Source organism: Cuculus canorus, chromosome 1, assembly GCF_017976375.1.
Source record: "Cuculus canorus isolate bCucCan1 chromosome 1, bCucCan1.pri, whole genome shotgun sequence".
Taxonomy (NCBI): Eukaryota; Metazoa; Chordata; class Aves; order Cuculiformes; family Cuculidae; genus Cuculus; species Cuculus canorus.
Genome location: NC_071401.1, coordinates 28,285,418 through 28,429,596, shown reverse-complemented (window position 1 = coordinate 28,429,596; position 144,179 = coordinate 28,285,418). Strand labels below are relative to the sequence as shown.

At 40.7% G+C, this 144,179-nt stretch overlaps 3 protein-coding genes across 6 annotated transcripts in view; 2 read left to right on the top strand and 1 right to left on the bottom strand.

Annotated features, from left to right (window-relative positions):
- The window catches only part of FAM124A (family with sequence similarity 124 member A), a 56,353-nt gene extending 7,461 nt beyond the window's left edge, over positions 1-48,892 (top strand). Inside the window, exons 1-4 of one of the 3 annotated variants that reach the window (XM_054056773.1) lie at positions 4,528-4,649; positions 14,964-14,995; positions 33,091-33,830; positions 44,917-48,892. In XM_054056773.1, coding sequence (XP_053912748.1) covers positions 4,591-4,649; positions 14,964-14,995; positions 33,091-33,830; positions 44,917-45,720 — 1,635 coding nt within the window. In that variant the 5' untranslated portion in view covers positions 4,528-4,590 and the 3' untranslated portion in view covers positions 45,721-48,892. Of the gene's footprint in view, positions 1-4,527; positions 4,650-10,314; positions 10,355-14,963; positions 14,996-33,090; positions 33,831-44,916 lie in introns of those variants that run through there. The other 2 variants (XM_054056775.1, XM_054056774.1) reach the window with 2 other exon arrangements.
- A 21,116-nt stretch (positions 48,893-70,008) lies between these two features.
- On the top strand, positions 70,009-92,222 carry SERPINE3 (serpin family E member 3). Its single transcript, XM_054067936.1, is given in 9 exon segments — positions 70,009-70,188; positions 71,001-71,034; positions 71,037-71,297; positions 75,709-75,942; positions 77,231-77,428; positions 82,350-82,548; positions 83,591-83,691; positions 86,458-86,544; positions 88,758-92,222. Coding segments are annotated over 9 exon segments (1,371 nt in total). The 5' UTR covers positions 70,009-70,062; the 3' UTR covers positions 88,889-92,222.
- An 872-nt stretch (positions 92,223-93,094) lies between these two features.
- On the bottom strand, positions 93,095-138,957 carry INTS6 (integrator complex subunit 6). Of its 2 annotated transcripts, XM_054067913.1 has the most exons (18): positions 138,707-138,957; positions 138,466-138,543; positions 137,351-137,500; positions 117,771-117,860; positions 109,909-110,092; positions 108,807-108,932; positions 107,797-107,951; positions 104,848-105,000; positions 104,581-104,713; positions 103,985-104,079; positions 103,473-103,583; positions 101,670-101,885; positions 101,435-101,561; positions 100,075-100,217; positions 99,533-99,767; positions 98,482-98,853; positions 97,914-98,007; positions 93,095-93,666 (listed from the first exon to the last, which is right to left on the bottom strand). In XM_054067913.1, exons 1-18 carry the CDS (start codon positions 138,815-138,817, stop codon positions 93,573-93,575), a joined length of 2,667 nt encoding a protein of 888 aa, XP_053923888.1. In that variant the 5' UTR covers positions 138,818-138,957; the 3' UTR covers positions 93,095-93,572. The 2 variants fall into 2 exon arrangements, with proteins under 2 accessions (XP_053923888.1, XP_053923897.1); XM_054067922.1 differs by lacking the exon at positions 101,670-101,885.
- Positions 138,958-144,179: the final 5,222 nt, after the last annotated feature.

Genomic DNA, 144,179 nt, shown 5'->3' with positions numbered 1-144,179 from the left:
GCCTGTTCCAGTGCTTGATAACCCTTATAGTGAGGAAATTTTTCCTGATATCTAATCAGATAGAGTCATAGAGGTTGGAAAAGACCTTTAAGGTCAAGTCCAACCATCAGCTCAACACCGTGCCTACTAAAACATGTCATGAATTGCCACATCTACATGTTTCTTGAACACCTCCAGGGGTGGTGATTCCACCACTTCCATGTTCCAATGCTTCACCACTATAATAAAGAAATTTTTCCTAACATCCAGTCTAAACCTCCCTTGTCTCAACTTGAGGCCATTTCCTCTTGTGCTATCACATGTTACTTGGGAGAAGAGACCAACACTCACCTCGCTGCAACCTCCTTTCAGAAGCTTTCACAAGTTTGCTTTCAGAAGCACAGGTAACAGAAAAACAAATAAAGGAGAGGATCTAGCACTTCATTCATTAAAACCTCTGAGATGCCTGGAATTTAATGCAGAGAAGTCTCCTTTTCACCATAATTACGTGAAAGACCAGAATAAAACAGAGTTAAATGAGGCAAATACATAAATAAGAGAGCCTAGAGTTTGTGGTAGCTTTACTTACTATGTTAATTATATATTTCCTTCAAATGTTTCTTTTTTTCCTCCCTGGGACAGATGGAATAAATTAATCTTAAATGCAGCATAAAATCTATTCCAGATCCTCTCATATGCCAGTGCTTAAACATAACTAACTGGAACAATAAAAGTCAGAGATGGAAAAGATCTGTTAGCTGACTACTTAAATTTTTTTGTACAGAAATGTATAAGTTTAACTGAAATTCTTCCTAAATATTTACGGAGGTTTGATTACATCTTAGATCAGTTCAACAGTGGCTAGAGTCAATTTATTTCACTTTGAAACCACACTTAAGAGCAAATGGAAGTGACCTGCTTTTAAGTACAGTTGCACTAACTAAATGAATGCATCTGTGTAGACTAAGAATCAGAAAGACAGCAGTCTGCCCAGTTCTGGTAACACTGACCATCGGTACCTCCCCTGGAGGGCTCAGGGTCCTCTGCTGCCCTTGCAGCTGATGGAGTATAAATATTTCCCTGTTCCCGAAACACAGGTCCCAGTTGAGAATCAAGATACACGGAACCGATGTCTCAGTTTTGCCTCTCTTTGGCCTTGGACAAATCTTTTCACATAACATTATGTCTGAAAACATGTTAATGTCTCTTACCTGAACATAATAATTTAAATATAAGCAAGCTGAGAACCAGCTTATGCCATGGTTACTTTCATAGCCAGGCACAACATTTTTGATCCCAGTCCTAAAACAAAGCATATGCATTTTTTTTGAGTAAATTGGTATCATTGGTATCAATTTACTCAATTTGAGTAAATTGAGTATCATTTTTTGTGACTAAATTGGTCTACATGACAGTTTAAGAGTCACAAAGGAAGGAAGAGTTTGTTTCTGTATATTCTGAACTACTACATAGGTGTCTATACAGGACTGTTCTGTACGAGCACTCTTTATAGGTTTTTGTCCAAACTAGCTTTTAGAAACTTGCTAGGGGAAAGATGGAAGAGGGATTGTAATTACAGGAGCTTGTTCTGTGCCTAAAGACTTATATTTATGGTAATGTTTATGCGAAATCCTCCACATAAACTGAAAAATCATTTATACTGCTTTCAAAATGACATACATGCAAACCTAGCCAGGTAGTCAAAACAGATTAAATACCAATTTTCCAATACAATGATTTTATTTTTCTAATTCCTGATCAATAGCAGAGGCTGAAAGTTTTTTCTAAAGATCACTGGAGACACAGATGGACTGACCTCCTGTGATGCCGAGAGGCCACAGGACTGCACACAAGCCCAGAATCTCTCCAGAGAAGAGCAGTGGAAATTCAGCACTTTCATAATAAGCATTTCTGGTTTTGGTGCCCACCTGTCATTCCTACAATACACGAACAACACCTTGACAGCTCTTCCCAAGCTGTTCTTTCGATTTTACAAGCCTCTTATCCATATCCAGATTATTTTAGAGAATCAGGGTCACACACTATTAGAGACAACAGTGGCATTATTGTGCCTGTTGTCTCTAACTAGCATGAGCCTGTTAAACAATGCTAGATGTTACTATTAATTTGTGCTACTGTAGGCTTATACACGGCTTAATGTGCCACTGACAAGCATGAATGTGTCTTGACATGAATGACATCAACGCCATTCAATACAGATGTAGCTTAAAAACTACTGGTGGCAAAATAAACCAGTTTAGCACTTCTTATGCCAGTGTAAGATTGTCTTGTGCAGTATATTTTTGCATTCTGGTCCATTTTATGTCTCAAATACCAAGAACTTTACTATTTTTCTTCTTTCTTGTAAGGCACAAATAATAAAAAGTGGAAGAAAATAATTATTTTTGTAAAAAAATTTTTTACTGCCAACCACCTTTGGCATGTGGCCACCTCCTCCAGTTGACGGTGATTTGGTAGCTGGAGAATTTTGAAGAGAAAATTTGAATTCATCAGACCTGATATTTTCCACAAACATTAATGGAAGAGGTTTTCTCACAATGTTTAGATTGTGGGGAACACAGAATACCATCCCCCGGTTCTGTGCTTGAACCTGACCCAGAAGAGACATGAGTGCTGGTCTGCCAGCTTGGAGATATAAGCAACAAAATCAGTTCTGTCCCCTTCTCTTGTCACCTGCCACAGCCTGAATTGAAGTGGATTGAAGAAAGACCATTTTTTTCACCTTACTAAGAGATTGGCTCACATCTATGTGGATGAATATTTACTTAAGTGGTGGAGAAATGGAGAGGTGATCACTTCCAAATACAGAACAGATAGGCACGTGTGACATACACAGAATACAGGAACGCGCCCACAGCTTTTCACTGTGCTCTCGTGTTATTGAATATGACTGCCCCACTACTAGTAGGCTTTCCTACATAAGCATTTCTTCATAGGCGGCATTCAAAGCGCTCCTTAAGCATCACATATTTTTTTGTCATCGTTACAGAAATTCACATGGGTTTGGAAAACCATCCCCATCCCTCTTCTGCGTGTGATTTCAAAATTATCATATTTGATGTAATGATCAAGTGCCAAGCAGTGCCATGGGAGACTGGAGGAAGCTCAGCACAGTGAAAGGCTGTAAGAGTAGATGCTCCAAAACCACCTGGGTACTGGGAATGTGCATCCAACAGGCTCTATTAACTGCCATAGAACCACAGAATCATAGAATGGTTTGGCTTGGAAGGGACCTTAAAGATCATCCAGTTCCAACCCCTCTGCCATGGGCAGGGACACCTCCCACTAGATCAGGCTGCTCAAAGCCCCATCCAACCTGGCCTTGAACACCTCCAGGGAGGGGAAGTGTTCAAGTACTGTTGACAGAAAAAAATTTAGAGTAAAACTTGATGATCTGTACCTAATTTCTAATGTGTCTACTCTTATTAAACTGATGCAGGCATTAAGTAGCTGTTTTATTCCCAACCAACTGTTGATCTCAAGCAAATCATGGGATTGCCATATTACAATAATTTAACACAGCTTTTCATTTTCTAAATTAACATTCTTTATTAACCACTGAAACAATCTGGTTTATTTCTTCTTAGAGGAAAATTCAGTTTTAACTATTAAGCAACATAATGTGTAAAGCATCATCCTGCGACATGAAGTAAAATACTAATTATTTTGCAAGTTTCCCTAATAGTTATTATTAACAAATCCTTAAAATAGTTTAGCAGGATTCTGAAATCTTTGACAAAGGCAAATGCCAACTAAGTGATAGACTGCAAGAAGAACATTTTGCAATAGTGTGAGAAAAAAGAGAGCAAGAGAACTGTTGCAAAACAAGAGAACTGTTTTGTAAAGTAAATGGTATTTCAAGAGATAATCTGTGAATTTGACAGCCCTTTACGTTGTAAAGTGTTTCAATTGAAATACCATCTATTTTCCAGGCACATGGGGCGTCACACATTTCAGGTGGTTTTCCTATTGGAAAATTTTGGATAAAACTTGATGAGATATACCTGATTTCTAATGTGTTTACACTTACTAAACCGATGCAGGCATTAAGCAGCTGTTCCTATTGGAAAAACAGAAGTGGTACAATGAAGGGGCTGAGATAGTTTCTAGAATACGGCCACCCAAACTCAGTGGCTGCTGTCAAGTGTGGATGAAAGGTTTTCCCTGGTGGTCCTTTCACAGAATCATAGAATCATTAGATTGGAAAAGACCTTTGAGATCACCATCTCCAACCGCACCTGTCCACTACTAAACCACATCCCCAAGCACCTCATCTACCAGTCTTTTGAACACCTCCAGGGATGGTGACTCAAACACCTCCATGGGCAGTTCCAGTGCTCAATAACCCTTTTGGTAAAGCAATTTTTCCTAAGGTCCAATCTAAACCATTCCCTCTTGTCCTACCCCCTATCACTTGGGAGAAGAGACCAACACCCGCCCCTCCGCAAGCTCGTTCCTGGCGGCTGTAGGAAGCAGCGCGGTCCCAGCCCGCTGCTCCCCGGGCTCCCTCGGCGGGGGAGGGACGGGGGCAGGGCGGGAGGAGCGGCCGCTGCCGCCGCACACGGGCCGCTCCCCGCGGGCAGCGCCGCCATGGAGAAGCATCCCGGCGGGGAGGACGAGTGCGTGGATTCGGGAGCCGAGACGGGCGGGTGAGTGGCGGGGAAGGGCCGTGGCGGCGGAGCTGAGCTCGCTCCATCCCGGCTGCACTTGTTGCCGGCAGCGGCGGGGCTGGGGGTGCGGCTTCGTGTGCTGCGAGCCGGGCATCCCCGCGAGCCGGGCATCCCCGCGACCTGGGTACCCCTGCGAGCCGGGTATCTCTGTGACCCGGGCAACCCTGCAACCCGAGCATCCCCACGACCCAGGTATCCTTAAGAGCCGGGCATCCCTGGGACCCGGATATCCCTGCCACTCGGGCATCCCTGCAAGCCAGGCATCCCTGCGTCCTGGGAATCCCTATGACCTGGGCACCCCTGCGACTCGGGCATCCCTGTGACCCAGGCATCCCTGTGACCCGGGCATCCCTGCAAGCTGGGCATCCCTCAGACATGAGCATCCCTGTGACCCGGGCATCCCTGTGACCCGGGCATCCCTGCAACACAGGCAGCGCAATGCTGCCTTCCCGGCTCCCACGCTGGGGCTGGGGGTCCTGTGCGATGCCCTGGGGACCGTTCCTGTCGGGGGGCATCGCTGGGAAAGCGTCTTCAGCTGAGCAGTAGAGAGCTCCCCGTGATCCTCTTTCTGCGCTTGGGGAGGAAGAGACCCTAGGAGATCGTGGCCGTGGGCTTTAAGTTGGTGTTCCAGAGCACGTCGTGCAGCCCCGCGCTGTGCTTTGTGGGCTGTGGGCATGCTGGATCAGCTTCTCGGTGTCCCGTGATAATTTGTGTTGAGGGTCGTCTGGAAGGGTTCCCAGCTACCTGTGATTTCCTTTTGGCAGTGACATCTGGACAATGTCAGGCAGACAGAGCTGACTCCTTAGGAGGACCATCAGAGCCGCTCACAAAAGCGGGTTAGATTTATAGGCACTGTAAAATCGAGTTGCTGCTGTCAGGATACTCATACTGACCTGTGAAGCGCTATAGACTTTGCTGGTCGTTGTCCAACTTGGAAGTGTCATATCAAAGTCAAGGAGAATGACCTTTTTTCCTGACTTTGTGACCCCGCTGCCAGATGTGCGATGTTTGTTAGTTGGATAACTTCTTCTGAAGTGGGAGAGAGGGAAGTGCTTTCCAGCCCATCCTGAGTGCTGCTGCTTTGTCATCTTGTCAGGCACGCAAGTGAGCCTTTGCTCTTTCTGCTGCTCCAGGACAAAAGGAGATTGCCCATTCCTGTTAACACTGTTCTTTCCTAGTTCTTCATTCTCCTCCCTCCTTGCTTTCCCAATTGTTTTTCTCCCAGCTCCTTGTCTGGTGTATCTCCTTCGGTCTCTACTCTGACTGTCACAAACTGTACAGCTAATTCGTCTTCACAAAGCCGTATCGGGTGCTCAGCGCAAAAGCTGAAATAGCAATGCTACAGATGTTTTTTGTAAAGGTGGAAATGGAATATGGTGATCTTAGTCATACCTCCAGTTATTAATTCAATTTGATTTTTTAATCCCTTCTGTGGTCTGAGGACTTTTTCCATCACCTTGTGTTGTGGGCATACCTTACGATGAAAGTTTTTAAGTGCTTTATGTGACATGAGCTTAAAGGGAGAAGTCCAGGCCTCCTTTCCAGATATTGGGACAAAAAGGGTTTAGTGCATGTTTGGGGGATGTGGGTAAAAGGAAGACAGAATAAACAGTGAATTCGTGGCTGGTTCAAAGCTCAAAAAATCATTGATGGGTCAAGTGATTTTGAATTTGCTGTGTTTATCAGGAACAGAAAAAACAGGGTTTCCTTAGGATGGGCACTTGGAAGGTTTTGACCTAGCTGGTGACATAAGCCTTTAGATCTCCATGACCAGCACGGCAGCTGCTTGTGTCTGGTATTGAGGTGCCAAACCTGATAGTTTTACGAAGCACCTCAGTCCCAGGCTTGACGCTGGAAAGTGTAGGTTACTGGAAGAGTCTGACTGAGGAATTTGAACAGTGATATGTAGAAATTAATAACTGCAGTGCTTTGCACTCAAGTTCGCTTTGAAAAGCAACGGGTCTCTGCATTTCAATTGTTATTTTTAGTTCTGTTTAGCAGCTATTTTAGTCCGATAAACACGTTGCGTATGTCTCTTTCACAATGTTTATATTTCAGCTTTCTCACCAAACCAACTGTTCACATCACTTGCTTTTCCTTCTTGCAAGAAGATCTGCTTTTTGCTTTGTCTCAGTCCCATCATAGCTATTGCTAAATTGAGCTGTTTTCCTTTTTCTCCAATTACTCAATGGCATAAAAAAGTAAAATAATGAACTGTTTTGAACTTCAGCTGTCAGCCTCTGAATGTATAGGAAGAGACAACTGTCAGAGTGATTCAGTAACAGTTTTACATCAAGTGGTCCCTTTCTGTCATTCAGGGAACAATAGTGGATAGTGACTGTAGTAAATCCAGGCCCTGCAAGCCCTTGTCATCTTGATGATCATATGTAATGATGTGTGAGCTCTTACATAGAGCTTGTACTGCTGAAGCTGCTTATAGCAGCTAACCAATTTAATACATCAAGTACTCTAAGAGACATATGTTCCTTAAGGTTTTGCTAGAGCTTCCAGCTACAAGAGCAGGCAAAATGCTGTGCTACAGGCAAGATCAGTTACAGTTTGAAGCCTTCATTTTCCTAATCTGTTGGAAAATATGTTCCTCTTACTGCATTCACCCTGTAAATAGGGTTAGTAAAGAGGCTGCTGAACAAAAATAGTGTATTTTGAGTTCCTGAATCCAATAAGAATGGATTGAGCTACTGTTGTCAAGTACCTGGATAAAGAGGGTAGAACATATAAGCCAATTAGTTTATATTGGTTGTTTATTAACGAGATTTGAAAGAGTTTCACCATCCTTGGAATGAAAGACTTTGTCCATACAAATTGTGTCTCCTCGGGAAATGTAATTTTTGGACTTTTTATAGAAAACCTTATTTCGTTTGCTACAGAAATCTTTGAGCCCTGAAGTATGGGAGACAGAGAGCTTTCTCTGGTAATAGTTTTGGTAGTGGATTTGTACTATATAACCTGACATTTTTGGAAGAAGAAAATTGTCTTTCTTTGATCTTCAATTAGAAAGCAGAAGAAAAAAAAAAAGCAGAAGAAAGAAATAGAAGGAAGAAGAAATTTGTATGTTTAAAGAACTGTTGATAAATTCTAAAGAAAAACACAAAATAAAAGGATAGAAAAGTCAATACTATGTTACTTAAAATGAGTTGCAGAAATTTTCATTTTCAAATTTTCTTGTTTTTTCAAGCCATACAAATACTGTTATTTCACTATCCTAACTCTGAATAGCTGACCAAAGGTTTTGGGGCTTAACCATCAAACTAAGAAAATTTTAGAAGTTGTTAGCATGTAATTTTCAAACAAGAGAGATTCTTGCTACCACTGATATAAAAGGCAAAGCATCAGCTGAATTCATTGCATTCAGGGCTGATAATCCTGAGTGACACACCATGAATATGGAAACCAGGTTGTTTCTTGGACGTAAAATCTTATGGTTTTTTATACCTAAACTTTTATTTGGTCATGTTAGCTGTGTTCGAGGATCACTTCTATGGAAATCACTCTCCTATTTATCAAGTGTATGTGCCTTAAATGAGCATAACTACTCTGTGACATGGCAGGCATTAATGAAGATTTCCATATATGTGACAATTCCCAGCAGAACTTCACTTGTTCCCTAAACAGCTGTAAGCGCCCATGTCTTAAAGAGTTCAGTTTAATCATCAACTTACTAACAGTATCAAAGTTTGCCTAAATCCTTTGTTTTCTCCTTTCTCACTTAGAAGGCATTTAAAGTTATGAGAAGTTGTAACTTTTAACTTATTTGAATTTGCAATTTTTCCACTTACATTTCAAATAATTTATTAATGTTTTTAGAGAAAGTGGGAAGACACTATTGAAGTGCAAGGGGGGAATCTGTATGATAAGTTTAACACAAAAAATAACAATTATACAAATGGAATTAAGTAGTAGTTAATTGCTGAGTATTTGATGACTCTCAGGGTGAAGGAAAATTATACTGTTTCTTTGGTAGCAGGCAACTGCAAAGCAATGGTTCAATGATACATAGAGAAATCCATTGCAAAACAGAAACAAAAGATATTTGAAGCTTAGGACATGGTACCATACTGCAGCTATTTTTAACATTAATTATTTTTAACATGGATTTAGCAAAATCCATTACCGTTTGGTTGCAGTTATTATTCAAGGGGGTTGTTCCCTCCTTTTCGTTTTCTCCTGTGGTTCTATTCCTCAAATTAATTTTTCAGAGATTATGTCAATTTTTTGAGACTGCACTATGCTTGTTTGTTGGTTTTCCTTGTGGTTCTCCCTAGCTGCATGTGTGATCCTGGCCAAATCATAAATTATTTGAGCCACTGTTAACTTATCTGTTAAGCAGATTAAAAAAAAAAAAAAAAAAAAAAAAGCCTTTATTTATTTCATTTCTGTCAAATGTGTGAGACTAAAGCAAAAAATAAAACTGTTAATAAGCGACAAGGCAGCCTATAAAAAAAAGAGGGTGCTGCACCCCACTTAAAGGTAAAAGTATTAAGAATATTGTAATTCGTGTGTGTCCTTGGTCAGAATGGGTTGCTTGAATTATCAAATGAATAGTTGAATGGTATATTGTGGTGAGAGTTTGCTTTCATGTCACATGTTTCTAGCTTAAAGGGATTCAACACACGACTTTGTTATCTGTATGGTCGTCTTTCAATATGAAATGTCAGTCTCTTGTCACATATTTCATCCATCTATGAGAAATTCTCGGGAATACAAATAAATCAATGCTGCTGAAGCGTGTTTTAAGACCTACTTTTACCTTGGTTGTGTGTTTTTTTTGTTGGGTTTTTTTTGCTGAGCCTTTCACTTCCTATATATCCCTCATTCCAATGTGTCAATGTAGACAACTTGTCTCTGATTTGACACTCAAATAATGTAAAGTTGAGCTATTTGTCACATATTGGGACTGAGGCATCATTTCCAGCCAGATTTACTCAGTGAAGCAGAGCTGTTTTGTTGAACAGACAGACCTGCTAGCACGTGGCACTGGGGTTAGGCACTGAAAGTGAGGTGGAACAGATTTTAAATCATGTTCTGGAGGCCAGGAGGTCTGTGCTGACGTTCATGATGGCTCAGTCCTAGCAGGCAGTGAGGTTCACCTCAGCTAACTGTAACTTTGTGTAGTTTACATGTTTGGTATAGATCAGACTACTTCTGTTTTTAGTTAAGAGCATCAGGACCTCAGGAGGGTGACTCACCCGCTGGCTTTGAACAGATAGGTACACGCCACATCAGTCCTGATGAATCCCTCTGGGGAGTGTTCCGTGAAGCGCCTGTTTCCCCTCTTTGCTGCGAGAGGGATGCTCAGGCAGGCGTGCTCACTAGGGCATAGTGTTTTCCTGCCTCAACGGGTGCTTTTTGGAAGATTACAAACAAACTTTCCTCCATACACACTGATGATGATGGTGATGATGATGATGTCTGTCATGCAGGGCCTCAAACGCTACTGTTAATAATAAGCTTCTGAGGGCAGTAGTTAGAGCCAAGTGATGGAAATCCATCATCCGATTTCATCACTCTACTAGAAATCCCGAGCAAGGCATTTTGAGGCAAATGACTCTGACTTGTTCTGTTGCAGTCATCTTGATTACACAAGGAGAAGTACAATGAAGGTAACAGACTTGCGTTGGACTGCTGTTAGTGAAGCAGATTGTAATATGAGCCGCAAGAATCTGGTAAGAAGAAACCAAAGATGGAGCTACAAAGCTAAATTTTCTGACTTATGCATTGTGCTTTAACTGCTATAAAATCCTCCCATGTGCCCTGTGGAGAGCTTTCTGGAGGGATGGAAGGCAGAGAAGCTCTTAATATGAAACAGTGAAATCTGAACCAACTCCAGGTAGGGAAGGCAGGGGAAATGTGAATCCAACAGGTACTGTTCTGAAAGCTGCAGACAGAAGAAGAGCTAGTAAATTTTCCACAATTTTATTTGGGGGGGGGTGGGGTGTGTGTTAAGGAGTCTTTGCAATGGAGACCTTGTGCATATTGTATTGTGTTAGAATAACTTGAGAGATGTTATTCTACACATCAGGCTGCCTTGTGGAGATGGCTCAGAAACCCCAGTTACAGCCATGCCAGTGCATTAAGCAGCATATGGGGGGTGGTCCCTGAGCATTGGAACAGAGTTTTCCATATTGGTAAATACTTAAAATGGCTGATGACATCAGTTTGCATCTAGCTCTCTCTCATGTGATTCTTGAGTGTGTTTTACTGTGGGACAAGGGACTTGTTTTACTAGGTTACCATGGCCAGGAACCGTTCCCAGCAGACCACTTGCCAGTTTGTTTTGGAAGGCAAGAGGTTTTAATGGTACAGATGCAGACTGTTTCGTGGAGTTGAGCTTAGTCCCAGACAATTCTCCTGAGTGCATTTGTTTATTAGATGTTTGTCACCCCTGTACCTATGTTAATGTAATGCTGTGCCATGGCTAATCAGCATGCTGGAGTACCCAAGCACAGTGCCACACTGGTGTAGCTACATTGCTTGGGTGATTCAGAGATGTAACATAGTTGTGCTTCTTACCCAAAGAAACAGGTTTAGGGGGCTTTTGTATACCATACTCAGTAGCTGCAAGTTGTGCTAGCAGCATTCAGTGGGCTGTTTCCCTCTCTTGGATATTCTGAGGCTCTGCATTAGTGATCAGAAATGAGTAGTGCGGGCTGATCTCAGGGCATTGCTCAGGATTGTTTGTGCCTGTGATGGTCTTACACTCTGATAACGCACAATCCTGATCCTTCAGTGGTGCTAATGGGAATCGGGGTCCCACATTTACCTCAAGCTTCCACATTCCTGTTTTAATGTCTCTTGATGTATTCACAGCTCCTCTTTCCTGATGGGCTTACCATTGAGCACAAAGTCTCTGCAGACTGATGTGTCTTTTGGCTGAGTGATGAGCCCTCCTTTTCAGTACTTCCCACTACTTCAATATCCTTTTTGATATTTTTTTAACTCGTTATGTGCCGAAAAAGGGAACAGTCCTCCACTTCTTCAGTTTCTGTCTTGAATGTCTCTGTTCTTTTATCTGTCATGTAATATTTGTCAGAGGAACTATCTTACTGCAAGACCATGTAATTGGCCTGGAACCTGTGAGCCCCAGTATGGCCCCAGTCTGTCACTATTAAAGCCCATGAATGCTCTCCTCTTGAGTTACCTTAATGGGAAAATCCTCTTCCAAGGGAACTAATAGAAGCCAGTACTCAGGATGTTTAAAACAGAGATGGAAAGAATAGGAAAGAACAAAGTTGCTGTCCAGAGAGTCTACCTGACCCAGGAGATGTTATTTTGGTACTTAATTTTTCTAATGCGTGATCTTGTCAAAGGGAATGTTCATTATGTATACCAGACTAAAAAGCTTAAAAGACTTACAGAAACTTCAGAATTTAGTATTCCAAGTATAAGTAAGCTGACTACAAGGGAAAAAAAATGTGTTTAGTAAGCTGCTTACCAGTGCATGTCATGAATCTGAATGGTTTGTGCTAATATTTTGAAAATATTAAGGATCTTGCTAACACTTAATTTTGTTCTTAAGGACTAGATTCAAGCCAAAGAATTTCTAAGACAGAAGGGAGTTGGAGACATGACAAAAGGTGATTCAAGTTGGCCCTGAGTGCACATAGAGAGACTCATATTCATTCCATTAGGAATTTGGTTTCTGTAGGCTTCATCCCTAGACAACAGCTAGAGAGAGACGTATTTCAGACCTCTCTTTTTATTAGAGGTAGCTTAGGGAGGGCACAGTCCTCTTTTTGGCATCTGAGGTTAACAAACCTTGGAGCGTAATTATCCCTTTCTTTAATTTTGTGCATGTCAGTTGTGCAACAAACATGAATTAAATATTAGCTTGAACTATATTAGAATTACGGGGGAAAAAAACCAATACAATTCTATAGCCTATTAAAATGTGTCTGCAATTAGTCTCCAAGCACACTCTTGTCTCCTCTTTTCTCACTCCCCATTTTTATTTTCCTCATCTCATTTTTCATGTCCTGCCTGTATGTAGACTGCCACTTCTTGGGTTTAGGACTCATTAATTCTCCGTGTCCTATAATGTGCCTGCAGCACTTTGGGATAATAAAATAACAGTGTGAAGTAATAGAAAGCTGCTTTTACTTGCAGAAAGCAAAAGGCAAACTGTTGTTTTGCTTCTATCTGAAATACAAGCAGTGCAGGTTCATATTGAATCAGCCACCAACTGCTGAACACAGATACATTGAAGGACAGCCCCAGGCTGTTTTCAAACAGAAGTGCAGACTGAATGAATCCTAGTTCGGGATACTTGGAGGCATCTGGATGTATATTGCTTGCCTCTGGGCTTGTGAAGAGCGCATATTACACAGTTCTTCCACCCTTCAAAATATACACGATGCCAAATGATACCGACGTGGCTTGCTGCTATAGATGCAATGCAGCTTTATGGCCTACACCGCACTACCCAGCCAGCTGCTGGGATTGCTTCGCCTTGGCCCCTTCTCAGAGCTGAACCAGTGGTGTGTACAAGGCCTGGCGGTAGGAAGAAGGTGTCCTTCTATGCTCACGTCATTACTGCCTCTGCTTTTTCTGGCTACACCAGGGTTGTGAGCGAGGTCGGTTGACGAATAGCATTTTATTCATGAAGGAGGTGTAATGCAGCAATTTATATAGGGTGACTGCGAGGGGCTCCTAATGACCTAGTCGTATGGTCTCTACCATGTGTGATAAAGATGTTTTGTTGCTCCGTGGCATTATCAAAGTGGCTGAGGGTGCATGATTTAGTAAAGAAGAGAGAGACCTGCAAGCCTCCATCATTGACTCTTTCCTCAGACCTCATTGTACAGATCTATTTCAAATGCTACAATAACCTCATGGTACTTGATGGTATTGATGGATTCTTATTTTCATGAGTATAGTGAAAAAAGGAGATTGCGTCATCTTTCTCTGGTCCATCAGGACTGGCAAGAAAAGTTGGGGGTAGCTCCTCATGGTCTTTCTCACCTAAACCAGCAATCTCAGCATCTACTCCGCAGAATGCTGAGTGCTAAGCACAAGGCTATGAAATAAGAGCATGACTGTAAATGCTTTGTTTCTTCTGCAAAGATATGTCTGTATTAAAACCTAAAGCAGCCTCAATAGTTACGTGGGGTTGGTGTCCTTTATTCCCTTGGACACCCAAGAGCCAAGAGTATGAAGGTAACCTGAGAACATGCTTAGATGCCATCTATTTCCAGACAAATATCTTGAGAGTCAAAGCTCACATGTTTTTTTAATTTAAAGCAATACGGCAAACTTCTTGCAATTATTTATATCACACAAGCATTTAGGTTTGGATCCAAGGATTGTGTTACGGCTCCCCAAACAGTTTGCCTTCTACGTTCAGGGCACCACAGGGCATACATGCGAGACGTTAATCGTGGCAGAGATCTCTGGTGAGTTGAGGTCTGTTCTGGGGACCCAGCAATTGAGGGAGTGGAGGCTCCGTGACTGTGGACTCCAAAACCAAACACTTAGAAGTCATAGGCAGGGCCTCAGAAGTGGAAGTAAATATTTTTTAATATTCAGTGGTGGCATATTTGCTTTATCTTAGTAGTTCTGAATTTTGAGGACATAGATTTGCCGTGTTTTTGTCAGTCCAGGATGGAATTTTCAGGAGTTTGAAGTACCATACAGCTGCAAAATTAATTGCACTGTTGCTGAAAATGCTTAACTGCTCTCACTTTCTCACAGGTAATACACTGAGGCAGAACCAATGGGCACATAGTTTTACTTAGAGGTGTCTTGAAGAGGAAAAAGATTTCAGAAAGATTGTCATCTAAATGTTTTTATTTTGGTACTCATTTTCTGTCTTCCCTGCCAGTTGTGACCAAAGAACAATAAAAATTCTTCTCTTTGAATAGAGTTCTTATAAAAAAGGGGAAAAAAAATTACAAAATGGCATTTAGAGAACATATGGTGAAGAAGATGAGAAAGCGAGTCAAAATATAGTAGACTTAACCTATCCTGTGTCTGAAGTAGCCTTTTTTTTTCCTTATAGAGCCTTCTGAGCTTTAATTTTTATGCCTAAAGTGAGGTAGCATAAATAGCCCCTAGATAAAGCCTTAGTTGCTTTACTCTATATAGATGGTTTCAAAATTCATTCAAGTAGCCAGTTTTTCTGAGGCTACATTCAAAACCTGTTCCATTTATTATCTTAGAATAAAAATAATCCTAAATGGGCATTAAACTATTTTAATATGCAATGTAAGTAGATTTGGTACTTTTTTCATTGTCTTCTATGTTTAATATGGTCTAACTAATATCTTTGTCTTGCAGGTCTGAGTACAGCCGTATGTCCTCTACGAGCAGTGAGTATAATTTTGAGAATTGTTTTGAAATGCATTCTTATATTTTCTTTTTTTTCTGGTTGCTAACATTTTTTAACATCAACTAGTCTTACAATGGAGTTCACTTTGACACAGGAAAGCTCCCGTTCCATTTCTTCTTGGATCTATATTTAAAAAAAGTATAGAAAATTAAACTGATTGGATGTTTATGACCAAAATAGAAGCTATGTGTAAAGTCATAAGTATTGGAGCTCACAAGAATGCAAGGAAATGAAAACAAAATGTATAGGCACGGTGTGGCTAGTGTGTATGGGTTGTTTGAGGTTATCCAACTGATAAAAGATGAATTCTGGTGCCTGGATTATTTTTCATTTCTTTTTCGCTGATGCAAAATTGCAATTTTATAACGAACACTTTTTCAGTCCTCTGTCTACCCACTCCAACCATTTTCTTAGTTGCAGGACATACTGTATCCACAGCACTTTGAAATGCAATAATGCTTATTCATGCATAGCTACTGGTATATCTCTCTTGTCAAAGTGCAAGGTGATGTCTGCCTCCCCGATTCACACGTAGATGTGAGCTTCATTTGTGCCAAGCAAGCAGATCAAAAATTCACAGATGACAAATTGTGTTTTATAATCAGGATCTTTTAAGCACCATGAAATCAGTGGGGAAGAATGCTGTCAGTTTTTTTTCATTCACACATTCTGACTGAAGCGTGAAGAGGGTTATTTTCCATCTCCCATGGTCTTCAGCGGAGGGCTTTTATTGATTTCAACAAGAGCTGGATCAGACAGTGTTCGTAATGTCTGGCTCCTGCACTGATGTGACTAGCAGGGAGCTTGCTGCCTTTCCTCCATCTGCTCAGTATGTGTGTCTGAGAAAGAGAGAATTTAGTGAAGCTTTTTTTCTAAATTCTATTGTTTAATTAGATTTCTGGAGTCCCACTGCCAGACGTTATATTTCAAATTATTTGGAAGCAAGATCCAGGCAATCAACTTTTCAGAGATAGTAAAAGCATATTGGATTTGACTGGTTACACCAGATATGTGCCTCACCATCCTCTCAGCTCACAATTTTGGGTCATGGCTTGGGGAATGTGCTGCCACCTTCCTCCACTTTTTAGGTGGTGACTCATAATTATTTGCCTAGTAGAAGTGCTTATTTGGGAGCTAAGTTCAGAAAACAAGGTGGAAATAGAGTATTTCTCATCTGAAAATTTGGGCCTGATCCCCTACCAACTTTGCGTGACTGCTGCGCGTTTCGCAAATAAAGGTCACAGATCGCATTTGTAAGTCTTTATTTATGATTTACTATTATCAGTGAGCTGTTTGTAAGGGTAATTTTTGTTTGTGTGGCAGTGACAGTGTGTCACGTTAACTGTGGTCACCTGAGTGTCTTGCTGGCCATGGCTGTCCAGAATATGTGGGGTTTACAGTTGTATTTCAACTCCTGTAATTTGTCAGTACAAGGAGGTATTATCATTCCAGCAAAGACACAAAAGTTCAAGCGACAGGACAATCTTCTTTCTCTTTTCTGCTTCCAAGGCAACTTATGTTGATACAGCTTCACAAGTAGCAGTATTTAGCTTTGGATTTTGTGGGGTTTGTGCGGTTGGTTTGGTCAGACAGTGCAGGAGTAACAGAAAAGGCTACATAAATGAATTTCAGTAAAATAGAATGCCTCTGCTTTTATGTCAGAGACAGGCAGTCAGGGATTAACATAGAATCATAGAGCGGTTTGGGTTGGAAGGGACCTTAAAGATCTTGTAACCTTAAAGTTACAACTCCCCTGTGATGGGCAGGGACCCGTCCCACTAGATCAGGCTGCCCAAGGCCCCATCCATCCTGGCCTTGAACACCTCCAGGGATGGGACATCCACAACTTCCCTGGGCAACCTGTCCCTAATTGTGGGTTGCATAAAGCTTTTGAAGAAAAAAATTATTAGGGAAGAAATATTAGGGAAGAAGTGTGATTTGGCCATTTTAATTTCTTTGGGGAAAAAGATTCAGCACATGCTATTTCATAGTACAGATTCATAGTACAGAAAGCAGTCTAATCAGTAATGCTATTACATGTTGCAAATTAAAAAGCAAAGAATCTCCATTGCCTACAGAATCTCTTCAGCCTAAACCAGAAAGATTACAGGCTAATTTGGTTTTACAGGGGTCTTATTTGGTGTTAACAAGGAGGATCTGATTTCAGTGTTAAACAAAGGAGTAATCTTCTAAATTACTGGATGAAGTCCACTGGACAAAAACTTTCCACAGACATGCCAAGAAAAGAAGAAAGACTTATCAGGTAAATTAACTACAGCTGCCTGTATCACTTGCTGTGATGACAGCAGCTGAACAAACTGCAGGATTCTGCACCTGCAAAAGTATACAGGAATCCTAGACCCCCCTAGTCAGAAATAAAATCTCATCAGCTGCTGTATGGCAATGGAAGAATTATTCTGTACATGTGCTATTTCTAGTACTTTTTCTTCCCTCTACATGTGGCAGCAGTTATTGTGGGCACCGTACTACTACACCAGTTCAAAGCCGTGCCTGATGGGTTGGTTGGACTTTGAGTCTTATGCAGCATCTCAATTCTTTTCTTCTTTGCCTTTGTCCCCCAGCTTTGGGTAACCCAAAAATTCTTTTTACTGGCAGCATTCATCTAACATTTGTGGTTTTGTACAACAAGTAGTCTGGGAAGGAGTACCAAAGTTTGCAGAGTGTGTTTATTTCTGCAAGACAATGCAGCAGTTATCTGCCGTGTGGGCTCTGGCTGTTGTCAGGGTGACTGTGCCACTTTGCTTTTTCTTATTGAGCAAAGTAAATAGGCCATGCAAGCCTGTCTGCTGGATGCTGGATTCTGAGGTATTACAGCTTTGAAACGTTCAGCAGTCTGATTTCAAGGAAGAGAAGTGCTAAATTAATTTTGACATTTTTTTTCCTAAATTCTGGTATATATAGCCGCTTTTCCCTTGTTCTTTAGCAGGAGGTGTGCTTTGTCTTATTAGGTTGTTTTGCACGTTTGTGTGCTCTTCCTTAACCTAGAAAATGTATTAAGCTTCTTTTTGCTCATATTTTCAATTATGGTTTTCAATTACCTTTAGGGATGCCTAATCATATAAAAGGGGGAATTGTGCTAGGCACTTAACACACACAGAAGAGGCCTTTAGCCAAAGTACATAATACCAGAATATAAAGACCATAGGTGGCATATAGATACAGGCAGTTTTAATCACAAAGAAGTAATTAATTAACATTGCCAGCACAATAAGCAACAGTCTGTGCATATCAACATGTTAATTATCTTCAAATTGCTTTAAGCGATGTGTTTCAGGGGTGATTTTCGACCAGGGAGGAGGAGTTTTGATGGGGTCTGCTTATTTCCTCCGGCGCATAATATTTAGATTCATAATAATGGCTCTTCAGAAAGACTCAAACCAGAAGTGGGCATTTTGAAGCAAGGCTTTTGTGATTTGTAACATTTGAAATACTCCATACCTAGTCAGCTTTGGAGCCAATTTAACCAGGTTGTCTTAGAAATAATTGTGGAAGTGAGTGATTTCCCCCTACCCCTGATGATTTTCAGCTAAGCAATCAGAAGGGAACTGCCTGGATACACATTTGTACCATTCCAGCTAAGTTGGTAAATGAAAAAATAAAGCTGGCCCTACAGGATAAGATGCAAGTTTGTGGCAGGTTTTATAGCATTTTGAGATAGTAAAACCCTGTAGCATACTGTGATTCATTTTGTGCATCTCAAGGCGGTAAAGGGCTTGTCACTCACCTGCTTTGTAGTTGGAAAGCTGGTAACTCACCTTCCCCTGCTCCTCTTCCTTTCATTAGCAGCTGGGAAGACTGAGTCCTTCTGGGGTGTTTTTAGGTTGTTTGTATTCTTCCATGGTAAACCTGAGGATATTAAGATTTTATTTTCTGTATGAGCATGCTTCCTAACCTATGGAATTTCGTTCATTTTCTAGTTCTAAAAATTGAGCACTAGACAGTTTCTTTTGGCAGATTTACAAATATGTGTGTTACTGAGGATGTTTCTTTTAATAATTTAGTATTTCGGATGGTAGATTTTATTTCCTGAGTGGTGTTTGCTCTTTGTGCTGGATCTGGCCGTGTGGAATGGGAAAGCAAGTTTGCCAATGACACCAGGCTGTGTGACGCAGTCGACTCACTGGAGAGAAGGGATGGCATCCAGAGGGACTTTATTAGTCTTGAGAGGTGGGCTTGTGCAAACCTCATGAAGTTCAGCCAAGTGCAAAGTCCTGCATCTGGGTAATCACAAATACAAGCTGGACAGAGAACAGATTGAGAGCAGCCCTAAAGGGAAGGACTGGGGGATGCTGGTGGATGAGAAGCTCAATATAATATGCATAATATGATAATATGCACTTGCAGCCCAGAAAACCAACCATATCCTGGGCTACATTGAAAGAACCATGGCGAGCTGGTTGAGGGAGGTGATTCTCCGTCTCTACTCTGCTCTCATGACACCTCACCTGGAATACTGTGTTCAGTTCTGGAGTCCTCAGCAAAAGAAGGACACGGAGCTGTTAGAGTCCAGAGGAGGGCCACAAAGATGATCAGGGGGCTAGAACACCTCCCATATGAGGACAGGCTGAGGGAATTGGTCTTGTTCAGTCTAGAGAGGACAAGGCTCTGGAAAGACCTTATAGCAGCCTTCCAGTACTTGAAGGGAGCCTATAGAAAAGTGGAAGAGAGACTATCAGAGTGCAGTGATGGGACAAGAGGTAATGTTTTTAAGTTGAAAGAGAGTGGATTTAAATTAGATATCAGGAAGAAATTTTTTACTGTGAGGGTAGTGAGACACTGGAACAGGTTGCCCAGAGAAGCAGTGGATGTCCCATCCCTGGAGGTGTTCAAGGCTGGGTTGAATGAGACCTTGAGTACCCTGATGCAGTGGAAGGTTTCCCTGCCCACGGCAGTGGGATTGGGACTAGACAATCTTTAAGGTCCCTTCCAATCCAAACCATTCTATGATTCTATGAAATCACCAGCACTACAGAACTTGCTGTTTATAAAAAGCCCCTTGAAACCTTGTGTTTGTGTATGCACCCTGAGCTAGTCCAAGATGACATACCCCATTCAATGTCCTTTTTCTTACAGACTTATTCCTAGTCTTTTTTAGACACCTAGCAATTCTCATTAAAGACAGTTAGGGTTAGTTAATGGCATATTATCAAGTGACAATCCTCAGATAAGAAAAAAATCATTGCCCAAAAGATAGTGCTGTCATGAAATTGAGATAAAATTTTGTTTTTCTGAAACTGTGTTACCTTTCTTTGATGGTTCAGTGATGCATTTGTCTGCTTTCATTTTGTGTAATCGTGTTTACTTTGAAGCCAACTGTGAGATTAGGGCCCCATTAGAAGTAGAAATTACATATTTGTATGCATTTTCATTCTAAAGCTACTCAGGTGCCAATATAGTCCATCAGGTGAGTTGTGAGGGGTCAGTGTAAGGCCACCTGTCCCATCCATGCTTGGAGCTTGCCAAGGCACAGTTAATGACAGTTTTCACACGACTTCTGTACCACCCGCGTGTAACAATATGTTGCCTCTCTCTTTTGCTTTTTCTGTTTTGTCTCTTTTTCTTTTTTTTTTCTACCCACCATGGCGTCTGCTTCTTGATGTTACCTGGCAAGAATATTCCTCTTCCTTCTCTATTTGAGTTGTTAGACTGTAGGTGTTGTTGGAAGGAAGTGTGAAGAGGAAAATGCATCTCTGAGTAAAAGAGAGAGTGAGATCCAGCCTGAGCACTAAGTCCTTTATAGAGAAGAGCAATGTCAAGTGTCTCCAGAAGTTATCCCTTTTCAAATTCTTAAGAATTTTTGTTACCAAACACTCCAGAGACCAATGGATCACATCTATCAAAATGGGCACTAAATAGAGCATTTGACAAGAAATAAAAGATGTAACCTTCCTGATTGCAGAGATAAAGGGAGCTATAGGAGGAGGGCAAGGGACTATAGTATGCTAAAGTACATGGAGGACAGGGAGCTGATTCAAGACAGTCAGCATGATTTCACCAAGGACAAATCCTATCTGACCAACCTAGTGGCTTTCTGTGGTGGGGTGACGATATTAGTGGACACTGGAAAAGAAATGGATGTAATCTGTCTGGATTTCTGTAAAGCCTTTGACATCGTCCCCCACAACGTCCTTCTCGCTAAATTGCAGAGATTCGAATTTGGTGGGTGGGCTATTCAGTGGATAAGGAATTGGTTGGATGGCCACATTCAGAAAGTAGTGGTCAACAGCCTGATGTCCAGATGGAGATCCATGACAAGTGGTGTCACTCAGGGGTCTATACTGGGACCGGTGCTGTTTAATATTTTCATTGATGATATGGACAGCAAGATTCAGTGCACCCTCAGCCAGTTTGCAGATGACACCAAGCTGAGTGGTGCAGTTGTCACACTAGAAGGACGTGATGTCATCCAGAGGGACCTGGACAAGCTGGAGAAGTGGACCTGTGTGAATCTCATAAGGTTCAAACAAGGCCAAGTGCAGGGTTCTAAGCCTGGGTCGGGGCAGTCCATAGTTTCAGGGCAGGATAGAGGACAATGTGATTGAGAGCAGGCCTGCAGAGAAGGACTTGGGGGTGCTGATTGATGAGAAACTGAACACAAGTTGGCAACATGCGCTCACAGCCAACCGTATCCCAAGCTGCAACAAAAGTGTGGCCAGCAGGTCAAGGGAGGTGATTCCTCCCCTCTACTTTGTTCTCGTGAGAACCTTACCAGGAGTACTGTGTCGCAACATACTAGAATCCCCAACATCAGAAGGATGTGGAACTGTTGGAATGGGTCCAAAAGAGGGCCACGAAGATGATCAGAGGAATGGAGCACCTCTGCTATGAGGACAGGTTTAGAGAGTTGGGGTTGTTCAGCCTGGAGAAGAGAAGGCTTCAGGGAAATGTTATAGGGGCCTTCCAGTACCTGAAGGGACTCTACAAGAAAGCTGGGGAGGGACTTTTTACAAGGGTGTGTAGTGACAGAATGAGGTAGAATGGCTTTAAATTGGAAGGGGGGAAGATTTAGATTAGACATTAGAAAGAAATTCTTTACTACGAGAGTGGTGAGGCACTGGCACAGGTTGTCCAGGGAGGTTGTGGATGCCCCATCCCTGGAGGTGTTCAAGGCCAGGTTGGATGGGGCTTTGGGCAGCCTGATCTAGTGGGAGGTGTCCCTGCCCATGGAAGGCGGGTTGGAACTGGGTGATCTTTAAGGTTCCTCTGAACCCAAACCATTCTATGGTTCTATGACTCTGCTGTGTATAGGTGCCTCATAATAATAGCATATGAAGAAATGGCTTCTGGTTATTTGTGTATCATTTCAAAGTCTCCCTGCTTTCACTTAACTGTTAAAGGTGATGAAAACTAATGAGGAGCAGGAAGGGGTCTGGGTTTGATTTGGCCTTTTAAAAATCTTTCACAAAGCTAAAATTTCTTCGTATAATTGACTATTCGAGGTAGGTTAGTTCAGACCAGTTCTGACCAAGGCTCTGCTGGACTGGGTATCTTCTAAGCATATTTCTCCAAACAATATTATTTAAGAAGTGTAAGGTTATAATTATATTCTTTTACTGCAAAACAAAAATCTCCTGTAGTATATTGTTTCTTACAGTTCTTAGAGAACTGAGATGCTTTTACAATGGCTGGCAATGAACTATATGAAATACGATTGTAAAAACAATTTGCAGTGGGCTTGCCAGCATCATGCTGCATTTCCAGAAGGTGTTTTTATAAAAGGAAGACTAATTAAAGTATGAGGAAACATGGAAGAGGAAATTGGACTGAAATCACATAGTGTCCTTAGCCCACAGCATCTGTCAATGTTGCAAATTCAGGTGTTTTATATTGTAGTGAAATCTGAAGTGTCAGCTCCTGTGGCAAATACAGTGAGCATCTTCTGCATATCTTGCCTGGCCTGTGCTATTCTGCTAGAGGTGAAGAATAATGCTGTTTCCCATGATGTGTGAAGAAGGAAAATATCATTGTTACATGCCACCTAGCAGCTGGTGGCTATGCAAAACGTGTTTATGTAGCTGCTTGTCATCAAATTCCACCACCATGACAGGGTGAATCCTTGCCTACAGGATAGAAAAGTATAGCACTGAACCACAGAAAGTGGAGGTTGGAAGGTACCTCTGGAGATCGTCTAGTCCAAACCCTCTGCTGAAAGCAGAGGCAGTGATAGCTTCCATCAGCCGCTGTGGAGTATGTCTTTTGAACATCTTTAGATGTGTCTTGAGTGTAGACGCTTTGTTGTAACTTCTGCCTTCTTTCTGCCTGGGTTACCCTGCTGCATCTTAGTGATACCAGGAAGGTTTGAGCAAAAGTGCAAACTGATTAAAAGAAGAGATCTCCCTGAAAATTAACATTTTTAGTCAGAGCAGTTCTCTGACTTCCACCAGAAGGCACAATCCTGATTAGTCCTTGTCTGAGGGCTTCTTTTCAGTCTGTCCAGCAAGCTGTTTCAACTTGCACCTAGGCCTGACACATGGGAAGCTCTGGAAACACTTAGCTGGGAATAGTAGGGGGAAGACTGCCAGCAGTGTAGTCTTAAATTGTCTTAAGCCCCTCATAAAATCACACTCTCAGTTAATTAGTGTAAATTGTGTGAGGTATGGAGCTCACTGTTGGACCAAATTTGTCAGCTGCTCAAGTGTATAGTGTTTCTTGGGTTTTTTTCAAGGCAATGTTCTTTTTGCCCTTTTATTTAAAAAAAAAAACCCAAAACCGTAGTTTTGAGAATCTCAGCTTAACATAGGAGTCAGATTTTAAGAAAATACAATGCCATCAATCAAGAGACTGAACAGTGTGATGCTGGACACAGTTTGGATGCTGACATGCGTTGTGCAGCTTTTGATTTACTAGTGATTACCGATGGAAATTTTACTGAACTACTACACATTGCAAATCCGTACAGAATCCAATATTGATAGCAAAGATTGATGTCTGGGTTCTTGCCAAGTACGGTGATCCCTATCTTTCTTCAGGAAAATTTTATGATTGGGAAGAACATGCATCTTTGCAAAGCTTAACTCTTCTAGAAAAGTAGCGATCTGCAGCAATTCAGAATACCTCTATCTATGTGTTTCAATTTCAGTCCTCTTCCCTTCTCTGCCCCACTAAGAAGTGAAGTGACTTTTTCTTTAATCCTACATGCAATATAAAATAACAATAAAACAAATTCATGTAATAGTTGAGCATTAATAATTAATGCACCTTTCCTGTATTGTATTTCTTCACTGAATTGGATTCGGCAGCAATATAGGCTGCTGCATAAATTCCTGTGTCTCACCCTGATGGTCAGGGCTCATTCATGCCAGTAGCATCACCAAATTCACTGGGGCAAATCCTGCAAGCAGCAGCTCACTGTTGTGCTTAAGGTCCCCACTGGCGGGTTTCTGATTACTGTTTCTTCTTGAGTGTTTCTCAAAGACACAGAATGACAGTTGCCAGCTGTTTTACGCAGATCAGGAATGCTTTTCAGGTCATCAAAAAAAAAAACCTCCTTGCTGTTTCTCACAGGTATTAGGTCTCCTGTGAGAATTGATCTCTGTGTGGTGAAGCTATTCCAGCACCTCGATGAGCAAATAAAGGTAGATTGTGGCTTTTGAGTGAAGGCAGCGAAGGCAGTTTGAAGATTGCCAAATCATTTGAATCTGGTTTTTGTCACACGCAGACTGCATGAGCACTAAGAGAGCTCTTGAATTGTAGTGTACTGTATGTGAGGGAAGTGGGGAAATGACAGAAGTTGACATCCAGGAGAATAACCCTGGAGATATATGAGTACACCAGCATTTTGGGGTTCTTGCTTTTCAGCAAGTTAGTAGTTAAATCTTTGGTTGAGGAGAGTATTGAAGTAAGACTTCAGTGCTCTCCAGAGGACAAGTAGATGACAAGATTTATTTTTTTTAAATTGAAATTCTGATTATTTCTAACGCTGCTGTTGCCAGTATAACATAAGGTGTCAGTAGCATATTTTAAGGGAGGAGAATGCCAGGTTGAAAGAGCAACATGCAGCAAGAGTAAAGAGCTCATGGAGAAGACCACAGCATTGGTGGAAAAATTCTTATCTTGGGGTAATATTTGTGAGGAATTGCCAGGTAGTTTGATTGCTTGTAACTGTGGTGTGAAAGCACCCATTGTGGATTCCTACAGTTTGCTGGCATGAAGATCTGATCCCATACACTTTCTTCTCAGATTTGGGGGTCTTTTTTGCTGAATACTTAATACACAGTAAAGCACTGCCTACAGGCTCCATAAAGCCTGGGTAGAACAAGCAGACATAGCAAGCAGAGGGCTGTAGTGTCAGGAACATGGGATTACACAGCGAGAAACACAATGTGGTGCGCTCGTCTCTTTCCTTTCAGCCTGTTTTTAAAGGAAAACATGTCATGAACATGTGCCATCTTTCTTCACAGAGGCACTAACTTCCCACAAGATTCTTTGGAACTGGATGAAAGGCAGTGGGACAAACTTTTGCCTCCATGGAGAAAAAAAGGCTGTAATGTGAGTTCAAGATATATCTTCTCCTAACCTACAGCTGGACAGTCAGCCCACAGGCGACACACACGTGCTGAGTGTGAACTGCTACTTATCTGCTGGGTAGGTAGGAAATAAGTGAGAAAGCTGTAGTACTGTGACTGAAGAGATGAGGGAAATAGGGACAGAGAGTATAACTGTGACCTAAGGAGTCCCTGACACTTTGCCTTGCTATGAGCAGTCAGTAGCCTGACTAGAGGAGTGAAAAAAATTGGGTTTGGATGATGTAATGGAAGATATGACAATCACATAGTTCAAGAGCATTTCTTCCATAATGCTCATGACAAAATCACATCTCATTTATTGACAAAGTTGTAATGCAAGGTAAGATACTATGACAAGAATGATCTTCAGGATAAGCATGTAGGCCCACAAACTTGCCCTCCAATTTCAGTTGTATAGCTGAGGCACGCAAGATGGAAGTGGACTTTCTTGGTTCTCACTACACTTGTGGACAGTGAAGAGTAATGGGCCATATCTGAAGTTTGATTCTGTCTCTCACCATTGACTGCAAAAGGAGCCCAGAACAGCCAGCCTCGTGCTGGAGAGACACATGTCAGGTACCTAGCCTTCCATGGGATGACTCTGGGCCACAATTGCCATGTTTTCCATGAAGAAGATGAGGGTCATATAGTTCTGAAGGCAAGCCGATATGGCGATCTTGACCATATGACTGCAAATAGCAGAGTATCAGGGTGCAATTGCATGGTCAACTTAAGATGTGTAGCCAGTTACACAAATACCCAGTCCATCATAAGTCCATCATAAGAGAGTGTGCAGGAGTCCGCGGAGATGTGAAGGATGTGAGGTGGCCCCTTTCAACAGCAGCTTAAGTTGATCATGGAAGCTTACCCTTAGGCACATCAGGGGAATGTAGCTGGTGGGATAGGGATGAGAATTCACTGGGGGCTGCAGCAGAGTGGGGAGTTTTAGCAATTGCTGCACCATCTAACAGCCAAGATGCCACACGATGAGTTCTGCCATTGCCTTTACTTGATCATGCAAGCCCTCTGTGGGCATTCAGTATCTTTTTGATAAGATTAGTTCCTACAGGGTTGGCTGTATGCTGTACACTAAGGGCAATGACACCTCATATGACTCTTCATATTAATGTACCAGAGAAAGCCTTTTATCTCCATCAGACAGGTAATGGGCTTAATTTTCCACCTTTATTTTTGCTCAATACTTTTTATTTTTGATTCTACAGTAACTGGATAACAACAGAGAGCCTATATCATGTGTTCATCTGGAAGAGAAGATTAACCATTTTGCTGTGCTTGTCAGTATGCTGGTCTGCAGTGCATTGACTGTACTGCTTTAGTATGGATGGAGGAGTGAGCATCCTGGCACCATTATCTCCATTAAGGAACACTCAGCTGCAGCTCTGCAGGAAAACACTGCTCTGATGGGAACACGAAAGAGGCTTCTCCTCTTGTCGCTGTGCTGTGCCGTGCCAGAATATCCCCTTTCTTATTGCTTCTGAACATCCTTCATGAGTTTGAGGTTGTGTGTAAAGCAGGGCATGCTGAGAAGCACATTATCCTGCAGCCCTGCATTTGTCAGATGCTATTAAACAGCAGGGAAAGAGAGTGGAGGAGCTGCTGAATCTGTCACATCCTGCTTGTTCAAAAGATTATTGATGCTGCATAATTCATCAAGGCATGACCTGTCAGATAGTTGTGCTGCCAGAGGTGTTCGGTAACTGCTTCTGTTGCAGCTGCCCATAAACTGATGATTCTTGTTTATGAAAATAGCTTCTGTCTTTGTATCTGCCCATGAGCCTTTCAATTAGTACACCTAAAACAGTCAGTCTTGCCTTGGACTGACATAAATCGTGAAGGTCCTGTTCAGTGAAAAGTGCTACCATTTTGACATTTCTTTGTGTTTTGGAATGAGATTGAAATAGAGAAATATTGATATTTTCCGTGCAACAGAAATTCTGGGAAGTTTCAATTATGAAAGTTTATAGTGCTCTGTTTTTCTGATGCTATTTATATAGTGATTTTTTTTTACATTCCCACAGTTGAAATATTTTTATTTACTAACAATGAACAAAATACGCTGATCTTTAGCGTTCAGTTTTGAATTATTTCATTACTTCCTCTTAGTAATTATTTCCCAGTAATGAAGAACTGCTTGATGGGAATCACTGTTCAGAAGCTTGGCACATTCACTCTGACCCTCTCTCATTGCCTGTAGTGCCAATGAGATGGCACCTGGCCAAAGATGCACTACATCTCCTGTAGTGCCTCATGCAGTTTGGTCAGAATCGAATGTGAAATATTACTGCTGGACATAGTGATAAAGGAATCTAGCCTGTAATGGTGTAAGAGAGGTCCAAGCACTGGTTCCATGAAGTACCATGCTGCGGTGGAAAGCAGAAGTTCATGTTCCAGGGTTCAAATTCTCAGTGCACTATTGCAGGTCAGCTAAAAAAAAAATCTTTCTGTTAAGTATTTATAGGTTGAATACTTACTCTGAGTTTCCTAAATAGAAGATTGAAAATGCAGGTGGCTAGAAAACTGAAAGTTTCTGCCATAGTTGCAAAATACACTTTCCCATGCACAAAATGGGGCTGCAATCCAGTCAAATCTCTCTTTGCTATAGATTCCATCCTAGCTCTCGTATTTACCAAACTTTGCCTAACTCTGTGGGTAACTTTAAATATCTCCTGGTGAGTCTGTGAGGTCTTTAGGTCTGTACCTTGATTCACCAAAACAGCATTAGGACAAATATCCAGGGATACAGATACTTACCTCCTTCCTAAGCTTTGCTATAGGCTTTTTTTAGTCAGTCAGTGGATTTCCAGCCAAGTCCACTGAAGCAACCTGGAAAATCGGGTGTCTTCAAGACTGCTGGAGGTTGAAATAAGTGATTGGAGCACTGCCCCGAGAAGGGACGGGTCTTTGTGCAGAGCAGCTCCAGGGGGAATGCAACTAGAGCTTCTCACAATGTAGAAGAGGGATCAGTCTGCCGGATCGTGGCCAGATAACCCAGTAAATGTTCTTCTGGACCTAGACGTGCAAGAGTCCTGGGGCCAAAAAGCAAATACAAGAGGGAGACTTCTCTAACCTAGGGGTTATTCAGGTGGCATAGGAGAAAACTCTGCTCACTTCTTCTAGGTAAATTTTGCCTCTTAAATGGTTTAATGTAAAATGCATACATACTCCAGGTAGAAGGAGTTGTAGCTCCTGTTCCCCATACCTTCAGATAAGCCTAGCTGCTTCCCAGCTGCTGTGGTTACTGACTTGATGTTACCCTATGTGTGCCTGCTTTGAGCCAGGAGATCTGCCTTCCTGGCAAGCTGCAGCAAGAATGGTGCTAGAAGATACCCAGGTCTTTATGGCACCTCTCAGGGATGGTGGCTGCCCTCCCCATCCCCTACTGTAAGGGAGGAGTGCACTTCATAGAATCATAGAATCACCAGGTTGGAAAAGACCTCTTGGATCATGGAGTCCAACCATTCCTATCTGCCATTAAACCATGTCCCTGAGCACTTAATCCATTGCTTCCTGTTTCACCCATAAGTGTTTGTGTCACTATATCACCACCGTGTCATGGCCATCACGCTATGTACCTGTCCTGGTTTTGGCTGGGATAGAGCTTATTTTCTTCCTGGTAGCTGGTATGCTGCTGTGGTTTGGATTTAGTATGAGAATAATGTTGGTAACACACTGATCTCATAGTTGTTGCTAAGTAGTGCTTAGGACTTTTCTGCTTCCCATAATCTGCCAGTGAGGAGGTGCACAAGAAGGTGGGAGGGAGCAGTGCCAGGACAGCTGACCCAAACTGGCCAAAGGGATATTCCATACCCTGTGATGTCATGCTCAATATATAAATTAAGGGAGTAGTCCGGAATGCTGCAATCACTGCTTGGGGATGGGATGGGCATCAGTCAGCAGGTGGTGAGAAATTGCAATGTGCATCACTCATTTTGTGTGTTCTATTATTATTATTATCATTGTTGTTATTTCTTCTTCCTTTGCCATCTTATTAAACTATTTTTATCTCAACCCATGAGTTTTACATTTTGTATTCTCCTCCCCATCCCACTGGGTTGAGGGCTAAGAGTGAACGAGTGAGTGGCTGCGTGGTGCTTAGTTGCCAGCTGAGTTTAAACCATAACTGCACCTCTGGCCAGAAGAGGTCTGAGCAGCTCTGGATGCTGAGAGAGTTGTCCTTTACAGGTACCACTGTTCCAAGCAGAGAGAGGGGGGAGTATAGGAATTAGAAAGGCGAGATCATCCTCCGTAGGTTTTTCAGAGAGGCGGCCTCTCTATATACCCTGCAGGGGTTGCAGGCAACTGTGCTAGACAGGTAGGTACCTGTCCTGTCGGTCCCCAAGAGAAGGCAGCTTGAATTTCAGTGAAGTTGTACCAAAACGAGGGACTTGACACAGACAGACTTGACAGCATCCACTGCTTTCTGTCAGACTGTCTTTCTGATGAAAAGATTCCGGGCAGGGAAGTGATGAAAGCCACAGGATAAGACTACCATTCTGCTTTGCAGGACTTTCTTTTTCCTCCACTCAGCAATATTGCATCAACACTGAAATAAAAGTAATATATAGAGAAGGACCCATCCAGAGCTTAGTCATAAAATGTCAGTCCACTTTCAACTTCCAGCTTTAAGACATCAAGTGTGACAGCCCCACAGCATTTGGGCTGACTGTTTGCTTTAACCTCTCATGGGTGGTTAATACTACCTAAAAGAGGTGTAAAAAGTTTAGAACCCTCTTTCAGTCCTGGTAGTAATTTACTTCCAAGCAATGTTAATGCTTTGCCAACTCAAAGAGAACTAATTCCCCCCTGTCATAGGAAAGAAAAAAATGTATTAGCTGTGAGAACTGTGGAGCTTATTTTCAAATAGATGCCTCAGCATTTTGATATTTTCTGTGGGATTAACTAGTAGACAGGAGGGCTAATACATATGCAGAGCTTTCATTTGGTTCTGTAACAATTTGCCAGGGGCAAATTGAACTGTGTCATGAGAAATGGTGTGGTTTTCCCACTTTCCTTGTCAGTCGAAGCAAAAGGACTTGTTAGTAACATAGAAACAATTTGCAACTTATAATCAGTTCAGAGGAAGTTTGTCCTCACTCCTTGCCTCATATTTCTGCTTTTCTTGTTTCTCTTTTTCTTACCAAAACAGAAAGGGCTGCCATTTTATAAGCACAGGAGCCACCTAACCAAAGGTTTAAAAGTGTTGTAGTAAAAGCATCTTTGCTAACATAAAATAGATACTGAAGCGCTTTCTGTGCTCTTTTGTTACACTTTACCCCCTTCAGCATAGTGGCTTCTATAAAGATAGAAGATCATTTGCTCTGCTGTAGCTATAACCCTGGCTCCTAACGATAGCTGTGTGCCACGCTTTGGTGCTCTTCTGAGCCTGGCTCTGCAAGCATCTCGTGCTGATGGGCACAGGCAGCGATGGCTGCGGAATACTAATGCTGGGGCTGTCTCCCACAAGCCTCCGCTTTTGAAGAATGCTTTAGCCATTCACTGTCTATGCACCATGCTGAGCAACAGGAGGGCAGAAAAGCTGTGCTCTGGGGTTTTTTTTTCAGTGCAGAGCAAGAAGCCAACAGGAGCGGTGGCTGTTTGCTTCACATTGTCGTGTCCGGGCTTCTTTCAGAGCTGCAGTCATTTATATGCATAAATATCAAGCCTGTCACTTGTTGCAGGCTTTGATTGCATTTGTGTAACAAAGGAAATGAGGGGAGAAAAGAGCTGAACATCTTCTATGCCAGTCTTAGAAAATGAATGACTGTGTAGCTATGGTGATTACTTTCCTTCTGGTTTTATTAGATCACTGTCCTTTGCAATTTGTTTTTCTTCCTGTCCTGCTGTCCTGTGAAAAGCATCATGAGAGGACCTGTCCCTACACTTCCTTTGTCTTTCTCCCACACTGTGGCTATCCGTAGGGGATATCTCAAAGAATTACCTACCTGTAACAATTGCCACAAGAAAGCCTCTTGCCATATATTGACACAGATTTTTTTTTTGCTTCGGTTTTGTCTTCCATTAACCATCTGACAAAGCCACTCCACAGAGACAAGAATTCAGCTGTAATTGTATTTTTTATTATTTACTTGATTTTTCTGTACGTCTCCTAGGCAAAACACATGCTATACTTGCTCTGCATATCATATCTTTCTCCAGATTCTAAATGGAGGCTGATGGTATATTTACCAGACACATCTGGAAAGCTATGCAGTTGCGTCTAGCTTTTTTCTGGGTCTCACAGCTATTCTGCATTGAAAGACAACTAAAATACACTACTTGTATAATACTCTTTCTCCATTAAAGCAATTGCTAAAGTATCACAGGAATGCTATTCTGATGCCAGGAGGGAGGAGGGAGAGGTTCCTACTGGTTGCCAATAGGAGGGGGAAAAGCCTGTGAGACAATCCCCCTGGGATTAGTGTGTTCTGTACAATGAAAAGCTTCGGAAGCCTTTCTAAGGCTTCACACATTTAGGCTTTGTGCCCAGGCTTGGAGTCTCAGACATGGAGGTGGTTTGAGAACACCATACAGGGGGAATAATTTCAGCAAAAATATCCATATTACCTGGATAATTTCTTAAACTGTCTTGGATCTCCATTCCTATGTATCTTTATTGGCATGCAACTCCAGCAGAACAGAAGTGACGATTTGTCCCCTGCCCTCCAACCAGCCATTGCTCTGTTGAGCTATCAAAGATGTTTCAAGGACAACAGCGGACAAAGCCCCTGTGAACACTTCCAAGGCTAGCTAGAGGTTTCTTTTTTCCCCTGAGTAACTGTAATTCTTTGTGCTTCCTTCTTTTACCAGTCTTCCCTAACCTTATAAAAACCTTGAAGTAGTATTGTAGTCCTGATGGTCTGAAGATATAAACAGTGCAGGATTTGCAGGGACAAGTAATATCTTTTCCTGAAGAAGGACTTGTGTGCCTGAAGGCTTGCCTGTTTCTTTTCCTAACTGTATCAGTTGGTCTACAAAAGGTATTACCTCTCCCTATTAATTTTGCTGTACTTATTAAAACAGTTGCCTCCAGGACAGAGAATGCTCTTAACTGGGTGGAAAACTCCAAAGCCAAGGTGATAGAGTGGAGTTCAGTGCTGTGATTTCCATGCCCTGAGCCAATTGGCACAAAGTAAAACAAGGTGGGATGAACACTGTGTCCACTCTGATCATTCTACACATCATTAGTGTCCCTTTCACCCTCACTCTACGTCAGTATTTTTGTGTTTCCTGCCTCTCAGTTTTATGGGGCAGCTCTTTTCTAACCTGGAAGAGCACATTGGGTAACATCTTTTGGATGCTACCTCAGTTAAAAAAAGCAACTCTTATGTTATGCTTGAAATGTCTCTATCTTTGAGTATTTTCTTGGTTGATGTATCTCTGTACATTATTTTTAGTTTACTGCTGGTGAGCTTGAAAGAGATTAAAAAAAAACCTGGTGTGACTGAATAGACTGTTTCTTTAAAGATCACCGAAATGTTGACAACTTGGTTACAAATCATAAGGGATGTTTTTGGTTTTATACTCTCAGGTGAACTTTCTGTGGAAGGCATACAAGACCCATTCCTTGTTAGTGTACATATCATCACAGACCCAGGTGAATCCAAGACTCTTCAGCAAGCCATCGATAAGCTTCTAGCCTGGATCCATCCAGACCTCCAGCTGTTTCGTGTCTCAGAAAGACGAGCACCCAAGAAGCACAGGAAGCCAGGTAAGGCTGGCATTCATCAGCCAGCCCTTGCCATCATTCTGTTTCTGCAGGAGGAATATGGAGAAGAACCGATCTTGCAGCTCCATGAAACCTTTCAGCAGCCACCTTGGCATTTCCACCACACAGAACGAGTGCATGGGAAGTTCCTCCCTTACATGCCGTGTAGTCAGGACTTTTACACCTTGGCTCCAGAGACTCCTCTGTGGTCCATTCGCCCAGTGCACTATGGGAAAGAAATTATCCGCTTCACTATATACTGCAGGAGTGAAAATTTTGTTGACATTTTGAAATTGTACGAGTTGATACTGAAAAGACCAGTATGTCAGAAAAAAACGGACTTTTGTGTTTTTCCTCTCTATTCTAACATGGAAATAGACATCCAGTTTTCTTTAAAAAAACTTCCAGAGGGACAGGTGCCGATGCCAACAGAGTCAGCGGTGCTGGAGTTCAGAGTAAAAGATGTAGGGCAGCTTGTGCCTCTCTTGCCAAACCCTTGCAGCCCCATCAGTGAAGACAGGTGGCAAACAGAAGACCACGATGGAAACAGGATCCTTTTGCAGGTGAGTTCAGTACACAGAGAAACAGAAGCCCATTTATTGGTTTTGTGCAGGAAAGCTTAACCTGCAATGACAGCTAGAAAAGGAGCAGCACTTTTTCTTGTGCTGACTTAGGAAAAAGAGCCAGGACAGTACTACTAAAAAAGAACTTGAACCCCCTTGCTGGGTGTGTGACTAACCAGGAAAGCAGTGGATGGTAATGTCCAGATATCAATCAACCTCAGTTTATGCAAAGAGTGATGCGAGATGAGGCAATTGTTTAAAAAAATGAGGAGAGAAGGAATTATGAGCCCAAGGGGAGAAATGATGGCTGATGAGTGTAGTTTTATAAGAAATACAGGCACAGAACTGACAGGAGTTTACAAAGTAGCTCGCAGCTATGAAATTTTTATGGAAGACAAGCAGAATTCCTGATGGTACTCATTATTTTCTAGCATCATGGGGTGACAAACTGCATCTCTCTTTTGCACAATGATTATCAGGATGGAGAAAGAGGTGGTGAAGGAAAAGAAATGCACCCTGGAGGGCAGCCTGAGAGAGACATTCCCACACAGACTCTCTTTTTGAACTAATCTCAAGTGCTTGTAACCAAGAAACTTGAAGTAGAGCGTATTTGTTAGGACATCGGTAGGCACCATCTCTGGGCAATGTACCAGCATGCTCTGCTTCACATCCAAGGGAGATAAAGGGGATAACAAGCAGCAAGCTTTTAATAACTCCCTGCTCTGCAGAGGGGGTATCTCTGGCAATCCAGAGTCAGGTTAATGCGCATTCCTACAGTACTGAGGTATTTATTGCTGTTTAGTTTTGGAAGGCTGTTGTTCAGATTTTGAAGAAGGATGCGTTTTTTAGAGTGTATTGCATTTATGAAGCTTGTCAAATTGTCCTACCTTGTTTCTGTGGAAAAGGCATTGTGGGTGCCATCCTCATTGTAAAAAAATGATAATGATGATAGAGCATAGGTTACAGGAAGCTCTTGATTTGGTGATCCATGGACTCCTTATATTCTTTTAACTTGTTCTGACTTCAAAACCATCATAGTATTTACCATTTAAAGTAAAAGTGCTACCTTTTGACTTATCAGGAAGAGCAGTTATTAACAATATTGTCAATGCTGCAGTGCTGGTGGTAACTTCCATGTCTTCCCAGTTATATGAATCCTAACAATAACCTCCTAGTATTTTTCAGCCTGCACATCAGTTGGTATTTAGTAATCACTAGAATGTTTTTATTTTCTTCATATGGCTACTACACTTTTTTACAAACTAAAATTGTTGATTACACCCAAAATGGTAGATTAACATCCCTGTTAAATTACGGGCAGTGTTTAATGTTTAAAGTTTGGATATACCTCCATGATTAGAATAACAAGATGTGACCTCTGTGTTTTTCTTAGTGTGCTTACGAGACTTGGATACTTGCCAGAGGGTTTGATCCATGCTCTAATCCGTTTTGCAAATGCAATTACCAAGGGGCTTAGATGAAGTTAGTGCAAGAGAAAATAAAATTTTTCACGGGCAGAATAAGTCTGTTTAATACCAAGAAACTATTCCTTCATTTGCAGGGAAGCCTTTCAAAATTATTTTGTCACATTAACTTTTCCACATGGCAAGTTAGTCCCAAACCACAGCTATATAACAGCTGAGGCAAAGCGTAGGCTTCAGCTGGCTTTTGCAGGAGCAAGGCTTAAGAGCGTGTTTGCATCCTGTGGGAAGACATCCACACTGCTTCAGTAGTGCTAAGCCCAAAAGCAGGAGCTCTCCGGGGCTCCTGTCAGGGCACTGGGAAAAATATGTAAATAATGTAGCTAAGAATATGCTATATACTGGTATATTGAATGGACTGACAGTTTTATAGGTCTTGTCCAAATTTCTGGCTGCCTCTAGACATAACCCACACAGAGACAGCTGAAGTGCTAATGAACTTACACCCCTGGCAGTGCAACATGGGAAGCAGGAAAGGTAAATAACTGATGAACCTCGCCTGGCCATGCATGTTTAGGAAGCAGGAATAGTGAACAGAGAGACGAAAGTGCACATATGGCTCCTTTAAGTTATGAGAATGTAAAGGAAAGGTAAAATAACATTTTGACAGAATTTCCTGCCTACCTTGCATTGGGGGGGGGGGGGGTATGGGGACATGCAGGCATACTTGGGAGGAAGAGGGGAGACAGCAAATTAATCTCTCTCCTCAGTGAGTGACTCAGTGCTTAAAGTGTAAGACCTACTGCGGTTTTACATGCCAGAGGTTACCTGAATCACCCAGAAGAGGTGCCCTGGCAGATTAGACTCAGGACCTACAGGACGTCTGTGCCGTACTGGAGTGACAGGCACCTTAGGAGATGCCAGAACAGACGAAACATCTATGTTCAGGCACCTGATTTACCCTGTCATAACCTATTTCTTACTGAAATCCCTCCTCCTCCACCAACTTCAGCACCAAGAAGCAAACAACAGTGCCAGAAAGCCAAGAGAAATAAAAAAACATATAAATGTGTGATTTGATACCAGTTTATGCTAATCCTGCCTGAAACAAGGTAGTCAGATCTGGCATTGTCAGGCCTTTGTGCCAGTTATTGCGCTAATGAATGTATACTGTTTATGGGGTGGTTATTTTCTGCCTAGTGTTGCTTTGTAGAGCGTACTTGAAATAGCAGTGCAAATGGTAACTGATTACAGCTTTTATTTGGAGGGTTTTTTTCAGTTGATTTGCTGAGTTATTCTTACCTATATCAGGCAACCATAATCTTGACTTCAGAAGTGGTATAATCATATTTAGGAATGGTTATGGTGGTTTATTACCTGAAGCTTTGATTCTTTGAAAAGATTGATTGTGAACCCAGCCATTGAGAACGATTAACCTGCCGCTCTGCTACCTGCAGCCTCAGATCTCTGCTACCTTGGAGATTTCTCTGTTGCTTGGTGTGCAAAATGAGTACTTCAGATCTATGGTCAGTAAGTAGTCATCCCCTGATGGTGTCATTAGGTCAGCTGCAGTCATTTACGTACAAGATCAGTATATTACTATTGAATATGTCCTTAGAGTAGCCAGAAGGTGTTAAAGGGGGCAGATGTCTACCAGCTGCATGCATAAAGGCATTCTGTGCTAGGCTTTTGCAGTGCAAAATGCCTGAAGATGGGAAGCAGCATGAAGATTACATGCCTATACAGACATCAGCAAATATATTACACAGAAAAAAAGAATCAAAAGTTTATAGCTGAAAACTTGTTTTGCTCATTCAGTGTATTATATACAGGTGTCTGTGAAACTCATGAACTCATCTTTTCATCCCCTTTTATCTGGGGCAAGGAGGAGAATACAAGTGCCTGTATTTCCCTCAGTTTATTTAAAACATGTAGGTATCTGCACGAAAAGTATGGTTGTGGTCATACCTCACACTCAAGATAACTGAATGTGGAACTGGGCAGACAGATTTTTCCATGATGCACAACTGTTCCAATGTGTTTGGGGGAGCAGAGACAGTGTCCTCTTAAAGAGTGATGGAAACTGTTTGTAACTGAAGCAAGGAGCTGGGACAAGAGGACTCAGACAGGGCAGAAAATACCGTCTTACATACACAGGTAGCAAGAGTGGGTATTACTGAGTTGCTGGGGTCAAAATAATTACAAGATCTTTGGTTAGAACAAAGCGTTTGTTTTTCCTCTCCCAGCCCCAACTGAGATGAAAAGAAATATTTTAGTTTCCTCTGCTGCTGAAGGTCCGCTGCTGCTGTTGAGAGGTTTAGGATGCAGATCAGTGTGATCACAGTAGGATTTACTCAGCTGGCCCACCAAATCCTTCCAGACCTCACCTGGCTCTGTATTTCCTCTCTCCAACACAAAGCAGTGTTCCTTCTCCCTTCCCTTAGTTTCCAGTTTGGGTGTCTTCATGGTCATCCGGTATTGGTATTATCTTGATGAAACATGTAAATTGCCTTGGACCATTAATCAATCCCCTACCATTTTAGGGGCCTTGGGCTTTGTGGCATCTATGTCCTGTGTCCCTGCCTGAAGCACACAGTAGGTTTTTTTCCTCCTGAAAACTGAAATGCTTTTGTCCGCTGAAAGTCTCTGCAGGCTGAGTAAAGAAATGGCTTAATGATTTGTAAAATGATGAATACAACGATTGTGTTCAATTCAATATTAGATCAAAGTTGTGCAGTTTGCCTTTTGATATACTGCCCTTCTGAATGCATTCTGCCTTTCAAGTAAGGTTTATTATGATAATATTGAGGACAAACCTCTGCCACTTTTTCCTGTGTTGACCTTTTTCACCTGTATCAATCCCACTGGTTTTAATAGATTTCACTGTCACATTCCCGTTAAGCAAGGCAGGCAAAATCTGGGCTCGAGATGGTGATGTCATTGCTGTGCTGGCTGTGTTCTGACCTCAGCAGAGCCTCACTGGCAGTGCTTAATAGAGATAATATATATCTATTTGCTTTCTTAAAAAGCACATACCTTAAAATAGACTGCAGAAGCACTTGTGGATTTTTTATGTCAGGTAGAGGCAGCCCAGGTGAAGTCAATAGTGCATTTCTGTGAGATTTGCCCCAAGCTGTTTATGGCATTCCCAGATTTTCACCATGAAATTCTTCTGCAGCCCATTGTAATGCACAAAGACCCTAAATCCCTCCAGGCTTCACAAAGATTTGCGCAGAGATTATGAATGAGCACAGACTAGCGCCAGATGAAAAAAATCTGTTCTGTTGAAGAGCTAATCTCAGTCGCTTTAGTCAATGATCGTGTTTGCGGTGTGGTTTTATGGCAAAGTCTGACATATGACTCTCCCTGTATCTGGAATTTCATTCAAAATCAACACGTCAGTCTTAGTGCTCTCAGAGAAGTGACCCCCTATCCAGCATCTCTGCCATGCTTAAGCCCAACACAGGAAGCACGACTGTACCAGGCAGGGCTCTGCTGGGCTGCAGTCAGGTATCAGGCAATGCTGAAGGCAAGCTGTGAGAAGGGTGAAGATAAGCTTAAAAAAAGAAAAGAATTCAGGAAAATTAAAGCAGATTAAATGGCTTCCAAAGCCAAGAGACAAGCTGGGGTGGAGGGAGAAGGCTGTTCTGCTGAAAAGAGTATCTTCATGTGCATCACACTGTACTCAAGGCACAAAAATAGGTCTTGCTGTTTTCAGCATCCCATGACTGAAAGGGAAGTGGAAGATTGTCATCTCACGCTTGCTTGTTGTGGTTTCTCCTGAGAGCAGTCACATGTGTAATTCCAGTTTGAACTTTATGGGACGGTGAGGCATTGTAAAGTTAAAATGAGGAGGACCGAGAGCTTCATGCAGCTCTCCCCGTGCTGTGCCAGGGTGGTACAAGGGAGCACAATCAATGGCTTTAGCACAGGTAGTTTTGCCTGAGTTTTAATCATGGATAAATCATCGAATCCTCTCTGTGATTTCTGACAAGCTACAGAATGTAGATATAGAAAAGTCTTATTAGTCCACTTAATCCAGTTCTCTACAACATAGGATTAGTCTGTAATCTGTATTCACTAGTATGTCTTGAGATGGAGCTTCTGCCACTCTACCTGTAATACAGTTGTGCAGTCCAGTATTCTCACAGTGAGGAAAGCTTTCAGCTATGTTACTTTAAGATGAAAGTATTAAAAAAATCTCCCCCTATTATTTCCCCTTTCTGCCCATATCATGAAGAGCAGCATTGGAAAATAGGTATTCTAAATCATAACACATCTAAACAAAAAGGACTGAGGTAAACAATTCTACCTGTAAATAGAGCTGTTCAGAAATAAGCTGTGTTAGTAATGTCTCTTGGCCTGCCCTGCTGGCAGCTATCCTAATGGCAGGCTGTGCTTCTCTCCTTCTCTTTGCTGATCCAACATCACCTCCTGCCAGGCCAACTGGGCTTGACCTGGAGCTGTGATCCAATAACAGGAATAACTGCAAATACCTTATACAAAAGGAAATGCTCTTAGCTGTCCACAGGAACATTAAAAGATCTAGGAAAAAAAAAAATTAAGTAACAAAACCTTAAAACTAATATCTTACCTAAAGTAGATTTTTCTTATTAGTGTAAGCATGTTCCAGTTAGGCTGAGTACTTAAAGCTGTTCATCTGCACGGGGCAGGTTGCCCTTTCCAAGAGCTCCCACTTAGAAGTCCCTTTCCCTGTTCCTTTAAATCTCTACTTTCTGTGTTTTGGTTAAAAGTTCCTATGTGAGACCCTCTGAGGTTTGTAGCAGGGGTGTTTCATTTCACCTCATCCATTTATCCTGGTGGTGCACTCTGCTTCGTACCCTTGTAGGTGATGCCTCAGGTAAGCATCCTTTTGAGTGCAGGTCATTTGGTTGCATCTGTAGTCATTATGTTGTATATCCACAATCCATAACTAACAGATTTAAGCTGGAGAGTTTGTAAAGATTGTAAAGGGGAGGCACTGTTTACAAAAGCTTGTAGTGATAGGACTAGGATGAATGGCTATAAATTGGAGAGGGGCAGATTTAGACTAGATATAAGGAAGAATGTCTTCACCATGAGGGTGGTGAGGCACTGGCACAGGTTGCCCAGGGAAGCTGTGGATGCCCCATCCCTGGAGGTGTTCAAGACCAGGTTGGATGAGCCTTGGGCAGCCTGGTCTGGTGGGAGGTGTCCCTGCCCATTGCAGAGGGTTGGAACTAGATGATCTTTAAGGTCCCTTCCAACCCAAAATATTCTATGATTCTATGATTCGAAAAAGTTCAAAACAGTAAATCTTGTGTCTGTTCTTTATTCCTGAAATCCTTAAGACTTTAACTGTATTAAATTAAATGTGCCCAGGAACATTCCCAGGCAGTGAGATCCCTGATACAAAGTGCCCTGTGCATGTGCTTTCAGGCCAGGTAGGATACAGCAGGTATACCTACAATTACACAGACCCAGCATCTCACCAGTGGTGAGACCTGAGAGCTCAAATTAAATTACCTTTTCTTTGGGACACATGTCAAAAGTTATGTCAATAAATAAGAATACAATTTATTGTGATCATCTAAATACGCAAGACTTTAACTAGTGTGTAAAATATCTCCTCTATACACTGAAGCAAGATGAACGCGTCAGAGTTATCTGTGCAAGATTTGGTACAGCTTCACGTTGTAGACACCCAAAACTGGTGTCTAACTGCAGGTATCTTTTAGTGAGCTGCAGTCTGTGTTCTCACTGGAATGGATATGTACTCAATACAGCCCAAGGACCTAGAGATCAATACAGCTAAGCAGGTAGAGGAATTTCCTTTAAGGAAAATTTCATTACTCTCCAGACTACATTAACTAGATGACTAAATCCTACCTACTCTTTTTATTTAACAAATTAAGATAATCAACTATGATCACCTTAAAAATAGTTCCCTTCTGAGTTGATACACAGCTGCCAACATACGATGCTGCCAACATTCAAAGCAATCCTGCAGATCATTTTCTGAAAGGCTATTGAGGATGTCCATTGTTTTTGCTTTCCTGTCTGCTATGGACAAAAACTGGGTTCCTGTGAGCACCAGCTTGATCTTTGGGAAGAAGCAGAAATTGCAGGGAGCCAGGTCTGGAAAATAGGGTGGGTACTCAAGCACAGTGATGGCGTTGTTAGTTAAAAACTGCCTCAAAGATAAGGCATGGTGGGCTGGCCCATTGTCTGTGTGCGAAATGCACCAGTTTCTCCATAATTCTGGTCATTTACTCCTCACACATTCATGCAATTTCATCAAGTTTCAATGTAATACTGATGATTTACCAACTGGCCACTCTGCCATCACAACACCCTGGATATCAAAGAAAACAATCAAGATGGCCTTGAACTGCAAATAACTGGTGTGCTTTTTTTGGTCTTGGAGATGTTGCTGACTTCCACTGCATTGATTTCACTTGGTTTCAAGATCATACATAAATACCCAAGTTTCATCACAAGTAATTACCAAATTTAACAAATATGGCTCATCCTCAATGCGTTGCTAAAGGTGCAAATGCAATTCCTTGCGATGTTCTTTTTGTTCATCTGGCAACATTTTTTGAACCATTTTTGCACAAAACTTCTTTTCATGTTCAATTCTTCCATTAGAATGCATCAAACACATTCCCTGTTCAAATGAACCCTGGTTCTCAGCTACTGCTTGAGCACGCAGCCTTCTGCCTTTTCTAATCACATCTCACACTTCTTTAATGTTGTCATCAGTAACTGCTGTGTGTGGGCAGCCTGGGTTATCATCATCTTTCACACTTTCTTTGCCTTCCGGAAATTGTTCATGCCTTTCAAAAACACATGCACAAGACATGCACTCCTCACCATAAGCCTCAGTCAATAACTGAAAAGTTTCTATGGCAGATTTCTTCAGTTGCACAAGAAACTTGATGTTAACTTGCTGTTCAGTCTTGCACATAGACATTTGCTGGCCAAGGGTAAGAAAACCTCTGTATTTGACCATGTGTGCATTCACACTGAGTGAGGTGATCCAATTGAGCCTTGTCTCACTGTAACGGGTTAGAACATGTTCTATAACCATCTCTTCATCTCTCCCCTCCCACTCTTGGTTCCCAAGCTATAGGGTTAGTCTTGGCTTTTTTTTGTGTCATCTGTCATTATACAGACAAGACAAGGTGTTTGTACTGCCCACGGAACACTCCTCAGTGCAAGCGTCAGGTCTGGTCAGTTAATACTGATAATATAATAATAATAATAATAATAATCATCATCATCATCATCATCATCTTCTCTCTGAGAAATAGGAGTATTCTGGAGGTACTTCTGTTGATTCAGCAAGCGTGGTGGTTTAGTCCATGTAGTGTATATGGTCTCAGAGCTCCTGAACAGAAAAAAAAATAGTAACTTTGGTTAGTGCAAATAACAATTACATGGGGAGTGTTTTCTTGAAAAAAAACTAATCAAAATGGTCATGTACTTTCAGCCTGTCATATTGTTATTGCTGGCTTATCTACAAATATCTTCAGTTAAGAAGCAACTGGTAATTTCTTCATGGATGCAAGTCTTTTATCTTGCTGAGTAATTTTTAAAACAAATTATCTCGCCTATTGTATAAATAAAATAATGTTGCTTGTAGAGGTCTAAAGGGATTTCTGTTAAATCTTTTCTTGACCATTTGACTCTCTGTACTCAGTTTCTTATCAGTTAATGAAACTGCTACACTACTGTGATTAATTTTCACATTAATTCATTTAATTCTTTATGGCATTAAGGAAAACACTGTATTATATTATACAGAAAAAGGTTATGAATTAACATACCTCATTACACGTATATTGGTATATATTAGATATTCATCTACAACTCCCAAGTGAATGCCTATGGTTTGATTGTCCTATAAATCACCTCTAGCTAGACAAACATGAAAGAGCCAAACATTTTTTGCAGATGTGAGAGTCAATTTTTGCCTTTAAAATCACTGCAATGAAAACCAGAAGATAGTTATGATAGATATGGGTCACTAAGACAATTTAATGTGCACTAGCAAGGTATTAAAGCACCAATGAATGGAGTTGTTTTAGAAACAGTGGTTACAAAGGACCTCCTTTGTTGCCAGGTCTCAATACTTTTTGCTGTGTCATATAATCTCTTTGGTAAAATTATCAAGATCTATCTTTATCCATTACTCACCCCAGAAGACTCTTCTGCTTCTGTTGTGATTAGAAACCTTTTATTAGTTTGTGGTTCAGGTTTTTTAATGGATAGTTAATCTTTTTTTTTTTTGTGGCTGCATCTTTTTCAGTTTGAATTTATTCTTTTTCACTTAGGCATATTTCAGTCATGTGCAGCATTCTGGATGAGGCCATAGCAATATTGTACACAGTGCATTAATGATTTTTTAAATTGACTTAAGACTGCCCGGAATCATGTGTGTCGTAGCCTTGTCACTTTAATAGCACATAGGGGCCAAACACCTAGTACTTTCTTCTCTGTTGATTACAACGGACAAGTCCTATATCTGAGATTAATGCTTCTTCTTGAGGGTATGACTGTCTCTTTTGGATCACAAATCTAGCTTTTTTTCGTACTAAGTGAAAAATTCCACTAAGAAGAATGTAAATTAAGCTTCTAAAATGCAGACTTCTAAAAGCCTAATTGAGAGAGGTGTGATGATGAAAAAAACTTATGATTGCTTAGAGCTCACTTAGAACACTAGGGACTCAGTTCAATTTCCCACACATCAGTGTCTAATCCCATAGGAAGGCCACTTGGCCTCCAGCAGCTTCTTGAGAAGGACATTGGGTCCCCATTTGTCACAGCTGCTCCCCCTGTGCAAGTGCTCAAGTATCTGTCAGGTAGACAAGTGAATCCTGCCCTAGGGATGAGATTCAGGTCCAGATTCAGATCATAACCATGAGGTTAGGTCTTCAGTCTAGGAGTCTACAAGCAAATTGGATGGAGCTTTGAGCAGCCTGATCGAGTGGGAAGTGTCCCTGCCCCTGGCAGGGGGTTTGGAACTGGGTGATCATTAAAGTCCCTTCCAACTCAAATCATTCTATGATTCTATGATTTTGTGAAATTAGGTGTGCAAAACTGTACTTAAAGTCTATAGGAGTAAGTGGGTTCTAAGGTGAACTGTTCAACTAACCAGATGTGAAATTAAAAATGTGAAGGAGTTGAAAGGAGTGTTAAATGCCTATTGTGACAGCAGAGGAAATTGCTTTCTAAAGGTTTCTTGATGTTTCAGAGAGAAAAATAAAAAGATTTGCACTACAGTAAGTAGTAAATGAGAAATAATAATGATGGTAGCATACATCTCCATTTCTTGATTTTTGTTCTTTGGCTGTCCACTAAGGCAGTAATGTTGGAAGACAGAATATGAATGAATCTGAACAAGTCAATAGTAAGTGAGAATTTCAAGCTAGTGTAATTCAGCCCTCAAGGCAGAGTCCCTCTACCATTTATTCTTGTTGTCTTCAAGGCTCCTTATGTAAATATTTGGAATTTTGGCAGGGTGCGTTCTTTTTATTACTGAAGTGAAACATTTGCTGCAAGCATACTGAATGAAGTCTGCTTCGTAATTATTTGCAGTAACAACTCAGCAATGGAGACTTACGGTTTTAAGACTGCCAGTTCTGTATTAATGTAATCTTTTCTCCCTCTCCCGGCTGCAGCAAGCGCACAGTTGGTGTAGGAAGTCTGCAAAGAAAAAGCGACCATATCCATCTGTGTCAACAGATTCCCGCTTCACCACTCTGCCAGCCTTTCTTCCTGAGAGCCACCAATCTGTCCCTGAGAAACCAAAAGAAATGAGTCAAAACAAGGTACATCACACAAATGGCCTTGGTCATCATCTTGGTTTCTCCCAGGAGGACTTGAGACACAGTGATCAAGGAGACTTCACACGCAGATCCAGCAGTGCCTCCAGTATTTCATGGTCATTTCAACGAAGCAAGTCTCTGTTCTGCTTGCCCACAGTGAACACCTCCTCAGCCTCAGAGACTTTTCATTTCAGTGAGCCATTTCAGTTTTTAAATTCTGGGTCACCTGCAGCCAGGTTAAAAACATGGAGATGCAGTCCCAGGCTTAACATTGATGACCTGGAGGGCAGCCAGGAGACTGATGTAGATACAGGGATGAAGCTGTCCTTCTCAGACCTGTCTGTGGTCTCTGCATACTCTGTCCTTAATGGATTTTGCAGTGATTTGGAAGCCTCTCTTCCCCCACAGAAGCAAACTGTTGGTAAAACTAAATGGGCAGCCACTAGTGGAAGGCCTGTATCAGCTATGCACAATATCTTTGAGTCAGCTGATGGTCCACTGCCTCCTCTCTCTGTATGGTCATCCAGCTCATTCACATCAGCATCTCTCTCCAAACAACAGTCCCAACAGTCCTCCAGAGCAGCTCCTTGTTCTCTGAGTGATTGTGGCAGTGTTTGCCCAGCTTCACCAGCTAAAGAAGAAGAATTTTACATATGAAGTTTCTTTGTCTTACACCTTCAAGGGCAAACGTGTCCTACTTGTGAATAAGAGCAGTGGGTGCACCTTGAGCTAGCAGGAAGTTCCTCACAGAGGAGAAGGTGATGTAGCAGAACATGCTAAATGTTTGAAGAAAGCATTCAGATCCCTCAGAGATGTATGTCTCCAAATTATTTACAATAAAACAGTCTGAGCTTGCACACAGCGTGTTTGTGTTGGAGGGGATAATCAGAGGTTTGTCCATGGCAGTGCAAAGTGGGTCGTTCCTGTGACTGCCCTTTGGAGTCGTCGTGAAGGAAATGCTGTGAGAGGCACACAATAATCCAGATTTCTTTGGAAGAAACTGATGTTTTGTGACACCAAACTGCTTTAACTTTTCTGAGAAATTCCCTTGACTCAGGAAAGATGGGAGAAGAGAGAGGTCTTCTTTTCCTTTCACAAGTTCCAAAGGCAGCTCTGAGCACAGCAGGTCCCAGTAACACATCTCCTCCAGTAGAGTCAGGCAAAACATTTCCTGTGAGGACACACACAATTCCTTCTAACTTCTGAGAGCTGGCAGTGCTGAGGTGGGGAGAAGCTTCACACTTTCACCAAGGAAGAAGAAGCTCTGCTGTTGCTTTGACCAAGATATGGGAAGTGCCAAAAGGGAAACCTTACAGAATATTTTCAGCCCACCCACTCAAAAAGCCTGTCCTTTCCAGTTGGACAGGAGCCCTCTAGGCTGTTATCTGACCCACTTGTGTAGACAATGGTAAACCCAAATACACCATGCTTGCTAATCAGAGCTTACCTTTTTGGAATACTAAAGAAGGAACATCACCCAGCATTTTTATATATTGCTCCACCGCTAATCCAAAATACATGGCAGTTCCATGTTTTTTCTGTTAGGAATCATTAATGCAAAAACTTATTCTTCGTATTTCCAATGGAAGCATACTTCTTTCTGAGTAAAACACATTTCTTCTCAAATACCTCTCTCTGAAGGGAGAATGGATTGTATTTTACTGACTTTTCAAGTGATGCTTTTGAAATACACATTCTGGATAACCTGTTCTGCTCCAATTCATTTGATATTTGAAAATAAAAAGTAAGTAAAAAGCTGTTAATAGGAGAGCTAAGTACCTTCACCAAGATTAAAGTTATATGTACAGGTTGCGTTATGCACGTTCTGAAAAGTTACCTTTTTGGCAGAGAAGTGACGCTGATTGCAGCTCTGGTCTGGCCAGTGAGAAAATAACCATGTCAGAAGGTATATGCATAATGCTGTATGTAACCTGTATACAGGTATAGATGCTGAAGATCTACCATGATGGCATTGGCATTGTGGTGTATGGAATAAAAATACATTTGAGGAGAAAAATGTATACTGTATTTTCAGATAGTTTTACTCAGGAGAATCGCTGCTTTGGGAAATAAAAAAAAAAAAAAAAGAGAGAGAAGCACACACATAATCTACATAATAATTACAAAAAGTGGAACAGCTTCCCTGGCCTCTTTAAGTAAATGTGGTTTGTACAAACGGTTCTGGAAGAAAGCCTAGGGAAACTGAGTGCGGGTTTATTGGGGAGGAAGGGGGATTCTATGTACCCCCAGCCCAGAAGAGGCCAGAGTGACAGTTAAGAGTCAGGATGATACTCCTCAAGGCTTTTTCCTTTTGCTGTCATTTTTTCCACACAGGGAAAAAGGCATCAGTCCAAGCCTCTTTGTGAGATGCTGTCATAGCATGTACCAGAGGTAGAATTTGTCTTTTGTGCTAAACTCAGTGTATAAATAGGAAAATCTATTCAAGCTCTAAGAACAGAGGAGATTATCAGCTTCCTCCTGCCCTCAAAACTGTTTAGGCTTACTGCAGTTTTGGGTAAACTGTTCTCTTAAGAAAGGTCTGGGACCAGAAATAACACTAGTGAAGGATTTGTCATGGTGTGCACGTGTTTACTTGCACTCCTTCAGAGCCCATACAGTCTTTCCTCTGACTTTCATGTCCCTTAGATCAAATGCCCATCTGAACATTTCAGATCCATGTTATCCAAAGTTGTGCTCTGTGTCATTGTTTGTACCCTGTCAAAACTATTATAAAACACTGTGAAGTCAGACCAGAAGTTTTTTCCATCAGCTCTCAATTGACTGTATGAGCAGTGATGCCTAGAACAGTCAGACTCCACAGGTTTGAACTTACAATTCATTATTTTCTGTCTTATTTGTGGTAGTACAAAAATAAATTATGAAATAGCATTATTCATGGGACAGCCATTTCACCACTAGCCACTTCCAGATATGACAAACAATAGAAATAAGTTGATTTGAATATGTTAAAAATTTTAATATTCATTATTTGGGAGAGTGGAAAGAAAAGTCTTTTCAAAATATTTTAATAATACAGATAACATTTGATCTGAACATGAAATCAAAAAGTCTTCAGAGAGCTGGTTTGAGCTGATCTATCTGATCCTGGAATCATGCCAACATCCAGACTCTCAACCGAAGCTGATTGGGGCTTTCGATGAAGAGGAAGCTTTGAAACATCCTTCTGCCCAGGGTGTGCTTCTGCAAGGAGTTCAGCACATCAAGGGACTGCCTCCTTACACAGCTGGAAGCACTGGTAGTGGAAGTCTACAAACAAGCACAGGATAGCTCAAGTGTCAGTCGTGAGGCTTATGTGTGGCATTAACCAGCAGCCCTGCAGACATCTCAGCTCCAGATTTTACCACGTTAATTCATATGAGAAGAAAGGCAAATGAGCCTCCACAGACTCTGAATTTATGCTGTCTCCACTGGTTCTCCCTGCAAATATTTCTGTTATGTTTACTGATACTTAACTAGAAATGAAAGTTTGAAGTGTTTACATTCATGGTGCTTGCAACCAAATTTTTTAATAACTTGGGTGTCCTACTGTCAGGAAAACAGAGATGATAGTGTACAGAAGAACTTTGTCTGTAATTTAAAAAGTCAGATTTTGAACAGTGTTTCACTGAAGTTAGGAGTCCTTAATTCTCTTGCCGTTGCTTAAGAAGGGATTGATCTCTTCAGAGACTTGATTATGCATAAGTTTCATGGCATTTACTTATGTATCATATTGTTTTGGTTAAATTAGGAACAATGTCATATGAGAACTGCAGGTTTTCCCTGAACTTTCTCTCCTCCTCAACCCCTGAAATGCATTGCTTCTGTGAAATAAAATAGAGGTGAAAAGTCAGTTGTGTTCAGCCTTCTGCGTGTTCATTTATAAAGAATTGCAGACTCACTGACTATTTTAACGAGGCTTCAGAATGAATGGAGTGACACAAGCTCTCCAGCTCTTGGCAGTGTGAGTCAATGGGATAATTACAAAATAAACATAGCAAAAATATTTTTATGTTGGACTCAGCTTTGCCTCTGCAGACAGGATCTTTTGAATCCTACAGTGTTATTGTAAATCATTTGCTCCAGTAAAGCTGAATGATAAAATGGGAGCTATGACACAGATCAGTAATCCTGCATGCTTAAATCTCATCTTGGTTTGTTTCATGTACACTGGCCTTCATAATAGTGCTTCCCTATTGTTTCCATTAATGTGTTGTGGTATCTATTATACATTTTTTTATTCCCCTCATGGCATGTGCCTACACATAAATATTGCATTGTATATACAAAGCTATGTAGGTTTGGCTTTGTTCTTGGCTTTATGGTTTAACAAAGTGAGGTTTATATGTGTTTATATGGTGGTTATAGAATCATAGAAACATCAGGAATTGGAAGAGGCCTCTGGAAGTCATTTAATCCAGTGTCTGCTGAAAGCAGGCACAAATCTGCTCAAACCTCAAAGCTTTGAATTCAAATCAGGTTGTTCAGGATCTCATCTGATCACGTTTGACAATATCCAGAGGTGTCAATTTCACAGTGTCTCTGGGCAGACTGTGCCAGTGCTTAACTGCTGTTGTGGTGAAGAATTGCTTCCTAATCTGCAGTCAGAATTTCCCATGTTTGAACTTGTGGTCTTGCCCTCTTCTTTGAGTACCCCTCATCCTATCACTACACTCCCTGATAAAAGAGTGCCTCCTAATCTTTCCTGTAGGCTCCCTTTCAGTACTAGAAAGCTGCTAGAAGCTCTCCCTGGAGCCTTCTCTTCTCCAGGCTGAACAACCCTAACTCTCTCAGCCTGTCCTCATATGGGAGGTGCTCCAACTCTGTGGCCATCTTTGTGGCCCTATTCTTTGTTCTTTTCCTAAGAATGTGACTTGCTGCTTTGACTACAGCTGAGTGCTGAGCTACCCTTTTCATAGATTTTTTATTTAGCCCTGACTCACAAGCAGTATAAGTCAGCTCAGAGCCTACTATCATGTATACATAAATACATTTTTTTAATGTAATTAATTTTAGAATTAGCTACCTTGAATTTCTTCTGCCTTTCTGTTGCCCAGTTGCTGTCTATTGTGAGACTTTTCTGCAGCTTCCTCAGTTGTGCATGATATTTACTGTCTTGGATGCTTAATAACTTCGATCAAACTCCCATATGATGAAACTCCACTTTTTCCAGGTTTAAGTCATGCTGAACGATGTAAGTTTGAGTACAAATCCCTGCATGACTCCACTGCCAACCTCCTTCCACTGTCAGAACTGGCTATTTATTTCTACCTTCTGTTTCCTGCCTTTTAATCAGTCCTTTATTCACACAATCTTACCTCTTAAACCCACACAGCATGGTTTCTTTAAGAGGCTCTGATGAAGGGCTTTGGAAAACTGTACACCTATTTGTTGATGCCTTTTGAAGCCTCTAATAGATTTATGAGGTGTGATTTCCTTTTATAAAACTGTGTTGACTCTTCCTCAAACTAACTCAAAATTATTTCTGTTTTGATAATGAATTCTCTCTCATCTGAGCCGAACAGTGATCCTGTGAGTACAGGACAATCCTCCCTGTGGCGTCCTTTCCAAGCTTCCAGGACTCAGCATAGCGTAAATTGCTAAATTTACACTATGTCCAGACTTCCTGAGCCAAAAACTGTGTTCAGATCACTGTGTGACCAACTGCTACATTGTGCTACCAATGGATCAGTTTGTCAAACTTCCTGTCGAATATCTTTCCATTTGTTGGGTTTCCACAGCAGTTCAGGGCAATTAGTTGTACTGAATTCAAGCCCTATGGGAGAAGATAGTCATGTTTATTTGCAGCCTTCACTCAGAGAACTTCACTGAGCCCTTCCTGTTCCAGAAGTCATTGCAGAGTTCTGGGCAAAGTTAGTTCTGTACCTGGGAAGGATCTTGTCCCCCTCAGCCCAGGAACAAACAGGTTGTGCGATGACTGGAAGGAAACATATTGCACGTGTGCATGTGAGGGAGGAATCCAGCTACTAAGTGTTGAAAGCCCTGCAAGGCCCTGTAAATCCTATGATGGGAAATGTCTACAATAGTAAATTCAAGAGGGACAGGGAGAAGGTTCAGACACTGGATCATTTGGTTGCTTGTTGGCTCTGTTTTGAACCTCCTCAAACAGCTTTCTCCAAGGCACTGCCTGGTGCCCCTCACCCTAAGGACTGTTCCTGCTTCAGAAAAGGCTACATCAAGCCTGGACCCCTCTGTCTCCAACACTGTCTCATCAGACTTTCCATCCTCCTGTACTCCCACATGCCCTTGGGCACCCCACTGGGCATGAAACACAACCCTTCTAGGTCGTGCTGTAAACACGCCTCTCATATAGGCTGCAACACAGTCTACACTTTATTTTGCATAACAATCTACCCTGCAAAAAGGGATAATTGTGCCCTAGAGCTGTAAAGATCCCACAGCAGTCCAGAAGGGAAGCCAAGCAGGCTGCTCCGTGGTATGCCTGTGACCAGTGGGACAGCTCTGAAGGCTGTGGAAATGATTCAAACAGGGCTGGGCTGCCCTTGGGGATGGAGATCAGTATTCAGCTTGCTTTTATTTAGCAGTTTTAAGATAGAGAGAATGTTACTTCAATTTGGCCACACAAAGAGCATTTGGAGTCTTGGAATGCTTCACGACTGAACAAGCGCACTCTGTCTCTGCTTTGACTCAGCCTTTTGCGTTAAGCATGGTTCATTTAAAATCATTTGTCCTTTTTAATCACTTTTTTCTGAATATATGAGGCATACACAAATATATATGTAAAATAGCTTAGTAGGTGGGCCATTAATCCACTCTGCCCATCATAAATAAAAACTGCTGACCATTAGTAGGTAATTAAATGGAAATGGATCTAAGCAAAGCTGACCAGTCAGTAAGAGAAACACCCTGTTCACATGCCCATGACTGCAAAGTACCTGTATTTTGTGATGGGATCACAGCAATGCAGCATGCTAATTTTTTGTCTGTATCTCACTGGGAAGCCACCAGGCTGCAAAAGTTCCTAGTGCCATCTCGTGGTTTTCATGCACATGAGCATCAGCGCAAGGAGCTGCCAACCCCAGTGGGTGACACCTGCAGGGGACCCTTTAGTACAGTGCCTTCTGCAGCCCACAGTGGTGCCTGGCACAGCTTGAGATGTGTCCCCTTCCCCAGGGCCCACCAAGAGCTTTGCAGCAAGTGTCCCTGAAGAGCATAAGGTGAACATAGTGGCATTTGCATCACAGCATTGTAGAAAGCAAACCTTGTCCCAGCCATCCCCACCCACAGGATGTCTGCCCTCGCATTCGATGTACGCTGCATTTCAGTATTTGGGCAGCCTGATCTCGGGGGAGGGTGGAACTATATGATCTTTCAGATCCCTTCCTACCCAAACCATTCTATGATTCTACGATTCTACGATTCTACGATTCTACGATTCTATGATTCTACGGTTCTATGATTCTATGGTTTGCTGCTGACAGTGCCTGTGCTGGGCTTTCACTCCACCTATTGCCCTCCCTTCAATATCAAATCTGGGGAACAGAATAACCCAATAGCCTGATCACCCAAACGGCTCAGCCATCTCATTTTGCTGCACCAGAGCCACAGCCCACAGGGTGACTTCCCAGGGCTGCACTCGGGATGGAGCTGAGCATCTGCTGTGAACAAGCCCTTGAGCGCAGCGCTGTAAGCCGGCTGGCTGCCGCAAATTCCACTATTTACTTTGATGAAAATTTTAGCCCTCCTGGTACGGAGATAATCTGCTAAGTATGACCCAAGCCCTGCCAAGACAATGCTTCTTGTGAGGTTAGCAGTGCCACCAGAGCTCTCCTGCTGCATAGGTGTAATGAACTCAGTGACAGGGCCTCCTGGAACAGATATAGTGTAAGAATGCAACACATAATACCAATTCTATAATTCCTCCTGCTTTGGTGACTTAACAGCCATCTTTTTGCAGTTCGCATGTGCTGTTGCATGGACAGATATATATATATAAATATTTTTTTTAACTGGACTGAGACTAGGAGCAGGTGTTTTATTCACATGGTTTGCTATGACGTGGCTGTAAGTCCCACTTTTTCCTCCTGTGTGGGTTTTTTTCTTCACAAGAAAGAAAAGCTTTTATTAATTACTCGGTGGCTCTGCTCATGGATTTTAACTAGTTTCTAGCATTCACCTGTGCCACGTAAGCCACAGAAATGTAGCCACTGCCCTTAAGTTTCTCTCTCCAGCACTTTGCTGACTTGTTTTCTTTCAAGAGCTAATTGCTCTGTGGTTGTCCCACAGGAGGGGTGAGGATGATCGTTCCCAGTCTGCCACGTGTGTGAAGACGGCAGAAATTTGAAGAAAGGAGTTATGGTGTAGTAGTAGGAACAACCACCAGGCAGTAGTGGGAACAACCACCACCAGGGGTGCCGCTGCTGCCCACCTGGGTAGGAGATGGGGATGCAAGAGCTGGCAATGAGGTCAGGGGACTGCTGGGAAAGCCAAAAGGCAGGAGAGGACCAGAAAGGTAGGATCAAGTTGTGACCTTCCTCCCTTTTTATAGGCACAGTTGGTGTACCAGCTTCGGGCTTGCAAGGCCATGGAAGACTCTGCTCTTCAAGGCATCTGGGTGAAATATGGAGATGGTGGAGGGGACCTGTCAGCCCCAGAGGATAAGGGTGCTGAAGCTGTCAGGTTGCCAGCCCAGCCCAAGTGCACAGAATGTTTTCCAGATTTCTGAGACAACCTTCGATCTGAGCTGGTGGGCTGGTTTTCTGTTTCAGCCCCTTACTTTGCAGATGAGTTCCCTTGGATTTATGCAACCTGTCCCTACAGACACTCCTTTTTCCTGTCCTTCCCCTCCTTCCCTTAATCTTACCCCTACTTTTCTTTCTTTTCCCACCTAGTTCATCCCTCTCCTTCACAAAACACCAGGCCCGTAAAAATCACACTTCGTACCACACTAACCCATCCTTGGCCAACACGAGCCTGGAGGTGCTCCTGCTCTCCCTGCTCCCAGTTACCTGACACATCCTCCATCTCATCTCTTCAGACAGGATCCAAATCTTGGGCTGCACCTGCAGCTCTGTGTCCAGAACAAAGCAAGATAGGACCTACGCTCCTTTCCTCCTGCCAACTCCTGTTCTTAACATCTTCTTACTAAATCAAAGTGATTTGGTACTTACTTTATCTCTAGCATACTGCAGCATACAAAACTGCTTCCAGCATCACTAGGAATCATTCAGCGACATTGCAAAGATGCAGCTGCAGGTACGCCCTGCTCTGCTATGTGCGTGGAGGGTCGTTGCCTCTTAGACACACCAGGACACCAGAACCTTTTCTGATGCTGCAATTTTTGGTAGACGGTCCAAATAAAACTTGGCTACTCTCTGGAGTGACAGCTAGCTTGTAGCCTGACATGAATGAAGAGCATAGCAAGATGGAACAGATTTTTTTTCCCAGGGCCTCCTCTGATGATGTGTTAAGTTTGGCAGCATCATTTGGAGGAGAAGTGAATTAATCTTATTGGAGTTATGTACAAAAAGACACTTGGGGGGGAAAAAAAATGGGCGAGGGGGGCGGATGTGTGAATCCATGTTGATTATTTTGAAGTCATAAACAAGTGGCATCAGAAAAGAATTTGACAACCATATGGACTTTCAGAAGTGTGAAAAATTCTGAATATGATATGCAATCATGTAAGGACTAGCATAAAAAAAAAGGTTTCTTGATATATGGATGGATGAGAAGTATAGACAGGGGACTGCAATCTGTGATAGAGGAGTTAAGATTCTGGGTACGTTAATAGAAAGCTATATAGAAAAAAGATTTTAAATTAAATTAAATTAAATTAAATTACATTACATTACATTAAATTACATCAAATTTTTATATAACAGGATTCTCCCCAAGGTGGTAGGAATAACAGTCAGTCTTATTTCTTGTTGCTGGTTCTTAGAACTGGACTCTTCAGGGAACGGCAGTCTCAGGCACTGAGCAACAACTTTTCCATGAAAATTGAAGCTGTTTTCCTGGGAAACTTCACTGAAGACCCTGCATGCAATCTGGACTTTAGAAAGAGCAAAACCTACAGGTACAAGAGCACAGGTCCTACTAAAGGGCATCAGCTGCTTCAACTGAGTTTAGTAACTAACACGACAGTGCTATGTTTACAAACGGAACATTTCATATTCCAGAGCTTGGTAGGTGCTGGCATTGCCCCTGAGAGGCAAGTAGGATGGCAAAAAGCAGATCTGCAAGTTTTGTAACATCGATGTAGCATACATCTATACACAGTATATGTGCAGGGGCATCTCCATGGGCCACACGGCCTGACAGAAGAAGGAGCATCATAGGAAAGAAGTTAAACGCTGCTCTGCTGTCTTGAGGAAATGGGCAGGGGCAACCCATCAGATCTGGACAAGGGCCACCACACTGTGTGACCAGGCAAGAAACTCTGAAGTCTAGAGTCTGTCTGGAATACTAAGTTTAAGCGCTGGCACTCCGAGTCTCTTTACAACCTGCTTTTCCCCTTAAAGTCATCACAGTGCGTAATATTGTGAAACAAAAATTGCAGAAAAAAAATCTATTCAGTTTTGGTTTATAAATGGGTCTAATTTGCTTCTGATTTCAGCTTCCCCTTTGGCAGCAATTCAGGTCCAGATACTGGTTTGTAGTGCTCGTCACAACGTAAGAGAATGGAAAAAACGGATGAAAGGTGAAAACCTAGAAGTGTAAAACAAACCAGCTGCACCATCCTAAAAATGCAGGGACAAAAGTAGGTTGAATGCTCAGAAACACGCTGTACTTGATAACACCAACAGAAATTTGGCTGTGAGGTTACTGGTGATCGGAAAAAGAATATTATGTTGCCCTTCCATACCATGATGCACCTTACTGCAGCTCACCAGAGCACTGGGATCCCAAAAAAATCTCAGCAGCAGTTAACCATTTCTTACATGGTTGGTTCACTACCTCAGACACAGCAGTCTGAAAAAAGCTTGTGTGCCCAGCGTCTTTGCTTGGCTGCATCCATTTATAGACACCCTGACTTCCTACAGACTTCACTGGAATTATGCAAAGTGGAAAGTTTCAGCAGAAGGACTTCAGAGCATCTTGCCTCAGCTGCTCAGAGAAGGTGGTGGGAGGCAGGGAAGGAGGAGCCCCTGGGAGGCTTTATGACTGCACAGCGGATCAGACAGGGGAGGATGCACATGTGTGTCCTTCACAGCCCTGCTGTGGTGTCCCATCACTGAGGTATCCCAGGAAACCTAACATGGAAGCAGCTGAAGGAAGATGAGAGGGAACCCACCCTTGTTCTGCCATTGACTGGAGTCTGTGTAGAGGTGACCATGTAGGTCATGCTGAGCACTGAGACAGCGGCTGGGACATGGGGAGGATGGACAGGTTGTTCCATGCTGAGCACCATTTTCAAGGTTTCTGTGGCAATATCTTCACTTCTTTTGGCCTTCAAGCCATTTCCCATCTCACCCATAAAGCTCAAAGGCATTTTCTGCTTCTCTCCAGTGTGATTTGTATCTAAGCAGGATACATGCTACAGGTTTGCCTACCTCTGTTTTTCTTCGCACCCAGAACAAAGTACAGAATCTGGGACATACACTCCTACAGTCTCATGTTTTCTGTTTTCTTTCCATTCCACAATATTCCCATTAGACCCCAATGTCTTCAATAAGTCAGTACATGCACACAAATGTTCTCATATATCTTTAATTTTTCCCTATGTATCTTCTAAGTACACACTTTCTCTCTTTCCTCTTGCCTTTCATAAGGCCATTGCAACACCCAACAACCTATAGTTGCTTGATGAAATTAGCGCAGTCACCAGTAAATGTAATGTCTCATGGTCTCCTGCTACCACTGCAGGTGGCACTTGGAGTCAGTCCTGAGAGGGATAAGCAAGAAAATGTCATTGTGAGAATGTGACAAACTGTATAGAGAAAAAGAAAGCTCTTTTCCAATTTAAAAAGGAAATTCCTGAGAATACTTTAAGATGCTGCAATCTGTATTTTCAAACTATGGAGTGACTGGCCTAAAGAAAAGCATATCAAGACCCTTTTATTTCTTTATTTAATGAAGTATGGGCTTTAGCTGAGGAATTTAAATGACTGACTGATAAGTATTTGGAATTCTTCAGGGTCATAAAGATCCAGGCAAACGGATCAATCCAAAATTAAATTAATTACAACACTGTGACAACTGCTGGCTGTTTCTATTTTCCCCTAAACAAACTATGAATATTTTTACTCTTCTTGAAATGCTGAAGTAAAAGAAGAGTCTTATTTTGCAAGGAATTAAAATACTAAATGTTCCTATATTTGACAATAGTGCTTACAGACAGAGATAGCTCTTCTGTTTCTAAAAGAAAGAAAACATTAGAGAACAATAATTTCTTAATTTCATGATTCATGCATTCATCAGCTGGTCCTTTGACACTTTTTCATAATTAATAGAGTTGTTATGAGACAAAGCAGCAACAGAGACATGTTAAGCACAGGGGAAAAAATTCACTGAAAAGTAAATGTTTTATACAACAGTCATGCAGTGAGCATATGTGCTATGCCACATCTCAAGGAGAATCAGCGCATCGTTGTGTCCTCGAAGAACTGACCTTCAGAAAGAGCAATTAGCTTTTAACACTTTTTCTTTTCTATTACTAGTAATGTTTTTAATGAAACAACATAGTTTAACAGTTTGATTTTGTTTTCTTCCAGAACACAGATTTCCCATTTTCAAACATACTACTTCAGGGGCTGGGAAATATAACAGTGCTGAGGGTCCCGGTTGAAAGGTATCTCTAGACAGAAGTGCACAGAGAACAAAATCAAATGAAACACCAGCAGCCATCCTGTAGCGAATGGCACATGCCTGCTGCGTGGCTTCACACAAGACCCTCAATCACTTGATACCCCAGTCTTCTTGGAGTAAAACTGAGAATAACATTATGTTACCAACCCTAGGTCTAATATAATTCTGCTTACAAGAGAGAAACCTAAACAAAACAGTATTATCTTGTTGGATGCCTATTCCAGCAGACTTCAGTTTAAAGGGGGAGAAGGCAGTGCATGTTTTCCATAAAGCCTGCATTGGATCTCTGAGAGCTCAGCTTGGAGCCAGCTCTCTTCTGCCAGACTCCAGCTGTGTCAGAAAGAGCTCATGGCTGGATATGAAGCAGGCTGCACACTGATATGAGAGAGGGCAGCTTCCCAAAATTACTACCACTCTGGGGATTATTTTAAATCTCTTGATTTCTAAGAACTGCTGTGGCTCAGAGGGGAATGTTTCAGAGGTAAGAGGGGAAAAAAAAAAAAAAAAAAGAAGAATGAGCATAGAGAACAGACAAACTATGCTGGAAAACAGCGCTCGTTCATGCTAGTATGTGGTCACCTACTTCTATGGCCCAAGCTGACTTTTGGCTCTTCTGTTTGGAGCAGTCTGAACAAAGGTAGACCCCAAGCAGTGAATCATGCTGTGTTCAGAGGACTGGTAGTGTTTCAGTCACCACAGTATCAGAAGAAAGCCTATGTAGCTCCTTGGTGAACTTGCCTAACTTTAGCCGCTTCAGCAAGTTTTTTTTCAGGATCCCATTTCTAGGAGCTTCTTCTCCGCTGACCTTTGTTCCACTGCTTCCTTTTTCCATCTGTAGGAGCATTCACAGCAATATAGGAAAAAAAGTCAAAGTTCTTCCCCTGAGCAAAAGGGTGATCCTACCAGCCTGCAGAAGTCCATCAAAAAAGAGACAACCCGACAGAGGCAACAGTCCAGCAGGGCTTAGGGTCTGTAGGAAGCTGCAGGCAGCAAGCTTTGTTGTGTAGTTATGATAAAAAAAATTATTTTAATATCTTGGCTCCCTATTCAAGTACCGGTCTGGCCATGCCGCTGTCATGAAGATCAAGAGCTGTAGCTGCTAACATCCAGCATTAACACTGGGTAAGGCTCAGTTTGGGTCTGCAACAAACTTTTCCTTCCACCTCCTGTACTCAGTTTTCTCTGTTGCCTTAGCAGACAGTGGACTAATCCTGGTATTGCTGCATCGCCTCCCGATACCAGGGGGCGGGAAGGTGCAACTGCACATTACTGCTTATTCCTGTGGGACTGAAAGCCACGAAGCAGCTTCAGCTCTCACCCTGCATTGCACCTTTATCCTTGCACCCTCTTTCATACCTGCAAGAGAAGAAATGCATCTGCCACTGGTGAAACCTGGATGCCAGAGCCAGAGAGAGCTGCAGGACACCCATGTTGTGATAGAGGTGGGAGGGAAGGGAGCTGAGGAAGAGCCAGGAGACAGCACAGGGCCATTATAGGGAAGGGGATATGGGTGGCACAGGGCCAGCCACTGGCAGAGGTGTCAGGTGGATGATTTCCTGAGCTCTTTCCCAAAGAGTAAAGAAATCTGCTTTGTATCTTAGTGAGAAAAGCCCCTGGTTTGTTCTTTGGAGGGCAGTCTTCCTTCCAGGAGAACAATGGTACCCCTAGGTGCTCCATAGGGAGAAAAAGGACAAGCTGGCCTCAGCTGCTGCATCTCCCTGTTCAGGAACCAAGTGCGAGGTCCAGGTCTGAGCTGTTGGAGACCTGCTCAAGCCTGTGAAGGATGTGTGCTAGGGTAGATTCCTTGTTGGAAAAAGCAAAAGAGATCTGCTATAAATGCATATTTCTTGTGTAGAAGACTGTCAGCAGGAAAACGGTGGTGTATAAATGAAGGGAACATGTTCACACAAAGTGGTCCCTTTCTGAGCCAATCAGCCAGGTCACAGTAAATTGGACACCAGCAGCAGGTGCAACCTATCCATCCACCTTGCTGTAAACCAACCCCTTAATGCTCTCTTCTGCACTGGCTTTGACTAACTTCAATTACCACATTCTCATGCCATTGTGAATGTATTTATCAATCCAGTTTGGATTTCCTTTTTTCTCCCTGCTCTCATCCTCACTGCCGTAAACTAACCTTGCATTTTCTCCAGCAGGATTCTTCATTCTTGTGCGTGGCTGTCCCTTCAGGTCTCCTGAGCTGTCTCTTACAGCAGTCACAAAGACGGGATGAGCCCTTCACCTGGATCACTAGGTAGCAATACTTGACTTAGCAGTTCCTCAGTAGGGATAGTAAGCCAAAGGCTTTGCCTTTCCTGGTGGAAGACACTGCAGGCTATGATTGATCCCATTCTGGGAGAAAGGAGAGAGCAGAAGGCTGGTCTCAGGGAGGCTGTTTCGAGATTTCGGGTTGTACCAGGACACCTGGACCACAGCAGCTTGAGAGTTTTGCTGTGATCTCTGTGCCTCCTGCAGGTCTCCATTGCACCTCCTCCTCACACATACAGAGCAGATGCATTCCCCTCCTCTCAGGGAATTCTTGCTGCCTGCAACCCCGCAGCCGTGCAAGGCTCTCATAGCAGCTGCTCCCCATCACCAGAGTAAGACTCTTCTCGTACCTTCCTTACTCACTTCACTGCATGCTGGTTTTCATTTACGGACTACCATGAGGCTGAAGAAGACCTTCAGTGCTCTGCTTTCCACTTCATGAGAGGAGGGCAGAGCTTAGCTACTTGATAAGAGAAGATGAGAGCCATGGTAAGTAGCGTGAAAATAGACTCACACACTCACTTCTTTCCCAAGGCTCCATCAAACATGGCACTCGTACACAGGGCAGGGAAAGAGAGAGAACTTCTATCCACAAAGTCATGTCCTTTGCTGCTGAAAAAGGAGTTGATCTTCTCTTTGGATTTTCATTCTTTTCACTTTCTGCCCGGTTGCAGAGCCACACTGACAAATGCTATCTAGAAAAAAAGGAAACCTTGATAGGAAGGCATTAGGAAAAGGCCTTCAGTTTAGTGCCTTCCCTTTTCCTTGTAACTCTAGCTTCGTACAGTGGTGTCCCTACTCTGCATTTAAAGCTGTATCTGCCTGTAACTTACCCACAACAGGGAGCACCAGACCTCCCTCTGTGAAGCACATGCACCGGTAGATAATCCAGATCAGTTTACCTCTGTGTACCTGGCAGCACGCTACTGTGCAGTGACCAAATATCAGAAGAGTTTGTGGTTAATTAGGATCAGATTAATCCCTGCTGACTGCCTGTCTCTGTGCAAAAAGGGCACTAGAGGTTAGAAAGTATTAAGTACCTTAAACATCTACTTGCATAATGTAAAAATCTACCGAAGATCCAGACTTTGTGCTTGCAAGTGTTGATGTGAAATTATTTAACCCTAGAGGCATTCAAATATGCACCTTATCCTATCAAAGCAAGAAAATCCATTAAAAAATTTCCAGGAGAAAATGTAACAAATGTTTGGCCATGGAAAATAATAAACCAAGTAGCACAATGGAGACAAGACATCTGTAAAAAAAAAGCCTTAGAGAGTCTGAACATTATTTCCAGCTTCCAAGAATTTAGTTCAGCAGATGAAGTATAATTTTTATAGCTGCAATAAAGCTTTTTCTGGGATAAAATTGTACCTATTTTTCCATTTTATTGATTCCTATTTATCATAAAAATACAACAGCTAATAATTAGATAGCTTCATATTTACACCTAGTCTATGGCGCTCCCCATGGAGCCCAGGGACTTCACAGAAAAGACACATTTCCTTGCTTTTATATGTTCAAATTATTTAATGCATTCCTGACACTGAAATGTAGATTATATTTTATTGAGAGGCTTAGCTATCCCTAAGCTTGTAAGTGGTTATTAGACGTCAAAATATGAAGAACTTTCGTGCTTTTCTCTTAATTTTAAACATAATAGTATTTTTAAATGAGGAAGGGTCCTGAGCCTGATTTAAAAGCCTGAGCAGCTATGTAAATTGAGATAATAGTAGAAAGATTTTTAGAGAACAACTAATAATGTATGTACAGGTCTGTGAGAAAATGTCAATTTTACACACATCTTCACATACACTGATAGACCATTAGGCCGTTTTTCCTTTCTTATTTTTCATTACTAGCACATTTATATAAGTATTAGGGACATTTATATAATAATAGGATATTAGCTCCTTTCGAGGTCATCTGTCCTTGTGACTTATTCCCCATTTACACTCATAAGCTTCTCATTGTGACATCACCTTGGCGGCCACAGCAGTAACTGTGATGTCACTGAAAGGGATTATGAAGTGGGGAGTAAGCTGCAAGAGCAGATCAGGTCCTAAAGAATGAAGGATTTGTTTTACCCTCCTAGCAAAGGCAGAAGGAAGCACTCCACCCACCCTTTCTCCCTCACCTGTCATGATGGAGCAGGATCAATTTTCCATTCAATGCCGGCTGGTAGTGCAAAGACCTTTGCTGCTGCCACCAAACCCACTGAGGTCCTGCCGTGATTTCTGAAGGAGCAAGGCTGGTGAGGCCCTCCAGAGCTGGAATCCCCCAGCTGATCTTCAGTGCTGCTGTGCCAGTGTTGAGAAGGCACAAATATAGAAATCTGCTTAGGAATGAGGCAGCCAAGACTGTCAGGAGAAATGCCCGACATACAAAGACATCTGTGAACTACATCTGAACTTTCCCACAACTATTAACATGTGGGGCACTCTGATGAAGAAGCATTGAATGCCAGGGAGGAAACACCTCCAGGGAGGAAGATTGAGGCTGGCTGGGCAGAAGGGTTTGGTTAGCTTGGGTGAAATTCAGTACACCAAAGTGGGTACATGAGAAAATACGTGCAACATACACAAATAAGTACAACCTTGTTTCTCTGCCCAGCTCGGGGGTACATTACAAGCTGCAGTGAGAAGGTGGGACAACAACTCACTGCAGAACTGCAGCAAGGACAGGGTGGCACACACAAAAGCCGGAATGGGGCACGTTGCTAATGTGCTGTTCCTGCTGCAAGGCTCAGCAGCCCCAGAGGTCAGTTAGATGTTGTTCACTTGGGTCCGGCTGGTATTCTACCTTGACACCCAGGCTGAAGGAAGGGTATCTGTGTGATGACACGTGGATTATAAAAGATGTGGCTCAGTACTAAGGCAGTTTGGCAATCTGGCTTTCAAAACGGATCCACCTGTTCAGTTCAGGCCACAGGAGAAGTAAAACTGCAGCTGATGAACTATGCAGAGCCTATGCAGAGCTGCCCTATAAATAACATTCTTCTGTGTTATTCTCTCTGTAAATTCTCATTTGATCTCACCTCTCTTGCCTACTCAACTAAATCCCTCTTTCCGAAAACTAGGCTTTTTAAGGGAAGTCAGCTCTGCAACTTCATAAACATCGTCATGTTTTCATCTTCTGTTTGGTTCCCTGTCATTTCAGCCAGACCAGCAGCAGAAATTGCAGTTGGCAACATGTTCATTTGAAGATCTCTTCCAATGTCATTTACTTGGCACAGTAGGAGACTGTGATAGTCTGTTAGATAAGCATTTGGGGGTATCTGAATTAAAATAATCTTTTATCATACTTTATATTCCCTGTCAACAGTAAATGTATTTAAATTGTCAGTTCATGTACTCGTGTGGGAGGAAGATGTGCTGCCACAATGCTGCTCCCCATTCCCGCTTTTGGCTCACTGGCTTGTCTAAGTGTGAATTTCCACCAGGCCCCATGCAGTTTACTGACTTTCCCAGAAGCATTTTAAAACTGCAAATACCAAAAGGATGACTTTCAGGGGCAGAGGTGGCATTTCACAGACCAGCAAGTCAACTCTGAACATGCTGATGCAGCACCTCTGAGCCACTGCAGGCAGCAAAGTAGCTGATGTGTGACAGCAGCCGTCAGAGGTCAGCTGTGCACTGTGGAAGGCTCTTATCACACATTCAGAGCCCACAGGGAAGAGGCTTTACTGCTAAGATCTTCATATATCACTGCAGGAAATATATACACAGCTGAGATTATCTCTTTGGAGCTCATGCATTGTTTTTCCTGGAGTTTCTTAAGCCGTATTTCTCTATGAGACATAGATAGGAGAACTACTTGGATTACACTAAGGACATACAAAATCTTTACTCAATCAGCTTTTTCTTCTTTTTTTTTTTTTTTCAAATTCAAGTAAGTTTCATCAACTTGAAAAAAAAAGAAGTGATCTTGTCCTTGTAGTTTCTCAGCCCTTTCAAATTCTGTCTATTGAGAACAGTATGACAAGACTGGTCACTGTCAGTTGGAAGACTGACCCAATTTGAGCTCTCATTCAGCCTACACTTCTGCATGTGGAAACATCAGTCACTTCATCAATGTTGTGATGTCAGCCTCATCTAGTGAAAGAGGAACTCGTGTTAGTTTTGTTTTGCTTTCCAACAGAGAAATGCATCATTCTGCTCACTGCAGAAGGCATCACACAACACGTTAAAAATACTTGCCCTGCAGCTTGAAAAAAAAGGGATTAATTCCAACACTGATAGCTCACAGTGCTCACCTGCTGCCTGGAAAAGTTCTGGGTTGCTTCCGATACCTGCCTCCAAAGGTGTCCCTGAGCAAAATTCAGGGCTTGTTTACTTTGGGACAAGTCCCAAAAGCCCCTGTGCCAAAGCCTGTCACAAACCTGGCTCCCACACAGTCCTGCAGCACCAGCCCATCAGCCCTTGCATTCCCAAGGGTGCCCGTGTGCACCTGGCTATCTCACAGGGCAAGAAACGCTGATCCCTAGTGTGAAGCTGTACACTTACTGCTCTGTTCTTCCATTTGCACTATTACAGATACAGGAAAATGACCCCGCAAGAATATTGTATTCATGTTTTAGAGCTATGGGGGCTGAAGGGGACCAAGAGCCAAGTGCTGCACAGTTTGGTCACAGCCAGCCTGTGCCCGTGCCCCTCCGCGACTCAGCCTGTAGCTGTGGGCAGGGAGGTTACCTCGAGGTGTGAGAGCTGCCAAAAAGCCTTTATACTGTGAACACTGCTACTTTCCACTGTTAACAGTGCTACTTTCCACCTGGAGCTTGCCAGGAGGATGTGAGGAAAGCGGTCTGGAGGCTCCTGCCGGATGGAGCTCCTTTGTGGGACTCAGCACTGTCTCCTCAGCAGGTCCCAGCATGCCAGGCATGGTTACCAAGTCCCCCATTCAGTTATGCCATGCCCTGTGGAGGAGTTTTGTGCCACACCAGCACACGGGTTCAGATCTCAGACATCATCACAGGATGAGTTGGATGGGTTTTTTCTTCTAATAAGGCCTACAAAAATGATTCACTTCACTGAACAATTTCATTGAAGGTGATCTTCTACAGTGGTCATCCTTCGAAGAGCCTGATGCCCCAGCAGGGGAGAGAGGTGATATTGGTTTTTACATGGCATGTGAATAGCAGTAAGAAAATTTACTTAAACATGCTCAGCTGGGTGTTTCACAGCTCCACAGCTAACCACCTCCCTGCAGAATAAACTCTGTACGAAGTGATGATGCAAATTTTTCTTACCCTGAAATTCAGCAAAACCAACTTCCTGACTGAGCAAATATGTTGGTATCTTGCAATGTGGGCTCTCTCCTGGAGGGGTGGAAGCAGGAAGGAGGCTGGCTTGGATTCAGTTTAATTTCCTCAGGGTTATATATGTTAAAGAGAGCACACACACACAAAAACAGATGCAGATAGGAGGTTAAATTCTGTTCTCCTTTATGAAGGGGTAAATGTACAATAATCCTCTGGAGTGAAAGGAAGATTTCTGGAGTCCAGCCTGACACAGAAAAGAAAACAAGAGGATTCTGAAGAGGAAAACCTTCTCACCAAGTCCTCTCATCTTTTGCTCTTCCATCCTTTCACTGGGTCAAATTCTGGTCCAGATTGCCATCTAAAATCTGTGCAGCAGGAGCAGGAACTGGCCGGAACCCAAAAGTAGAACTGCTCCTCCTTTCCTCTCAGCAGCCACACCAGAGCAAGGCTCGGTTTTATTAGAAGAGAGATTCACAAATCCAAGAAAACTCCAGTCTCCTGGGAGAAACATTCCGGATCAAAAAAGGCTTCCAAATATCCCTTTGCCCACAGGCCCAGTGCAGGCTGTGCATTTCCCTGTGGTTTCTCGTTTCAGTCCTGTGAATTCTAGCTACTTCCAGGGCTGAACAAGCTCCTCACCTTCCTCCCCAATGTCACCAGTGCGGAGGCTCAACCCTGAGTCTGTTTTCCACAGACAAGGAACATTCTGTCCCCCAGAGGAACCTCCCAGCCCATACTGCCCGGGCAGCTCCCCATTTACTCCCTGACTCAAGTTGATGTCCATGATTTGCATTCACACTCCTGTACTCAAGAGCAGAATCTGGCCCTTGAAAACCTTGAAGATTAAGTTCTGGAGAGTAGTTGTCTCTGACCATTTCCTTTTTTCCTCATTTCTCCTTTCTACTCCCTTCTGCTGCGTATTTTTCACACCAGATATTGCAGTGCCTGTGATGGCATCCTATGATGCATTCATCAATGCTGAGTGGTGGAGGATGCTTCAACAGTCTGTGCCCTTGCCCACTGTGGTCACATAGGAGGTACGTCAAGGCCTCATACAGTGACAGTACTGGCACACCACAAATGCAGTCAAGACCTAAACCATCAGTGAAAGCAGCCATCACACGCCATTTCTCTTCAGTGCTTTCCACCAGTTTTGCTCCATTTGGGATTTTGCTCACTCTTCAAGGAAGATTTTGCTGTTTTCCTTTCCTTGAGTGTGGTTATCTCTGCTCAGTGAGGGGACAGAGAGGTTAGGCTCCCTCTGAAGCTTTCAGAGCTGCTCCTGTAGATGCCCAGATGAGCTGTACTGGGACACAGCACTCCATGTTCCAGTCTCCTATCTGCACAATCCTGTGCCATATTTTCTCCAGATGTCCTCAGTTTGTGCCTTTCCTCACTTCTCTTGCAGTGTAATTTATCTCAATGTCAAGAAGCATTTCTCAAAATACAGCTCCTACCTCTGCCCCTTTCTGTCTTTGAAGAGTTATCTTGGAGAACAAACCGTTGCACTCCTTTTTAACTGCATTTCGACAAGGCCAAGTGCAAGGTCCTACATCTGAGTCGGGACAATCCATGGTTTCAGTATATGATGGGGGATGATGTGCTTGAATGAAGCCTTGCAAAGAAGTGGGGGTGCTCATTGATAAGAAGCTCGACATGAGACGGTAACGTGCACTCACAGCCCAGAAGGCCAACTGTATCCTGGGCTGCATCAAAAGAAGCGTGGCCAGCAGGGAGAGGGAGGCCATTCTGCCCCTCTACTCTGCTCTCATTGAGAGCCTTACCTGGAGTATTGTGTCCAGTTCTGGAATCCCCAACACCAGAAGGATCTGGAACTGTTGGAATGGGTCCAGAGGAGGGCTACAAGGATGATCGGAGGGCTGGAGCACCACTGCTATGAGGGCAGGCTGAGAGAGTTGGAGTTATTCAGCCCAGAGAAGAGAAGGCACTGGTGAGACTTTATAGCGACCTTCCAATATCTGAAGGGGTCTACAAGAGAGCTGGGGAGGGACTTTTTACAAGGATGTGTAGTGACAGGATGAGGGGGAATGGCTATAAATTGGAGGGGGGAAGATTTAGATTAGATATTAGGAAGAAATTCTTCACCATGAGGGTGGAGAGGCCCTGGAACAGGTTGCCCAGGGAAGTTGTGGATGCCCCATCCCTGGAGGTGTTCAAGGCCAGGTTGGATGGGCTTTGATCACCCTGATCCAGTGGGAGGTGTCCCTGCCCATGGCAGAGGGGTTGGAACTGGATGGTCTCTAAAGTCCCTTCAAGCCAAACCATTCTATAATTCTATAATTCTAGCATCTTAAAAGTAAAATGATTGCCAGCAAATTTGTCAGTACTTTCCTCAGTACTTTGTGATGCATAACCAGATTAAGATCCAAAGAAGATGGTGATGCCTAACCTATGAAACAGGCAAGTTTAATGACTTTTAAAAAAATTGAAAAATCCAGAAACTCCCTTTCTCCACAGTGTCCCAATCCTAACATTTCAATAGGTCTGGGACACCTCTATTTCTGATCTGAAATTTCTCTAGTTGGCCTGTTTTGTTTGCAGTCCCAGTATTACGCCCCAGATTGCCCTCACTTGGACAGCTCACCTCCTGGCTCCCTTGGCTCCCTTGTCAAGCTCAGTTTTGAGACTCGCTCCCACACGGCTCTAGCTTTTTCTTGGACAACCAGTTCTCTGCTTTGGAATCCAGTTTGAGGAAAAGAAACTTGAATTTTAAGCTGCTAAATTGAAGAGGTGTAAGAATTTTGGGTCTGGCCTTGATTGTGGTAAATGTTCATACTTTCACCCCAGTATCTTACTACTTGTTTTTTAGCCACAGTTACTTTCACTGACCTTCCTTCTTTCTTGCTCTACTGCCTTTTATCTTTCTAATCACTCACTAAGACATTTTCTTTTCTTATTATTCATTATATGTAAAGCACATTTCTTGCTCCCTATGGCTGGTTTGAACAGCATTGATTAATTTCTATTTTTCTTAAGTCCTCTCTCCTTGTCTGAAAATACCAGCTTTGCTTCTAAGATTCCTCCACAGCTTTCCTGTCTGAAATAATCACCCCAACTTCCAAGCGTCCTCTGTGATGAGACACAACCCATAATGGTTTTCCCCTCTTTCCCACATAAATTATTCTGTCCTACACCACATTTATACTGGGTCCAATTTTGAATTACTTCTTCTGTAAATACTTACCACAAATCTGAATAGCAACATTTTTGCCAGGTGGGAATTTAATGTCAGTTCTTGAAAGTAATATCTGAAACCTTCAGGGCCTCCTTATCTTTCCTTCAAATCTTAATAAATTCACAGGAGAGTATCAAGTAGGACAGAAAGGAAATGTCTTATCAAATCTGGAGCCTCTGAGAACATCGTATCAAATCCTGCTGTACAGTCCTTACCAGTGATAAGAGTTAATTTCTCCATTGACAGCTGTGGCCTCTTCGGGAACTCACTTGGTGGCCTCCATTCATTCCCTCTGAATACATCTCCAGTCCAGGAGACACTACTAATTGTAAGTTCACCAGAAAGGTCCTCATTCATCAAAAATCTTAAGCTCAAACTTAATTTTCTGTGTGAGGATACTGCTATTGAAATCCATGGCAGAAACTAAATCCTAGACTGGGGCTAATCAAGCTCTTGCCCTTCATCTGTCCTAGCAGGAATGTGGTCTAAAACTCAGAATCCTGAGACAGACCCCAGAAGCAGTGTCTATTCTGTCATCTCCTCAAAACAGCAGAAAGAGAGGAACGTCACAAATGCAGATGAAGAGAAGCTTCATTCTCCTTTGAGCTCTAATTCAATTGTGTTGCTGCTCCTTCCCTGCTAAGGATGAAATAGTAGCATCGAAACACTATTGCTTGATTGTAATGACCTTTTTTCCCATGTTTTCTTTCCCAGTAGCAACAAGGATGCACACTGTAAAATAGCTAAGTGCATACATAATGTCAAACTCTATGAAGATCAATAAGCTGCAGATTTACTCTCATTTTTAAGCCAAAACCTTGCTTGCCTTGTGAAGCTGTGAGGTTGAACCTGTGAATAAGATGGGCAGGATTTGATCCTGTCACACGAAGTAAACCATGAATAGCTGCAACTGCCTTTAAAGCTGTCACAACCACAGCTCTTCTGCTTCTGGTTCATTCAAAGTGATCCCTTCCTTATTAGATCTCCTTCAAGTTCACCACTTTGTTGTTTCTATCCTCCTGGAAACTAAAGAGTGAATGAAAATCTTGCTATTTTGGATAGCATTACAGAAAAATAATGGCAAATAAAGACATTTTAATTGCATGAGATTTCTGAATAAGGTTTCAAAGTTGGGGGGGGGGGGGAGGAAATAGCTGTGTGCCTGGTACACAGAGAGCCCTTTCTCTTCCCCTTCATAGCAGAGGAATCAATGGAATTCATATAAAAGAAGGAGGGGGTGGGAAGAGAGATAGGAGATGCCTTGCTCGGTACCAGCAGGTCACAAGTCTCATGAGGCTCAAGCAGGGCTTGCAAGGAAGTTGCTGACTGTATCTCCATGTGTACCTTTTTGTTCCTTGCCTTGGATTTGCTGGTCAGTGGCATGCTGCTTTGCCTGGCTCTCCATAGAGCTTGTAGCCTACAGGAATTTGGACAGAGTGGTACAGACATCGCCGACAGAGACTCTGATCACTGACTATCCCTTTAAATGCAGTCTCATGACTTAGTCTTTACTCCACTACCTATTAAAGAAGGAGACAAGACCTACATAGAGAGCTTCCATTCAGACACCCAGAAGGACACAGAAAGGCAAGACCATTTAACAGAACTAACTGTGAGTAAATACGAAGCATTAGAGGTGCTCTCTAGAGCAAAGGGCATGGAAAAAGATTTATAGGAAATCCTGAACGGAAAGAAGGTGCAGCATTTTTTAAAATATACTCACATATAATGTTCAAAAGGAAAAATTATGTAAAGAAAGCTATTCTGTGATTTTAGTATTTCTCCTTTAAATACAAATCTGAGTGTCTCAATATATCGTTTACCAGTGCTTGATTTCCCACAAAATCTGAAACAGTGATTTTGTGTTGGAGCCCTTTGCAAATACAACTTCTTTTCACGTGGGTAAATTTTGTAGAAGGGATATCTGAGGGGGAGGAATTTGAAGCCATCCTTTTGCAAACTTGGATCTAAGCCCCAGCTTGGAGCACCCTGCTAGATACCTGCATCTCACAATGGATGGCCTTTCTTCTGGGAGTGCTGGATATGATCCCTTTCTGCTGGGGATAGGAAGGAATCACGGGTGCTCAGCAACATGGAGACTGCACAGCTTCCACTAAGGTGTCCCATCATATGTGCAGGCAGCTAACTTTTTAACCGAGGGGCTCTGTTTCTCCGTGCACTGTAACAGCCAACCATCCTATATGGGTACATCATTCCGAAAAACTTGGTTCTCATTAGCCAACTGAGTCATCAGCATGTCCCTACACTATATTTTTTATGACAACAGCTACTGGGCAGATCCAGACAGATATTTTACCAGTGGTCATCACTATTGCAAGTGATACCTTAGCACTGATGGAAAGAGAAAGTTTCTCTGTCAGCTCAGTTTATTGCTTTTCTAAATGTCTGTGTTATCAATTGCAGGTATGATTATCTGGCGAAGACTGTTCCCAGCTTTCCTCATGTTGTCCATTTTCTTCTCTGCATTTATCCTGTCTACTTGCTGCTTAACCAAGGGAAACTGTGTGTCTTATGATGAGCTGAAAGAGCTGAAGACTGAATTTGCCATCAACCTCTACCGGCATGTATCCGAAGCAGAGAACAGAACCAATCTGGTAGTCTCCCCAGCAAGTGTGGCTATTTCTTTGGAGCTGCTGCAGTTTGGAGCCCAAGGAAATACCTTGATGGAACTGCAGAATGCCCTAGGCTACAACATTCATGGTAACGTATTGCTTCAAAAATCCTTCTTGCCTTGCATTTTGCAATAAATTCACAGCTTTACTAAGGAGACAGACATTGCACACATCATACCAAATTTCTGTCTTCTGTCTCACTGCAAAATGTAGTTTAGGAGCACTTTATCCATATCTGACAGATAGGTATCAGCTGAATGAACAAAAGAAACTCAAGAGAATATTTGATCCACACATTATTATTATTTCTCTTTCTTTTATTGATTAGTGCTTACACTTTTACTGTACTGAAATACAACTACATCTAGAAAAGGTACTTCCATGAATAGCAAAACTGCTCCTGATTTCCCAGGGGTTCATGGTGCCCACTGTGTCCTGGCCTCTGTGAAGAGGTGCCAGGCAGAGGACAGTCATTTCCTCTCCTATTCCACTTATGTTTTCTCTCCTATCCCATTAACAAATTTTATGAAACCTATAGAAACTGAATTATCTTTAAGACTTTGTATCTTCTTCTAATGTTATTACAACTAGCCAAAAAGATGAAAGGTTATTGGGAGACTGGCAAAGAGAGATATACATTGACAAATGGATGGTGCAATCGCATCTTTCCCTCAAAGAAGACTAAAATAAAACTCACTGGGAATCTGGAAGGGATATGGAGAACGCAGAAGTCTTAAAATCCAGCATTAAGTCAGCTGAATTTAAGGATGAGATTCTCATTTAGGCTCTGGATTATCCTACTATCTCACATCACACTACAGAAACTATTTTACATTATGGGCACAACATTTATGAAAAGCAGATTACTGCCTCATCTTCAAAATTCAGTTTACATATAAGACTTATGTATGGAGATGACACCGCTGTTTCTCAGCATAAAATTTACTTTCAGTGGATGAAGACTAAAGATAAAACCTACAGCAATTTCACCATCACCATTCTGTATAGCACTGATATTCCAAAACAAAGCAGCAGGAAGAGTTAGTTCTGGCTAACATATACATATGCAGCTGCTTGTACTGAGACAAGGACAGTGTGTCTATATTATGAGTAGCTGATATAATGAAGTCTTGCCTATAAGACTCCTGTTTCTCTAAATTCATTAGGGTAATTTCAAACAACATTAATTCATGCGAGGGTTATACCTTGCTTGACACTTCTGGTCAACAGGAGCTCAGTTATCAGGAAAGAACCTTAAGAATAACATTGCACAGCGAAATTCCAGGTACAGCTCTCCACACAAAATGTAACAAAGAGAAGTGCAGAGGCTATTAATGACCTGCTAGTTGTTTTGTGCTGCCTTACTTCTCATGTGGCATATCGTATCAAGCAGACATTTTATTTCCATTTCAGCCATCTGTGGCACAAGCCACATGAGCTTTGGCTTTTGGTAATATTAATGCATGAATGTGAAAATGAAGCAGGGTAGGATCTTTTGCTAAGGGTTCTAACAGCACGTTTCCGGTGACGGAGAAGGAAATTACTTCCTCAAATGGTTTAAATCAAATATCCCAATCAAATTTCCTGTCAGATGAGTACCACCAAATCACATATATATGCATACCTGATAAAATTCCTTTCTTCCATTGGATGTTTGTGTTAATGTTTCTGTTAGTCTGTCTTTAACAATAATGAAGGATGTGTTTAAAATCTTAGCAGTCTGAAAACAATGAAAACATTGATGGTTCATTCACTATTCATGGAGAATCCGCTCTTACATGCACTTGTAATCTTCTTTTGATGTTTGGAAGATTTGTTCATGTTTATTCCAGTACTAGAAAAACAATGTATAAAGGGATGTCTCTCTGGGTAGCACAGGTAAAATGACATGCTTTTAAATGCTTTCTCCTTGCTGTTTTATTCTATCCACGGTAGAGTATTTTAAAGCAATTTAAAACTGTTTCCCGTGTAAGAATTCAAGACTTCAGTTAGCTAAGCACTTTGATATGACTGAAGTTTCAAGCTCAGGATACCACACCTCACGTTAACTTCTGCTTCCAATTTACTATCTTTGATTTCTCACATCCTCCAGAGAGCTTGCCAAATGCTCACACACTAATGCAAAACACATGAGAAAAGCACTTTACCATTCAGACTGTGTGAGTTTTCTTGGCATCTGTTCAAAGAGTTCAATATTTTATCCCTTAAAGAGTAATAGATCTAAATGTTAATACCAAACTTCCCACAGGTCTTCCTGCAGGTTATTAAAGGAGCACTATTAGGTCAGAAAACCCACACTGGATTCTCAGGTGGTAGAAATCGGTAGACATGAAACTCCAATTTTACCCCATCAAGAATCTGCATCAACATAGTAAAAGTTTCCTGGTGAGCCCAGAGACCTTGCTGGCAGTTGGAGGTTCACGGCGATCCTGCCCTTGACATGCTGCTCAGTCTGGGACAGGTTGGTCCAGGCAGCATGGATCCTTCCCTGGTTAGCCACTCCAAACCACCTGTGTCCCAGGGGGCAGCCCAGCCTGACTTCCCTCCAGCACTGCCTACACCCGCAAACATCTGAAGAAACTGGGTGATGCATTCTTTTGCTTAAGGTCTCTCAGGTGTCAAAACCACTATTTCTGGCCAGGGCCATAACAGCAAGCTCAGACATGCCCATGGGGAACTGGAAGTCTGAGGGCTGCCCAGGGCACCCTGGGGTTTAGGACTAAGGCAGAGGAGCACCTGAACTGAGTAAAGCACCCTTGAGAACAGAGGTGTACAGTACAGAACCCTCTTGGAGACAGTGGGCAACAATTTGTTGTTTGAGTTTCACACAGAAGTTGGGACACCAGGTGCCTCTTTCCCAGGGGAAAAGAGAGAGGTCCTGGTAGTCTCACAAGGCCAAGAGGCACTGATGTCTTGCTAAAGAAGAGCAAGCTACAGACATTTCTGAATCCTATTTCCACAGGTGAAGCTTATTTATGGGAGGAGAAACCTGCTGGAAATATTTTAAATTAAAATAACAATCTCAACAAAACTTTTATCAGCTGGTTGTAGGCAGGCCTCCAAAGCAGAACAAGGCATATGGGGAAGGAGCTGAACCATGAACATGAGAAGTTTGAGGAGAATTGACACAGAGCTCATCAGCATTGTTCAGAGTAGACGCAAGTCCCAGGCCTCGGGAGTTCACCTCAGCATGAACCATCCCATCACAAACCATTACAATGAGCAAAATAATGACATCCAGAAACAGCTGCTAAATCACCCTTCAAGGGAGCCTACTAGAAACTTCGTGATTTTAAAAACACAAAATCCTCTAAGTCTGCAGGACTCACGTTCCTGTTGAGCCCACGCCTCAGCCCTTTATCCATCACAGAAGCCACCACCACCCTGATTTAGGTGACGATGTCCCTGCTTATTGCAGGGAGTTGGACTAGATGACCTTTAAATGTCCCTTCCAACCAAAATTATTCTATGATTCTATGAACTGCCATGAGCTCCCCAGGACGAGGACACTGAAGAACTATTTTTTTCATTAGTAGACAATGAATTCGAGAATACATTACTGAAATTATTAATGACACTGAGCCCATAGTTGCTACAAGCATTTTGGAAGATCAGAACAGAATTCAAAAGGATCTTGGCCAGTCAGAGAAATGTGTGAAGTGAATAGGACACAATTCAATATGGACAAATGCAAAATTCTACACTTAGAAGAAATAATCAGTCATCAAATCGGGAAACAATGAGCCAAAGAATAGGTTTTTTAGGAAAGGATCTGAGGGCTTTCAGGAATTAAAAAAAAACAACCACAGAACAGTGAATGGGAAATATAATTGTACTTCAGGAAAAGCAGGCACCGTTGTGGGTTGTATAAAGAAGAGAGTGGCTTATAACACACGAAAGAACCTGTCAGCTTGCCTTGGCATTGCTGGGGCTCATGCGCAGTATTGTGTCAGTTTGGGGCACCGTCCCTCTAGAAACAAAACAACACAGGAGGGCCAAGGGTAGCAGAAACAGGCCTGGGACAGTCAGTGAGATGCCTTTCCTGGGATGAGTGGCATTAATAAATGGCAGGAGAAGGAGACAGCAGTGCTGTGACATTGGCAGCTCAGCCAGTCACATCCAGAGGTGCTAGGTCTCACTAGCAGGAACGCAGATTTTTCCTGGAGGAACATAATGTTCCCTATGAACTGAAAGGCCTGTGTTTGCATAGAGGTGTGAACCTGCTGTGAAATCAGTCCCTTGTCATAACTGCAACTGAGTAATGGCTACAGCAACATGAAGAGCACTTTCCGATGCCCAGAGTGTCACTGTCCTTGACAGTAGTGCTTGACAGTAACATCGCATGCAGTCAAGTGTGCTTCAGTTTTTACAATGTTTTGACTTTTAGAGGACACTTGTGTCAGCACTGGAGTTGAGAACTGCCGAGCCCTGGTGCAATCTCTGCTGTCCTTAGACTCAACACGATAAATTGCAGTTTTTCTCTCTCTCTTGCCTGGCAGATGAAAGTGTGCAAGATTTCTTGCACACAGCGTATGAAGGGGCAACCAACTCCAGCCAAGGCACAGTGGTTCAGCTGGCGTGTTCCTTCTTCGTGGATGCCAGTGTGCAGCTCTTGCCCCACTTTGCTGCACGCGCTGCGCGCTGGGCAAACAGCAGCCTGCAGAAAACCAACTTCACTGGCCCCAACAGCACCACAGCCCAAATCCAGGAATGGATCACCAGTAGCCTTGGAGGTAACGTAAGAGCCCGTGAGAAAGATTGCACATGAATAGAATGTAAAATAAAAGTCATGAGAGAACCTTCACTTAACCAAGTATATTTCTTTTTCCAAACTCGGAGTTGTCTAAACCAAAGCTGAAAGACAGGAAATCTGATTTTTGTGCTGATGCTCGTTTCTAACGTGAGGGATGAGCCAGAATAGGTCTGAATCTGTGAGCACTAGTTTGCAGTATTGAGTTCATAACTGCTTGGTTTTGTTCCTCTAATTTTCAAAATGGCAATCCTTTGCAGGGCTTTCAGTTTTAATGAGGAGCAACTAAACTCCCCAGGGCTGGATTTTGCTGCACTGAACACTTTCAGGCTGCAGTGGGGAACACACAGGGCCATAAACTCAGCTGTCAGACTCTTAAAAAGTCAAAATGGGATATAAAAAGAATTTACTTTCCACACAAGCAAGAAAAGTAGTTAAATTAAATTCTATGTTAATGAAAAAAATAATTGAAAAGCAAGTCCTTAGAAGCAGCAGAGCAAATCAGTCCCTGATTTGTCCCATCAATTTAAGTTACGTGAGTGTTAAATTGGCCATCAACATGTGAGGTGATGTTAAACTCACACATTAAAGCTACTAAAAAAAAAAAAATCTGTCCTTTTCAAATGAACTATAATAAATCACCCAGCTTAATGATTGAAAAGTACTGCTCTAGAAGCAGGTACTAAAATGGGACTTCATATAGTGGTGCTCACATGTGTATCTTTGAATTAAAGGTGGATCACACTTCCAAAAACCTTTGAGATACCCACAGCAGGACCAGTTGAACCGCCAAGTAAATAGAAGAGGGGGAATTAGGATATAAGCCTTCAGTTGACTTAATTACTTCATAAAGCTGTCTGTAATCACGAACCTATTTCATGAGGGCTTTCTAGTGCTAACAATGAACCGCTCCAAGATACACATGGGCACATCTAAGCTAGAAAGCCAGTTAGCGCCAGGGCATGATGCTGAGCGCCAGGCTGCTGTATTCCACACCGTCCAGTGAGTGACACAGTCCTAGCACAACTTAGGCCCTCGACACTGACCAACTTGAACATGATTCTGGGGAAAGCACCAACAGGCAACCACAGTGAGGTCCACGGAGGTGGGGACAGGAAGGTAGAGGGTTTAACAGTACCTTGCAAGTCATGCCTCTTGCCCTTTCGGACAGGTAGTGATTCCAAAGTGTTTTATTTACTCACACAAATCTGGCCTTTAGATCTGTGTGAGTACGATGGCATGTGACCCCTGCCCACCTCTTTTCCATGCAGACGGGGACATTCATGGCATGCCGCTGGAAAGCGCTGGGTCGCCGCTCAGCCAGGTTGCTCTTGTGAGCACCATGTACTTCAAAAGCGTGTGGCAAAAGAAGTTTTCCTTTATGGATACCCAGATGTTGCCTTTTACAACGGTGAAGGGCTCAACCCTGAAAGTGCCGACAATGCATCACACGGCTGAAGTTAACTACGGTAACTATCCTTGATCTGCTCTATTGTACCACATGGAACCGTTTTATTTATTTTATTTCCACACACATACCGCACTAAGATGTGTTAATTTTCCCAGCTTGGAGAAGTTTCAGAAGAAATCCTATGAAATGGAGAGACCACCTGGGTGACTGAATTGACTCCTTGTAATCCCAGGCAATCACAAAACAGATCCTAGGTTCAAAATGTTTCCTAAAATATCTGCTGTCCATACACCATCCCTCACAGACCAACACCTCCAAGCATTCCATAACGAACTTGTCAGCAGTAGCAAACAGCCAAAAGACACCAAGATATTGTGCCAAAAGAAAGGGACAGGAGAGACTGAGAGTGTTGCAGTACTGCCTGCGAAGGAAGGACTGTTAGGAAGCACAGCTGACTCCACGGCAGAGATGCTGTTAAGACTAAGGCTATATAAAGTCCCCAGAAATTTGATTTGTGGGGTAGATAAGAAATTTCCTGGCTCCTCAGCCTAATCACTGTTTGTCCCTTGAGTGTGTGAGGACCAAAGAGAGGATAGTATCACCAGGACCACCAGCACTGCACGTCCATCCGTTCTGTTGCTGGTCAAAGCCTGCATCCAAGGCTTTATGGTAAAATCGTGAAGCTTCAGGGCCAAATCCTGTAACAAAGGGGAGAGGAATTTTTATGGCCTTTAGACCAAATCAGTGGATGATCTCAGCATGGGCTTAAACCAATATAAAAATAGGTCAAAGTTTTATTGGAATAATACATGAACGCTGTGCATGCTCCTCTGAAAAGCTTGGAGTACATGGGTTGCTGACAGGACTCATGCTGTAGGCTTGATGTTCTACCACCAGAAATTCTGCAATTTAGCTCTACAAAATAAAAACATTTCCTTTCTTTTTTATCCTAAATTTCAGAAATGCACTCAGGTAAAAACCTTCCTAATTCAAAGTCTAAATTTTTTCAAGACCAGTTTATACCTCTTAGCATCATGCCAGCATTATCAGTTAAGTTAAATAGTCTCTCTTCAGCTTTGATATTTAGTCCCAAATACATTTGCAAGTCACCAAGCTGCCTCTCAGTTTCCTGCTAGCTAAGCCAAAGATGCCAGGCTCTTTTAAACTACTCAAAAAACAGATACTCCAATTCTCTACTTGTCTCTTTCTGCACTTTTTCAACCATAATTCATCCTTCTCGATAATAAATAGCTGTCTTTGTCCAGCTGGTGAGTCCTAGGTAAAACAGGGGAAGAGAAATCTCTACAGGTACATGCCTTTTTTAGGGGTTTCAAACCATCATTTGATTTCCACCACATCAGCCATCACAGTAACCTCACTGTTTGTTTTTGTTTCATCCTGTCTTTGTCTTTATTTGTCTTTGGGTTTTGGCTTGAGTGTTGGAAAGCCAAATACTTTGGAAAGCCACTGGTAACCTCTTTTCAGCCTGGGAGCCCTTCTACTAACTTAGCTCCTTGTAGCTTCCCAGTTCAAGTGGCTGCTTGCTGCTTTGCATTTCTTGCTCTCATTTCCATCACTTCTGCCTGTAAATAGTACCACAGTGAAACTATGTTTAGCGTTTTACTTAAAAAAGATGGCTGGATCCATGTCATTGCATCAAATTAGTTATCAAATCTAAAACATTTATAGATTCTTTTGCAAGAGTCTACCTGATATTGTAAATTATCTCACTTTCTATTTCCCTCCGTGACTTGATTATTATTTTCTCGAGAGTATGTTCTAAAACTTCTAATGACCTATTTTCCCAGATTACTTCATTTTTTGTTATAAATATGCTCCTGTTTTCCAGTCTGGGAAACAACTGAATCGACAGTCTATTAAAAATCTTTGCTGACCTGTTTGCAATTCCACATTCAAGTTCTTTTCATATTCTCAAGTGGTGACCATCCGGATCCCAGATTATTATTTGTCTCTCTCAAGTAGTTTAAGCTTTGTTTCTGTCTTGAGTGTTGTAACACTTCCCTTTTCCCCTCATTTCCATTAGGAGCCTTATCAATATCCTTTGCTATATCATCAGATCATTTCTTTCTTATCAGTTCCAGCAAATAATTCTAAAGAATCTTAAAAAAAGAAAAATAATGAATTCACAGTGTTCAGTAGAACCATTCTTTCTTCCTTTTTCTCTTGTTCATATGGCTAAAACATTTATTTTCCTTCTCTGTGGAACAGTCACATCAAGTAGGCAGTTGGCAGCTCATTATTTCTGCGCCTTTTTATCTCTGAACCATAATTCACCTGACTAAAGAATCACTTTATCCACTCTTTGCAAGTTGGTCCTTAGTGTTATGTCTTTCTTTGTTGGGTTTCTTCCAGGACAGCGGTAGTGCATCCACCATGCTTCTTCCTCCTGCTGGGACTCCCAGGTCCTGAGCATGTTCACACCTCTGACTTGGAGCATCCTCACCCTCTTTACATTTGAATCTTCTAATTGACTAATTGACAAGGGCACAGAGTTTCCCTTTCCAAAACCAGACATCATCCTTGTTGTTGAGCAACATGAACTACTACATCTCCTTGTGATCTTTCAGCCCTATGTGATTTTGTATCACCGGCTTAACGCAGGGGCTTTGCTACTCCTGATATCTGGAAAAGCCTCTCCATCCATTACTTCGAAAGCTGTTCAGATAAACAAACAGTTTTCTTGGGACTAACAAACACCTATTAGCTTGGGAACACACCTTATCTCTGAACTTTCTCTTTAGTAGAGTGAGATAAAGATATGAGAGGTCTAAAATGACGGCAAGGGACTATCAGTGCTTAAACAAGTGGAGATCTCAGGTAAAGACCAGTGACCAGAAATTTGGCAGCAGAGCTGCACTGACTGACCACATATTTGCTCCTGAGCCCTTGTGAACTTGATGTGAAATCATTAGTTGTGGCTGTCTGACCACTTGTCTGGATACAAGAACTCCATCCATTCACCCTTAAGTAGGCAGCTGAAGCATTAAACATTTGCACAGAAAACAAAAATCAGTCAAAATGTTAGGATTACTTTTTCATCCAGCCTGGAACATGTGAGCTCTCTGCAGCTGAAGAGACTTTTGAGGAAAGGCAAAATGAAAGGGGTCATTTAAAATTTACCAATTGTAGGATTTGATCGGGCCAACAGTCTTTGTTGCTAGAAATACTAGAAACATTTCATTTGAGATTAATACAAACCACTGGTTCAGTACAATAAAACAGAGGCATGAGATAACTTTCCTTTGTTATTAAATGATAGCAGCTGTCTCCCACCAGATCCAAAACAGAGAGCGAGAAGGATTAGCTTTAGCTCTGGCCTGATTGCAGCATTCACAACATTACTTACCCTTTTAATGTGGCCTTGCAGAACAAAACAGCCTGGGGACAATTAACACTGCTCTAAGAAAATGTCAACATTACTCCTTACACATGCCTTTTAAACGCTGTGGCTATTTTACATATTCATCTTTCCAAGCACTTTGTTAACTGTATTTGAATACTGATCTATCATCCTTACGGGATGCTCAAAATCAGTTCAAGCAAGAAACGCTAAATGTTCTGACTCAATAATCTCAAGTCTTTGATTTTCTTTCTAATGAACAAATAACCTTTGCACCGAACATGCTGACTTCAAAATATCAGCACGCCCACAAATTAAACCACTCATGTCCAGTGCACTGCATATCACGAATCTTGATTTGGGATTCTGCCGACTACACCAGTTTATTGCGAATGGGTGATCTAGATCGCTTAAAGAATCGCTGTCAAAGTATTGGCAAAAAGTGGTTTTACTATGATGTTGCAAAAGTGTGACTTAAAGTTCAATGGCTAGGTTCACTCTATTAATTACTGCACAGAAGAACTATACAAAAGAAAACTGAGACAAAATCAAGTTCACAGAGAGAGAACAGAAATGCAAAAAGGCAAGGAAGACCTTTTTGTTGAGTCATGAGATTCAGAGTGGACCTTCTTGCTTTTTAAACTCCTTATGGGAGCCAAGGTGCAGCTAGGACCAAGCTTAGTCTTGTTCAGTAGTTTATGTCTAATGAAAGAAATACAAAGAGTAAGGGCAATCCTTCCACTGAGTCATGAGAACGGACTTCTTGCTTTCTAAATTCCTTCTCGGAGAGGAGTCTAAGTGTGGCTGGATCCAGATTTAGTCCTAGGCTTGGTCAATAGTTAATGTCTAAAGGCTCATATATGCAAAGTTTATAATAATTAATATTGAGCAGCTACATGAATTAGCAATGTTTCATTAGTGTCAATTCAGCATGCAATCAAAGTTACCAAGGCAAAATTAAAGTCACCATTATGAGGTTATAAGCAATATCAGCTGGTCGCCAGAGATCTGCTGTTGGTCAAAGGTCTCTCTGCCTCAAGAAGCCCCCTTGAAAGCTGTCCCAGCTCAAGGGGAGATCAGGTTAAAAATGATTTTAAAAGATAGTAAAGATGGAAACACAAGGCAAAGTAGGTTTCAGCTAATTAAATAGGACACTTCATTTTGGTTTTGTAATTTCTATCAGTATGAAGTTTTAGTGAAAGATATGAGAAAATTGTAAGCTTATTCAATGAACATGCATTGCAGGAACATTCACCATAAAGTCACTGTCACGGCCTCAGTAATGCATTTTAAACTCTGAGCAAGGAGGACAGCTGCTACATGAGAAAATAATAAAACAACTATTCTCTATTGAGAAAGTACTTCAGGTTCTACTACTGGCACTGGCATTTTCCTGCCTATATATATATAAGTATATATTATTGCACAATCAGCTCTGCTCAAATGAGCCACTGTTGTGAGTTAATAGCAACCTGAGCTGGCTGTAAGAGCCCATGTATTGGAGATAACTCCTTATATCGCACCACTGCTGTTCTGAACATCTGATGATGATTGTGGGGTTTGGGTTTTTTCCTCCCATTTGGATGATGAACTAAGATCTACATTTGCCTAACAACAGGCCAGTTCCAGACTGCATCTCTGGAGGCTTTCAGCATGGTTGAATTACCCTACCTGGGAGAGAAACTCAGCATGTTTCTAGTGCTTCCTAACCACAAAAGAACATCTTTGTCCCAGATTGAGTCTCACTTTTCTGCCCAAACCATAACCCTCTGGACCAACAGCTTAAAGAGAATGAAGATGGACATTTTTCTACCTAGGTAAGCAATGTTAGTACTCCAAGACAGATTCCTACTTCCGTTGTCAGAATTATGTGTGATAGTGCCAACACAAGCAATGTGTGAGACAAAACCAAAAGTATCTAATTTATTCATCACACAATCAGAAAAGCTTTAACCCTCTCTTAATCTTTGAAAAGATGAGCTGGGAATGCCAAAACTTTCCATTATGCTCTGTACTGTTTAAAAATACAAATATTTCAATTGATTCCACAGCATTTACTTAAAATAGTTCAGGGTGTAACAACTGTTATCTAAAAAGATAAAGATCTAAAAAGAAACAAGTGTTCCTGGCCCTTCCCCACACTCCATTTTTCTCTTTGCTTACAAAAGAGTAGATATATAACCTTTAAAAGATTATTTTCACAACTTGCTAATACACAACAAAAGTACCCTGCAAAGAACTTGGGTGGCCCCACCAATTGTACCATCTTTCTATGCACTAAGTAGTCTTCAGCCACCCGTTTTCCACAGTAGTCACTCACCATTGCTAGCAAATACACACATCCTGGAAGTATTTCCTATCAGCTATTCAAACGCAGTTGCATAGCAGGAGGAATCGGGTGCAGAAGGGCCCTTTGTGGCTGTACCTATTGTACAGATCAGCGTGGAAGGGCTTCATTAAACATCTATTACATTTCCCACTTAACAAAGCACCGACAACAATTTTATATTATTTTTTTTTTTCTCCAAACTAATCTTCTGCAAATGTTCCAAGGGGTCTATTGCTTCAACTAAAAAGGCTGTTAAAAGGAGGATGCTCGGGGAAATGCAGAATTCATGTGTCATAAAGACCGAGAGGCAGTCTGATTGCAATAGGTGGAGGTGAGGAATTCCTTCTATTAATGTCTTCAGGTGAAGATGGGTCGCTTTTCTGCAAAGTACACCTAATCAGACAGAAGGCATTGGGCTCATACCAGAATAGATGGATGAAATACAAAGGCTTGAAAGAAATTGTTCCACTTTTTCGCTCTATAGAATTATAAATCTCGCATTTAAATAAAATCTATCATATTAATTTCAGGTTCAGTATTCAAAGCCTTTCTGACCTAAAGACAGTTTTTTCTGCCTTGGGAATTAGAGACGCGTTTGATCCCACCACCGCTAATTTTAAAGGTATTTCAGGTAAGAGGCTTGACTGAATAAAAAATGACCACTGACCCAACAGTTGCAGACTCTCGCATTTGAATGATTCAGTAGACCTGAGACTTCTGAATTGATTGTATCTCTTCCTCAGTGAAACTCTAAAATACAATTCACATGCAATTGTTCTACTTTAGTACTGGCAATTGTGTTTTGAGCTGATAGTTTGTAGGAAAGAGGAATCTGAAAGGGACAAGGTTGGTTTCGGTCTTGCTTTATCATTCTTCCTCCTTTTTTCCTGCATACTTTCTTTAAGATTAAAACTATGAAGACAGCATAGGCCTGGAAAATGGTTATTTACCCAGAAATTTAGGATACTTTAGTAAAACTTGCATTCCTATTTCTGTTTTTATATAGTCATTTAACAATTAGGTGTGCTGGTACAAGTCAGTGTTCCAATTCCTGACACCACAAACAATACTGGCATAAAAAATATTGGCATATGCCCATGCTATGTTGTCTGGCTAATCCAGTGACCTGCAGACTGAATTATACTTTCCTTTGTTATGTTTGTATGATTTTTTTATGTCTTATAAACTGTCTTGGTTCTGGAAATCCGAGATTAAGACACTCCATGGAAAATTTTTATCCCTATTAAGTTTAAAAAAAAAAAAATCAGAATTTTTTTTTTTTTTTACTACTTTCAGCAGCAAAATTATTTCAGCTTAGTGATTTCTCCTCACAGCAAAAACTCAGCGGTAGCTGCTCCTAGAGATGCAGAAAGTTCATGCAATTCTTGTGCATGTGAGTAGATAATTAGAGGTATGACAACAAGAAATTCCTCCAACTCAGACAAACCTGCCTTCACAGAAAAATTGCTCTTCTGGGATGAACCTCAGAAGGCACGTGATTTATGGGATTTTTATACCCCTCTAAAAATTCAACATAGTTTTTTTTTTATTGCAGTACACAACTCAGACTGCAAAGAGATGCATGTGTGAGAACCTGGAAGAGTTACCCTGAATCTCTCAAAGACTATTGCAAAGAAAAGCAAAGTGGATAAGCAGGATGTGCCTGGGGGAGAGAAAGTTGAGGCACAGCAGCCTTGCTATACTGACCACTTATGTGTTAAAGCCTGCTGCTTTGTTTATTGCAAACAAAGGTTAATATAGTGATAAAGTGCACAAGGATGCATTTTATAAGTTAACATCTATTTAAATAAGTACTTTAAGGACATAAATTCCATCATAAACAATCACATTTAGAAGCTTCTTTCCTATATAACGTGTTGGCTTTCTGCTTCACATCATACAGGGTGAGGCTTGTAGAAATATTTGATCCCGACTGCGGCAGGGTTATGCATTAAAGAATATGCTGCTCGGTTTTACTCTTACACTACTCAGTTATGTATTATAACAGTATGTTTACAGCTATCATGGTCTAAGAGTTATGTGAGGTAGAATTTATAACGAAGGTTTCTCTTTTATTTAAGCAATAGATACAGCTGGAAAAATAAAAGTAAGTTTTCAGTTCCTCTTCCATCTAAAGCACAATCCATTACCTTCAGAATATTAACTCTCAGATCACATTTAGTAACATGTTACTTGATTTCAGATCTGGAATAGCTTCTTTATGCCTGAAAGCTTCTAATACTTTTTCATCCAAAATACACCAGATTTATCCAATTAAAAAAAAAAATCTGCCTTTTTGCAGGATTCTTGTCTTACTTGTTTCCATCCCAGAATTTTGACTGGAAAAAAAAAATCAGATGGAAACAAATAAAATGTTCTTTTAGTATTTCCCCATTTTCACCTATATCATAGAATGGGTTGGGTTGAAATGGACCTTTAAAGGTCATCTAAGTCCAACCCCACTGCAGTAAGCAGGGACATCTTCAACTGGATCGATCAGGTTGCTCAGAGGCCCATCCAAACCTGAATGTTTCTGGGGATGGGGCATTTACCACCTCTCTGGGCAACCTGTGCCAGATTTTCACCACCCCCATTGTGAAAAATTGCTTGTTTCTATCTAGTCTAAATCTATCCTCTTTAATTTAGAGCCATCTCTTCTTGTTATTGCCCCTGTCCCAGACCAGAAAGCAGAACTGAACAATAAGAAGTCAATAGCAGAAAAATACCCCAACTTTGTGTTCACAATAGGGATTTTTTCCTAAGAACTTCACTGCTCATGTGCAAGCAGAATCCGTGTTTCACATAGAAGTCAGAGGCTCCGGGGCCATCAAGCAAGCCACCCTCTGTGACAAAGTACATGTTCAGGCAGATAGATTCAAGATACACAGGAGTGTTCTAGCTTGTTCTCCAAGTTGCCTGCACATAAGGTTGTGCTGGTCTGAAAGTCACATAGTGATAACATCTCAACTATGTGCTGAGCCAAGAAGTCCTTAACATCCAGGTAGCTTAGACATTCAGAATGTCTATGCTCGTTCACATAGGGCACACATAAAAAATCAGGAGCTAAGCCAAAATTAGAACAAAAGGTCTTCTAACACGGAAGCCAGATATAGAAAAGCAACTGAAAGGCAGGTTTATACTGTACTGTCTTTTCCCAAACACCATGTGGTGGAGGAACTTGCAACAGAATAAGAGCTAATATTGTGACATATACTGTTTTCAGTATGCTGTCACTGAATTAGCTGCCCAGGTGAGATGGATACCTAACAGTTATGTCATCCTTAGATTATGCAGAAGAAAGGTAAAAGCATTCTGAAATGGTGTTCACAACAGAATTCAGAAATTAACTTGTGATACTAATTTCTGGTTTGTTTTTTTTTTTTTTTTTTTTTTGCAGAGGAAGGTAGTCTTTATATTTCAGAAGCTATTCACAAAGCAGAGATTGAAGTAACAGAGGATGGTACAAAGGGAGCAGGAGCTACAGGTAAATCAAATATATCAACCTTACTTTCTACTTCTGAAGATTATTACTACTGAAACAATTACCTGTTTTATATGTAAAAATAGTAGAGTAGCATTTAGGTACACTCAACCTAAATTTAAACCTTTAACACACTTCCAGTTTGTCATTGTAATTGTTTATAAGAACTCCCACAATTCTTCCCTTTCCATTTTTGATCTCAGACTAATATATAAAGACTGAAGTGAAAACCAACTTTACCAGTTCCAGGAAAGTCCAGCTTTATAAAAAGAAACCACTTCTTTTTCTGTTGGTCAAATCAGTTCACTCAGATCATAAAAGAAAAGAAACAAAAAAGTTACTAATGTTTTGTCCTTAGCTCCTGAACCATTAGGAATTTTGTTTTTTGAAGATGAGCTCTTTGCTGGCATTGAAGGTCATGACAGGGAAGTTTTGTTTTCATGAAGATGAAGACAGTCTTGTTTCTTATGCAGATTGAGGCGTATCATATGTGTGCAGTAGTTTCTGCTAAAACATCATTTTGATGTGAGCAGCTGGGGCTGGCCGAGTAGGAAGATTCAGAGGGAAATCCCAGCTATGGACTACAGAGTCAACAAATTACCATTGTAAAATGAATGACAACTCAACATAAATCCTGCATCACAACTTAGATAATACAGGGAAACTAAAATCACTGAGCTGTGCAATCCCCCCTTGGGGTGGGCAAATATGCTTTATCAAAGGAAGCCCCAGCTTTTTTGTTTCCCTTTTGGAAGCCTCAGATGCTCCAGAGATGCTACATGCCAGCATGAAAGGCAGTGGCAGCCCTAGACCCCTACGTGGATTACATAAGCGTTATCACCACTTGCTTCTCTTTAGAAGCTGACCATGCCCTCAAACATCAGCACAGCAGAGGGTGACTATTAACCAAATCTCTCACCTTGTTGCTTTCCTGGGCTGTGCTGACTGTAGATGTGCTCCACGCACACACTGCAAATGCTGGTGGCCCTTGACCGCAGATGCGGGCAAGATCTGGATTTCTAACTTTCTCCTGCTTGCCCTCCTTTCTTTCAGAAAGGAATCCAAAAGGCAGGTAGGGAGAGCACCACAGTGCACCTCATTGCAGTGCTGGGCTGCTCTGTTAAGTGCAGAGCACACACTCCACGGTCAGAAGGAACCTGAGCACATCTTGTTTGGCCTAACAGCAACTCTGAATAAGATAGATGCTGTACCTATGAGGGTGCATAGTGAAAGTTTGACATAACTTAACTTTGCTCCAGAGCTATACAGGTTTAAATTTTATGACAACTTTCATCTCTGCTGGGGATCAATATTTTTAGTAATTTTTCTGGCAACTCCCATACAAAACAAAAGCTTTTAGGTAGCTTAAATTACATACCAAAGGGTAAGGATAACAGCAGTCAGACCTTTGTCCCATTGAAACCAACGTCAAAACTTCCTTTAACTCCAGTCAGACCAAGCTAATTTTAAAAGGTATAATTATGTTTGTTTACTTTAAAAGCTCTGGATCTAGTCACCCACTGGCTCTAAAGCTAAAGTAAGCAGCTTTTTCAGGAGCACTGAAACAGCACCACTCAAACTTGTTTTACTGAGCTCAAGTTACATCTTCAATTGAATTCCGTTTTTTTTATTGTTCATTAAAAAAATAACCCAAATCCACGAGTTTTAGTATTGGGTTCTTTTGACAGAAGAAATGGAAGAATTCATTTAAACAGGACTTATTTTAATATTAGTTGAGCCATCATAATGTGGGGGACAGCTATAAAATGAGATCAAGGTTTTAGTGAGAGCTCTGACAGAGAAATCCCAGGTTTATTGCTGTTTGTGTCCCATTTAAAAGAGGGGCTGCATTTGTGCCTTGCTTATCTTTTCTACCAGAAGAGCATAGCCAGGAACTAACTAATGGGTTAGGCAATAGTGTGGCATGACCTCAGCAGAGTTACAACTGTGATAACACAAGTTATTTCCTTTGAAATCCAAAGCCAGACAGACTCACTTGAGCAGCAAAATACACACAAGTCATTGATTTAGTGTAGTCTTACAATACCCAACTTGTTCATTCACCCAGACTGATTACACTGTTGGATAAAGTTGTTTTATTCCTAGAGGAGCAACTCAAAAATCAAGGTACTAAACATCAGAGCTAGAGGATGCTGTGTAGAAGATGGAATGAAAATGGACACATTTTACTCATGTTTTCTTTTGTTACCTTACAGCAATGGTATTACTAAAAAGATCTCGAACGCCCGTTTTCAAAGCAGACAGACCTTTCACTTTTTTCCTGAGACAAGCTAACACAGGTACGCATCCTCCCTGATTCAGCAGCAGAATCCTTCACAAGGAGTAAGGATATCAGTAACAAGTTCTCTGTAAATAACATGCTATTCTTCAGTCCAGGAAGCTTCAATCATCATGGAAACAGGGGGCTTAGGGTTTCGGAAGCATAAGGAATACAGCTTAATTGCTTTAAAAATAATGCATGATAAGTTACAGAAGTCAGGGAAGCCAGGTTAGCCTTTTCAACGTGCGTGCAGTATGTGCTCAAAAAGATTTCCACTGCAATTATAAGCACTAGAAAGATTCTTGAGATCTTAAACGCCCCAGGATTAGGGACCAACCTCCACAGGGCAATTAAAATTACAAATGGGATGGATCAGCTGGATTGATATCCGAAGAAGTTGAAATATAAATCTTCCCAAACAGATGAAACTCATTCATGCCTATGCTGACAGTACATAAACTTCTGGCTGCACCAGGACTCCAGGGCCTGTAATTCCCCGTATTAATCCTACCTCAGCGGTTCCTAGGGAGTTCTCCGGAATTCTGAAGACCAATAATATTTTGCCCAGCTACAGCTCAGAATATGCAGAAGCAAGTTTATCTTCCCTTGTACCATGAATAGCAACACCTTAAAGGCAATAGTTTTACACGTACAGACTTTTCACTACTTCGTAACCTCATGAGACATTCTGGTTAGCAAAAGCCATGGATATTCACCGTAGGTAATCAGGTAACCTAGCTCTGCAAAAAGCCTAACTGCTACCTTCACTTTTGCAAGGAAACACCAAAAAAAAATTGTTTCTTTTGGAACTGACAACTTTTTTTCTTGCTAATGAACTCCCCCAGCTGCCGTAACAAACAAGCAAAACTGCAGAGCATCTCTTCAAGAGTGAAGCATCACAGTGCTCCTCTGGCTTCACTATTAGACTATGTCTTGTGTAGTTACGCCTGAATCTGTGCCAAAGGAAAACACCACATAGCTCATTGGCAATAAGAGTTGCATTATGCACAACTTAGCACGCGTTTTCTCCTCCAAAGATGAGGCCATCACCAATAACTCTTACCATTTTTAGCAATGCATTAAAACTTGTACCGTTTTGCCAAAACAATCCATCAAAGTTTTACTCATAACTGAGGTCACAGCCATTTAGACTTCCAGGGAACATTTAGCCATTTACAGGGTTCAGTAAAATACCAGGGCCTGGCAAGACCAAGAATAATTTTCATAGAATGGTTTGGATTGGAAGGGACCTTAAAGATCATTTGGTTCCTACCTCCCTATGATGGGCAGGGACACCTCCCACTCAAACATATTGCTCAAAACCACATTCCTTTTCCTTCTTTGCTTCCAGGCAACAGAGTATTTTAAAAGCCTGTATCTTACATTTGGACCAAAATACAAACACATTTTTAAAGAAAAAAGCACTACCTTATGCTGGGGGAGGAGGGTGTGGTGTTTTAAAAAAATATGCTTTGGTAGTCATTATCATTCAATAAAGTATCCTTAATTAGCAAATACAGACTTAAAAAAAAAAGGCACTAAAAATTGATCTATGGGGCAGGCCCTATAGCAGCCTCCCAGGACTTAAAAGGAGCCTACAGGAAAGCAGGGAAAGGGCTCTTTATCAAGACTGTAGCAATAGAACAAGGGGTAATAGTTTTAAACTGAAAGAGATTTAGATTAGATATTAAGAAGAATTTTTTTCTTCTGAGAGCGAGGAGGCACTGAAATCGGTTGTCCAGAGAAGTCATTGATGCCCCCCTCTTCCTGCAAGTGTTCAAGACCAGGTTGGGCGAGACTATGAACAACTTGACTGAGTGGAAGGTGTTCCTGCCTCTGGCAGGGGGGTTGAAAATGGATGATCTTTAAGGTCTCTTCCTACTCAAATCATTCCATGATTCTATGAAACCTGAGTCACACACTCTTCAAGATTAAGAACAAACTTATTTTGGTGAATAAAACTGCTTAGTTCACAATACAGGATAAATAATAAAATTGATGAAGGAAATCAGATTTTAAAACAGGATTTTTATACAAACCATTACAAAACGTACACCTTCCAATCACCTCAAAATTAGAAGTACATTACTGTAATTTAAGCATTTGAATGTAAAAAGTAAAAACTGAAAACATTCAGTCATTTTGTTTGTTCAGGCTTAGTGACTGAAGCTGTTCAGATATGAAAAGGTGGAAGGGTAGACAAGATCTGCTTTTAAAGTATTTTGTAAGCCTAGCTACAGGTACTTACAACTTACTATCTCCATGAAGTTCACAATGAATATTTACATAGACTAGAAGTCTTCATTTTATCAGCCTTCTAATAATAGCAGTAATATATTTTCCCAGGACTTAAAATAGCGTAGTTCTGCCCAAAGTCAGTGAAAAAGTTGGGTTTTTTTTAATCTGAATTTCAGGTTTGAATAAACTCCCCGTGAAGGACAGGCAAGATAACAGCAATACAAACAACTGAACCACTAACTCAATTAATCTGAGACAATAATTTCATTCCAGGGATTATACTACTCTCCTGTAATACTATCAACAAAAAAGAACAAATTTAGGCTCTGTTTTGCTCAGGACAAAAGGGATTCTTTAGCCAATGGTTTGGGCAAGTTTCAGGTTTCAGCAAATTTCTGCTTTGGAAAGGTCTCTTGGTTTTTAAAATAGTAACGCTTAAGTTATTCTAAGGAAAGCATTCAACTGCAGTCAAATTTTTCCATAAAAGGAATGATCTGCTAGTTCACACTTAATTTATGTATTTATCTATACTACGTTTTGAAAATGTGGTCCCAAACTGACATAACATTAATACTGTTTTCATTTACAGGTTCTGTACTCTTTATAGGAAGAGTTACAAATCCTTCATAATAAACACCAGACAAATACACTGTCTTCTGTTCCTCTTATTGAGGCTTTCCTGTAAAGCAATTAAAGGCTACATTCTATCTATTTATTAAAACATTGCTTTAAACAATATCACTTTCACAAGAGTAAGAGTGAGCAAATCCTCCATAACTTTATTGCCCGGTACACACTACTGGAAACTTACTGCTGTCTAAGGATCATCAGGACCATGACTACAGCAAAGATACCAACCACAAACATTTGAGGAAAACCTTGTATTTTGCCACCTAAATGTTTAGGAACAGACCAAGTGTTTAAGATTAGGCCAACAGCTTCTGCTTAACTTCATCATGGCTGAAGTCAGCTTGACTATTGCTGAGTATAGAGGTCATCAGAAAGAAAGCATCCCACAAGAAAACTTTGTGATACATATTTTTCAAGCACAACTTTATTTCTCTGTCCTGAAGTCAAAAACTTAAGAACAAAACTGAAGTTCCATCTGGTTCCAGACTTAGATGCATTGCAGCTGAGATGGTAAGGTAACAAGCAAGCAGCAAAATGCTGTGAAAAAAAAATCAAATTGAGAGGCCATTTCAAAACTGACAGTACAGGTAGGAAGTACAAATACCCACCCAGTGACCAAACAAACATTATTGCCAAAAAGGCAGTAGTACCACCTTTACTACCTTTTACTTTTTTTTCTTTAAAATGAACACAGCATGGAATGGACATTCCTGAAGAACACTGAATAAGGTTGAAAGCATCTAGAAAATGCTTTTTTCAGCATCCTGACAAAAGGTGGGATACAGTGAGTGTTGTAGTACAAGATTCAGCAGCTCATGGCAGAAGCATCTGAAACCTAAACCCCTAAAGATTTTGGGTGAAGATTGTGAACCACTGACTCCCAGGAAAAGCATCAGAGGGGAGCTGCTCCCACTGAATCAAACAAAGCCTTCCAGAAGTTAGGAGCATCTAGCACAGATGAAACATGTAGCAAATAAAGCACTCAGTGATATTTTGCATTCAAGCAGCAGCACCTTCTGGTTAGCCCCACATTTGTAAACATGTAAAGCCTTTTGACACAAAACTCTGCAACATTCCCCAAAATTTACACATCCCTGCCTTCCTACATTGTAGCCTCATAAAACTGTGGAGTTTGTAATGTGTACACAAGCCACAGCAATGACATCAGGTTTTTATGCTAGTCACCAAATAGTGAAGCACAAATACACAAGGTTACAGGGTATCATCCTACCGTAGCTATGACTTGGTATCAGCTTCCTTCCACTCGTTCTCTGATTAAGAGCAGAATATATCCCAGAGATACAACATGGCTCTTCATTCTTTGATACTAGAACATGGAAGCTCTGGAAAGGCAAGGCAAAATGAACCATTCCAATAAAAACTGTACTGAATTCTACACAAAGATTAAAATAGAGATTTTATTGATGGAATAACAAAAGTGCTTTTCTTAAATATTTTTCAAAATACATTTATACAACTTACAATAATATATCCAAAATAACTGTATATACAAAACATTACCTTGTTTAATGTATGTGCTTTTTTTTTGAAAATTACAAAGCAACTTTTTGGCAAAGTTCAACCTTAAGAGGTGATAATTTTGAAGGTTGGATTAAGAAAAATAGAACCTGAGGGAAAGTGACACTTAAGTCCATGATAAGCAAGAAGTTCTCCATTTAAATAAAAATGATTTTGTGACATTTTTCACATTACAAAAGTAACAGAAGTGAAGGGGAAAAAAAATGATGGATACTTTTCTCATCATTTTATAGAGCAGCTTTTCTTTTTTCAGTACAGGAACTTGAGATAAGATCGCATGTCAAAAATGAATGCAAATAAAGACAGCAGTGCCCTGCTGTGGCTCTCTTATGTGCAGTGTTTCTTAGCTGCTGTTGATATGGTTGACCTGATTGGATCTGCGATGGATTTCTTCCAGAAAACTCTCAAGCTGTTCTATCAGCATTCGTTTTTTAAACCTGTATTTAAAAGAAAGCATAATAATTGGATGCACACAATGATATGTGAAATATTGTTCACAAAACTTTTACTGAACCCTGGAAAGATGTATACACACAATGTCTCCTAAAATTTGGTAAGATACTTAACTTGCTTTTCCATTTTATGAGAGAACACTAAACCATGCTTAGTACAGTTTATTCTAGCATGCTGCTGAACACCACTCAGTCCTCAGAAAGCCAGGAAAAAGAGTCAGGTGCTTTCTGTTTCCAGAATGTCTAAAGTAAAGAAAATATATGCCACAAGAATGATGATGCTAAAGCTGGCAACAGCTTTTAGGGATTATTTGCTTGCCTTCATGGTGCACTCACAAAACTTAAGTGAAGTTGGTACTGGTGAAAGCATAGCCATTACACACTGCAGAGCAGATATCCTGACAAGAAAGTAGAAATTAAAATTCTCAGAAAGAAATTAAAGAAAATAAAGACATAATCCATACCTGGTGTCTCCGCTGTTCTATTACACACTAATTACATAAATTTGTACAGCATGCCATTCTGCCACCTTAGCTTACACCCTGCCTTGTTGTTACAGCTCGCCCTCCCTCTTGTAACATTGTTGCATCTGAGAAGCCATTTCTGAACAATGCTTTGGCAGCCATACACAAAAATAAACAGCCATGAAAAAGATAACACTTACTCACCTCCATACTATTCTGAACTATACACTAAGTTCAGTCCCATGACCTCTAGGTTCCAGGCAAGCCTCCCAGTCCATGTTCCTAACTCACAGAAACACGGCACCTGCCCTAATTCTCAGACCACATGCCTCCTTACAATCCCAGCTTGACTAGAGGGAAACAAGCTCCCATAATACATGCTCTGGGCCCATATTCATCCTCCTCATCGCAGCTCTCCTCTCTAACCCCACACTCAGAGTACTGCTTCCCCTCCATTCTTCCTCATTGCTTCAGAACTGCTCCCTGCTTGTTGAAAAGTATTAACCCGGGAGACAACTACTTCTCATTCCCTCTAGTAAAAGTCAAATTATTTAAACTATTAGCAAAGTGCTTTACTACAATGCAATCCTAGTGAAAATTTAACAGGTTTATATTCTGTGAAGGTGCAAAATTCTGTGACTGGACAATATTACTTTTCAGAATACATTTAAGTCTCTCTGAAACAACCATACAAGTTAACGGCAGACACTTCCCAGAAACTTAAAATCTGATGGAATGCAGGAAAAAAAACACCTTGCTAACAGTGCTGGTTTGGGCTAAAGCAGAGCATGTTTTTTTTCTCTAACTTTTCAGAGTGATAGTTATCTCCAAGATAACGAGCCATTGATGTACAGAGGCCACTGTTCACACCTAATCCTATGTAGATTAAAGCCATCCCTGAGCTCGGTCACACCTGCTGGGAGGAAGGATAGGACAGCTGACCCAGCTATGCCACACACATCATGTACTCATTATAAAGACTTAGAGATCATGAGGGTCATCTCTCTCCTGTCTGATGTCCGATGTTCAAGGGAGATCTTCACCTGTCTACCTCTGAACTCATCTACGTGTTCCTGAATTCAGTTCTGGAGTCCAGCTCCCAACTGCTGCTGAATCCAGTGCAGGACCTTCCCTGCACCAGCCCGGCAGCATCAGGGGCAACTTATCTGGAGAGTATGAACTGGTTTTGTATACTTCTATATACTATATTATGCTATTGTTATCTCCCTTTTATTATTTTTGTTTCATTAAAGCTCTTAGTGTTAGTTTCCAATGCAAGTTTTCTCTCCCTCTTTTCCCCTTCTGGGGCAGGGGGTGAGGAACTGGGACTAAGAGGTGCCCAGTTTCAGCTACTGGCCTAGCCAGGGGCTAAACTGGGATGCTGACTATTCTCAGTCTTATAGCTGTTGGCACACCTATGGGGCCCAAAGTTAGAGCCACCTATGGGGCCCAAAGTTAGAGCCACCTATGGGGCCCAAAGTTAGAGCCACCTATGGGGCCCAAAGTTAGAGCCACCTATGGGGCCCAAAGTTAGAGCCACCTATGGGGCCCAAAGTTAGAGCCACCTATGGGGCCCAAAGTTAGAGCCACCTATGGGGCCCAAAGTTAGAGCCACCTATGGGGCCCAAAGTTAGAGCCACCTATGGGGCCCAAAGTTAGAGCCACCTATGGGGCAGTCCCATCTCTTGTGTTCAGAAAGGAGTCCTTATAAGCACTACTACAACCTGCTCAGGCTGACCCAAATGCATATCGCTGAGCAACAGAAGCAGCTAAAGATTTGGAAATGAGATGTGGTATCTCTTCATCCTTAGTATTTTCACAGTAGACTGGAAGAATAAAAATCTGTTATCTACCTCACTTTTATTTCTGCCTCTCAAAAGTGACAGCTTTTCTGCTTTCAGAAGAGGAACTGTGGGATTTTGAAAGAAAGTAAAAAAAACTGTGGATTGTTTTAGAAACCTTCCTTTCTCCTCACAGTTCTCTACTGGATTAGCCTCCATAACTTAATGGGTACCGTTTCTAAACACAGACTTTGTTGCTGAAATGCTTAAGATCTTTCTTAAACCTTTGCTCAGAATCAGAGTTTCTTGGAGCATGGTAATAGAGCAAGCATCTCAAACTTGAATTGCACTCTGGCATTGCAAAGGTCAACTATCAGTTCACAAAAACAAGACTATCTGGACAACTCTGGAGAGCATAAGAGACATTGCCAGCAGGGAACATGGTTAAGTGTGACTGGTCACCTGGATAAAGAATGCAACAGAGAACTGCATAGGGATTGCAGGCAATGTTATCCAGGTGGATAAAATGACCACATTATAAAAATATAAACCAGGAAAGAAGAGGAGGAGAGAGATTAAGCTCTTCCTACATACAAACCACTAAGAAGTTTAACATAGTTGAGAGAACGATAATTGTCAACTTTTTCCAACAGTAGGTAGATTCAGAAGACTGTTAGGTATGGTAAGAGACAGGATTTAATTCTTATGCATCCAACAGCAAAACTCAACCACTGCCAAATTTTGCAGGGAGTCAATCCAAGATAACTGGAAGAGAGAGGCTGTGCAACAGAAATCACAACTGCAGGTGATCTAAAGAGTCTAATTTCAGAGGCGCAAATATTCCAGCCCCACCAAGGGCTGCCACAGACTCCAGGGGCAACACTAATACTTGGTGTGCTGAGACAGCGAGGAAGCAAGTATAATGTACAGGCTATGGGACAACTCTGACAGGTGATATAACAAAAACAGATTGAGCAAAAGCATGATAAAGTAACTGTTGCCAAAGGCTGAGCACTATCGATAGAAACCTACATGCCCCACTGTGCTGGCAGAAGACTAGAAGCTGTGTAAGTTGCACCGAATATAAGACATTCAAACTCCCAGTGTAGTTTTACCCAAAAATTACTTTGATTTTTATTTAGATACAAAATCTGTTTAATAATGCCACAGGAAAAACCCTGACTACTACAAAAACATATCAGAGAAAAAAAAAAATCAGCTCTCCTAAGGCTTCTGAAACAAGCCTCAAAGTTAGTTATATTTATGATCCCAACAAGATGCTGGAATTATTAGTTCACTTGACTCAAACGCTACTGGTTCCAATCATAATTACACGTTCCTCCTCTTTTGCTTTTAAGTAAGCATGTAAAAGGCTAAGCAAGGAGGGTCTAAGGATACTGTAAGGAACAGTTTCTACCTGGATTAACAACATGGGGTCTAAACACTGAGCAAGTCTCTACTCCAGTGACAAACTGTCTCCCACTTCGAGTTTCAGACACCACTACAACATCTCTGAAGGAAATAATTCTGAACACATCTTTACAGAGCATACCTAGATCTCAGAACTATTTTCAGGATAATATTTTCTGTTGCTGCAGAAGAAAAAAGTCCTACTGTTTCCTAAAACCTAATTCACAGTAATAAGCAGTTGCATCAGTTTTTCAGATTAGCAGCATGCTCACACCTGAACTTTGGAACCTGAATGATTTACTAAAGTTACTTTCTCTTTCTATACCTCTGTCCACCTACATTTACAGATATTTAGCAGTTACACCTGCTAAGACTTCTAAGACAAAATCTAAGATAAAAAACTAAGTTTGTCCTAACAACATACATCAGGAAGCTCATGTGTTTTTTTAGGGAATTATTTACTTGCAGTGCAAAGCACTGTGTGGCAAGTTTCAAACAGAACTGTATCGTTGTCAGGTAGTTATGTATGGCAGTATATGGTGCAGTTTTATAAGATGAAATTCATTCAATTACTTACCTTGAAGCTTCTTTAATAACATTTTGTAAAAATATCAGTCGGGTTTGTAAGCTTCCTTGTACGTGCTTCAGTAAAAAGAAGATTCTTTCATACTCTTTAAGAGAAGAGCAAAATCAAATACTTAAGAAAACCCTATAAAGATATCAGCTGTGACAGATTTGAGTGAAATGCAACATAGCTCATTCAGCTTTTGTAAGCTTGTAGAATACACCTCCTATCAACCAAGCTTATACCAATGAGCTACTGTTTAATGAACATTAACATTAAAAAACACAATCCTGCAGTTTAGGATATTACTGGAACACCTAACAAGCTAATTCTATAAAAAAGCATAACTATAAAAAAAAATTCTATAAAAAGCATAACTTTCATGAACATTGATAGGCATAGCCATGTTTCAATCACTCATGCAGCAAGTTTTTAGCAGAAGCTTTAAAACAAATCTTTTGAGCTCTAAATTTATTTCACTTTTGTCTCACAGTTCAGTGTTTTCCTAAAATAGTGGTCTAATTAATTCTTTATCTAGCTCTCATTCCAATCATCAGAAAGAGACATTTAGTATACTTACTCCTTCCCGGTTTTCGGATCTCTTTCATAATTTGTGCTCTTAACTCTATATTAATCTCTCTTGAACTTCTGCAATGCACTGTTTTTTTCCCTTTGCTTGGTGAAGACATTGGCAAGTTCTCTTCAGTAGTTTGTTCTTTACTGACCGATTCCTCATGATTCTCCAGAAATCCATCAACATTCAAATTATTCCCTAAATGTTCATGGCCTACATCCTCTGCATGAGCAGCCAGTCGATCCAACGAATTGAATGGAGAAGATGACACTGAAAACTCTGAACCCACAGTATTTGGGAAAATGTCTGATGAAAGTGGGTCTGTAACATGATTCTCAACCATATCATCCATTGTAACCTCATTATTTGCTTCTGATGCTGAAAAAAAAACCCCAAAGATAACACTTGCCAGTTTCACATTCGTTCTCATCTGATATAAGTCAATGAGTCACTTCAGTCCTCAAAAGTCTTGCAAAGCTAAGCTCCAGCTTGTATAGACTACTGTAACACTGAGCACATGACTACATCTCTTGGCAATTACTGATTTAAAAAGCCTACAGGTATATTCATTATATGAAAAGGGAAATTGCTACATGGACTACCAACAAAAGACTACATGGACTACCTGTAAAATGCTTGTCTTTCCCCATTAAACTGAACTCAAACTGCTTCAGTGCTAAAGAGTGAGCATGAAGAGTCAGCTCCATGCTATGGGAAGTGAAGTCACTGCACTACAGCAAAATTTGAACTAAGTTCATGTTGCAATGCTTTTGTAGGACTTGAATCCTCATACAAAGGTAGAACATCCTTCCAACTGTTTACATTGTCTCTCATTTAATGCAGGAGAAACAGTCTATAGTATGAAAGCAAATTCTGTCTGAAGAAGTAAGTTAACTCTTTCTGTCATTAATGCCAGATGCACACTTAAATACTTCATTTTCAGAAATGAGGTATAGGATTGCCATAGCCAGGAAATCACCCAATACTATTTTCTACATAAAGAAGTTTTTTTGCATAAATTAAAAAGCAAACTCTCTAAAGATGAAGATTCACTTACTTTTATTAATAGGAATAGGTTTAACAAGGTCAGGCTGTGCTTGTGCAACTGGTGTTGGTGGTCCCTTTCCTCCAAGGTGATTATTCACAATCGGAGGAGTTTGCGGTCGACCTCTGAGCAGGGGGGACATACAACGTCGCCTTTTTGGAATCCCTTGCATATTTGGTTCTCCAGGTCTTTTATGTTTATTTTGAGGTCCTGATACAAATTCATCTGCTTCATCTATCATCATCCCCTGTAATTAATTGGGAGAACTTAAACTTGAAGCCAAAACCACATGGTGAAAAATATAACAAATGCTTTGATGTTATGAAGCTTACCATGTATAATACAACTATGTACAACATACCATTACGCACTCAATTCTCAAACAAGACTGTTTTCCAATAAAGCCTGTCCTTCACAGTATACTAGTGACAGAAAAACATCCCAGATGCTTTCCTGTAAGCAGTACTTTTCCAGATATTTGAAAGTGTTTACCCAATCCGCAGCTCACACACTAACCCCAGCAAATTTTTTAAAAAGCTATACAGAAGTGTCACCTTTTTGTCCAATTTGAATGGATTGCCAAATGTATGAAGCCTTCGTGGTTGGTCAGGATCAAGCTCTCGGAGTGGAGAAGGTATTTGTTTTAGATACTCCTGGTAGTTTCCCATTTGTGCTATAGGTACACTGTGAACTTGATCTGTCGTAACAAAAGAGCTCATTAATACATGACACTGCTCACCTTAAGAGAATTTAGCCTTTATCCACTTCACATCATCTTTCAGTCTTTTCTTCAAAGGCATTAACAAAATAGATGTGTGAAACTCACCATCATTCTTGCCTAACGGGTATTTATAATATCGTGTTTTGAGTGCAGGAAATGAATGAATCAGTATGTGTCTTATGTATTTATCATTATGACAGGGAAATAAGCAATAGCTGTCATGTATAGATGTTAGTTTTCCATGTTCCATATCATATCAACAGGGTAGATGGATAAGAAAATAGACTGGCAACAAACTAATTAAAACATTACTACAAACAGAAGCTGCATTAACCCAAAGTAGTAATGCCATGCTGCATATAGCTTTGACATAACTCTGCCCAATTTCAGCCACTCAAAATTTACCTGAGTCTTGCATTTTTCTAAAGCAATGGTGATTTTTCACCACTGGAATCAATAAACAAAAAAGGTTGCCAAACTTTTGATCAAGCAAAACATAGGCTAGTAGGAAGAGCAGGAAAAAAAAGTAACATTAGTTTGTATGTATTACTCCCCTCCCCAAAGATCAAATTATCTGCACTTCACATTACACTATCACTTAATCACAGATGTTAATTCCCTAAGTGAAATGCAAGTGAAAGTCTGTCACATCAGTCCTGCTGCTAAGTAGTGCCACTTGCACTTGCATTGCCCTTCTCATTTTCTCCACTTAATTCATCTTCTGTTTGTTAGATGCCATAAAGCAGTGCCAGAAGACACAGAAAGGTAAAGGAACAAGTTAGCAGACTACTATTTGGCCTAGAGGGCAAAATATTCACATTGGCAGCACCCAGTCCACAAGCCTATTTTTCCACTGCTCAAAATCCACTTCATTGGAGAGAGATAGTGAAGTTTTGAACTGCCCTGTGATTTTTTTTTTCTCAGATACATCAAAGTTGGGAAAAAACAGCAAACAATCTTATGTAAAAGCCCAAGTCTCCTCACAGGGACTAGAGGACAGAGTAGCGAATCTGCATCTTGTCTATCCTCAACATTTTTTCTTCCAATAATTTAAGGAAAAACATCAAAAATCCATGCAGTTTAACAGCAGTACCAAGCATCCACTAAGTTTTAAAGAACTACACTATTTGTTAGTCGTCTTTTTTTGGGACCAATCATATTGTGGGTAGGCAAAAAATAAACTGTTATCTGACCTTCATCTTGTCCTTTGAGGAACTTGCGAGTACTCTTCAGTAAATTAGATCTCATTCGTGTTAACTGATCCAAAAGATTTCTTCTGGGTATGTCATAAGCATTTCTAAAAGTCTGAGGTTTCAAATCCTATGGTTCCAGTAAATAAAGTTCCAATTAATACCAGGTATAAAACAATAGCTAGCATTTCAATGGAAGTAGATTGAAAATAACAACATTACACACAGTGGTGCTTACCTTATTCAGCAAAGCTATTTGGAACCCAGCATACTCCTTCATATTGAGGTCTAGAGGTCTATGAGGAATTTCCCCAGTAATCCCCTGTAGCAGATGTTGAAAATCGTTCCTATGTGCCATAGACAGGTTGTGTGATCTGCTTCTGACCTTAATTCCAGTCTCTTGCGCTACCTTTTTGCCTACAGAGCCAATGACTCTATCGGACTCTATTTTGGCCTTAATTTGAAATAAATAAATAAATAAAATTGACAATATGCTCTTAAAAGGATTAGTCAGACTTAATCATTTTAAATTCCTACCTAAAAGATTCAACAATGTGCTAATACACTGACGACCATAACCAGGATGCGTGCTTAAGGAGTGCTTAATACATAACCATTTAATGCTTACTACAATTTTAAATATAGCGAACAGTTTGTGCCTAAGTCTTCTGCATATTTCTCCTCTGCTGCCCGTTACAGTATCTAAGCACCAATATGCATGCAATGCTTTTATTTTCATAAAATGCCATAATTTGACTAGTAATTCTCTGCAAATCTATCTGTACTCACATACTGTTCTCTACGATAAGTTACAACACTGATTCTTGAAAGACCAATTCTCCCACAGCTATAGTTGCAATCAGTCACACAACAGTATTAACTTCTAAAAAGCTCAGTATGAATAATTGGAACATTAATAAATATGAAATACATTGTGATACTTTATTCTGTTCAACTAGACAGGCCTAATCCCTAATCTTGTTAGGTTTGTAGTAAAATTAAGCATATTCATAAACACCAGCTTTTTGGCAGAATGCAAATGAACAAAGAAGCAAAAGTAATTTAGCAATACACCTGCCAATGGTGGTTTTGCAGTTTCACGTAAATTTGTAGACTACTCAATCTGAATACGTACTCATTAAGAATACTGGGTCTCTACTGGCAAAACCTTTCAGAGGTTAGAAGAGCTTTAAGTACTATTTGCAGTGCACGTCATTACATTTTAGGAGTCTAAGATGTCTAGGTTGAAAAAGATTAGTTCACAGAATACTGAGCGACATGATTATGTTTTAATAAGAAATACTGTGAACTTCAAGAGGTTTGCTTCCTCAAATCATTTACATAAACATTCTAAGAGAAAGCTCGTTCATAAGAACTCATTAGCTAAGTCAAAAGTACCTGCACTACCATTTCTTGAAATTTGAAGGTTAGCACATTATTTCAAACAAGAAAGCTTAACATGCACAGTTCAACAAAAGTGGAGGTAGCAGGGCAGAAATGCTTTAGCTAGTGCAGGAGACTAGTCAAAGTTATGGGCACTATGCTGAACACAGTAAACAATTTCAGAAGGTCACTTGCCATTTCTCTCTCTGTATCTCTACTTAAGATTCTGAATTAGATTAATTTACTTTAGATTTACTAAACACTTTCATTCCACAAGCCAGAGAAAGGACATTTTCTGATTCAGACGCACAAAGTACAAATCTTCTGAAAAAATGCTAGAAGACCTTTAATAGCTAGAGTAAGACATGTTTTACAAAACCATGTTACTGTCTGCACAAGTAAAAACGCTCCTTAAACACAGAAAAATAACTTAATTTCTATCTCCGCATCTATCTTTATAGTCAAATCTATAAAGTCTATATTTAAATGTCACGTTTTCCTTCAACTCAGAAAACCAAAATGCTTTTCTCCTAATTGCTTATGGGAATGTATTAACGTGATCTTTCTGCTTTTTTTTCCTTCAAAGACACAGAACTTGAGTATTAAGATTATCCTCATATTAGAATAAGTTTCTACTGTTCTTTTGTTTTAACATTACCTGCTGACTCAACTTTTTGAGATATGAAATGACACTGTAACTAAGTCCATATTCCACATTGTCAGCTATAAGGTTTGGTGCTCCCATCATTCTCACAGCTTTCTTCAAAGGCTGAAACATGGAACATATTGTATAGTCATTTTTAACATAGGTGTTGTATACATACATCAACTGCATCCATTTTAAATAAAATCTGTGGTCCTCAAAGTTAGAAAAGAAGACAAATACTTTCAAGGCTGGATTTTCTGTTCTTGTTTTAAAGCATTGTTCTATTCATACAGAATCAATTATTAACAGAGCTATCATTCATATATGCATCACAGCATATGACGAAGTTTTCATAACATTCAGGTCTCAAGCCTGTCACGGGACTCCAGTGGAAACTGTATCATTATGCATGAAGTTCAGTTATTCTCTTAATACTTATTCTACTTGAAATAGGGAATACAGACATAGTAGAAAGATAACCATAGTTACCTAATAAAAAAAATTCTACAACTAAGTCGTCTTACCCCAAGATAATAAGGAGGCATTGTCTTCAAATAGCTTTCAAAAGACTGTCGCCATTTCAATGTAGGCTTTGCCTTGTGTACTTTAAACAAATCATCTGATGGTTATAAAAAGAAAAGACAAAATGAAAGGCATGCCTAGAGGGCTTTGCATCTTCTTCTCATTAAAGAAGCTCCCAGAAAACCCACCAATTCCTCAATGCTTAAATTAATATATGTACTTGAACATATATACAACTAAACTAAATGTATACACACAAAATTAATGCTGCAGCCAGACAGAACCTGATAAGTTACTTGTGAAATGGAATTGTTAATGTAGATAATCAACTGGGAAAAACGGGTCCTAAAAATAATAAAAGTGAGACCAAAGCATGCCTGAAAGAACCATGATTAAGTAAATCTTACACATTGAGTCTTAGTCATGAAGGTCAGCCAACTGGTGACAAGTGAAACAAGTTACTGATGACAAATACATTGCTCAACATTCTACCTTTCTACAGGTGTGATTATTACTGGTATTAATTGCAGTAATCTATTCAGATGAGACAAAATTTTCAATTGCCTAAAAAAGCAAATTTGTATGAGGCAGTATTTACCTAGCAGCGGAAGAAGGACTGGATAATTGTAAGGCATCACAAATAAATTCACACAATTCAGTGCTGTACTAGCTTTCAAGTACCCAAAAGGATGACCAAGTTCACTGTACTTTGCACTGTTGCTCACGTATACCTGCAATAAAACATATTATATTGTACATAAATCCAAAACACTGCTCAAACTTAACATCCTATTTTGGTTACAGAATAAAGTCTATTAAAACCAGCATTCTATAAATAACTGAGTTCAGTGTGCACTATACTTGCCTGCCAGCAGGTCTGAGGGGATTTTCTCTCCAAGATAAACTGGGTCAGTGGTGAAGGTTCTAACTCGTATTTATCAAAAGGCAGTTTGTCAATGACCATTGGTTCACAGTCAGTACAGGAAAATTTCACCACAGGATGAGATGTGCGAGGTGGCTAAACATAAGCATTCCACTGTTAATAAGCCTGCACAACAATTCAAATGCAATTCTGCTATGACAACTGAAGTAATACAGCTTCTTTGAAAACAGACATTTAAGGAGCCTTTTCAACACAGTATTCATATTTATTGTTAATGAGTCCTAAGCAATTCATTCATGACACTAGCACAGTCTTAAAATCCGAAGGAATCTTACTTTCCAAATAAATACCAATTATTTTACCTAGGAAGTCTAGAACAGTAAGCAATTTAAATTCACAACAACTTTGCAAATGCAAGTAAATCCCAGTGGGGACAAACAAAAAAGTCTTTAATATTACTCTCAGAGGGTGCCCATTTTTATTCCCCACAGAAGCAGGTGCTGCACTTCTGCACCTGCTGACTCCCTCCAGCCCTTATCCTTCTTGTCAAATTTAAGTTACAAAATTCAAACTGAATGATAACCATCAAAAGCAGAATGAATTCAGAAAACAACTAACTTAAGAACTCACATTTTAACTAGGCCTGTGAAAAAAAAAACTATTTCAATTCAAGCAATTTAAGTGTTTCGATTTTAATCTTTTTATTAATCACAAGGAAAAGGCTTTTGTGCCTCAATTTTCAAGTTAGCAACATATTTGGCATTTCTTTTGCTGAAAGGGAAAGCTGATATTTCGTGCCTGATGAAAACTGGAGCTGTATGCCTCCCACTGAAGCCTTTTCAGGAGGGGAACATCAGCTCTTCTACTTACCCTGAGCTTCCCCCAAGTCCACTAGAATCTGGGGAAGAGCTCAACTGAGAATCTTCCTTCCATTTACTCTCTTTACAAGAAGGTAACTAATAAATACATAAGATGAACTAGGAAAACACAAGGTTTTTCATGGACCTTCCTTCCATTTCACCTTGAAAGTAAGGTTTTTACATCTATAAGCTCTAGCATCTTCCTTTTAGGATGAGCCACCCAAACATTATCTGCTCAGAGAGCTGGTCTTGCCTTGAGTGTCCCCGCTCTAAGAAAGGTGTACTGTCCAAGTGTCTACATAATTGGAGGCTCAACCAACTGAAGAAGCTACACTTCTCTTCAAATAAGACGCCTCCAATAAATAGCTGTGGTGGAATTTTTGACCAAGCCATGAAGCAGTTATGCTAGGAATAAGGCTGCAAACAAAGCTGAAAACTAAGTCTTGAAAAGTTAAATAACCCCTGGCTGGACAGAACTATTTTCACCTCAGAGCAGCGGGAGCAGCCATTTATTTACATGTTGCTCTGCCAACATAATTATTAGCACTTTCATACACATTTAAGAAAGTCTTGATAGCATCATGACCTACAGCACACAAAATAGTTGGATTAGGACCATTTTAGACAACTCCACTGTTCATCAGATAACAGGGAAGAACAGAAGGATGTCTAATTACAGACAAGCATTACAACATACACTAAGTTTTAACACTATATTTTCAGAACAGTAAAGAAATACAAGTCTTTAAACACTGTCAAACTTAGCTCCCCGAATTCGCACAAGGAAGGCTTAATGTGGAATTCCAGTTGATGTCAACAGGAATTTGGCTGCACACAGACTGATCCAGTGCTTTATGCAGTTATGGGAGCTATACATGCCACAACCGAGAGAAGAGTTTCTCATCTTCCCACCATTTGAGTAAGATAATCTCATGTTTTTAGCAGATTTAGTTCTAACAGCTCTTCACTTGGCAAGATCTATTTTAATCATCTCAATCATGATCTGCAGTAGCAGACAAATGTACCAACTCTATACATTGAATAGAGGCAGATATGCCACTGACAGGGATTCCAAGTATGAAGGGCAGTTTTCCTACAGAGCAGCTTTTTAATATCCAGTATACAATGACATTTTCTTTTTCAAATGACTCTAGATTTACTTCTACTCATACATGCTAGCTTGCTTTGTATTTCAGAAGGGCATAAATATCCTTCAATGAACATGGCCACAAATGCCAGATATCAAACCTGTAAACACAAAAATCATACTTCTATTACTCTTCAACCTAAAAGGACTTAATACACTTTTCCAACAAAAGAGACAAAATATATGAAATTCAGTGAGTTTGGTAGTCAGCACAATAGTTTTAGATAGAAATCCAACAAAAGTCATCATGAAATGTAGGCAGCAACTGCAATACAACTGCATTATTTCTACTTTAATCATTTTCAAAGACTAGCAGAAATGCAAAAATACATTATACTATATGAATGATTAGTCCTCAGACCAAACAAACCCAGTGGCATACATTCTATGATGAAGAAGAAATAAAATTAATACTGTGGTTGGTATTTAAAAACAAGATGAGTTTCTCCACTTTAGAAAACTGAAGGTATGTCCACACTGAACAATAGCAGATAATTATATTTGCCTGCTAGAATACAGGGCTATCACAAGGATTCAGAATAGGGAAGATCCTACTACCATATTAATACCATCTGCGAGGCAATAGAGTTTGACAGTCTATTAGCGAAGTGCCATCCTGCCTCTGGTTTGACATTTTAACAAAGTTCAAACACTATATGCATGTATTAGGTCAACAAATAAAATTTAATGTTTCTTAACACTTCAAAGTTAATAAATAAGTAAACCCCATAGGATTATTTGCTCATCAGTAATTTATCTGAGAACTGCAACACTGGTTTTACAATCAATCATTCTTGAGTCACACTGCTTTTACAGTTGCTACAATGAAGTACGTTATCTCAAAATACAAAAATCAGTGAATGGGAAATCCTGGAATATTCCCACACGCACAAACCTTTTGTTTTATCTTACTTCAGTACGTACCAGCGTTGGAGAATTTTGATCCGGCCAAAAGGATTCAGGAACAGGCCAATGACCTATAGGAACCCCAGTTTTAGGGTTTGGTCTGACATAAATAAGTCTATGACAGCTGTGCCAAGGCTGAGGTCCAAAGGGTCTAGATACATCCACCTGCCCATCTAGAGAAGAAAAATCTGAGTCAAAACAGTCTTAAAACTCAAAAAGAGTATTAAAAAAATACTGTGAAGAGTTTAAGAACTATGCCCCCAGAGAAGCTCTTCCTGCCGTTAATACTATTTCTAAGAATAGCAGATAATTGTCAGTAAGCATTTCTGCAAAAACCCAGAAATTATGAGAAACCAAATAAGCATTCAATGTTTACAGGATCAGAGCTGGGAAAGCCAATCATCTGGAGCCCTTCACAATAACTAGTTTCTTTCTCCTCCCTTTTTATTAGCAGATAACCTTCAAATCTCCATATATAAAATGTGATATACAACTGATACTGCTGGACAAACTTTTTATTGCAGCAAAGTAAGATTTTAAAAAAATCCCATAGACACTACCCAGTAACATCCCAAGAGGCACCTAACAAAGTCATTTAATAGACGAAGTTAAGGCTGTATAGTCATATTTGCTATTTTAACTCATTAACACTTTACTACATTAAACAGCAAAGGACAAGTGTGTAAACCCACAGCACTTCCATACTAAAGCGCTTACATTTCTAGCCAATTGCAAACTACTGCTTAATGCTCATGGACCCATTTAACTATGCTTGACATAAATAACTGCGCTGAAGACTAGCTGAGTAAGATGATCAACCATAGAGTCTTTACACATTGTATAGCAGCTACAGGCAGTACTTTGAAAAAATACAACAGGATTTCACACACAGCAGGTCCTTTTTGTAGTTATGTCTTTTAAAGAGCACGTTTTCCTTCTGTTTCAGCAACTATTACATTAGGTTCACCAAATTATATCAATAGCCACCCTTGCCATTTGGGATCTCAGTGTAAAAAAACTTCAAGTACCATCAATTGGAGAGGGATCGGGTCCTGCTTTTTCAAAATTTATTACCACTCCACTTTGCACTTTTTGCACCAATGACTCAAGACACTGATTCAGCATTCTTGGAGAGCACACACAATATGATCGACCTAGAACAAAACAGCCAAGGTTAAGGTTGTTCAGTGTTTCTGCCCTTAATTAACTTGGATCACTCAAAACTGTTCACCCACCACACACATTGATTTATGCATGGATCACTGATTTAAAGCTTCTCCTGAGCACTCCCTCTTTGTTTAAGCAGCAAGACAGCCTAGTGAAGCAGAGACAGTGTTACAACCACTGCATTGGAAATGTTTGGGTTTTAGCCCCTTAATGACTACTTTAACTCAAATTCTTGGTTGCATTTATGGTAAGTGGGCTCCCCCTTGTGACAGGCATCAACACTTAACTGTCCATGAATTTCAGTCAAAGCACTGTTAGTATAGCCTACAAGTCAGAAATCAGTGCAATCAAATCCCGTTGGAATGCTGTTTAAATGTGTATTTTCTATCACATCCCTTCTAGTGCATCAGATCACTTGGTTTTTAACAGGTGATGCAATCAAAAGCTTGAACAAAAAAATTATAAAAATAATGTCTGAGTTCTATCCGGAATAGAATTCCTAAGAAATTAAAAATATGAATTATGATAGAAAAATCAGTTTTGCAGATTATGCATTCTACATTGCAGAAATTCTGCATGCTCTGTAAGTAAAAAAAAACCAAGCAAACACTTCCTTAATTTTTGGCTTCTTTAAATTAGAGTATGACAGGACTTCAGCAAAACTGTACGGCAGGACAGATTCAATACATTGAATTTGTAACTGTAATACAAAGATACATTAGAAAAAAAAGTTCTCTTAAAATGCTAAAGATAGATTCACATTCTTTCAAGACAGATTACATTAAACGGTCTGTAGCTTTAATGTAGTAAGTGTCACAGTTATATTGGAGTTCTGAGGTTTTACAAGTGATACAGAAATTTAAAAAAAAACTTATTCCATGACACGTGACATTAACAGAGCTAACATGAATTAATTCTCTTTTGAAAAAGTATCCACTTGTCCAAGGAAACAAGGGCACTCACCTCCTGTGACTTCACACATAGGAGTGATTGCAGAGTCATCTACTGGTACCCCTGTCATCTGCTCTGATTCCGGTGCTGTAATACCCGGCAAACGGAGAACCAAAGCAAATAACCTCTGATCCCATCGAAACGGTTCCTTAGTCAATTCACTTCCAGGTAGAGGGGAATTGAGGGGTAAATGGAGCTGAAAAGGAATTTAAATCTGTGAATATACTGCTTTACAAATAAAATTCAGATTACACAGTAACAGCAATTTGATCTGTATAAACACATATATAAAACTCTCCACAGGTATCTATAATTCAACTCAGGTACCATGTATTTCAAGCAGGCATCCATCATTTAATTAACACTTCAAACATTTCAAGGCAACATGATGCACAAAGTTATAAATCATATTGGTATAATGACACTTTAAAACTGATCTAAACTTCAGAATCAATACTCTTTTCTTTAGAATTTCAGCAGCAAGAACTGCTTCACTGCAGTGTTCTTTTGTTCAAAGAATTTTCTGCAGAACAGGCCCATTCTCAGCTCTATTTATTCCTCCATTCTTCAAGATAAAAAGCACAACTGAAAACAATGTTCAGTTAAGAAGCCTACAGAAGAAATATAACTTGGTTAAAGTTCCTTAAAAATATTTAGCTGCCAGGATCATTTTTCAGCTTCAACAAGCAAACTAATGTAGTTATGTTACAGAATTAAAAGACAGATTCTATCGAATTTGTATATATCCCTTATGCCTGTGCAGTAAGTGAAAAGCGGAGATTAAGATTAAAATCAACACTGAAATGCAAAATTAATTCTCACTTTTAGGTAATGGATAACAATAGCCATAGCTACCCATACAAGGAAGAACTGCTTGCCATGTATCACTATGTTGCCTTTGTCTGGGAAGAGCTATGCAGGAGTTTTAATCCAAAATACCAAATATACCATTCAGGCACATACAATACATACTAACATTTCTTTTTGCTTTGATTCCCAGAAAAGACAGTAAAGAGATTCAAGTTGCAGGCTTCAAGCATGCTGCACTAAAGATACAGCAATGCTCAGGATAGTATTCATTAACTGCTAGCAGCAATAGCCAGAGACACTAACAGAACAACTAAAATTCCCAAGCCTTAGTGGTAGCTTTATAATAGTTAACTGAAAGGAAAAAAAAATGTTTTCACTTCTAAGGGATAGCACAAGGCGTTCAGAAGAATTATCTTCTTGCATCCAGACCTCAGATTAGTGGGGAAAAGAGCTTATTGAAACATGCAACTACAGAAGCCTTGAACAGACAGACCAGACTCCTACAACCACAAATTTCACAAAAATTTGATAGATCTCTGGCCAATGATACCACTGTCAGTACAAGCAAAATCCTCATTTCACCTGGAGCACTACAGCCACAAAGGGGAAAAAAAGTACCCAAAGCAAGGGCTCAAGTGGTACAAACAGTTCCATTACCCAGCCAAAGGCCAAGCCCAAAAGCCGAACCAAACTCAGTTTCTCAAGCACTTCCCTTCTCACACAGCATTCAAAAAAAAAATCCCAATTATCAATCTCAACTCTGTTAACAAAGGAAACTACTAGTCTGTTCCAAACCTTGATGAAAATCCTCAAAAAGGGCTCAAATTGGCTTTCGTTTTAGTTCACATTGGTTAGTTAAGGAGCATGCAACAAGCCACTGAAAATAGGGGTTTGCTTGTTTTAAGAGGTTAACTTGACAAATTGGAAACATCGTCTATTTCTTTTTACATAATTGCAAGCATCTTGTATTGGTGAAAAAACACATTTGTGTCTGAAAAATAATCCATTTATTGATACAAACTCAAAGCCAGCAACAAACAAACCCACTCATAACATGCAAGCAAGAATCTGTGGACTTTTCAGCACACCCAATTCTTCCTCCTGAATTTCTGCTTTCACTGATACTTTCAATCAGCAGACAGCACATGTGAGAAGGGCACTATATTCCCCAAATAATTTGCATGAAATTGGTCAAAGGGCACTCAGCTATGTACCTGTTTTATTAATGATTCACATGTATGTCTTTCACACAAACCACAAGTAATGCCTGCTTGTCAAAGGAAAATCAGTTAGAAGAGCCACATTCTTAGGAAAGAGCCTAGAATCTAGACTGTAAGAAGACTCAGCTGTGAGCACGACATCACCCTCACTTGAGACTTATTAAGAAATGCCATTCACCAAACCTTCCTACTTGGATCTGACTGAATAGCAGATTTACTAGCTCTGAAGAATACATTTCATCTGCAAAACATACCTATGTAACAGCAGTGTTTTTCTTCAGGCATACATACATAAACATACATGAAATTATAGGTAAGTATCCCATTGGGCCTTGAACCAACACTATCCTAAATTCACTTTTCTCAAACTACAAAACTTTTCTTTGGCTCAGTTGGTTATATTGACCCCAAACTATACTCACAAGCAGGCAACTGCATTATGTACATATTACTACCAGAAACATTTTTGGACTGTAAGACTGACAAGCAAAGCCATCAGCATCAATTCAAATGTCCTCACTTGCTTTCTCACAGCTTAATTCCAGTTAAATTTAACATCCATGTCACTGGAGAAGCTATAGATTTAAACCAGGCCCCATTCTCCACAGGTATTAGTTAACTTGGTCTTCTCGGCTCCAGTTACTTTTTTTAACTGATGGAGTATTATCATAGCAACTGCTACTTAGCAGAAAATAAGAGGGGCCTAGAAATTTACATCTTGCATTTCCTTTCCCTTTCCCTACGCAGACTTCAGTATGAAGGCATGCATATCTTTTCCTCTATCCTTCACGTTATCTTTTTCTCAGCAACCAGATTGAACAATTTAAAGGGAGATTATTTACCATCAATGATAGTCAACATGTCTATATATAATCACACACAAATGTCTCCCCAGCTAAGTACTAAATCCAGCTGTTTCAACTCAACACTAGTTTGTAGGAGCACACAAACCCTGCAATTCCGAAATGCCATAATGCTACAATAAGAGAGCAACGTTTGCCTTATGCCACCCTTTGCTGCCTTTAAATCCAATAAACTGTTTAAGAACCAAGAAGAGTTGCAGGACAACCTGTTACTGAAGACATCTTTAAGATCCCCATTATTCATGAGTAGGTCTTTCGTTTATTCCGAGTCCTAGTTTTTACGTTCATTTATGCAATCATAACAAGCAGCGCAGTCTAAGATCCTCAAAAAAACCAGAAGATCCTAGAGACCCTAGGCTGAATAAAAGCTAGATCAGGATTAAAGAACTCTGTGGTGGCACAGTAGCTGGGGAAAGAGTGCAATGCTCTCCTAGCAATGACTGCACACACAGGTTCATATATTACAACAGACAGCACTAATCCTGGCTAAGCTTTAGTACCCAGGTCATTACAGGCAGCTCCATGCTGGGAAACCTCATAGAAGGTTGTTACACTATAAGGTAGCCAATAAAAATATCCATACGGAAACAATCAACTTCAAAAAAATCTTTAATAAAAAATCTGTGGGCAAGGAACCTTCCTTGAAGGTTCTGATATCTATAAAAAGACAAGACAAACATTCCAAGCAAATGCAACATTCCACCCTCAGAGGACTGAAGGACTAAGGATGGGCCACAAGATTCAAGGTCAGCTGAGAAAACAAGCCCTTGACAGACTGAGACACTACTTAAGAGTTAACAGAATTATGTTTTCCTATCTTTTCCAATAAAATCATATGCGGTTATAACAAAGTCTGATTGTTCTTCCATAGGAAACAAGATCACAGAGAGACACCAGATCAACTGATACCATATCAACGACAATGCACTTGGCCATTCTGATGCTAGCACTGACTTGATAGTTGCACAGCATCCATAACGGCATGAGGTCAAGGGCTCAGGGCCAAATGCTGTGATCCTTGCAATTGCTTCTAACAGGAACAACATGGATGAAGAAGGATGGCAACATACACCTAGTCAGGTGCATTTCTTGCAGGATCTGTTTAGAAATCAAGATTTTTAGCTGAAGGAACTACAATTAAAAATATTACAGAGCATTTACAGTTCCTGCTTACTACTGAAATTAAGCAGGACACTGACACTTGTTACAGTTATTACAGCACTGATGCAAGATAATCAGCCATGGGAACGATCAATGTGACAATACCAAACAGTTCTGGGATGAGGAGTAAAAAAAAAAAAATCACCAGTTTCTCTTTTAAGTCTCTTATAACTGGAAGATGAGAAGAATGGCAACATACAGAAGCCCAGCAACATTGCTCATCATAATGTATCAGTTGGTCAATAACCCAGTTTCAGTCTTGGAAGCAGGAGTTTAATGCTTGCTCTGAAAACAGAAGCTATGTAGAGAAAAGACAAGGGAAGATAGCCCAGCAGCTCCGGAACAGAAGTATGAAATTTTCTTTCATAATATAAAGACGAATAAGAAATACCCTCAAGCAATTAAATACTTGCTAAAAGAAAGATCAGGAAACAGCCTAAAAACAAATTTGAGGGACCAGGCCAAAAGTGAAAGCCACCTCCCCATGACAAGTCCATAGCATGAGACCAATCAATGATGGCATTCCAAAAGTATGAGCCCATCCTTTCCTCAAGTTATGACTGGGACAAGTTAATCCAGGGAAGAATCTCATCAATACACCATGCTGAACATGGAACTGATGCTGGCACACTTCAGGACATTGGCACTGGTGTGTTAGAAGTCAATGCAAGAAGGCAAAGGACTGAAAATCCTACTAACTTGTGCTGGTAGAGGTATAATGGCATAGACTACATTTCCATCTTCAACCATCAGAGACAAGGTAGTGCTGAACAGGTAAGGCTCTTTATCTGCAAAATCCACATTAAATTCCACAAAGGAAGAGGACACCTGAAGAATTCAGTATAAGCTATCTAACAGGCTTTAAGCTTGGCTAAAGCTAGGGCAAATGACAGTGTTCCCAAAGTGATAAAGCTGATTTCATTGCTAAGAATGCAAACGTTCATCTGAATGACAGATCTTTGAGAAAAGTTGCCTCCTGGCTCCATGCTGACTTCACAGGCTTTCCAAAAGCAAAGTTCTGTCATTTCTAAGGTATATAAGTTTTAAAAGAACTAAAAATATGCTGCCTTAGTCTATGATAAGAAATTTACACAGGAAGCAAAACCACTGTTGATACAGCCAGTGGGACACCAAGTTCCAACAGCAACTCTGAAAAGCCTCTCCAAAGTCAAACCCAAAGAGCAAACAGACATTTTAAAGTGACCAAAAAGCTTTGTTACTGAACAGAAAAGCAACAACAGACTTCCGTTATATCCAGGGTGGTGTTAGTGTATTAATTCTGCTTCCTTTCTGCATATGAGAGAGGAAGCTTGAGAGAGAATTGTAAAGGACGCTCAAGGTACACTAAGAAAAATTTCTGATCAATAAGACACATGTTGATAAATGCAAAGGATCACCCCTGAAAGACAGAAGCACCCTTGGATGCTTTGTTCCCCTGCTTTTTGATAACATTAAGAATGTTCCTACTCATACAGCTACAGCAAAAAAGAGAAAAATCACAGCCATTGCTGGGCATGAAATACATACCCTGTAAGTACATATGAAAGAGCACTCAAACTTGTATTTTGTCTTGCAGGAAGTAAAAGTAGTGGTTATTTTGAGTTCCTACAGAAGGCAATGCCTTTAAATTCTCATTTACCAAGAAATCATTACTCCACCATCATTAATGGATTAGATTCTGCATCTCTAGAATGTAGTTAAACAATCATCAAATCATAAGTGCTGAATTTGGCCCAGTGTCACAATCATGATACTAGAACTCTGGGCACAGCACACACTTGCCAGTGCAGCACCACTCAAAAGCCAAGCCTAAATACAAAAGATTAAATCAGCCATCAGCAATGGGAAAAACCCATTTTCTCAACACAAGTTATAACAATTTGAAGATGAGAATGTGTGACTAAATGGTTGCCTATGTATCATCTTGTGAAGACTAAAGAAAAAGCTGTACCCTCATTTGAAGGAAAAACGAGCACAAAAAACTTGTTGGTTATAAAAAAAATAACTTGCTGTGAGAAAAAGAGCTCATGACAGCCAATAGAGCTTTTTTTACCTAAATCGTTCTGGATAATGAACAAGACTAAAGGAAATGGAATGTAGATTCATAGAACTGTGTATATTAGATGGGACATGTGAAGGTTACACAATTCAGAGCCTTATGACAGCTCAAGGCCTCATCGGACTCAGTTTTGACCACTTCCAATAACAGATCTCACGATCACTGGACAACCTATGCCAGTCTTCCACCACGCAGAGTTATTTTTTTTTCTTGGTATCTAATCAAAATTCAAGGTACAATTTGCAGCTGTTGCTTCCCATTTCAGCCCTGTGCACCCCAAGAAGAGTCAAGCTCCCTCCTCCATTAAGCTGTTATAGACCATAGTAAGACATTCCACCTCACAGGCTTCTCTTCTAAAGGCTGAAGAAAACCAGTTCTCAGCCAACAGCCATAAGTCATATGCTTCACCCCCTAAGTATCTCTGTGCCCTCACTACAGGATGTCAATCTCAGATTTTACAAGTTGGTTATCTGACAGCAGAGAAGTTGCTTTTCCTCTAAGTAAAAAAGGATTTATACAGCTAAGTGATTACCCAATTAGCCTTTAAAAAAACCAAACCCATAGTCTACTGCTAACAGCACTAAATGTTTAGAAGGCTCCAAAAGCATCGCACTACCCACTGTTTAATTAACACTTACTCACTGACAATCACTGTAAATGTGAGGCTGCTATTCTACACTGTATTTTGGACCACACCAAATCAATCATTGGCTTAAGCTGAAAATAGCTTATAAGGTACAAAAGAATTATGAAAACAAGGTTTTATGCAGGCAACTACTTGGTATCATGGATCCAGGCATTTCCTTTCAGTTACTGGCTATGACTATTCATTAGCAGTCCACCGAATTTCTAAGTCAGATACATTACAAAAACACTCAACCAATCACTTTCCATACAGACCTCTGTAAGTGCTGTTAAAATGTGATATAAGAGTATCAGCAGAAATTTGAGTAACTAACAAACAGCAATGTATGATAATCTGTATAGTCAAATGTTTACCTTAAGCTTTAGGGCGGACCTTTAAATACCAAGGTTTCCCCTGAAAAGGGAATGAGCTTAAGGATTTTTTTTTATTTGGTTTCTTTACTACTGCATAGAATCGCACAGAGCTGGTCAGACAAACCCCATCCTACTGACCTCTTCCATCACCTTAAGAAAAAATCCCAAATGGCCAGTACGTTAAAATGGTTCAGTGCCTCTGCATACACTACAGCTCTGATTTTGCCAGATGTCTCAGCAGGTATTCCAGTATATTGAAATCTTGTGTTTTAAACTGTTCTACAGATTTAATTTGAAATACATTTCTTCAGCTCTCATCTTGGGTTGTAAGTACACTACTGATTTGATTATAATCACTTCAAGAGCCCAGTGTGAAAGATGTATTTCATCTATTCCCTAACGGCCATATCCTTTGGGAAACCACCCCATTAACTTGGGCCTATATGTAAAGAACTTATATCTAGAGCAGTTAAAAACAAATGCTTTAAAGAAATCAATTTCTTCCACTAACCATTTGAAAAGCCATGAAGTCACTGAATAGAAATAGTGAACTGAGTCTACCAAACAGCTGTACTACATGCTTCTGTGACATGACAAGGAAAAAAGACTATTCAGATTTTTGTAGTGCTATCACATAAAGGAAAAAACATGTAAGTTTAAGCTACTAATGAACAAACTTTGGAGTCATTTATGTTGCTACTGTAAAAAGTATTCTAACACAATGTTTAGTACACATCATTGTAAACAGAAGTCAGATCTTACCTCTTCCTGTATCCCACTGGTAGTAGTTAATTTACTTCCATCAGTAACTGTTATAATTATTGCTGGCTCCAGAAAAAAGGGGTTCCGTCCCTAAGAGGGGAAAAAAGCAAATTCATTTAAAATGCTGCGACAAATTCATTAAGTTTCTGTTCATTCATTAAACAGACACCAATAGTGAGTGATAAAATGACGAGTCGAAGATATTTATTCTCATGTACTATGTAGTACAGTGCTAAGGGTTTCTTAGTCTCTTACTGTTAGGACACAAAGCTAGATACTTTATGTATTTATTCAACAAATGCATACACAAACATTGCAAAAATGCTTAACATACAACTTCACGAACAACATGTATTGCAGTATTCTAACAAGCAACTATTTAGAGGAGCAACTGTCTCTTCAAACCTGAGATATTTCCAATTCCCCTTATTCTAGGATTGATTTTATGCATGATTTAATTGCTAAAGGAAAGATGAGGAAAGGGCCAAGATCAAATTTGGGAAACCATGTTAAAAGTGAAAGTCTCCCCGGCTAAAGTGTGACCAATTACAGCATTTGCATAGTACCTTGTGATCACGATCCCTGGGTTAAGAACTAATACTATGTATTAAGGAAAACTGACGAATGCTAACAGCTATATTTTGATCAAGGTGGTCCAACCATACATGCAAGACTCCAGAAAACAACACTTGAAAAACAGATGAACTTTCTATGCAAATAGAAAGACATACACAGGGCAAGACATTCTGTGATGCCACCACAACATTCAACTAGTTTAGCTGTAACAAAAAAAAATTGATTTGTTATTAGCGCTTCCTGTTCCTACTACTAGCATACTAGGAACCTTCTATCCCTGCTGAAAAAGAGGATCCCAAAGAAGTCCATGCACATGTCAACCCCAAGCCTATGAAGCACATTCCACTCTAGTCAAGGTTAAAGACAGTCTGGATAAAAGCCAATACAAGTTTTTGTTTAGTGGGTCCTACTCTGCTTCTATAATCAAGCTTAAGACCTTGCTTTTCTTCAGAAAACTTAAGAAAAATACAGCCAGATCCACATCTAGTTCTGCTTAGAAACAGAAACAATCTTATGCATGCTTATAATTTACTCTAAAAATATGGAGAGTGAAATAAAACATTTTAACAAAAAGACCTTTAAAATCCCTTTTTTTAGAACCCATTTAATATCTTTATATTCTCTTCTGATTGCATGCTTAGAACAGAAATATCACCTAACAATTTTAAATATATTTGGTCCAGGGTGTTCAGTTTGAAGTGGCAACACCACATTTACAGCGATCAATTTACTATATATGTCAACAGGAAAAATTAAGAGGATATTTGCTCAACATTTTCTCAAACCCCTGTGAAGACTTACATTTTCTTTTAAAACAACATTACTACAGACAGAAAATATGCAAAAATTAAGTTAAACAGTGAACATCAATCTCTCCCACAATAGCTAAGCTAGGTCATAATCCAATTTAAAGAATTAGTCACAAGAATTTAATGACTCTCAAAATAGACTCAGTTTTAATTAAAATAATTTCCTAAGACTATTCAGCCTTATTTAATTCTGAAGAACAGTTAGTGTATGCTATTCTGTCAACTAGCAGCTCACCACAACCACAAAGTATCAGCTGGAAGCTAACTATGTTGCACTGAAATAATATTGAAAGTAGGGTTTCTAACTAGAGGAAAAAGATACTGTTCTCATGAATAATGAACATAAAATACTTTAAGCCTACTGATAATCAATTATTGCAAAAAAAAAGACAATTAATTAAAATAACATTTTAGATTACAAATGTCATAAGCAATAGTCTTTAGGCCAATTTTCTGATCCAACCTGAACTACAAATATTAAAAATTTAGTTTCTGACAATGTCGCTTATCCAGATGATATTATCTTAAAAGCCTGTGTACCTCAACTTTAATCTCTCAATTTCACTCATCTAAAATTTAAGTCTTAAATTTAACATTTTGGGCTCAGAATAATTATGAAATTATAAAGAAGAAAACAAGAGATTCTAACCTCGAGCACCCCTGGGAAAAGTGTCTGAGAAGTGACTCATCCTCAGTATATCTTTTATAACTCCACAAGCACCTGACCTGTACAATGGATGATCTTCAACATACTAAGTCAAGAATCAACTCATACCAATATATTCACAAAAACAAGAATCTCTTTTTACCAGAATAACTCTTATTTGTAGCCAGAGTAACAACTGATTTGAGAACCTCTGACTCCAGTAACAAAGTAACTGAAACTTCCAAATGTATCATCTGCTTAATAAGGGAAAGTTTCCCCTTGAAGTCTCTTCTTCACTAGCTGTATGTGAAAATACAGTAATCTTGAGTTCAATACAGCTATAAATATTATCCTGTCTGGAAGGAATTTATGAAATCAAGTCACAGATCACACAATTCACAACTGAATTATCTGAAAAAGTGAACAGAGCCAAGTTCACTTAGTTGCAGTTAGGTCACAGCTCCATGCAATTTAGAAACATGAAATGAGTATCTATATTCCACCTAAAGGTGCTGAAACAGTATATCAAGGAAGAATTTCAGCTAAAATGTCTATTATTGAGGGTTACTAATTTTGACTAAAAATTTCGATGTTATCAATTCTTAAAAGAACACCACTGACTCTTCTGACCCTACTCCTCACTTCAGCTATACAAAGGCATATAAAACCACTATTCAGTCAGGTATCCTCTCCAAAACCCCTCTTATTCATGTAAGCTTTCAAATTTCAAGAGATGTTTTAGTAAATCTGACAAAATGACACTTCAGGAGACTTACACTCATCAGTTTAAAATAAACTGCCGCAGTTTTTTCCATCACTGTTCCAGAACTTCATTTTAATCTAACCAACTTGTTTGCTATCATTGTTTCAGAAATGTACTACTAAAATAAAAAACTATGAATTTACACATCTTGGAAATACTATATTCTTCAAAATACTTAGCAATACCATTGCCTGCAAATGTATATGAAATCAATTCAGCACAGCTCAACTATTTTGGTTACACAATGAAATGGAGTGACAGGGCATACATTACCAGCTCTTTAGCAGCTTACAGGTATGCTGAAATGCACTGGAAATCCACTCAGCATACAAAAGTGTAAATAAGCAACCTGCTTACAACATATTCTGACAACTAACTAACCACCATGAGGTTTGGTGCATTTCAAAAGTAAAAATAATCCAGCAGCTAATTTTAGCATCTTACACTCCTACACAGCAAAATCAAAGATAGAAAGTGTGAAATCCTGAGTTCCTAGAGTAAGTAGGGTAAAGATCAAGTTTGCCTCAGTGGCAATACGCTGAGAAACATAAGGGCATCGATCGCAGTTTAAGCTACCATTATATAGGCCTATTCTAACAAGCATACAAGCAAAGAAATTTTTGTTCCTGTGTTATCTGCTTTCAGACAGGTTATAACCACTGATAGTCAATTAAGTTTCTGCACTTCAAAATGTTAACTGCTATATTTAAACTGTGACAGTTTGAGTCCCAACCTACTACTCAGACTACAGTAAATTGAGAAGTACTTTCAAGTTTCATTCTAAACACTTCTTAAATAGATTTGCTTATAAAGAAGTATTCTGGAAAACAAATATTACTTATTTCCCTAGCTGAAAATTCAATGGCAAACAGCTCCCAAGGGGACTTGAACTAATTACGTCATGTAGACAAACTGGCTCATTTGATATCCCCTTTTGAGTCCAAATAACTGCTAGAGCCACCAGACCACAAATTCTTTTCAATAATACGCTTATCCCCACTGAAGGTTCCCAGCAGTGATGAAAACAGTTACAAAGGAAGACGTACCTAGAGTTTTAATGACTGATCACCCTGTTCAACCAGTAAGAGTTGAAAGCAGTACGAGAGGGCTTTCACATTCACTTACAATCTGCATTTTCAAGGGCAGATATGCACAAAGGAGAAAAAATAACCCACACAACTCGTTTGGTAAGAAAGTTATTTAAAAATCAGCATCAATACCAGGGCATTCTTTCAAGCTTGCTGAGCTAAAACAGAATAAGCAAGAGATTCAAAGCCAGAAAACTAACTTATCTGTTACACAACACATTCTTTTGAACAATTTGACAGCTTCACAACTATTTCTTCCAAATCACAAAGCATCTAATTACATTGGTCGCCCTTTCTTCACTCTCCAGTTGAAGTAGTTCTTGTGCTCAGATAATACAAAACAAATAGAACTGCAAGCACCACTGAGCTCCACACAGTTCACATGGGGTCACAGTAAGAAGCACAGTCAGCTCACCCCAGCTTGGGTGATGCTCTCAGAGGGAGCCTCAGATCAAGCCAGAAAGTTAGAAAATTATCAAGCCACACTGTGGTCTGGGTAAGACTCTCAAAACTAAGAATTCACTTTCATAGTCAAATAAGCTTAGCCACCACTTTCAGCATGACTCAATACATTCATAGATTACCTTTCTTTTTTTTTTCCCCTTCTTCAGAGTATACAAGTGAAGCAATTGAAGAGCCAACCTTTAGATGTGCAAGTACACAATATTAAACATGCATCTAGAGAAATTGATTTAAGACTACTGTTACCTCAATGCACACATTTAAGATATTAATTTCAGTCAGAAGAGTTGAAATACTTAAGAAATAGCTGAGGTAGGAATGACCAAGAAACACCAAGTCAGAAACAAAATTACAGTTTTGACAGGCAACTACTATTAAAAGGAATAAGTATTTAGTAGTTAGTACAAAAACATCATGCCCAAGAAAGGCTAGAGGTTGAAAATAAATAAAGTCTGAAAAAAGTGCATATTTAACAGAACACATTGCTAATCACTGGGGAAAGACTCATTTTCAGATCACAATCAAATGTCTAAAAGGTACACTTTATTAGTAAATTACAAAAATTAACAATTTGTATTGCACATCCATCATTATCTCAGCAGAGCCTTTTCATTTGTAGAAGTATCATCCCTACTGCCAGTAAATTTAGTCATCTGATCAGGAAATACAAAGCGCACTATTAGTTTTTTCAATTCAATGATGGCTTTTTAGAATTTAAAAGGTCAAGATTCTTACAAATGCTCATGAGAATCTGTGAGCAACCATTGTTCAAAAACAATAGTTTAAAATGAAACCTAAGTCAGAATAACAGCAAAACTCTTAGCTTTAAAGGTATTTTCTTTAAACTGAGAACAGCTTAATAAATACCGAAACATTGAGCATTAATTGCAGTAAACTAAAAAAGACCATCCAAATCTATCATAGATTTAATTTGTTTTCCATCTTAGGAACTTCAGTTATGCTTTAGCAAAATCATTTAAATTTCTAAAGCACTCATTTAACATGTATTACACTTTCCCCATTATTGCTCAATTCAGAACAGTATCTCTCAAATACAGAGGTATTTAACAGCTGCTCTGTGCTCTCACAGTCAGCTACACAAGAACTGTAGCATCTTGTGCAACTTCCTGTCCCACCCATTTTTAGCAACTTTGTCTATTTTCTATTATGCCTGCAGAACTAAGCCATAATGTTGTAGATACCTACAGAATCACTTATTTTATGCATTCACATTATTACTTGCAAGTCACAAACACGGTTCAGCACACTGGCATCACAGTAGCACTTGAATGAATTCATCATAGGCAATATTAACTCTTTACAAACTCTACTTAACCTTTCAGATCTTTTTCAAATGTAGGCAAACATGCACCATATTCACGCACATAAATGTACGTACTACAGCACTCAGGAATGAACATCCTTTTGACTTCACCGGATTAGTAAATTTATTCCTATTGTTTGCCAAGAAGCAAAGTGCCTCTAAACAGAAGCCTTCCCAGATGAAGCCGTGCTGCGTTATTTAATATTTAGCACAAACACACTATGAAACTCTGATCTACTAGAACAGAAGGAAATATATGCTAGGGCAGAGTGGGAGGAAGAGCACTAAGAACACTTGTTTTCTACGAGACTGCTTGCTTTGATAAATCTGACTCCTCACAGGATGTCACAAGAGCTTCACGAATCTATGGACAGACTGAAAAGTATAGTACCTTTGAACTGCATCATGGTTTTTATCCAAGTGACTGAACCTGCATGATAAGAAAAGCTTTGAAACCCTATTTGTTTGTTATGTCTGGTTTAGAATGGAAACTGACTCCACAAACAGGAAACACAATTGTCAGACTTCTGTGATTTCAATCTAAATGACCAAGACCTGAAGAACATACTGGAACTCTGTGCAGGACTAAGATGTCTGACAAGCCAGGCTTCATGCAGAAAGTTGCTAACTTTGTTTTGCCATCTCTAAGATTTTGTTACATTCCCTTAATACTGTTGATTAGTCAGATAATACAATTTTGCGGTGGTAGCAATTCCACCTTACTAACAGATGATCAGGTTATTTCTAGAGCAGATGTATTTCAAGATCACTTTCAGATGCCTCAGAAGAAAGTTCAATGAAAGATATCCTATCCAGTTCTGAGTTTTACACGGGTTATGTCTTGAAGGCTGTTATGAAGTTTTCAGGTCACAGAAGAAATTTTAAAATAAACCAGAAATCTGCCATTTATCAGGCATCAAGGGAAAGAGGGACACCAGATGGGTCACCAATTGGAATCTTATGAAACAACTTAAAACTCTATCCCAGGAATCACACTACCACCAGGAAAAAATGCACAGTATTGTTCTGAAAGGACTGCAGGAGGATTCTTACTATTAACTCTAGACCACAAACTTCTGCAGTACTGACACATTCTCTATTATAACACTAAAACCTCTTAGCTCTTCCTGTAGCATCCAAGATGGACTTATATTCTACCTCCCCTTCATGTGAGTGAGGTGGGAATACTACCTCACCTGCAAAGACAGTTTTCAGGAATAACACAGGTAAATTAATCACCTGCTAAAAGTAATTTGAAAGAGCTCTTTACTACACTCAAAAGAAGGAAGTTCCACATCCTAAGGGGAAAATGACTGCTATCAGAAAAGCTTACGACAGTAACAGGTTTTCGGTCTAAGTCTATTCCTACATTGTCCCAAGTACCATAAAGACATCGTTCCTCTGTACAATATACACAAGGGGGGGGACAGGGCTGAGGGGGATAAAACCACACAATCACTTCAACTGAGGAATAAGGGAAAGAAATGGGCCTGACAAATGCTGAAGGAGTCTGGACTGAACCCATGGCAATAACTACACACTATGAAAACACCAACTCTCAACACCACCACTGACTCTCACACATAAGGATCATATGGGTTTTGCTGAGTACCTCAACTACATAAAGTTGTATTTTTACTTTGTAATTGGAAAACCAGCCAGCAGAGGGGGCACAAGTTAATAAAATCTACCCTTGTAGGAGGTAATTGAGTAAGGAGGAGATAAACATAAGACATGCTCAGTTTGAATACTAACTCAAAATACACAGAAACAGGGAAATACTTCTTTTCTAAAACTATGTATACCTAAAAACCTTAAATGATTGTATAAGTACAAATAAGTCATAATCAGTCACTGAATCCTAATCTCTTGATTACAAGAGGGAGTTTGTGGTTTCTGACACCAGAGACTGCACATACTATCATTCCACTTCTCCCTTTTTGCAGCAGATTGCCCATCTTTTAGAAGGTTCAACCACAAACATTCAGCTGCATTGCACACACACCTTTTTCTGCTGAAGCTAAAAAACAGTCTAACTCAAATTATTTTGTCTTTTGGAGAAGACCTTAAAAACAAGAGGTTTAAGGAAGTCCACTAGAATTAATCAAGGTCTGTAGTCCTGTTTCCATTAACTCCTTTCCCCCAAGTTTCAAGCAGTCATGATTGCACTCATTCACACTCTTGACAGTCCCATATCAATGGCAACAACTTTGCAATAAGGATAGCTACCACAACAGACCTTTCCTCCATGAGGTGAGGAGATTCCAAAACCTAAATTCAGCTGTGTACAGCTGTTGTTCCCTTTGGGCTACAGCAAGGTTATTGTAGCCAACTGTTTAGTTAACTACATTATAAATACCTGAGAGCTATTACAACATCCAAGACAGGCACTAATCATAGTTTCTTATTTGGAATGCCTATGGAGGATTACAATGTAGTTACACGGGTTTTGCTTCACTCCTAACTGGCACTACAGATTAGCAGTAGATAAAATTATTTTTGCACAGGCAGTGAGGATACTGATTTGGTGGTACGACCAAAGCTTTCATTCACACAGTCACAGTGAAGTGCAACAGCAAACTTTTCCTAAAGCCAAGCCAGAAATAAAACTAACCCGCACACCAATTACAGAATATAAGAAAGAAGTGAGCATTCTTGAAACAGTTGCTGCCCCCATAATATAGGCTGCATAAGCCCCATTTAAGCAAAGGAAATTTTAAGTATTTAGGAGAATAAATGGGATTAAAAAAAGTCATTTGCTCAGTTTTTGCTCCTTAACATTTCCCTAAAAAGTCTTTTTTTAAAAAAACAACCATTTACAGTTTCAATTAACTATTGAAGCTCCAAACACAAGTCACCTTACACTTATCCTGCCCAGTATGAAAGCCCTACAAGTAAAAAAAAACAGATTAGGTCAGATATAACTTCTATAATTAAAAACACTACAGAGACAGTTCTGTGAATTTCACAAGAGACACAAACTCCTTTGTTCCCCCTCCCTAAAAAAAAAAATCATAGAAATATATTTAAGCATATCAGCTCCCTTCTTTGCCTTAGCTTGCAAGTTTGTATTCTGCAGGTGATACAAGAAGTGGTAACTATTACAAAAAGTGGAATATTTTGATTTAAGCTAAAGTACAGTTAAGTTTCTTCTAAGCAGTTGTGCTCAACTTTCAAAAAAGCCACAGTGTACCTCTGACAACATGTTTTCTTTAAAACGGTGTTTTTCCCAGACACTGTTCATTCTCCAAAGATAACACCTTGTGTTCCGTATGATCTGTGCCAAACAGATATGTCTTCTTCGGTAATCACTTCTGTTTGGAGTTTCTACATATCTTAAAAAGCAAGGTCTAGCACAGAGCTGGAGCCAGCTCCAAATCAGCAAGAGTTGACTTGCAAAGTTTCATAACATTAAAAAAGAAGTATTGGAAAATGACAGAATATGCGTAAGATTTCTGAGAAATTGTATACATATGCATGTAAGTGGGAAATATATTCTGTAACCAGCTTTTGTTTCATTGCACATGATTGACAGAGATCACTTCCGCATGTGCTTGCTTTCTAAAACTCCAGAACTAGTCTTATAGAGTTTTATTTGCCAGCATTTTCAATATCACAGGCAATGATTCCATTGCATATCCATCTTGAAGCGTGCAACAAAAATTCTCTGTACTTAGTATCATTTTTATAGATGCTCATAACTTTACACATTCCAGATTTTCAAGTCTGGCACCAAATGTACTGCTTAAAGACTATTTAATTGCACAACTTCAGTTGTTTTGGGATTCCACTCAAGAAATTTGTGCTAAGAACAAAACCAAAACTAACAGCAAGAAATTAAAGGCAACTCAAAGTAGCCTGAAAAGAGCATTCAATGCAAGAAATTATAATTTTGGAATACAGAATCTCCATATTTTTAATAGTGCACATGTGAAAACAGAAGGGATGTATGTCAAGGAAGGATTTTTAGACTATGTTCATACTGAACAATAAAGGAATTATGAACACATGGTAGGATTTACTATGACACCAAGTTTAAAATCTCAATATACATTGATGTTTCCATCTGCTTAGATCACAGAGTTCCCAACACTACTAAGTCAGAGTTTCAAGAATGCCAGGTTTATATAAAGGTTTGTCCTGTTTCTTTCATCAAAGAACAAATTTAATTGAGTTCTAAATACGTATTATATAAGTGATAACTACTTGATTAATTTCTAAGTGCTCCAGTTTGGATGGGGTCCTCTGTAAGTTTCAAAAACAATTCAGTCCTTGTATGTTTCACTATTATGTGACATTCTGAAAATAAAAAACATAGAATGGACTTTACATATAGCGAATTCAGCAAGTAACTGAACAGTGAAGAACAACATTGAAATTAAGAACAAAATGCCACTAACATATGGAACAAGTAAGCAGTGACTGGACAGAAAGTTCTTCCCTTTTGGGGATTATCATGTAACTTTTCCCTACATTAAATTAATTGAAAAACAAGCAGCATAGCACTCATACCTTTGTTTTAAGGTAATGGAAATAGTCACTTAAAAATACACCTTATCAGTTAGTTACAGATCAGTAAATGTATCAGCACCAGAATCAACTGAAAGTGGATCTATCTACCAAAAAATCCTGGTGGCTTCTGAAGTTATTTGACAGAAAATAGTAAATGCAAGCTGCTAAAAATGGGTTAAATTTCAGCTTTAATAAACTTTAAGAAAAAATTCAATTAACCATACATACCAAACAACTTTTAAAGTCAGCCCCAAAGAATCTGAGTTTAGCAATGATTTTAGTCATATTTCCTAAAAATACTTCTGAATGTTGATTTCCAAAAATAGCAGTTCTTGTCAACCCCTGTATCAAGTCCCTAATTACTGCAGCCTCTTGGCTTCACAGCAATGACTTCGCATTGCCAGTTCTGGCTCAGCGAGTGCAACTGACAGCACTAAGCCAGGCCTCTGTTCTCCACATACAGGAGAAAGGTAATGAATTTCATACTCACTAGCCAAGTGAGTATGGTAAACACCAAAAAATACCCACAGACAACTGGAAAAGCCAAAGAGCTGCATACAAAACTCTTCCTACCTTTCTGGGGGATATCAGTCCAGAGTACTGACAAGCTGACTGAAAGTAGCTTATTGATTCACAAAGATAGGGCAATTCTGTCCCAGCATTGCCCTGTAAGTCCCTCTCAGAGTTTATCACCACTACAGCAGGAGCAACTTAGCTGTTTTAAAACAGATTCTGATCCATTAGAGTTCACAGTCCAGCTTATTAGGGATTTGACTTAATCACCAATTTGCTCTGCTACATGAAATCACACTCACAAGTTTGGCACAAATACGAGCAGTGAGAGGCCATAAGTTCAGGAGCAGAGCAGGCAGCTAGTCTATGTCTTACATAAAATGATGCACACAATCAAGTCAGCTCACTGGGATTCAAAATCTCGGGGGGGGGGGGGGAATGGGAAGAGCATGTGGGTGAAAGAGATGGCCACTTCTCACTCATTTTATATGCTGAGCATCAAAAAAGAATTTTAATGCCCTAAATGGATTCCAATGACAAATATTCTGGATTTGTTCAATTTAACAAGTTCAAGGAGACACTGACAAAATGAACAGTGTATTCAGATAATTTATCTTCAAGCATTATTATTGGATGAAATCAGATTAACACCCTACTCTCCAAAAGCAGCAGCAGTTACATGTAGATAGAAAACCCCATAAATTAAAGAATTGAGTGGCTACACTGAGCAGAAACCAAATGTGATTATTCAGGAAAAAGTTTCCTGGCCAAGTCAACTCAGGACATTAAGCGTTATTTTCAGTAAGGGTCCCTGAATCACTGTCAAACCTCCACACTAGACAACCCAACTGCACTGTAGTTCTTCCTAGATCAGTCTTCTAGAACACCTCCAATATTAAAGCCATGAAACTGTGGTAGACGTAATCAACATTCCCACTGTTCTAGTTATCTACCATCGCAGTGCTGCAAGATTCACAATTAATCTTACTCTATTTAAATATAGGTGGTAGATTTTGACAGATTCTCGTCTTCTCATACAACCAGAAACCTTACCTATCAGGTGCCTCAATCACAGTCATTCAAGGTTCCTGACTAAGGTTAGCATCATACCTCACAGCCAGCAACTTCTCACCTGTCTATTTTAATTCAGCTGTAGGCACTAACCTAGTTTCCCCACTGGAAAAATTCAGGCTTAAATGTATAGTGGACTGTAGATTTATGTAAGAAAGGGCAATTCAATTAACTGAGACATGAACATCTCATATCCTTTGCAGACATCACAGAAATGTAGTACAGGACTACTGCAAATCTCTGATGGCTCATGGACTAGTCCACTTAAAAAAAAGTCAGTCAAGAATCTTTTAATACACACAAAGGATTTATCCTAAATATACATATAACCACTATCTCCTATCTGAAGTACTATTTTTTCTTTAAATTAGGCAGGCCTGCACTTCCAACAATTAAAATTAGCACTATAATCATGTGGTGTAAACTGGACATTTGCTAAGAGTTCTATACTAGCTAGATGCTAACACTCATGAATTACATTGAATTCCAATCACTTGCATAAACAACTTGAAAAAAAAGGGCCAGACAATGTGACACTAAAAATCACAACACGAAGTGGTAACATTAATATGTTCACTAAGTGGGACTGCAATAGACTAAGACTAAGTTGTTAAAGGTACATAATGTACTACAAACAAAAAGCAACATCAAGCAAGACATTAAAGCAACAAAGTTTCAGCTGAGCCTCTGCTGAATTGAAATTCAGACACAAATAATAGTTCTTCCCTTCAAACTTGAGAGATATGGACTGTCTACAGCAGAAATCCAAGACTGAATGCAACTACTCAGTAAGAAAAGTGAAAGCAAGCTTAAAGAGAACAAAGAAAAAAATGAGACACTGAGGAAAAAAATACTTCTGCTTCACAATTTAACCAAACTCTTGGCTCTGTATCTACACGTATTTGCTTTGCCTGCCTGCCAAATGGCTGTAAAGAAGCACAAATACATTTCAAGACAACAAGAATAACTCAGCTATGGGATACATACCTTTAAGCATCCAATAAAAAAGCTAGTATATCCAAAAAGTCTACGACTTGAGGCAAATAAACTGTTCCAGATAGAAAGTCAAGCCAAGAGATAAAATTTTGGTTTTCCCAACTATACTCAGACTTTCTTTGGTGACATTTTTGTGAATCCAAGAATATCGGCCAGAGACAGATATCTGTATCATCTGCTTAAGCTTCAGAAGCACTACGCCGCTCACCCAACCCCTAAAAATCAAAGCCACAACAAACATTACGGCAGTGCCTCTTCCAAATGAAATTAACTGAAATATCAAGCACACAGACTTGAAGTGGCCAATGCATATTTGATATTCAGAACATGAGCAAATATCTCACTTCTTTCTGCTAGTGAAAGACTGAGAACATTTTTTTTAAGAAAAAATAAAGTACTTTGCGTAAGCTTGTTTTAATTTCTAAATTCTTCTTTAAAAATATACTGAATTTGAACCAGAGAAGCGACTTTGAGAACACTTAGGTTTGATGTGATTATTATTGAGACTTTCAGTGAACTCCGTTGCTCTGGGAAAGCTGAAAGACACAGTTCCACCTCAATGTTAAAACACACTTGCAACAACGCCTGCCACAGCTCTCATTAAAGGACACTACAAAACAAAACTAAAAATTATAAACATTTCAAAAGTGGACAAGATCACGCGTTTAAAGGTTGCAACATAAAAAGTATAAATTGGAAACAATATATTAAATTTTATCATACAGGTCAGAAGGATTGACTTTCATCATCACTTCACATAGAGATCTTTGACATTAACAGGCATACAGGTTTACATTAAAATAATTTGTGCTCCACAGAAAACAGGAGACCAACAAATCCTTTCTTATATGTATTTCTGCCATTACAATGCTTAAGCTTGCTATGTTGTTTTCTACTCCCTGAAATTCTCTCATTTGGTTTTGCTGGGTGGGGAGGTAGATAAAAAGAGAATGGGAGCTATTCCAGAAGCACAAACCTCTGCCTCTACCAACATGAGAGGCAAAGTGTCTGTGCAACCAGGCTAGCATAACAAAGCAGGAAACGCTAACCTAAACTTCGGTTCCAAATTTGGATGCATACAACAAGCCATTCCAGTGCAGTGTTTATGACCTCAGAATGCCAAGACCAAAGTCATGGTCAAAGGATTTTGAGTTTTGAAAGCAAGGAGTCTAATAACCTTCAAAAAACAATCAAAAAATAAAACTGCTTACCAATTTAAAGAAAATAGAATCATAGAATCACTAGGTTGGAAAGGACCCACTGGGTCATCAAGTCCAACCATTCCTAACACTCCCTAAACCATACCCCTAAATACTTCATCCACCCATTCCTTCAACGCCTCCAGGGAAGGTGACTCAACCACCACCCTGGGCAGCCTGTTCCAGTGCCCAATGACCCTTTCATGAAAAATTTTTCCCTGATGTCCAGCCTGAACCTCCCCTGACGGAGCTTCAGGCCATTTCTCATTGTCCTATCCTATGTCACTTGGGAGAAAAGGCCAGCTCCCTCCTCTCCACAACCTCCTTTCAGGTAGTTGTAGAGAGTAATAAGGTCTACCCTCAGCCTCCTCTTCTCCAAGCTAAACAACCCCAGCTCTCTCAGCTGCTCCTCATAAGACTTGTTCTCCACCCCCTCACCACCTTCGTTGCTCTTCTCTGGACACACTCCAGAGCCTCAACATCTTTCTTATGGTGAGCAGCCCAGAACTGAACACAATACTCAAGGTGTGGTCTCACCAGTGCCGAGTACAGAGGAAGAATAACCTCCCTGGACCTGCTGGTGACACCATTTCTGATATAAGCCAAGATGCCATTGGCCTTCTTAGCCACCTGGGCACACTGCTGGCTCATATTCAGTCGGCTGTCAACCATTACCCCCAGGTCCTTCTCTTCCATGCAGCTTTCTAGCCACTCTTCCCCCAGTCTGTAGCACTGCATAGGGTTGTTGTGCCCCAAGTGCAGGACCCAGCATTTGGCCCTGTATAACCTCATGACATTGGCCTCAGCCCAGTGGTCCAGCCTGTTAAGATCCCTTTGCAGAGCCTCCCTACAGATCCACACTTCCACCCAGCTTAGTGTCATCTGCAAACTTGGTAAGGGTGCACTCAATGCCTTCATCCAGGTCATTGAGGTATCACTGCAAAAACATAATGTATGCAATGTTAGGGGACAATATCTTATGTGTCATTGTTGCAAGCAAGGAGTCAGTCTACAATGTGTGACAAAAAGCTGTCATGTGCCTACAAGCGCAACTAGACTTAATCTAGGTATGCTATTTACACATATTTGGAATACTACAGTATTTAAGCTGTTATGGCAAAACATACTGAGGTCAAGAAACGAACACTCGCTCTGTGTTAACATATCAGTAATACTGCTACTGTACTTACAAATGGGTCTAAGCATATTTAGAGAGAAAAATAAAGTAGCAGTTTCCCTAGGATTTGACTGTCCGATGGTCATAGCATGAAAACTCGTGAGGAAAAAAGAAACCCGGTGCTTAAAAACATCACTATTATAGGCAGGACATCTTCCAACCGCCAGGTCAGAAATAGGTCTTTCCAGCCCTTAGTGTATTTTTAAGTTCCCAAAATATTCTTCATCAGTTGAATTCCTCTTGGATTTTAGTTTGTTTCAAGATGTCTTAGTTATGCTTTATTACGTATGGGAAACATACTGCAGAAAAGACTTTCACCAAGACTGCACACAGGCCGGTAAGCTATCAAAACAGTGTTTCTTGTGTTAGTCTAAATCCAGAGAACAACTCGTTCACTGTGAACAAAAAATACCTATCCCAAGTCTACTTGGATAGAAATACTGTAGTTGGCTTTTCTGTTTCAAAACAGCTAAGTTAGCAGATGCTTTTGTTACATCAAATTTGTTTAGAAGTCAATCTCATCTCTAAGCCAGTTTTACGATACCAATAATAATTATGATGCTGAAAAATATGTGCAAGATACTCTAGTGAGATAAAAAGCTCATAAAAAGCTTGTATTATTGAGAAGTGCTGTTTCTAGCTGCAATATTAAAACCAAATTTCACCCTGAAAAAGATGTGGAAAAAAACACCTTGTGATACATCAACTCAACCACTTTGAAACTCACATTTTACCCTCTCAAACCTCATTCTACACAATACTGCTGAAAAAACAAAAACATGAGACATCATTACACAAATAATAAAGTGAGACACAGAGTATCAGAGAATCAGAGTTCTGGCAATTTCAAACATCCATCAGATTCAAGTTTTGGTAGTACTGGGTTAGTCCTTTGCACAAGAGTATCAAAACACCATTGGTACGCATTTCACCTACCTTAGATTCACACCACAGTCTCAGAAACTTCACTAAACTGCAAATATTTGAAGTGCAGAGATGGATCAATTCAACCATTTGTTTACTTTTTTGCTGTATTGTATTATATTATATTATATTGTAATAGCTACATTTTTCATGTTTTCTGCTTCCACAGAAAGAAAAAACATTAGTATTTAACACCTCCATCAACTGAAATAAGTTGCATATTTGCCTCACTCATAACTATTCAGTTCAAGTGTGACTACATGTGTACTGCTGAAAAAAACATCACTATAAGATTCATGAGTGTGCTCCAAGAGTACAGAACATTTGCTAGTAAAAGTCTTGGTGTTTCAGACTACCTGAAACAATGGAGAAGTTGAACTGGAGAAAACATGACAAAGAGAAGTCAATTCGATAAGCGCAAACTGGGCTAATAAAGTATGTAGTTTTGTGTGCTACAACAGTGAGCCTTTACTGAACCTTACCGTGTTTAAATTGCTTTCTTCCTGAAGATATTCAAACACTGCATTTTTTTTCCCAAGCATTCTATAAAAATGCAGAAGGTGAAGAGGATCACTATTTTTAGCAAATGCTAAAAGCTGACACCATGCTTGAAGGTTTGTTCTATCATAATCAGCTGTATTATACAGCAGGAGAAAATAACTATTATTGGACTCAAGCAATAGAATATGGACTTTACCAGTCTGGAAGTGCAGTAACAATTAAAGAGATCATCACCTTAAAATATGCATACTTTCCTAAACCTTTTGCTGTTGACAAAAATCTTCACAAAAGCGCGTATCTAACAACCCTAGGTATATTAAAGGTCTGAGAAAGCCATACCATGGCATTAATATCATAAATAGCTTATGAAGACATCTTTCATATGCTTGACAATCTAAATGCATTGACGGTGTTCCTTTAAGATCTGACTGTGAGGTACTGTGATTAGCTAATACAGCTGTACACTTGGTAATCCAATCTTTATGAGCAACCAAATCAGTACTTATTTACTTGAAAAGTAGTATCATAAATAGTCATAATTAAATCCAGACAATGTTGCAAGAAATTATAAAGCAGGAGATTTTTCCTCCATTTCAGAATGACCATGCAGCCATTGCTCTTGTTCAGGAAGTCAGCTGACGGAGAACTCTGGTCTACTTCAAAAGACATCAAGTATAGTGAGTCACACTGCCATTTAAACACAGTTCACACTCAGCAGAGGCATGAGATATCACACTGTTATATGACAACCAGACAATCCCATCACGCTTGCATCATGTCTTGTCATTGGTACATATAACAAAAATCTGTTTTATAATTCATACATGTGAAACAAGTGGATCTTAGCAAATATCCTAGAAGCTTGTCAATACAACAAAAAACAAGCATGATAGTCAAGAAACATTCAGCAATTTCCAAGAGAAAAGCTTAACAAAAGTTTTGATTTATTGCTGCACGTAACACCACACCTAAGATCATCTAAATGTTGCATTCTTGTAAAATTACCTTCTACTCTAAGATAATCACTCTTCAAACATCTGTCTGCTATATGTTAGTTAAGAACTATTTTTATGGCCTTAATATTTGTAACTGCTCTAAAAAATTGAATCAGCAATTGATTTTCTGGGTGAAAACTACTTCAAATGCAACAGAGCACTCCGATCACTTTAATTATCCTGAATTTGTAAGTTTCTCATACCATGGACACTTAAATACCCATTTATCTTGAGAAAATTTTAGGTAGCAGACATGAACAACACAATGCTGACAGGATAACATGGTATAGCGCTCAAAGGCCAATGTGAAGTTGAGGAAAGTTAACTGTCCTTAATCTCACCCCACAAGTGCCAAAGGACAAGTGCAACAGAATTCGATCTGGTTTGTGAAAAAAAATGTTAATTTGATTAGTAAAGCCAAAGTGGAAACCTGTGACTTATGCATCTCATGACATGGCACTTGCAATATTCTTCTAATTTTTGCAGACACTAAAAAGAGTTAGAATTTCTATTTAGTCACCTGGCTGTACATGTGAACCTCTTCAACAGCCAGCCGCACACATAGAACAGACTTAAAAGCACACAAAAGCAAGGGTGGGTTGAGCCCAGATAGAGACTTGTAACCAAAACAGATCAGAAAGAAAAAGTCACTGCTCTACAGACAAAGGAGCAGCTATTTGCAGTAATGAACGTTACTAGGGAGTCAAAATAGTCATGACAACTCAACCACTCACTTGATTGAGTAGTTGAGCACAACTAGTTCACTTAGAGAGCAAATTATTCAACATGGGTTTAACTGAACATTATAATTACCAGCAGCAATGTGAAAAAGTATTGTCTATGTGCCTATAGTGGTAACTGTTCAAAAAAGCTTCATGCAGTTTGCGTGACTGAAAAAAAAATCAGAAAATGGGAAACATTAGCACACAGACCTAAGAGGACAGCAGATGGCAATAGACAAGAAAAATAACCATTTGTGGAACTAGCACTTTTTTAAGTTTCATCACTAAGCTGGCATTTTAAAAATGTTTAGGCTCACTTGATCACCTAGTGGCAAAGCCATACAAAGCAACACAAGAGAGAAATTTCCTTCTCAAAGATGGCACGTTATCACACAGACTCTGCTTAAACTGGAGAGGGGAAGAAAAAGGACTTATTTTCACAGCCACATTCCCATGTTAAATACCAAAAGCAGTAACTAATCCTCAGATAGTACAGGGATCATTACATGAGAACAACAAACGAAAAGGGCAGATTCAGCTTAGTAGGGCTCAAGTGAATAATATGTGCTATACTGTGCCCAATACTACTAGTGTCCTTTAAGGTAAACAAATCCAGGCTCTGATCCAACGTCAGAAAGAGCTGTGTACATCTCCCAATGCATACATTTATCCTAGAGTTACTGGCTTTTCACAGCTTATACTACTGAGCAAGAGAATGCTGGCCAACTCCCCCCAAAAAATCCTGCCTTAACAGAACAGCTACAATACAAACACAAGAGAAGCATGGCTTCTCAAGGCCCTCATACAACAAGCAGGTTTATAAAAACACAGGTATGTAGAGAAGTTGCAGTAAACTTATTGAAAAGGAAGGGCTTTGAAAAGCGCTCCATTCAGTACTTTTGGACATGCAGTGTTGTTAAAAAACAAAACAGCTCATTTCCTGAACTGTACTTAATTGGTTGTACAACGCTGTAGAGAGAAAGCAAAGTTTTCATGACCCCAGGAGGGTCACCAGCTGAGAATCCGAAACATGGACTTGATACAAAAAGAACAGATGAAGTTTAACTGAGAAGGTCAACTTAGAGGTTACATCACAGTTTAAGAACTGACAAATAACTGAAGTTTTAAAAAAAGGAAGAAAGGAAAGTTGGGTATCAAATCATAGTCAGCATTTCTTCAAGCTATCTGAAGAAGCCTCTATATTGAGCATTTAATGAAGATGCCACTTTGGACAAGCATCTAACTGTCATCTCTGGGAAGTTTGTGTTTTATGTTTTCTCCATCTTTTAACAGTCAACCTACCTGCCCATAGTTGTCTATGCCAGTTACTAATCTATTTAAGTTTAATAAATCAAAAGCTGTCCTTAGGGACTGGCCAAGAGTCGTAAGTCCTTCAGCTTGAAGGTTTTTCAGTTCGTTCATAAACGTTGCATGGTTTTCCTTCCAGCCAGCCTGAAAAGAGAAATGTGAGAAGACTTATTTTGCAGATATGAGCTTTGCTTTCCTGTTAGGCTTTTCTGGTTAGTAGTAGACAGGTACAGCTGAAGTTGATGATCTCTAAGGTCTCTTCTAACCCTATGGCTCTATAGTTATAGAATCATAGAACCATATAATAGTTAGGGTTGGAAGAGACCTTAAAGACCATCTAGTTCCAACCACCCTGCCATGGGCAGGACATCCCACTAGATCAAGCTGCCCAAGGCCCCATCTAACCTGGCCTTCCACAACATCCCTTGGCAACCTGTGCCAGTGTCTTACCACTCTCACGGTGAAGAAATTCTTCCTTATATCAAGCCTAAATCTGCCCCTCTCCAGTTCATACCCATTCCCCCTCATCCTATCACCACAAGCCTTTATGAATAGTCCCTCTCCAGCTTTCTTGTAGGCCCCTTTCAGGTCACTGTTGGTTCTATGGTCTTCCTCGGGACACATTGCCCACCACGAACACTAACAAAATGCCTCGGAAGTCACTAATACTTACTGTCATATCATAAAATCTGAAAATAGGTGCTTCTATTAAACCCCAGAGTTCCCCATCTGCCGAAGGGAAGAAACCAAAACCGCTCACAGGTCAAATTTCTGTTTAGTCACAGATGCACTAGCCTCACAGCTACCTCCACTACTCTCCCACAGATGGAAGCGACCTCCAACAGGTTCCCCGCCTCGTGTTGTGCGGATCCCCCGCCCCTTCGCTGCGAGGGTGCAGCGGGACCGAACTCTCCTCGGAGTTGCTGTCACTTCTCCCGAGTTGCCCGGCATCCCCCACAGTCCATTGCTGCTCGCACACCGCGGGGGGGAATGTCGGCCATGTTGGTGTCAGCGCCGCCGGAGCTCCCGGGACCGCGGCCGGCGGCGCCGCGGAAAGGGAGAAGGGGGGCATTCGAGGGAAGGGGGGATGAGGGGAGGGAGTGGGTTACCTTGATAGCGTAGGGAGGCTCCTCGAAAGTGACCAGCATGTACCTGTCTCCCCTGCTGGCCGGGTCCCGGGCTCGGAGCTGCGGCGCGAGGGACAAAGCAGAGGGTGAGGCGAGAGGCGGCGGCGCTGCCGGAGCCCCCGCGGCTCGGCTCGGCACGGCCCGTCCCTCCCCTCCCCCCACACCCACCCCCCTCTTTTTTTTTTTTTTTGCCTCTCTCTCGCCTCCGAGGCGGAGCCGGTACCTTCATGAAAGTCTCTACAGCGCCTTTGGCTACGTCCAGGTAGGTGGTGCCCAGGTGGGTGCGCTGGTTCATGGAGGCAGACGTGTCTATCAGGAAGAGTAAGATGGGCATAGTGCGCGGGGGCCGGCGGCCGGGCGGCTACATGGGCAGAGCCGCGGGGCGGGGGGGCAGGGCCGGGGGCGAGGGGCTGTGAGTGCTCTGCACGGGGCGCTCCGCGGGGCCAGCGCTGCCCGCCCTGCCCTCCTTTGTGTGCGGGGCCCGGGCAGGGAGAGGCGCGGGGGGCTGCCGCGAACCGTGCCCCGCCACCGCCTGCCCTCGGCCGCCGCCCGCCCTCCCCTCCCCCTGTTGATGTGACTCGGAAGTTTCGGGCGGAGCGGCCGCGGCCCCGCCGCTCCGGCACTTTCTCTCCCTGACTGAGGCGCTTCCTCGCTCGCCGCTCGCTTTTAAGGCGGCCTGGGCAGGTCTGGCGCCGCCCCCGGAGGACGCGGCCCCGCGCCACGTGACCGGCTCCCGGCCACGCAATTGGGCGCCTTTCGCGCTCCTCATTAGCATATGCAAATCGAGCGGGGGCGGTGGGGGAACGGGCGCTGAGCGGCGCAGGCGCGGAGCTGGGGGACACGGGGCAGGGTGGGGCGGGGGCTGCCGCGCCCCCGGGGGCGATCGCGGGGCAGGACGAGCGGGGAGAGGCTGGGGGAGCCGGGCAGAACGGGAAGGGGTGGGGGGAACGGGGCAGAAGAAATGGAAGGGGTTGGGGTGTGAGGGGCAGGAGAGATGGGCGGGTGGGAGCGGGGCAAAAGAAACGGGGGCCGGGGTTGGGGAAGCGGGGCAGAAGAAACGGGGGCCGGGGTTGGGGAAGCGGGGCAGAAGAAACGGGGGCCGGGGTGGGGGTTTTGGAAGAAATGGGGAGGGGTTGGGAGGGAGCGGGGCAGAAGAAACGAAGGATTGGGGAGAGAGGATCAGAAGAAACGGAGGGGTTGAGGAAGCGTGGGAGAAGAAACGGGCTGAGGGGGGGGTAGAAGAAATGGGGAGAGGTTGGGGGAGCGGGGCAGAAGAAACGGGAGGGGTTGGGGTAGAGGGGCAGAAAAGGGACGGATGGGGGCCAGTGGGGCAGAAAGGGGACGGAGGGAGCGGGGCAGAAGAAACGGAGAAGGCTTGGGGGGAGCGGGGCAGAAGAAATGGAAGGGCCTGGGGACAGCGGGGCAGAAGAAACGGGAAGGCTTTGGGAAGCAGGGCAGAAGAACGGGGAAGGATTGGTGGGGAGAGGGGCAGAAGAAACGGGAGGTCTGGGGTAGCGGGGAGCTCGGGGGGTGCCGTGCAGCCCTTGCTGGGCTCTTCGGAGGGGGCGCGGGCGCAGCCCTCATGGGGCAGCTGCCCCTCGGGACGGGGGAGCCCACGGTCCCTCCCCTCCCTGTCCGCATTGGGGACCATTTTGATGGTGAATTCCCAGAAACGTGGCCAGGCCTTCTGCTCTATGCTTGGGGGGAAAAGAAAAAGAGAAAAAAAATCTGTCTGAGCCCCAGCTGTGACCTTTTGCCTTGTGTACGGGCAAAGATTAACACTGATGTTTCTTTGATCCGTGCTAAGGCACTCCAAATGTACTTCCAATAAATCGTATAATTGTGGAGTGTTTCCAGCCAGTTAATGACTAAGATCTCTGGTCTCAGTTGCTGTTTGGTGGTCTGGTTTCTTTTTTTTCCCCCACCCGGCAATTCAGTCTCCGCTTTTTCTGCTCTCGTAGCCTTGGAGCAATAGCTCCAGAGCCATTTCTTAGCATAATCTCTTCAGGAGACTGCTCTGCTTCCTATCTGACTGGTATTTTTTTGCCTGATCCAGCTGATGTGCTCCCACAGCCACTGCTCTAGAAGGTATGAAGCCACCGAGCTCCTTCTTTGAAGATAAAATTGGCAGTGTCCTGGTTTGATTAATTTTGCTCTTACAGGCAAGATTTCTGTCATTAAGCAAGAGCTGGTTTGGGTTTGTTTGTTGCTTTTTATAAAGACTAGTGAAATATTAGCATTTAGTTTTGAGGAGGAGAGAGGGATAGGATCATATTTCCATTACAGATTGGTATGCATTCTAATGCCTGCGAACCACTTATTTTGGCTGTCCTGTTGGCGTTCCATCCGTGACCCATGCCAGACATTTTGGGGCTTTGGGGTGAAGTCAGGAACATTTCCCTTTCAGCCCAGTTCAATGTTTTAGGCCATTAAGGAATCTTCAACCTCTGGGACCCTGTGAGAACTGGGAAGGAATCTCTGGAGTCAGTGAAGACCAGAATACAGCCAACAGATTTTACTATGAGTATTCCTAAGTGTGGATCCTGCTGGTGGTGGTAGGAGTGACCAAGCTTGTGTGCACTCAGTGGCTCTTGAGTTGCCTGTGTCTCTCCGGCTGTCTTGTGACCAGCAGCAAAGTTGTTCTGGTCCAGGTTCTACTGCTGTCAGAGGAAGCAAACCAACAGGCGCTGCAGAGGTCACATTGCCGAGTTTCCCTGGAGTACAGCTGCATGCCAGCCCCCATCACACACTAAAACATTTCGACTATGGGAGAGGCTTTGTTCAAAGTAATTTTGTCTCTACAGAGGTATTTTGGGACACCTTTCTTCACCTCGGCTCTGCACAGAAAGCTGCAGGTATCTTCTACAGCTCTGAAGGTCAGCAAGACTGACTACTGCCAGAGTGGTATTTGTCTCCCTAAAGTAATGGGATTACAGTTAAGTGAAGGCTGTGGTGCTGCTTTAACAATTCATGCCTTGGGATCAGTAACTTCATTGGGGAGTAATGTTGAGTGAGCATATGATGTTGGCCTCTAACTGCCTTCCTTTTAAATCTCTGAGAGGCACATTCTTCAAACATGCCATCTTTTCTCCTATTTGTATGTTGATGTTTCATTGACCATCCTAATAAAAATAATGCCACTTTCACATGTCAAGCGTCAGGTGTCTTCTTAGAGACCATCCTAAAGATAGGGAGCTTCTGAAATGGTTCCTTCTCGAAAGTGCTGGAAAAAAAAGTTATTTTAGAGCTCTTGCCATACCAGGAAAATGTCATGGTAAAGGGCAGGCTAGGCCATGGAAACTTTGCATAAATCCTGGAGGGTCATTTGGAATTTTTAAGTTTTGCTGCCTGTAAATGAAGAGTGAGTGGGGGGAAAGCCATGTTAACTCTTAGTGGTAGAATCCATCATAAAACAGCAGGAATTTTGAATCGACTTGGAAAATTGCAAGCTGTAGGCATGCTGTAGTTTTCTCACCAATAGAGGAGGACTGAAGCAGCTGGTCCTGCTGTACTCTTAGTCCCCCCAGCCCTGGTGATTAGTACTAACAGAAAAATCCCACAGACAAAACTTATACACAGTTCCAATGGGTTTATACAAGCAAAACCACTTTACTGTATTTTTCTGTATGTATTTGCTTTTTGCTGTTATCTTTGAAGCCATTTGGAACATTCATTTCTTCCTGCTCCTGTGCATCTTAGATCCCCTATAGGGCAGAATCAAGGCTGGGGGTGTGACTGTGGTAGGCATTAGTATTTTTCTGCTGGGAGCAGGCCAATTTGATTAATATTGAGAAAGATTCTTTCAAAAATAGACAATAAGCCCAAGCCTTAATTGTGTATCAGCCTCTTGATGTGAGCTTCATAATGGCTAGTACTGCCATCAGAGTCACATTTATAAATCTGTACAGGAGATTTGCTGTGAAGGAACAAAACCCAGTGATATTAGTGCTTATGCTATTTACTGGTAGAGCTGACACGGCTGAGCAGGGAGAGAGCTTGAGACTGTCACTGAAAACAGATACATCTTTCTTTGGTTTCAGTTTTCTATATGGTGGTCAAAGCTATAACCCAGGTGTAGTCTAAATGAGCCAGTTCTACCTTTGCTTCTGAATCTCGACGAATGATTTCAGAACGCTTCTGTCTGGAGGAATACTCCTGCTGTCCTGATAATGCAAAAGATTCCAGCTACACTTTTTGTGTGCTATTTGTCTTGCATCCATGGGGAAGCATCAACATGTATGTATGTCTAAGAATATTCATTTATTGGTCTTCAGAATGGGCATTGTCTGTGTGCAAGGCAAATAAGATGAAAAATGGCAGATTTCACTTTAAAATTGAATGTTAACTCAATAAATAAAATCTCAAATATAAGTATAAAAAAAAATAAAAAAACAGAAGAGCATTTTTTATATAATTTGCTGTTACTGTGTTTGCTGTTACTGGTTTTTTTTCTTAAGCATCATCTTCTCCCTGTCAGTATTTGTGAGATTTTTGTTGTATTATCACATACCATTAGGCTTACTTTGTCCTAGACTGCAGGCTTGAATGGAAGCTGTTATGCTAAAGGCCTTCAAGCAGGTCTAAGAACGAAAATTGGCAGTATAACTTGTTTTTTTTTAAATTGGCTTTCTCTGTCTCAATATGGAACTGTTTCACAAAAAATATTTCACCTGACCTTGGTCAGACCAGATTTTAATGACACAGGTAAATTTCAGGGCTTCTTTCAGAATACCATTCCATAGCCTTGTCACCATTAAACTTTTTTGCCCTGTTTAAAAGTCTTACATTTTCCTAATTTTCTAAAATAATTTTTATTTCCTAATTTTATGTTACTGCTTATCATTAAAATATATATCTTTATACAGCATTCTGAATTTCAATTTATTATCTTTTAATACTTGTGTTTTATTCCTTTTAGTCTTCCTTTTGGCCAAGTTCTTACTTGGCAACTTACTTGCTTTTTTTTATAACTAAAATTTTAGTTTCCTCTTGTCTTATAGCTTGTTGGGTAATTTTGATGTTTTTACTAGTTTTAGTTCAGTGGGGTTTGACCCTACTTTTTTTTTTTTCTTTTTCTGAAATTATTAACAAAGAGAAACTGATTTAATCTTTTCATTCAGGTAGCTTAGGTAAACATATAAAACTCATCCTAGACTGAGTAATTACCTGAGAAGGCTAGGGTCAGATAAGATGCAATCCCCAAAATTTTTCAGAAAATGACCTTAAGATAACTGGGTCTCAGGTTTTTATGTATATTCTAGGACTTGGACTGAGGATGCCTATTTTTCTAAAATTTGCAGAGGCAGCTGCCTTCCTTTGAAACTGTCTAGCACCTTTTAGAAGTCTGTACTTTGGCTTCCCCAGCACTAGGACACAGTGAAACTACATCCCTTTGCAGAACGATGACCTCTAAAAGAAGTTGCATTCTGGCTTCTCTTGGCCCATCTTCAAAGACGGCCTCCTTTCATTGTCTGTCCATCGGGAAACGCAGAGGATAGCGCTTGAAGCTTCCTAGGGACTTTTGTATTCCCCACCACCCCTCCAGTCATCCAAATCCCTTGCTATTTCCTGGCTCAGGAGCTGGAACCACAGCAAACAGCAGTGTACCATCCAGGGGAAGAACAGTCGATGTGGAAATGCAAGGAAAGGGGTATCACAGTAGTTTGATACAGATTGTTTTCTAACTGTACAGGCTG

Bases quoted from the DNA above. Each gene is read 5' to 3' on its own strand.
- INTS6 (XM_054067913.1), bottom strand. From the start codon at position 138,817: ATGCCCATCTTACTCTTCCTGATAGACACGTCTGCCTCCATGAACCAG. The intron at 105,001-107,796 runs GTACGTACTGAA...GCTTATGTTTAG, and splicing joins ATCAAAATTCTCCAACGCTG to CCACCTCGCACATCTCATCC. The intron at 103,584-103,984 runs GTAAGACGACTT...TCCATGTTTCAG, and splicing joins TGCCTCCTTATTATCTTGGG to CCTTTGAAGAAAGCTGTGAG.